At 41.3% G+C, this 114,990-nt stretch overlaps 3 protein-coding genes across 6 annotated transcripts; 1 reads left to right on the top strand and 2 right to left on the bottom strand.

Annotated features, from left to right (window-relative positions):
• Positions 1 to 11,986: 11,986 nt before the first annotated feature.
• On the top strand, positions 11,987 to 60,991 carry LIN7A (lin-7 homolog A, crumbs cell polarity complex component; the record flags this gene model as incomplete). 2 transcript variants are annotated; one of them, XM_082061264.1, is made up of 6 exons in its annotated part: positions 11,987 to 12,266; positions 32,327 to 32,445; positions 48,931 to 49,002; positions 51,385 to 51,594; positions 57,160 to 57,372; positions 58,905 to 60,991. In XM_082061264.1, 5 exons carry the CDS (start codon positions 11,987 to 11,989, stop codon positions 57,370 to 57,372), a joined length of 894 nt encoding a protein of 297 aa, XP_081917390.1. In that variant the 3' UTR covers positions 58,905 to 60,991. The 2 variants fall into 2 exon arrangements, with proteins under 2 accessions (XP_081917390.1, XP_081917389.1); XM_082061263.1 differs by having other exon boundaries at positions 57,160 to 57,368.
• Positions 60,992 to 83,468: 22,477 nt separating this feature from the next.
• Positions 83,469 to 85,077, bottom strand: MYF5 (myogenic factor 5). 3 transcript variants are annotated; one of them, XM_082072381.1, is made up of 3 exons: positions 84,570 to 85,077; positions 83,920 to 83,995; positions 83,469 to 83,785 (listed from the first exon to the last, which is right to left on the bottom strand). In XM_082072381.1, the coding sequence occupies exons 1-3, from the start codon at positions 84,996 to 84,998 to the stop codon at positions 83,592 to 83,594; spliced, it is 699 nt and encodes a 232-aa protein (XP_081928507.1). In that variant the 5' UTR covers positions 84,999 to 85,077; the 3' UTR covers positions 83,469 to 83,591. The 3 variants fall into 3 exon arrangements, with proteins under 3 accessions (XP_081928507.1, XP_081928506.1, XP_081928505.1); XM_082072380.1 differs by having other exon boundaries at positions 84,492 to 85,077; XM_082072379.1 differs by having other exon boundaries at positions 83,920 to 84,019; positions 84,492 to 85,077.
• A 5,855-nt stretch (positions 85,078 to 90,932) lies between these two features.
• MYF6 (myogenic factor 6) lies at positions 90,933 to 92,736 on the bottom strand. Its single transcript, XM_082071426.1, has 3 exons — positions 92,142 to 92,736; positions 91,768 to 91,861; positions 90,933 to 91,595 (listed from the first exon to the last, which is right to left on the bottom strand). Exons 1-3 carry the CDS (start codon positions 92,658 to 92,660, stop codon positions 91,477 to 91,479), a joined length of 732 nt encoding a protein of 243 aa, XP_081927552.1. The 5' UTR covers positions 92,661 to 92,736; the 3' UTR covers positions 90,933 to 91,476.
• Between the last annotated feature and the right edge of the window lie 22,254 nt (positions 92,737 to 114,990).

Below are 114,990 nucleotides of genomic sequence, written 5' to 3' on the forward strand. Positions count from 1 at the left end.
GCCCAGCAACATGGTTCAGCAGAAAGAGAAGGAGATAGCTAATAGCCCTCCTCCTTCCTGGTGGAAATGCCTTTTAAAGGGGAAGGCCAGCCAACACATGGTCCCAGGAAGTGAAAAGGTGTCATCTTGTAGAGCAAAGAGGCATTTTGGGTTCCTCAGCCAGGACCAGCTAGGGAGCCTCTGTGGTCTGTGACACAACAATTTAGCTTGCTTTATTACTCCTGCAGGCTCTCTCAAGTTTTTTTTTTTTCTCCTTTAATTTTAGGACATTCCTAATGAACACCAAAAGCAAAGGGTCCCACCACAGCTTAGCTCTGCCCCCCAGACCATATACTGACTACCATGTTATGCTATATCAAGCCATCTCCTCCAATACAGAGAGACAAAGCAAGACAATTTTGGTGTCTCCAGCCCTTGGCCTTGCAACGGTATCCAGTTTTATAGCACTAGCAGAGCAACAGCCACAGCAGTTGTGACAACCTTGAAGTGCTCCGCCCACCTTTAGCAGAACAAAAGGCTATGTTATGCCTTAAATGTCTGGGTTTTGTTACATTGGGAAGAAAAGATAAATGGCTGTGGAGGCAGGCATCTTGTCTTTCCCAAGATTATGTGATTGATACTTTGGGCAGAAAAGACAGACGGCCATGGAGGCAGAAGATGAAGGCAATTAACAGTGTTGCTGTGAAAGGCCTCGTGGCCTAATTGGGATGATAGAGATGAACCATCTGGTGGACAACCAGCTACCAGAAGGAACCACGAACCAACAGCTACCCCTGACGGGCAAAACAACTCACTTCTGGTCAGTACTGTGAACTTTCCCCTAGTTTGAAGACCCCAGACCCATTTCCAGAAGAGTCTTCCTAATAAGCATGAAGAGCAAACAGAGGGAGGAGACAAACCGCCCTCTCCTATCTCACATGTGAATGAACTGGGTTATAAAACAACCTCGCACATGATTTGAGGTGGTGGTGTGTAAATCCTTAACGTGTCCCCCCCGACTCCAGAGGTCGTCGCAGGACCGATGTACCTGTGGAGTGGTGATATCTTACTCTCTCTCTCTCGCTGATATCTTAGTTTTCCTTGTCTCTCTCTTTTTTCCTTTCTCTTGAACATATAAAAGTCATATCATTGTAAGTTCTTCTGCTAAAGTCTCGTTAAGTTTTGCATTACAGTTACTAATTGTTGTCAATCCACCGTTTTTAGAGGGGCTTTTGCTTCCAATGTATTGATAAGTTTTGTAATATTATAACATACTTTTGCCAAGTCACCAATCGCTGTAATTTGTATTGCACCACATGCTTTTATTCATACTTGAGTTGGACCCCCCGGAGTGATTGTCTGTCATTCACTTCACATAATGGCGCAGAAATACCCAGAGTTAACTCACATCTGGTCTCATCTGTTGAGTCAGGGTGTGTGTCACATTCAGAGTTAACTCATCCCTCATCCCATCTGTTGGGATGGGACAGCAGTGGAGGGGGCCAGAGCAGGTCCAAGTGGCCAGGCATGGTTCCAGGGGCTGTGGGTAGATGATGAGGTCCCACATTTTCTTCTCCTACTAAACAATGGAAGGATCTACCCTGCCAGCAGACAGCACTTTTTCTTCTAACACAGACAGGGGCTGTCAGAGCTCTGTGAGGACTGCTGTCTCTTGCAGTGTTCCCCACAAGGAGGGACCACTCGCTATGGCCATGACTGTGGGGTTCAGGGAGGTAGTCATAGGGTAGGGGTACGCTATGCACTGCTGTGTTTATTTTGTTGCCCAAGTTGGTTATGCTTAAAGTCAGCTCTGCCTCTACATTATCAGCCTTGAAGATGAGCATTGTGTTGTGGGAAAAGCTTCTCCTTCAACAGCTACACTGAGTGAAAATGTAAAGCACACGTAATTGGTGAGGGATAGTGTTACAAGGTCTAGATACAGAGAGGAAAATCCTTCCAGCTCCCCACTTTATGGTTCTAATCCCTCACCAGAAGATTAATCTGAATCAAGATACTGAAATCCCCTGCTCTTCGGAAATTGTTGTCTGTTCACAATAATAGTCCTGTTCTCTTGGAAATTCCCTGGAGTACAGACAGGTTCCACAGTTTTACATAAAGACAGTTCCGAAATCCCTCACAAGCTGGTAAAACAGACACAACTTTTCTTTTGTGTGGATTCTAAGAATCTACAGGTATCTCCAGAGGCAAAAAGAGAAAACAGACTTTAAATCTCTCACTGGCTCATCTGTGAGATAAAGTTTCCCTTCTTGCTGCCAGAGAACTCAAAATAGTCTGTCCAGTCTCACTTCAGGAGGAGAAAAAAAAAAAAGTGAATACACTGCAAAACTGAGACCTTTTGCAGGCAGAGAGCAAAATAAAAAATGACAAGTCTGGCAAATTCCCATCCCACAGCCTGCTGATAGCAGTGACCTTCTCTTGCTATTGCCCTGACTTAGTTTCCGGGCTATCCAGCGTTCTGATACCCAGTTCTCCCCATCTGAAATCCACTGACATTGCTTCAGTCATGCATATCTGAGTCAAACTCTGCCCGTGCAGGTTTCGCACACATCACTGTAGAGTGCAACACAGGGACGTTCAACCCTGTGAAGTCCTCTTGGGTTCTAATACGCAAAGCTTATTAGTTTAGTCTTAGTAAATGACAGACATTGTGCAGGTCTCATGCTCCATTCTGGTTGGTAACTCAGAATGGTAGAGAAGGTCAGAGGACATTCCGCAGATGAACCAGATCTGGAAACAAGAGGTAGAGCTGCTGAACTCAGACTTATTCTGCTCATCCAGACTTCTCAAGTTCTTCCCTCTCTCCTAGCATGTGAGATTATCATCAAGGGATAAAAAGAACAGCTCACATGACATAGGAGGAACTGCAGAAATAGGCTCTAGTAACAGTATTAGGCTGGTTCAGGTGCCTTGTAGCTACATGTCACTGCATATGAGGTCTCATCCCGCTACATTTTCAGTGCTGTGGTAGATAGCAGATTAGGTCAATGGGTGTATCTAGCAGAGAGGATCCTGGACAAGGAAACTAAATGTATTACTGATGCAGATGAGTGAGATGCAAGTGTAAGTGCAGGAAGGGTGCTGGACAAGAGCTAGATATGACAGGCTTGCTCTCAGGGTATGAAATTTTCCAGGTAAAGAAGAGGTGAAAATAAAGATCAGCAGCACTTCTGCTTTTATTTAGCCTAATCCTTTAAAGAATTGTGAGGATTCATTCCTCTATCATATAGTGCTGTTCCTTTGCTAATTTTATTAGCTAATTTTATTAGCTTCATGGCTGGACCAGCAGAAGTGGACTCAGCTACCTATGCATAACAGAATATGTAATCAACCACATAGGGCAGATCCTTAACACAACTGGGGCAATTCAGCACAAGAAGTGCATATGGTAAAGGTACAGGAGGACATTGTACAAAACCAAAACCAAAAAAACCCAACCAACCAAACAAAAGTATTACTTAAGTCAAAGAATAAAGTTGGATTCAGAAAAAATAAGCAGATCAGAATCATGTCATTACATTTCTCTCTGACAGCTGGGTCTGTTCAGCCTCGAGGAGAGAAGGCTGAGAGGGGATCTCATCAATGTTTAGAAATATCTCAAGGGTGGGTGTCAAGAGGATGGGACCAGACTCCTTTCAGTGGTGCCCAACGATAGGATGAGGGGCAACGGGCACAGACTAAAGCACAGGAGGTTCCATCTGAGTATGAGGAGAAACTTCTTTACTTCGAGGGTGACAGAACATTGGAACAGGCTGCCCAGAGAGGTTGTGGAGTCTCCTTCTCTGGAGATATTCAAGACCTGCCTGGACACATTCCTGTGTGAACCTGCTTCAGCAGGTGGGTTGGACTAGGTGATCTCTAGAGGTCACTTCCAACCCCAACCATTCTGTGATTCTGTGATTTCTCTCCCACACCCTGCCACCTCACCGTCTGGCATAGCAAAAGGTCATGTTTAGGGATACTCTTATGGTCTACTTTCCTGTGCTACTGCAGGGAACAGATCACAGGGTAAACGTAAATACGTCCCCGTGCCCACGCTTGACCCCAGTACAATTCCCCAACTCACATAACACCAACTTAGTCAGGAGTGACCGCCTTGTCTTCTGTTCTCAATATAGGCAGTGTCAGGAATCTTGAGTTTCACCGTTGGTCACAGCAAAAGGTCATTACTGGAAAGATGCTAAAGAGGCCTGTGAATCATTGCGAGACTGAATGTGTTCTTGGAGGAGATGCAGTGTGCAGCCTGGGGTGCCCTCACATAAATTATCATCAGGAACAAGCTGTCAGCTGTACAGTGGTCATGATGCTCAGAGCCACTGAATCCAAGGGCTGCTTGTCAGGCACAATTAACTGTGTGTCCATGAGGGGAATTTGCTAGGTTAGGTAAAGAGACGCAAAAAAAGATGGTTTCTTGTGCTACCGCAGGGAGATGGCACCATCAAACAGAGCTTCCCTATGAAGCACTTATGGGTTCATTGCAGGCACTGACTAGATGAGAGAGTTCTGTCACTGCAGTGACTAAGACAGACCTGGAGAAGAACTGGACGCTCGTTGTTTGATGATAGACGTTGATGTGATGGTAGTGCTGCTCCAGTGGGCCTTGTTCATTGTCGGTGGTTGTGGAGAAAGCAGGGGAGAAGACCCCTCTAACCTGGTGTTAATCCCAGCAGTATTTGTTTATTTCTTGGGTTTTGTTTGTTTGTTTGTTTAAGGTAGATATAAACTGTTGACAGTGCTGCAGCCATTAGAGTGTAAAAAATTGAGAATTTGTTCTCTGGCCTGGAAAGGAACATGGGTCAACTTGAAGGCAAATTTGATGGCTTTGAATGTGAACAAAGAGCAAATTTACCAGAACAGTGTCATCTGAGGGCTCTGAGCAGATGGACATCAGCAGGTGTTGGAGAACACTGTTAGCAGAGTGCCAAGAGGAAATGTTCCTCTGAATATTAAAAATAAGTTGTCAAAAAAATTGGCCAAAAACCTTACATCTGTACATTTCAGGCTTCCCTGAAGGCCTTCCATGAGGAAAATGTTGTATATGTTATTCAATTAGATACTGAACAGACTCAGGCATGTGTTCTCACATTAGTTAACTGCACTGAAGCAAGTAACTTCGCCATAAGCACGAAGATAGAGTATGCCCAGATGTTTGTGAGATTAGTCTTGCCCTCTGCAGCTCAGGAACTAAGACTCAAACTGCCTCTAGACAAACAAGTTTACTAAAATAGTGGGACTGCACACAGTCGTATCAGCATCTGTATGTATCTATAACCCACACATGTCCTGAAGCTCGTTTTGCCTCTGGGATACACAAGGAAATAGAACAACTTGCCAAGTGAGCATGACTGCATTGCAGTCACCAGATGTGATTTAATTGTTCTCAATGTCACAGAGATGAGCCCTGAAGTGATATTGATTGGAGATGTGGAAATGACCATTAAACTGCTTCTTAGACCAAGACACCTTGATCATATTTCCCCTTAGCTCTTTTTCCTTTTGTAGACAAAGTATTATTCTCAAAAATAATCATCAGTAACACTGGCATTCTTGTCCCCAGCAGTACCTAAATTCTGTCATCTCCTCTGAGCCTGTCACTAAAAAAGCAGGGGAAAGCTTCAGTGCAATCATTATCTGCCTTTTGAAAGCTAAACTAAAACTAATATTTTTTTTTTCTTTTTTTTCTTTTTTTTTTTTAATAAAAAGCAAGACTGAAACTGCTGGGTTTCATTTGAGTCACAACGCTGTCTCTCCAAGTTACCAGTTTTTTATTCTTCTTTGGTTTGTTGGTGCTTTTTAATCATCAGATTCATAAACCTGGTTATGTGTGTAGCTTCATCAGGTAACCAATTATTTCAGATAATAGTTAAGCTTAACTTAAACCTCAGATAGCTGTAAGCACATCAGCTTTACAAGCAGCTTCCTTTTTTTCACTTCCCAATTAAAATCTGAAAATGCACTCTAGATTCCGAAAGGGCTTTTAAATCATATTTTAATTTTTATGGCTCAAAAAGGTACTTACGGAGTGTACTAAAATTAGAGTTAATTACAATAACTCCTTGCAATCAAGGTCCCACCCATTTTCAGATGCATATCGTAATGTCACTGAAGTCACATGAAAATTAATAAAGGACTAACAGTTTCAGTAAATAAATTGTTGATAGCAGTGTTATCTGTTGCACTGTTCGCACTCAGAAATTAATTACCTGTGGCAATTTTATGGAATTTGTCCTTGCACTTATTTATTTTCTCTACACCTACATACTTGACTATGCACCTCCTTGTAACTATCACTATTAGTTCACCATAACTATTATAAACTATATAAATTGTATGTTCTGCTGTTTGGCATACTTTAAAGGTAAGATAATCTATTTCACGACCACATATTCTGTCTCTGTCATCATTCTGTATAGGAATGTTTTGAAGGAAACAATGAGAAACTCAGTGAAAGACAATCAATAAACGTATTTCCATGGACAAGTCTACATTTTTTTCTTTCTTTCATTCAAAAGGTTCTTGTTAAGAAATCATATTGATCCAGAAATTCTATCCAAAATGTATATTAACAGACTGGACAAAGAAGGTAGGTGCATAATTCATTATGCTGGTCTATGAGGAGGGCAAATCAATGCTTTTGTTCAGTTGTTCAAATAACTAAAAACACTAGCTGCAGTCTGTGTGAATTAATGTATTATGGGAATATTAAGACTACAGTTATGGTGTTTGCAGACAAAGCCTGAACTGGCATTAAACCAGCTAAGTGAAGATGGCTGTGGCCTCACAGAGGGTAATTTATACTCTTCTTAAATGTCCCCAGTACTGACAAACTTAAGGTCAAGACCCAGTCCTTAAAACAGCCAAAATAAGTAAGTCATAGTAACAAAGTGAAATAGATTCAAGTTTCAGATTTCAAGAGTATCCAAAGGTGATCATGAATTCAAGGTCTGATTTGTAACTGCTTTTAAACTGCCTCCCTGCCTAAAAAAAAAGGGTGGACCCTGCCCACCAAGGTACACCCCAGTTCCCCCACTAGAAAACATAAGCCTACCAGTGACAGGCTTGCTTTTCTTAGCTTTTGCAGTAGTTACTTTTAGAGAGAGCACACAGACCTTTGGGTAGACTACTGGTCTACTCACCGGACTGAGCAGGCCCTCCACTTGAATTTCAATCGAGCCAAAGGAGAATCTTTCAGCAAAACTTAAGCCTGTTTTCCATGATGTCAATTGGAGTTTTTTAGAAAAAAATAAAGTATTTTTAAAGGCCAAATTGGTTTCAGTGTTTGGGAAAGCACCAGTTGCAGTATCTACAAAAAGTAATCCATTACACAATATTAGAATGTAAAATGAGTCCCATAGGAAAGTATGGTCCTGTGGTACAGGGTAGTACAGTGGAAAATTACTGACCTATACAGAGCTATGCACCTGCAGTAGGGTCTTCCAGCTCATCTGAAATATCATTTGAGATGGCATGGCTCTTCTGGGACAAAATGAACTATACATATGAGTAATACATGTAATTCTCAGAAAGCACTAAATCACATAAGTCGGTAACTGATGTTACCCAGTTCTTTTCCCAATAAACCAACTGCTGTTAAACCCTTAAATTTCTCAAATAGCAAGTTCTACCATGGAAACTCCACGGAAATAACTGATGGTTTTAAAAAAAAGGATTCTTTCCCCCGTAGATGCAAAATACCACTCAAAAAGCAAATCTGAATTATGACAAAAAAGCTCAGTCTTTTGTGACTTCACAGCCCGTATTACAACACTACTGCAATCTCTGCTTTTAGTTGTGCTGAAGTGCATGGTACAAGTAAAGCACAAAGAAAAGATAAAAGGCCAAACGCACCTTCTGAATCAGTCCTAAGACACAATCTAGGGTCTTGAAAGTTTTCTGTACTTGGAATCTCCTCTGAAATAACCTGGAGTTTCATGCAACGTGCAAACATAACCAAACCATCTTTGATGGGGGAATGATTGATACAGCTGATCATCCTGCAAACTGAGTATGTGGCATTCCCCAGAGTCATCAAGTGGCTACAAGAACAGTGGAATAACACATTGCATTTAACAAAAAGAGCCATAAACAAGATAGAACTGTATCATATAATAAAAACTATCTATTTTGTAGCCTTGGTGTAAAATAAAGTAGTTGCTCAACAAAATTTCCAATGTAAAGGTGGATATGAAAATTCCTACAGCAAACTGAAACTTCCCAGGAAAGGTAGGCAGGAACCCACATGTAAGTACCCAAGGTGAAGTTTAGCCCTAACAAGACATTTAGTCCAATCGCTAATAGGCAGAAAACAGCTAAAAGGCATAAAACAGCACTGTGTAACCCAAACAACAATTTTTTGTGCCACTGTTGTATGGCCTCTTGCCACACACCTCTGTGGCCATCATAAACAGAGTTTCCCCCTCTGTTAGAGGTGGCTCTGGTACTGAATCAAGTAGCTGCATTTACCACAGTATTACAGTCATAGGGGGGCATCTTATTTAATTACCCCATGCAAAGCTTAGGACAAGGGGAGGTTGTGCTCCTCTGGCAGCCAAGGAGTGTGTTCTGAGGTGTGCTGGGATTTTCCACATTGCATCGTGCTGTGCCATGTAGAAATAACTCTCTGGCCCTTTGTAGCACCAATTCTTGAGGGAAGCCAAAAAGTCACGAGTAACAGATCACAATCATTATCTCATCTAACCTCCTGAATACCTTGGCCATTCTATTTTGCTTTACAAGCAAGCTTTTTAGAAAGACCTCTGATTTTTGTTAAGATTTCAAGCAACAGTAAGTAAATGCTCTCTATGTTATCCTTATTGCTAGAATAGTACATCTTACTCGAGGTTGAATTTGTTAAACTTCCAGTCACAGCATCACCTTATGTCATAGGACTATAAATTTAAAGACTATCAGTCTCTCCACCTTTATGCCTCTTCCACATACACAAACCTACACACAGTGATTTGGTTCCTTCTTAACCTTTTCTTTGATAAACTTTGACCGAGGTCCTTAGACCTCACACCAAAGCTGATTTTCCATATTGAAAGCCAGATCTGGATACAGTATTCCAGTCAGTTGTTTTATGGATGCTAAGTTCACAAGAAAGATCATTTCCCTGGTGCTATTTGCCATTCCACTTTTTACGTATTCAAGGATCACAACAGTCCTTTTGGCAACATCACATGAAGCACTTAATGCTGAAACTAATATGTAAGAATATCCCTTGCAAAACCAATCTCCATTCCTGGAAGTAACCATTGTGTTGTCAATCGCTTTCAGCGGCATTAAAACACAGTATTTTAAAGGTAACAATTTAGTACAGCTATTCAGAGAATTATTACCAGTAATTTGGGCAGTTTATTACAGAATCATAGAATAAGTTGAAAAGCACCTGAAGGACGCTCAGTCCAACCTTTTGCTCAAAGCTTGGCTAACTTCACAGTAAGAGCAGGTTGCCCAAGTCCCTTCCCAGTCAGGTTTGAAAATCTTGAAGGATGGAGATTTCACAGCCTTTTCAGACAACTTGCTTCAAGGTTAACCCACTTTCATGGTCATTTTTTTAATAACCTGTGTTATCTAAAAGCATAGCCACTGAAGTGTCTATATCCACATTTTAGGTCTCTGAATGAAACAAAATTTTGTTTAAAAATGTAGCCAGAAAAAGGCTCCAGGCTTCTTATTAGAAATAGCCTTGTTCACTGGTACCTGATCACTGACTATATGTTGAAGATGCCTCAGTGAGCCAGTTTCCAGTCCATACAGTATAAAATCTGTTAATTCAGTTTGGTAAACATCATGTAATATTGAATGAAAATCTCCAGTAGAGCCCCAGGAATCAACAAGACTAGAAGTCAGACCAGTTGCTTCTCTCTAAAGCACCTGGTCCTTCCTTCCAAGGTCCATCTCCCAAGACGGAGAGGTAGCTGGCACTCATTCTCTCTGACTGATGACTTTTGCTATGAGACTTCACTGTTTCTCCTGGGAACTGGTGCTGAAAAGCAAGAGCTACTGCGCAGCTCCCTGCTTCATTCTGAGCCCCTTTCTTAGTTGCTGAATTAAGCTGGGCAACTTCTGAAATTTTACCAGTTCAGCTGCTTAAGGTGAGGAACACCTCAGCTAGGTCTTCAACGTTCTTGAGCATTAACTAGAGAGCTATGCTGATTAGGAAATGTTTAATTTCAGCAAAAGTTGCTTGAGCTGCTTTCTGTAGGCACCCTGCTCAAGCCCAAACATTGATTTTTCTAAAGTTATGTGTTTCTGAAAAGTTATATATTTGGCATTAACAGCACATATTTACTAATAGAAAAGTTGCTGTTATAACTGTATTTTGCTTCAAAATGTCTGTTCACAAGATGGCAGTTTAAAAGAACAAGTCTGAGGGTTATTAAGTCCTACATGGAAAACAACCTGTTTGGCTAATTAACTTGACACCTTGCTTTTAATATTATTTAAACACACTTTTATACCTGTAATAGATTTTTTTTTAAGTGTCATAACAGTTTGAGAGTTGTCACATTACATTGTTATAGCTCCAAACGTGTACTTCTTCTCTGTTCAGGACTATGAATCCAATATATAGTAATGTGACTACTTCAGAGGAGCTGTTACACTTTAAGTCAGTCCAGCTGCTGTGCAAGTACATAAAATCTGCATAATAAAAATCCTTATGTTAATTTTGGTTTTAAAAACTGAGTGCTTGCCAGGAACTGTTTTCTCGACTGGTATTTTAGCCAACTGAAACATTTTCTTGTCAAGATACCCAAATGACTTACTGTTTATTGTTTATTAATTAGAGAAATTTATGCTGAAGTCAGTTTACCAGAAATAGGTAGTCCATACATATTATTTAAACTTCTCTAATTTTAAAATGGCCAAATGTATTTTTAATCTGCCCTGAAAACTTTTAATGGCAAAATTTCAATAGCTTCCCTGATTGTCTGCGCTAGTATTTAAATACTGCTGCAGCTGAAAGCTTTTATTGACATGCAACCTCAAACTGCTGTACTTTCAAGTCCCCTGTGGTTTGTCAGATCCTGCCAGGTAAGAAGAAAGCTACTTTCCCCTTCAGAGTGATGCTCCACCCTGTCCCAGCACTCCTTGAGCAAACACAAGACCACAGGTACCACACAGGGCAACAGTTGAAGTGGACACCATTCCTTGCTCAGCCATTCTTTACATCATTGTCCCTGGTAGGGAAGGCAGCAGAAACTCCCTGAGACTCTGCCGTGCTGCCAAACCTTTCTCGGATGGCAGCTGGCGAGGCTCTTTTTGCTTCACGGGAAGGACAAAAGTAAACAACCAGAAGGCTGCTGACAAACCTCACAGAGCTCTAGTGCCAAACTCTACCTTCACAGTCTCCTGCGAAGGCCTCCAAGCTCACACAGCTGCAGCTGATCTACACGAGGTGGACACATGTCCATGACCAACCTCTTCCCCTGTAACTTGAGGACTCAACCCCACGCTGCAGGGTGAGCTTTACAACAGGACACTGGGTTTCCTGAGGATGCGCAGTTTCTTCAGAAAGAGGTGACGACCGTTTGATCCGTCCAAAAGGGCCACTCCAGGACACGGCCTCTCGGCCGAGGACCTGCCCGCGGGCCAGGTGCCTCCTCTCCCGGCTCGGCATGCTGATTTCCATCCCTTGCCGCCAGCCCTCAGAGCGGCGCCTCACCCAGGCTCACCATCCCCCTTTGCCGCAGAACAGACCCCCAGCCCCGGGACGGGGCGGTACGTCCCGCCCCACCGCCCCCGGCCCAAGCGAGGACGGGCCGCCAGATCCGGCCCCCGCGCGTCCTCCCCGCCCTGCGGCGCTGCGGAGCTCTCCGCCCTCAGCCGCTGCGGCACCCCGGGGCGGCGGGACCGGCGGCGACCCGCCCCCCACCCCCGCGCACGGCCCGGGCCGCCTCGTCTCTTGCGGGTCCCGGATCTCCGCTCTGAGGCGAGCGCGGTGAGACGGAGGCCTCCCGCCAAGCCCGGCTCCAGCACCGCAGCGATGCCGGCAGCCCGCTGCGGGCCCCGCCGGGCCGCCCTGCGCCCGCTGCATCGCGGCGCCCCGTCTGCGATGAGCCGCCCTCTCCTGGGCACCTTCTCCGCCCCGCTCGCCTCCTCCTCCCACGGAGCCACCCTCCTCCTCCGCCCCCACTCCCTGCCAGCCTCCTCCCCGCCCTTCCCCGCACTCCACGCCGGTGCCGAAGCCGCGCGTCACTCGGGCTCCAGCCCCGCCGCAGACATGGCGACACTGACGGCGGTCCAGCCGCTCACGCTGGACAGAGGTAAGCGCGGCTCCCGCCCCGCAGCCGCTCCCCGCCCCGCCGCCCCGGCTGCCCCAGCGCCCCGCGCCCTGCCTGGGGGCCGCCGCGGCAGAACGCAGGGTCTTCCCCCGCAGCCCCAGCTCGGCGAGCGCTGCCGCGGCGGCTCTCCCGGCCCCGCGGTGCGTGGGGCTGGCGCCACCGGCTGTGGCGGACGGCGGTGGGGAGGCGCCTCCCGGCGGGGCTCAGGTGGGAGGGAGGCAGGAGAGGGATGAGAAGGAGGAAATGAAACTTTGTGCGGGCGGCGGGGTTGCGCGGGGGTACAGCCGGCATCTCTCCGGCGGGAGCGCCGCGGTGCCGGGGCGCGGGATGTGGCTCCGCGGCCAGCGCTGCGCTGCGCTCCGCCGGGGACGCTCCTCGGTGCTCCCGCCGCCCCCGCTCTGCGAGGCTCCCCCTTGGGCGCCCGTCGCTGTGGCTCGGAGCCGGGGCTCCCGCGCCGCCGCCCCCGCAGGTGTCTCGGCGGGACTTGCTCCCTAGTGGGGGCAGCGGCTCCGGCGGCGGGTTGGGAGCTCGCACCTCCCGAGGAGACTGTCGTTTGCTGGCAAAATGTGGCGTTTTGTGGGGCTGGCGGCCGGGGGGGATGTGTGCGGGAAGGGGTGCAGCGACTGCAATTTGTGTGCTCGCTGACGTTAATGATGTTACCCTACAAAACAGCACGTCTGCGTATTGCTGGAGACAACTACTCGGTCCGGGTGGAGAGAGTGGTTGGTGTTCTGCTAGCCTGGAGTCTGTGTCAGTAGCCTTACCGAGGCAGTGTAAGAGGGTGCTGAAATCTTGAAGTTATGTTAAAATTCAACTTTTGTCTCCATGCTGTAAAAAATGGACCTTTCCCTCACAGTGCATTTGTGTCCGTAATAAGGCTCCACAGAAATGTTATCGTATTTCTGTGAGTTACAGAGGAGAATAACTTAACAGTTCTGATTTGTTTTGCTCTTTTGGCTTCATCAGTTAAGAGAGGTCCAGCAGCTCCTGATAGAGCATCCTGAATTGCCAGGGTGTCCTTCTTCCTAATTTGCATTCAGAGGCTCCAAGAGGCTCCCAGCACATACAAATTGTGTACTTTTAAAAGCATGATTAAGGCCAGTGCGTTCGTTTTTCAAATGTGTTTGGGTTTGGTTTTTGTTCTTTGTTTGAGGGGTTTTTGTGTTCTTTTGGTTTGTGGGTTTTTGTTTGTTTGTTCGTTTTGTTTCATTTTCCTGAGGATTAAGGTGGGCTTTCGAAGCAAGGTAGGGAGCTTCTTGCTGTAAATCCTATGCAAAAGAAACCTGATGATCGGAGTTTCAAAATGATAAGGCAGGGGTTGGCACTTCTACTGGAAGCCACTTGAGAGCAAAACAGCCCACAGAGTACTTGAAATACAGTTTGCTGGATGGCTTAAATTCTGACATTGGTAGAAAAGGAGAATCTAAAGTTATTCTTACTGAAATAGCAAAATGCTGGCATGCACTTTAAATTAAGCTGCTCAGAAATCCACTGTGTAATCTACAGTTTCACCCTAATACTGTTTTCAGTAAGCAGGACAAATCTATTTCCTGGCAAAGCATTGAACAGATGGCAATCCATTAGTAAACCTGGCTTTTCAAAGGAAAGTATTACTATTTCAGAATTACACTTTCCTTTTCATTACTAAAACTATGCTTTAAAAATCCACAATGCGCAAAAATGCAAATTAGTCCCAATTTAAATATAAGCATCTGTTGTCTGGGTCCAGGATATGCCTAACCATTTGGCAGTGATGCCAACATTACAGTCTCCTTGTTTGTTGGCCAGGGCTTCTGCTACTAGTGCGAGGGAGCTAAAACATCACAGAATGGTAGGATGTGACATGCAAAAGGAAAATACAGACAAGAAGAAATAGTTTTAAATACTGCACCTGGCCTTCAGAAAGCCATTTAGTTAGAGGGATACACTTTATCACCTATAACTTGTTGCAGCTACTTGAACTGAAGAGGGTAGGCTGAAGCAAGCCCAGAAATAACTAGACCAAGCCCCGTGCTTCCACATATTTCCCCTGTAGTCTTTCTTTTACAGCCATGGAAGAGGGAAAGTGCTATGTGGTGAGATTTTCCAGATTTCTGTTGCTTTTATTAAAGCAGACACAGCTATGTTGTCTGTCATTGTGCTTTGCACAGCTCTGCTGTGATCTAGGCACAGCCCTGAAAAGTCTTGTACACTCATATCCACTTTGCCGTGTCCCACGGAGAGCTCAGCACAGCAAGAAAATAGCAAGTGTTTCAGGAGAGGCAGCATTAGTAACATTGCACTGCTGAGGGAATTGCTGCTTGATCTCAGGCCAGGAACTGTTCTGCATTTCGCCCTGCTAAAGATCACCGAAATGGTAAAACATTGTATAGCTACATACACCAGAAATCTGAATTACACTCTGATGTGGTCTCTTTCTGGACAAAACTTATACACTGTATTCTAGTGCAGTGGTGGGAGGTTTCTTAAAGCCTGACATAAATGGGCTTCAAAAGCTGTATGGTAAAATGAATTACCATTTAAAGGTGAAGGGCATGTTGTGTGTGAATGATTGAAAGCCAATTACATTCTGGAAGATTACTTCAGTCCAAAGCACAAGAATTAATTTCCTTAATTCCTGTCATCATGTGCCTTTCTACCTGCACAAATGTGTGCAAGTGCCATTAGGGCTCTTTAATATGTAGAACAAGTTCACAAAATAATGGAAATTTTAATCACTTACAATTTAATCTCAAAGATTTTTGTCTGACCTTTGCATGGTTGCTCTGCTGGGAGGAGGTGAGGGAATCAGCAAATGTTTCAGGGAGGAAATGTAAAGCAGTGGAGCTACATGTGGGTACCACTTCAGGAGCATAAGGAGGATGGCCCCAGTGTTTGGGAGCTTTGTGAAGGGCAAGAGCCTGCCTGTCAGGCATCTTCCAACAGCCAAGTCTTCTCTGTAGAAAGTGCACCCTTCCTGTCTTTATTGAGAATTTCCTACATTTTGAATCAATACCACACCGTCAGTAATCCCCAGTGTCCATCAGAACTAACTGGGGAAATTTTTGGGGCAGATTCAAAGCTTAAACCCTGAAGGTGTAGGGAACTATACCTTGTTCTATGTTGGGAAGGAATGTTACAGTGCTGTCTTTCATAAAATGACAAGCAAAAAAAGTAAGGTTGGGCTTTTTTTTCTTTTTTTCATCTTATGTTGAAGGCTAGGGATTTTTAAGCACGTTCCCAGCTTAATTTACCTCTATTAAAATAAACAAAGCAGTCACTCCAAACCAAAAGGGAAATGTTTCAAAACACCTATACAATTATTTTTTTGCTTCTTCCATAGGTATGTCTTTAGTAAGAACTTGCTTGAAACTGATTTCAATTACAGAGAGCTCTGGTTGCAGTTAGTTGGCATTTTCCAACAGTATTTATTTGGATTGGCATACCACTTGTCACATCTTGTGTGTCATCCTTCTCTACGTGGCGGCGGGCAGGTCTGCCTTTGCCTCTCAATGTCCTTTGTCTTCCACAGAGGCATTGCCTCAGCCTACCCCGTGACCAGCAGTTGCTGCCTTCCCCTTTATTATCCAGAGTCCATATCTCCCTTGCGTGCTGTCTTCTGTTACTTTGCTCTTCTCAAAGCCTTACTGTGGTTGACTCCATCACTCTGTGCATTGCCTGTAACCTTTACCCATTTTTACTGTTCAGCAACCCAGTTTCCTCCTCTAATCCTCAGATCTTGTGCTGTCCCATGACCATCAGCACCTCACCAGCTTGATGTTGTCTCAAATGCTGCATGCACATCCAGTGGCAACGTTCTGTTTTTCTCCAAGCATCTCTCCGAGCCAGCTGAGCCTCCTCACGGTTCTCTGAGGACCTGCCTTGAGTTTCTGTGTGCTGCAGATAAACATCATGGGCAAACAGAAATTAAAGGAAGCTTGTTGTGGGTGAAATTGCTTAAAGAGTGTGTTAGCACACTCTGATGGAAGCATTTTCTGCAAGTACCATTACACTCCCAGAAATATGTTGGGAGGGAATAGATTTCTGTGCTTCCCTTGGCACTCATTTTAGGAGTGGTCATATGGAGGTCTGCAAATTGAAGCAGACATCCTTCTAGCTATGCATAATAGATGTTCCACTCTTATCTGAACTTCTTTATTTTGCTAAGTGTCTGGAAAACTTTTCATAAAGCTTATCTTACTTTGAATTTTACTTGTTCTCTTCCTTTCAAGATGAAAATCTGTTCTGAAGAAAACTGACCATGCATTGGCTCAGATTGTTGTAAAACCTTAGTCCGTGTTCCTCTCTGCACAGGACCATGCAAGTGGAAGCTTTAAAAGGACACTTTTCAAAAGTTCTTCTTGTTTTTGAAGAAATTATACAATTAGCCTGTACATCTCATGATTAAGAACAAGGGAATATATTTTCATGTGAAGGGGGGCTTTCAGCTGTCTTTCTTTAATAATCCATGTCTGTTATGTTTTTCCTTATATAGTTACTATTCATGTCACTGATGGTTTCAGTTCTTCATGTGACTGAGGATAAAAGAAGAAATTTGAATAGACTGAATATACAGTGCTGATATTTTAATCCCTGTGAAGTTTCATAACAAGGTCATAGCTGTTGGCTATTGACAACCAAATTTCTCTTGCTTTCAAATATATTCTTGGAAACTGGAAGGGCTTCTTGCTGTTTGGCTGTAACATGTAACTGAGCGCTGCTGGTTTTTTATGAATTCAAACAAATATTTTTCCAGTAGAGCGGGTGTCTCAACACTTCCTGAATATCCTTTATAAAGTACCATGTTCTATGATGATAAATAAGAGAGTGAATGGGCTTGGAGTCACCATCAGCTGTTAGAGGTGGTAAGCAAACTTTGCCAGATGTGGTACTGGATGGCACCTGACCATTAATATACATTGATACTTCTTGGAGTACTCCTGCTCCATTCTTCCTCTCTTCCTGTCATTTTTCTTCCCATTACATCCTCATAGCCTACATAAATGGGGATTTTTTTTCCCCATCTGTGCCCATATATATGTATATGACAGAAACTGTACTGCACATCAGTTGCGGTAGACTATGCGTATATCAGTATAATGTGTATTATCTTGAAAAAAAAAAAAAATATATATATATATATATAATGTACTCATCAGGAAGAGAAAATCAGATTCATACAGTGTGAAATAGCAGACAGAGAGGCAGCATAAGGCCAGGTGTCTCTCGCTGGGGTGAAGCCCTGCGGAGCAGTGCTAAGCGATGTGCCGCTCCCCGCCTGGCTCCCTGTCTGTTATGGGGTTGTCTTCTCTTGCTCTTCAGCCTAGCGTGCTAAAATTGAAAATGTTTCTGCAAGTGCCACACACTTTAAGTCTAACATTTCTCTGTTTGGTATGCCAACTAAGGATGTATAATTAATCCAATTCATTCTTCCAAGAAAAAAAACCAACAAAACTATTGTTTGTAGGAACAGGAAAAAAGTGACAATTCTGGTCACAGACTGAAACGTTTGGGGTATTTTTTAACACCGTTGCATCAACACTTATTAGTGTTTGTTTCGGTTTTGTTTGTTTGGTTTTGTTTTAAAGTATTTTTATGAAGGGATGGATTAAGGTAAGCGGATCGAGCCACTGATGTATGGGTAGATGAATGGAAATGTTTTGTGAGGAGCCGTGCGGTTGAAGTGTTGGTTCGGTAAGAGTGCGGTTCAGCCATGCCTCCTGGACCTCTGGGGCTGGAGTAGGAGCAAGCGCCAACCTACATGACATCTTTGGTTTTCATGAGCGGTGTAAAAATACATGGTTTGAGAAGTTAAAGGCCCGTGTCCAGCTTAAATGTCTTCAGCGGTAGGGGCCTGACCTGAAGTGGTGCTGTGGCACATGGTCGCTCGGGAGCTCTGAATGCATCTGAAGTGGTCCCACAGTAGTATACCTCTTCCCAGAGACGGCCCTGTTCTCCAGCCCAGAGCAGCTCATGGTGGTCTGGAAATTGAGTTTTGTCAGGGCACATTGGGTGGAGATGAATGAAAGTTCATCATATCATCTTCAGCGTGCAGCAGATGCTGCAACACCCTGGCGCTGCCATTTGTCAGAGAGCTGTGCACAGAGACATGGAAACGTCTTCCATGAAACTCATGGCATCTTTTAACATTGTCACCATTGTGGAGTGTAAAGGGGAAATATCTTAGATTTCCAGTCACGTTTCCTTCAGAAACACATAACTGATAGTATAGCGTATCTCTGCAGAAGCTGGATGGGCCAACAGGAAAGGTTTGCAAGACACCTTTGAAAGAGTAACCAGGCTTGTGGCCGATGGATAGCTGTGCAGAGACCTTGTGTTCCTCCTGTCTGTCAGGCTGAAAATATTCTTTAGACATGGTAGCAGTGAGGTGATCGTTTTGGTCTATCTGAATTTATCCTGTGTAGAGCAAAGTGAGCTTGCCTGTTTGTGTCCTGCTGCTGATCCTTCTGAGGAGACCCACTCCTGCAGCTGGGCGAAGTGGATGGAGGCTTTCACAAGCCCCTGCACAGGTGTGGGATTCACCATTTGCAGCAAGCTGCAAGGGTGTTAATAATCAGAAAGCACAAGGGATGCTGTTTTTTATGTTGTAAATGTATATGATCTATCTACAAATAATGTTGAAAAAGAAGGATTTGTTTTATAAATAACATCCCTATGCTGGATCCTACAAACTTCAGTTCCACACCGATGTCTGAGAGACATTTGTGTAACTACAGGAAAAAAGGATTAACCTCTTAATGTAATTTTAAGTAAATAATTTGCTTAATTCCATCCTGTCACTTGAGCTGGACCCCACCAATGATGTTATCAGACAGAAACTTTTTAAAAAAACGTGACAAAGTACCGAAGTCATCAGCTTTGTGCAGAGGATAATTTGTCCTTCGAGTTCTCTGTTACAGGACACATGCATGCGCATCTCTTCTTAACATAGATGACACTCATGCAAGTGCAAAAAGATACAAATACAAGCTTTTGACTGACCTGTGGTATTCAGATACAAAATAATGTTCTTGTAGGTGATGTAATAAAATTTGAAATATGAATTACGTAAAACTATTGGTTTTAGTTACTTATTAGAAGAGCAAAAATTGAGAAGTTGAGGATTTAAGAGGAAACCAAGTAAATGCAGATATGTAGTGTTTTGAGAAGCACATAACTGTAAATTTGTAGGTCTGCCTTCCATCATATACAGTTAATTTGTTCACACAATCCATTTTTGACATTTAAAAGAATAATACTAATGTGCTGTAAGCTGTAGATGTATGTATAAATACAGGCATTTTCAAAGTTAATCTCAGTCAGCTTAATCTTCTTTTGAGACATTTGCTGGAGACTCAGCCTCTGAACGAGAAACATTCAACTGTTAATTCTCTATTCAGATGAGAAGATTTGATTCAGAAATGCACATTTACATAGTAACAATGTTTTCCTGAGTAGTTAAATCACAGGCTTGGATCTTAGATATGCTAAATACAGAGGGAGATATATGTACATTTTGAGAACTTGTTTCACCAGGGCCCAAAATGGAGTAGTTAAATAAACCCCCAATTTTTCAAATGCATCTCAGCTGAGTTACCAGGGAATGCGTACAGCTCCTCATAATGTGTTTTTACCCTAGTCCTACTTTACTAATAATCCTAAGAAAAAGAGAGAAAAAATCTTGATTAGAAAACTGTGTCTTGAGAAGAGATTGTAGGAGGATTGTTCTTTATTATTTAAAAGATGGAACAATGTTCCGTGAATACACAGACTGTAAAATAATTGATTTTAATTGTTTCTGTATAAACATGGATAATTGCATAAGGAAGAGTGTTGCCCAAAATAGGCTCTTAATTTATTTCTTCTGAACCAAAATTACATTTTTATGGGTTCTTTTCAATAAAAGCCTATGTTTAATCACTAATCCTTCACATCCACTAACTCTTTAATTTTCTTTTTCAACCGTGTTTTCTGAAAAAGAGTAAATCTCCTAGACCTCAAGGTATCAATCCCTTTACAATCAGTTAAGCATTGGGAAAGAATGTACTTGAAATTAAGTGGATGACCGTGGCCATGAACAGCACTCTGAGCCCTCAGAAATTTATTTGCCATCATCTCTTCACTTTTCAATAGATTTGGCAGCCGTGTTTTTGTCTAATGGTATTTACTGAATCAGCGCAGGAACAAAAGGTTAATAAAGCTGTTCTTTGTTACACAGAGCCAGACCAGAGAAACTTGAAGAGGGCATGATGGCTTCGACATCTATGAAGCATTCTTTGGAAAAAGAGATGGTTGTATGTTTGATCCCCTCTGTAGCCTGATAGTTTTGTAACCCGATAGTGATAGCTCTGGAGTTGCTTCTCATTTATACGGCACCTTTTGCGTCCTGACAGTCCAACCATGTCAAAGTATGCCAGGTGTGTCCCTCATATGTTAGGTAGATACCTTGTGAAATCAGGCTGCAACCTGAGATGAGTTCCAGTTCTCCTGTTCTCATTCTCAGCATTCTGCAATGCGTAGGACACCAAGCAACAGCACTGCAAAGGTGACGGTGATCTCTCTGTTTCTTACGTGGGTTTTCTGTTGCAATATTTTGTTTGTAACTTGCAGTAGCAATTCGACATAGTCAGGGCTTTCTTCTAAGATAATATTTGTCTCAAAGTTGAAAGTTAACAGGGATCACTTGTTGACATCTACCAGCAGCATAACTGTACTGCCTAGTTTTGCAGGGATTTATTAACAAAGGATTTTATTTATATTGCTTTCTTCTTCCTGTTGTAGCTTTTCGCATACACTCTTCTTTCCTTTCCTGAGAAATGATTAGTATATAGCCAGCTACCATGGGGATTCAATCTGCAAAAAGCAATATCCTTAAATCCACTAAAACTGAAGAGAGAATATTAACTCTCTTCTTGTTACCTGAGCCTACAGATAAAGTCACGTTAGGTATGTGTATGTAATGACTATGTTGCATCCATCGTACTGCACAAATGCCATCTTTTCATTGTTGTCGCACCGGAGTCTCAAACCACCAGAAGATAAAATTGTGATGCTAGGCTTCAAGTGACAATTTGTTTTTGTCACTATGTACAATTGCCAGTAGCCCACAGCCATCCTTCTCATCTTTCTGGTAATGACAGGAAAAGATTTAAGACTAAGATTAGCTGGGGAGATAAGAACTGAGGAGAGGCAGCAGGAGACTCTAGTAATGATATACAAGCAGAGAAGAAAGTGAGAGTTACTGCTTTGGCTCAAACACGGTGCCTGTTGTGAAGGAGAATTAGCATCCCTAAGTTAACCTTACCTCCCTTTGCGAGACACCTGTTAGGGCCTTTTTTTCCCTCTTCCTGTCTTCTTCCCTGCCAAGAAAAATCTCTCTGATGCAAACTGAAAACACAGGCAGAAAGTATTGGTGTGGGAAAGGCATGAGGTTGCCCATATGGCCAATACTTTTGTTCTGCGGTATATACATAGGATGCATAAATACTTGCTTTTGCTTAAACAGGGGAGAGAGAGAATGGGTTTCATCTAAAAGTGTGGTGTTTTTCCTCCTGTTTGTTCAGGCAAGCTTATTCCTTGTAATTATTTCTGTTTTCTGCTTCTCTAACTTAGTCAAAATTTCGATTCCTTCAGTGATTTTAATGTTTTTCTCTATATGCTTGTGGTTTAAAACACAAAAGCAAGTATTTTATTAAGTAGTGCCCTTGGGGTATGTTAAATTACCAGCCCATTTTTCTTTTAGTCTAGGATCAGGCCCTCTAAAGTGTTCACGTTAGCAATTTCAGCAAATTGTCCAGTGTGCTTTCGTGTAGTGTTTAAAGCAGCTCGTGTTGTGGTTTAACCCCAGTTGGCAACTAAGCACCATGCGGCTGCTTGCTCACTTCCCTCGCCCCCAGAAGTGGGCTGGGAGAGAGAATCAAAAGGAGAAAAAAAACCCTCGTGGGCTGAGATAAAGACAGTTTAATAGGACATCAAAGGAAGAGAAAATAATGATGATGATAATAATAATAATAATAGAATATACAAAACAAGTGATGCACAATGCAGTTGCTCACCACCCATGACAACAATAGCCTGTGCATTCCTGAGCAGCAGGTTTTGTTCCCTGGTCACCTCCAGTTTATATACTGGGCATGACTTCATATGTTGAGGAACTCCTCTTTGGTCAGCTTGAGTCAGGTGTCCTGGCTTTGCTCCTTCCCAGCTTCTAGTGCACCTGGTAGAGCATGGGAAGCTGAAAAGCCCTTGACTACCCAGCAACAACCAAAATATCAGTGTATTATCAACATTCTTCTCATACAAAGCCCCAAACCCAGCACTGTACCAGCTACTAGAAAGAAAATTAACTCTATCCCAGCCAAAATCAGAACAACCCACTCCTGCATGGTGAGTAGTATCTGCTGAGGTGGAACTCATCCTACAAGATCAAGTGATGTTGTGATCAGGAGGCAGAGGAAGCTGGTAGAGAGTTACCAAGGCATCTCTTCACAAGATATCTGTGGTTACAGGAGGTAGTAGACAGCTTTCTTGCTTTCACATTGTTCAGCCTATAGGAACTCAATTCATTAAGGCCAGATGTATCCACCATACTGAATTTCTCAGGAGGTTATAGCTTTGCTTCAAAGGACTTTCTTTTTGTCATTTCATAGTTTCAGGAAGTCAGACAGAAGGCCATTTTACATGTCCTGTGTATGCAAAGAACTACTTTAAACACCTGAGATCTTTCTCTTAAAAAAAAAATACAGAAAGACTGAGAGGTAAAATAAATAGCAGTAAGTCTGAAACTACGAAATATCCTACTTCCTGCAGGAAACGTGGGTTATTTTCTCTTTAAGAAATGAATAGATACCTATATATATTATTATTTAATATATATTTATTTGAATACAAAATAAACTTAAAAAAACTATTTCATTTTTGTATCATATTTGTGGGCAACTCTCCCTAGTCAAAAAAAGGACTAGAATCATGTCTCATGCGTTCTATTCAGCAGTGAGTGGCTAGCTATAAATCATAGTTGTGATCACAAAGAACAGATTAAGTAATATAAATCAAAAAGAAAAAAAAAAGGAATTTTACCTTCCCTTTTCTCTATAGCTAATACAGGGGAAAATCATTACATTCTAAGTATTGTGTTAGAAAATACCATAGTATCCAATGGTCTTCTATTCTTTACATTTTCAGCTTTATTTTTTAATATTTGCTCTTAAAGGATAATTTGATAGCTTGTTTTAATACCGATACTAAGTTCAGTGCCTTCTATATAAAAACAATGAGTCCTGTCAAATGTGAAGGGTTGGTGTATCTCCAGTTTCTTCATTTCTCACGGATGACAACATCTTCTGGTGAAAATTTTCAGACTCATATTTATCCCCCTCCTCATCCTGATTGCTTTAGAAACTGCAATGAAAGTAATAACTTGGAAGAATAAAAGTTATATCAGTGTTTAAAAATTATTAGGGTTTGAGGTTAATTTTAAATACCAATCTGAAAATTCTGAATTGGATTATTGCTCGTCAGGCCTCAAATTAAGCCAGCGAAACTCATTGTATTGAAAGGATCCTGAATTACCCATTAATTTGATCCTTACTGTTTTGCAATTTATTGTTATTCCCTTAAAAAGCAACAATGGGAGTGTGACAGTACCGAGCCACTTTCTCACTTCCTGATGAGCTCTTAATAGTTTTAGGAACTCTATAGATTGATTACATACACACACACACACACACAAAAAAAAAAAAAAAGCAAACAAAATCTGAAAATTGCAGACAAAGATGCTCCTATGACCCTTACGTGAAGGCTTCAAGGGAAAAATTGAGGACTGGCTCTATGTACAGTAATGAATATTATAAGAAGATGGACCAAAGTAAAGCAAATCCAGTTCTCCCAAGTGGCCTTTATGGTAGGTTAAGGCTATGAAAATCCCTAGCTGAGGAGAAGAACAATAATCACTAGTTAGAACTCAGGAGAGTGGGAAGGATGGTGAGATTATTTAAGACTCTGTAGACATTGCGAGGTTCATAGAACACAGAGAGGCATATTTTTTCATTTAAGGGAACCTTTTGAGTGTTGCAGTTGAAGAAGGTAGGCAGGGTATTCAGAAGCAGGATGCTTGAAATGGCAAGTATTTCAGGCAAAATGCCTGAAGCAGCAGAAGTGACTGAAATTGCTGAAGAGAGGCCTGAAGGGCTTTTGCTGTGTTGAGGATGCTGGATGGAGGGGTCTTCGCAGAGTTTGCTCTCTGTATTTGGGTCGCAGGTGGCACTGCTTTCCCTGCAAATAAACTGTATCCTTCTATTAAGTACTGTTGCAAAACATCTCAGACCTTTTTCTGTCATATTCAGGTGTTCCTACCACAGCTGCTGGGAAAACTCATGGTCTATAACATTGCCTCGGCGTGTGCAACACCTGGGTCACGGGCTCTGTGTCTGAGAGATGGGGTAAAGCAGGGAGTTCAGATACCTGCAGTGTGCCTGAGAAGCTAGAGCCAAACAGAATGTGGATGTAGCTCAAACGTATGGAAGCTTATAGACCAAAACACGGTCCGATGAGTAGCCAAGCGAGCCTGCCCCAGGCATTGGGGGGATGTATGTAGAAACCCCTTGGGTATATGCTACTAATGTCATTAGGGCAGTCATCTCACATCAGGCAAAATGAGACAGACAGATATACTCATTTTTCTCATACATTAAGCAGAAAACAATCCATAAAATCATTGCTTAAGGCATTTTTAAAAGCTTTAACTAAATCGTGCAGTGCCCTGCTTGCTAACAACAGCGTTCTTGTCAGATATAACTGTTCTGATGTATGGTGTCTCGTGGACCACATGGAGATGAATTTGCATGAGTCATTCACTATATATCTGAGCAGTAAGAGTGGGTTTCATCATAGTGATGTAGTTGTCTAATGCGTAGGATGCCGGCATTTACATATGAGCTAATCTTCAAGTCTCCCTTTGTAGTCCACAAAGGGAACAGGCACTCCCAGAGTATGATTCATCTCATCTAAAATAGGTCAGATGAATGGTAGCCTCAAAGGGTCTGTTTCTCCTCATTGACTGTAAGTCTCGGGTGAGTCGCTGAGCTGTCAATGTCTACATCAGAAGTGTGGCAGCTAGAAATCTTGACCACAAGGTGAATCATGAGAGCTCTGTATGGCTGTTCTTTGCTATATTTATTTGTTCATTCAAGTAATGTTTAACTACAAGAGTGTAAAGTGATGCTGCATTAAATCTATAACTACTACCCGTATCATCTGAACTAGACTATGAAAGCACTGGTAGTAGTATTCTTGCTATAATTAATTTGAATAGACCTCACAGATACACGCTGTAAAGTGTTGAATAATACTGCTGTTTTCTAACAGCTTAGCTCATTGCTCCCTGCCCATTGTGCCTGATTTACCACGGTGAAGTACACCTTTACAGTTATTGATCAGCGTGAAATTTTGGGCAAGACAAACACATCAATTTAAATGGGGAAAAAAAGGCTGCTCTTTGCCTCAATTTTTGCTAAGTGTCCAGATTAGATTAAATAAATATATTGAAATAATGGAAGAGATTTTGTATTTCAGGAGAGCACTGTACTCTCACCAAAGAGGTGAATTGAAGTGTATCAGACAGCCGGGTATTTGACACCAGAGTAAGAATTGCCATGTTGTACAAAGCAGCAACTGACAGCAGAGCCATAGTCATACAGAAAATTTTCAAAAAATACACACTGAAAATTTGCCAAAGCTAGTGGTTTAGCCATGGAGTCATATAAATAGAGTGATACAATGTGCTAGAGCTATTGGCTATGAATTATGAATGAACTTTGCTAATCACCACGGAATTCAGATTGCACAACCATTGATTACCTGCTGTCATTTGAGAGTGTTTGGAGAAGGTTGCTAGACATAATAAAGCATCCCATATAGGCTTTGGGAATTATGATAAAAACTTGACAGAATAACATTAAGAATTCTGGAATGTATTCGCATGAGCTTAAAGGAATAACTAAACCTGAGGATAAGTATTGCAGGAGTGAAAAACTACTGACAGTTATAAGGACCTGTTATGTCATGCAAATTCTTCACCTTCAGCCTGATTAAAGGTCTTCAAGCACGACGGAACAGAGCTTGAAAATTGCGAGGATTATTATTCTTTAATGCCATGGTGAAGCTAGTGAATATTTTAGAGACTTACTAAGTATCCTTGCTGTCAATTTGTAGTGATGTTCTACCTCTTTGAGATACCAAAGGGTGGTGTTTATGCAGCACATTTACTTTTCCAAGTAACTAGCATGCTAATGCAGTGAAGGTCTCCAGAATTAACAGGAATGAGGCACAGAAAAACCTCAAGAGGATGAGAAGCCTGTTCTCTAATATCTTGTTAATAAAGAAGTGATCACCATATTTTGGCTTTGGGAACAACCCAACATGATTCTAGAGTAGTAATCAGAGTAAAGAAGTACTGTATTTCTGAGTAATTACTGTTTGAACCCAAATTAGTATTACACAGCATTTTAGCTACTATTTAAGTGCCTAATAGTCTTCTTAAGTTAGAGGATAACACATTTATTTTAAGGGCTGCAGACAAACTCACTGATAGACTAGCACAAGAAAGGAGGGTTAGGCACCAGTAGATATACAACAGTTTTCACACTTTGCTGCATAAAGCATGCATGTACATTCTTTATCAAGAGTCACTCTAATATTAAACAGGAAACATTTAGCATGCTAAAATAATTTGCTATGTTTTTCTTAATAATGTTCAACCCATCTGACTAAACTGAAACAAACATAAACCCTGCACAAAATCTACCAGGGTGAAACCCCAGACTGGACAACTTTCACAGAATGCTGGAGCCTGATCTGTCCAATTTCAACAGCAATATGAAAGAGCACCGAGTTCAGATGAGCCAGAATTCTTCCTGTGGATCCATAATTTGCTTTTGAGTTGTAAAACCTGAATTGCAAAGTATTGGAAATAGCATTTACTTTTCAAAACATCCAGCAAATTAAACAAGTCAGTCTGCTTTGTGCATTGCTAAGTATTTGAACAAAATCTGCAAGGGAAAAGAATATATAGCAGAATGTGATAACTAAACCAGATGACCTGTTTATCAGCTGCACTATGCTATATGGCTATGTATACATGATCCAACTTCATTTAGTATAGCATTAGTATGTTCGACTTCTGTCACAGTATGGTCATCTTGCTAGTTCTATGTTATAGTGATTCCTCTCTTTCTTTAGGTTTGTATAGGAACCTCCTGCTTGTGTCTTACTAGCAATGCAACTGAAATGTCATTCAAATGAAAATACAGAAAGAACACTTGAAATGAGATTTTCTTCTGAGAATCATGCTTTTCTTTTGATGAGTGCACTTGATAAAGCGCTTTCCACCCACCCACTGCCTTCTGCCTTTTTTGTTTCACTGATAATGTGACCCACCACACTGCGACAGTATTATTTCCTGAAAGGCTATAGGCAAGCATGATGATGAGAAGACAAAAAGGGAAGTGAATGTCAAACAGAATGGGAGAGAAGGGAATTGTGCGTATGTACGAAGAAATCAGAAAAAATGGTAGAAAAAAATATGGTAAGAGCTGGATATAATAAGGGGGGAAATAAGTGCATATTCCTTTTCAAAGTGTGTCTATTGTAGAATACAGAAGAATGATTCTATCCGCATCATTACTCAAAATTCCCATCAATTTTGGTGGGATATAACTGTGAGAAATGTAGATAAGATTTCAATAACATTAGCATGAGTTTAATGTTAGTATAATGGAGTTCATGTTTTGGAAAATGTTTGAGAGTAGGCAAAACAATCCTTTTCAGAAGTTGTGTTTTAAAAAAGTCTCTGCTTAAAGGAAGGACAAGTAAGAAATTAAAAGCAAGAGCATTTTATTTACATAGGACGTAACTGTTTTTAACATAATTTCATGATTTTTTGCTACATATATATATAAATACACACTGTCTTTTCATCAGTTTACATTTTCCGTGAGAATGTAAGAAGATGGTATTTAAGAACAGTTCCTTGGTGATGATATTTACAAGCAAAGCTACTTATGTTTGTAATCAAAGGAGGACTGGGGACAATAAAAGTATCCCAGCAGAGGAATACGGATCCTTCTCAAACATATGGCAATACACTTACTGACTTCAGCAGGAGTGGATTCCCCGCTATATCCTTTTATTTTAACATAACTTTAAAATCTTCCTCGTTGTCAGTCACATCACTTCTTTGAGCAAGCACTTACTTCAGTTTTAGCTGGAACTCACCTTGAGTGCACCATCAGCAAAAAGTCTACATATCACTTAACATCTCATGGACTGATAAATTTCACTTTTAACCTGTCCTAAAGCAATAGTTCGTTCAAGTCTCCCTTCAGAGTTATTAATGAAGTACAACCTATTTCGTGTTATATTTTATACACTCATGTTTATACATTTTTAGTCTGCTCAAAATCTTCTGTTTTGTACCAACTGTTATAGCTTGCTCTTGACAAAGCATCAACACGTAACAAAGAGCTTTGGCCCTGAACACATGCCTCATTTTAATTCTGCATTTTTATCCCACGAAGCTCTTTATTATTCTGTATTCTCTCTACTGTGAGCAGTATCCCACAAGTCATTGCCAAACGGAGCAAGCAGTGGGCCTAATTGTGACAAGAGACTGCTTATTGTTAACAGATATGACAGGTGAATAATAAATCAAAGGAAGAACTTGCACAACAGCATTCATGCATTTTAGCACATTGGATGAATTTGGAGGTGTGGAAAATCAGAATGCTCTTGGGATATTCTGCTTTTTCTTTACCCATAGCCACTTCTTAATCACAAAGTTAAATAATCTAGTATTGGCAAATAAAAACTTAGTGTCCAGTTTTGCCTGTGAGACTGCAGACTAATCACCCACACTACGATTTTCAACGAGAGTATGAATGTATCTTATGTATTGCAACACTCATCACTTTAGCAGTGTTTAATTATAATCTAAAGTCTGGTTCATGCCCTAGGGAAATGTTTAGACCTGTACTTAATTCTTTTTCATTGATTAATGTACCTAGAGCTATTTATGTTTCCTTCTGGATCAGAACAGATTTCCCAATCAGTACAAATTTTTCATTGAATATAATTTAGTTCAGGACCATAGCAAATGTGGGGTGATTAACAGAATTTTCAGGTGTGGTGGTGAAACTTCTAAGCAACTGCAAAATAGGAACCGATCTGTCATCTGTGGCTCTGACCTTCTGCAAGTATGTCTGGTGAGAGGGAAAGACAGTTCAAAACCTGGACTGGCGCTGGAAAAGGTCCCAGTCTGATGTAGAATATCTGAATAGCTATCATGTGTCACGTGAATTTCAGAGGCCTTATCTGATCTGTTACGGTAGACTGTCGAAGCTTCTTCAGAATAAATCATCTAATTGCTTTATGCTGTCTGACATACCAGTTTGTACCAACTGGTACTAATAACTGGGGAGTGTGAGCTGAGTAATATTTACCTAACTGCAAGTCTTTGGTATCAGATACAGACTTTAAAAGAAAAATTCCAAGGTAAATGATGTGATAGTTTTGTTAGAAAATCATTGTGACATTATTATTACTGAGAACATGTTGCCTCATATTTTATTTAATGCATTGCCATTCTTTTGCACTCCGTTGAAATGGTTCTTGCTAAAGAGTGTACTTACCTCTTCTTAAATTTCAAAACCATCCACTTTCAGGTATTAGCTGCCATCAGTCACATTCGTCTTTTTAGAATCTCATTTTTTCTTGGTTTCCGTGGCCTTGTCTCCCAGATCTCCTCTTAGCTTTCTAAGTATCACTTCAGATCACTAATTGCTTTAGAAGGATCTTTCTTGGTACCCCTCCACATCATCTCTTCTGTTCTGTTTACAAATACAGCTTCAACTGCGGTCTCTGTACATGCAGCTCACAAACCTGTTTCATCAGTCCGGGGCTCCTCTTTCCCATCACGCCAAGGTCTCTCTGTCCCTCAGATGATCCCTTTTGAATGATACAGGCTATATCTCTACCAGAATAATGTGGAGTGGAGAAATGGGCAGATCAGGAAAGCAAGAGATGATAGTGAGGACCTCACATCCACGTTTTGGGCATTGTGCAGAAGTTATGTCAGACTAGCTGTGATCCAGCGACATGGACTGGATGTCCACTAGCAGTTAAAGCACCCTTGGAGCAAAAGCACAGGTGCAGTCTTTGAACACAGGCTTAGCGTTAGTTTCATCTGAAAATTACTGCTCTGAGATGCAGACTACAGCCCAGTAAGTGGAAACATCCTGAATGAAACGCTGCCTGCTTTCTGCCGTGCTTCCTCACATACTTACAGCTGTCCTTTGGCAGATAGCTATAAAAAAGCTTGAGAATTATTTAGGTATTAATTTATTATGGTACAACCTACCATGCTGACCAGTTGCCTGCCTCTTTTTATTAAATTGTAAATTTTTTGCGATGTCATCTTCTCTTTTCCTAATGTCAATGCAGCTGGGTTTTCTTATAAATGCAAATATGTGATTATGGTTTTATTCCTATTGCAGCTCATCTACTGTCATCTCTTTTCTCTTGCCAGAGAACTTCTCAAGTCTTTGTTGTATAAGACATCTGGTCAGTATAGCTCAGCCACAAGCCAAGGATTGTAAGAACTGTTTCAATTAGCATAAGCTCCCAGTCACAAACAGTACAATCTCTGTCATTGGAAAGGAGAATTATATAAGGTTGCTTCTAGCTATTGTAGTCATTTTGGAGTTGTGTAGTTGGAGGAAGGGTGTTTATTTCTTTTTTTTGTGCAGTTAAAGCACAGAATTAAAATGCCTCAGATATTGTTTAACCATTTAGTACTATGCATTCATTTCAGCACTAGGATACAGACCTGTTTTTAGTGGAGTGGTGTAACTGGCCAGTAGTGGCTCTGGCAGCTATACACAAGGTGCTAGAAGATGCAAGAATGACCACACAGTCAAGAGAAGAGCATTGCCACGTTCAACTACACCAACAAATTTACAGGAGAAGCTGCAAGGTAACATTAAATGATACAGGAGGAGAAAACTCTGTATTTAAGCTCTATCATTCTGAAGACACACTGGGATATGTATCACTTAGTTCACTCCTGCATGTACGTCAGTGTGTCCCTTGCTTGACTAGGGTCGTCTCCATGAGACTGGCCACTATTTATTCTGCGCCTGTGTCCCCAGCCATAAAGGACTATTGGGCATCTCATGGGTTGGGTTTTTTCTTTTTTTATATGTATCTTAGTAATAACTGTGCATATTAGGAAAAATATTATGAGAATAAGTATATGAGCACAATAAGTATATGAGCTGGACCAGATTGCTGCTCCCCACTCAAAATGGCTACTCACATAAGCCCTCTGGACTCCTCTTCAGACGCACTATGGTCTTTCCCTTTATAGGTACTTCAGGCAACCAAAAAATATTATTCCGTGTATTTCTGTGGGTCACACAGGTTCTGTGTGGCAGATAAGGTCTTGCAAGACCTAGACAAGAGCCTTACACTTTTACTCTTTTCTAGCACGCTTTCTGTTCTTCCCTAGCAGACTTTTACTTGCCTTCAGCAGACTTTATTTTATCTGTAGTTGATATTTAGATTTAGATTTATGAGAAGAAATGATCAAATATTTTTCTTAGGTGTTGTTATCCTGAGAGTGCTTTCATAAGGACTCAGCTTCATTCTTTCAGACTTTCTGAAACTAGGCACCATCCTGTTCTTGTGCTACTTTCTCTTATGCAGAAAGTAAGAAATATTTTGGGTCTGCTAATACAGTTTAGCTGCTTTGAACTGGTACCTTTGTTCCAAAGAATGTTTGCAGCAAAGAATGTACCTCATTATGTGTGTCACTTGTACATGTGCATGCACAGTTTGTCCATACTTTGGAATTTGGATTTCTGAACAGCAGTGCTGATATAACACAAGATGAATACAGTATGTGTTGGTAAAGCTAATTTTAAATTTAAAATGGCCATTGGCGTACCACTTTTAGTCACTTAGTAGTCACTGTTTATACTGATCCATATTCCATTTCTTTCCCCACTTAGATGTTGCAAGAGCAATTGAGTTACTGGAGAAACTGCAAGAATCTGGAGAGGTACCAGTACACAAGCTACAGTCCCTGAAGAAGGTGCTGCAGAGTGAGTTTTGTACAGCCATCAGAGAGGTATGGAATTGAGATTCTGAGTTATTTATCAGAATAATATCCCTCTCCTGAAAAGTATATTAGCCTTCCAGTGCTGCAGAAGCAGTAGTGCCTTGTATAAAGGATGATGGATGTGAGATGTGTCTGCCTGCTACCATGCAGAGCGCTGAAGTTACTGAAAAGCAGACACAGACCAGTTGCGTCAGCAAGGCATCAAGCCTGAGGCAATTAGCCTTGCTAAGGAGAAAGGGTGATTAATTAGTACTTTAGTATTCTGCTCATGCTGTTTCAAGGTCTGTGCTAACCTGTACAGCGGTGTGTTGGGCTATGGGGACATGCCAAGTTGGGTCAGTGCAAGCTTAAATGCCTCTCCTTTGAGCTCAGGTGTGTGATAGGAATGTGCTGATAAAATCAGATTGCAGTGAGAGACAAACGGTGCAAGCACTGAAGTTAACTGAAGCTGACAGGAACTTGCTGTTGAAGTCAGTGGTCAGGCTCCAGTGGGCCTTGCTCCACGTGTCAGAAACTCGTGTCAGATTGCTGAGAACTGTGATCGTTACCCTGCCAGCCATGATCAGGGCCTTCCTAAGCTCTGCCCAGCAGCAGATAAGTGAGGATTGTTTTCTTTTAGTCAAGCTAGAGACGAAGCACCTCCTTTCCTATAGGCAGTATCTTTAAAGCAGTTAAATTACAAATACCTCTGTTAGAAGTTTCTTAGAGTTAATACAACACTATGTCAAACTTCATACCTACTAAACTGAGTGCTGTTAGCCTGCCAGGCAGAAGCAGCTCTAAATGGCCTAATGAAGGCAACATCTTTTCAGCAGAAAATCTGTATGGACTTCTGTTTCAGTTCATCTATCTACTGCCTGGAACTAATCCTCCCTTGCCGAAATCAATGGGGAGCCTAATGTTCCCTTGATAGTAGCAGGATTGAACTCCCAATAACTAGGCAACAGCAGTGCATTGATTCAGTGGACTGCTGGGTGGCTGGAAGGAAGAAAGAGAGAAGCAAACATTAGTTTAATAAGCAAAATGCAATATACTCTTTGTTTTATGGAATATATTCTTTAATGTGAGAAACAGAGAGAGGCTTCCACTTAATTAAATGGCAGTTTTCAAGGCTTTTTAAAGGGAATAGTGTTCCATGACAATAAATAATGGCACTATGTACTCTGAAAAGCTGATATTCTGACTAGTCCTTTCATTTAACCAGCTAAATGCTTCTTTAATTGACCAAAGAACAGTAGTGGGGGTTTTGGTTTTGTTTCTTTTTTTGGTGTTCTTGTTTGTTTGTTGTTTGCTTTTTGTGTTTGTTTTTTCTTGTTTTTTTTAACAAACAGCAGAGCCTGGTACTCCAGTTGCTAAAGGCAATTTTCAGTCTTTGCAGAATCATCAGTGAAATCTTACCCAATTTATATTCGTATCTGGAAAACAGCCTTAGGTGAAGCAAACGCAAACTTTGTTGAAACAGGTACAGAGCCTAGGAAGTAGGAAAATGGCTTAGACAAATGCCCTTTCAGTTCAGTGAACTGAAAGTACATTTTGGCAAAATCGTCTCAGTGGCACAAAAGGTCTTCATAGTGTGTTGTGTAAAGACAAGCTGCACGTGATAGACTATCTAATAATGTTAGATTCTTACAACCAAATAATAGTCACTTGAAGAAGCCTGGAGCCAGTTGTGACACAATTGAGTGATGATGAATGAGCAGTTAGATCAACTTCATAAACAAAAACATTTATTTCTTTTCAAATATTTAATATATATATAACTTATGTCTAATATATCACTATCAGAGAACAAAATTTCTACACCCTCAAAAATTAATGCCATTCACCACTCTGTATGTAAATCTTTTCTTAGCAAGAGTGGGAGAACTGACATACACGCACTGCTAGTACTTAAGGTTGTTCAACGTGTGGCTCCTCTTTTCAGTTACTTACATTAAGCCCTTCGCAAATATTTAGACTGTAACTCTCCCAGTTGAAGAGCTGTTGGAAAATTGCAGAAAATAATTTCTTCCATTAAAAAAACCCAAACTAATAAGAAAGACATGGAATATTTTGGTCACATTACACTGTTAGACATCTCCAAGCACTGCAGCAAGGTATTGGAGAATATCTGAGCTGGGTCATGCCATTAATCAGGGATGACCTTCTTCCACATCCTTCGTGTAGGCTGGAGTTTATGAAAGACTGATTGCTACTTTATTGAACAGCAAAGTTTTTTTTCTGAGCGTATTTGAGCTTGAGATAGCTAAGGCTATGCAGAAATCTCCCTGCAAATGCTCCCTCCCATTGTTTATTTTCTCTCATCCCAAGTGATAAAATGTGAGAGTGTGGCAACTAGCTTTTAATTCCCTCTGTCAGCACCTCCATAGAGTAGAAAAGTTGTTGTCCTTACAAGAGAAAGCACGATGGTCAGTTAGAAGTAACAAGAAAAGCAGGAGTTTTTTGGAACACAAGATCCTTCCTGGAGAAAGCAGTGAAGCAGAGCTGGGGGGAGCAGTAGGTAGGAGTAATCGAAATGGGATGAGGAGCAGTGACAGGCTTTGTATTAGTATGCAAATTCTGGGAATGGCTGCTTATTATATGTGTGCAGAGATTCAGATCTGCAGTGTGCTGTTCATTGTATAACACGAGATCTGAGCCTAATTTTCTTTCATCAGAAAATCTAGTAAAGGAGGTGAAGGCTGACTCCTGTAGTCCTACAAACTCCATAATGGAGAACCTTTGGATAATAAACATTTTCTTTTCCAGTCTCAGAAATTATGGACACTTAACTACCCAGTGAGATTGATTGTTAAAGTGTGTCCCAGAGAAACTCAGTATTGGGCTGAGTGTAGGTGAAAGGATCAAAGATAAACCATCAAAGATAAACTATTTCTTCTCCTAAGTAGCAAGCAGTAGGACAAGAGGAAATGGCCTCAAGTTGTGCCAGGGGAGGTTTAGATTGGATATTAGGAAAAAATTCTTCACAGAAAGCGTTGTCAGGCATTGGAACAGGCTGCCCAGGGAAGGGGTGGAGTCACCATCCCTGGAGGTGTTGAAAAGCTGTTTAGACGAGGTTCTTAGGGACATGGTTTAGTGTTAGAGTTAGGTAATGATTGGACTCGATGATGCTGAGGGTCTCTTCCAATAGAAATGATTCTGTGATTCTATTCTATGATTCTGTAATCTACACAGTACTGACTGAATGTGACTTGTCCATACTACAAGCAGGAATTCTTTAACTAGAGAAGCAGGTCATTTTTGCAATCAATTAGCCTTTAAAAGTATAAGATACTTTATTAGATAACATACATTCAAATCTAATATATAGGAATCTTTTAAATAGCTGTAGTGAATTGTATTTATGGGAACTTATTTAGTAAATCAACCCACCAGTTCAAATCCCTGCACTAATATCGTGTAGAACTAAAATATTTTTAAAGTGACTGAGTGAATGAAATTTAAATAGAACGATTTTGGCATTTTTCTAGGATGCTATGTCAGGAAATGGTGATTAGTGGTTCTCACTCAGCTAAATGTAAGTACCATCAACTGAAATATTCTGTCTGGCATTAGGCAAGAATACGTATTAACTCTGAAAACAATGGAAATAATTGAAGCATGCAATGGCCTCAATATTTCATTTTCACCTGAAGACCCCTAGACCAGAAAACAAATTAACTGAAATCTGGTCACATTAAAACTGAATTCTGGAAAAAAAAAAAAAAAAGTGTTTTAAAATGGCTTGTTTCAAAAGCTCCCTAGTTACATGAAGATTAGTTAGCCTTGTATAGCCTTGTCACCTGGCAAAAGATGCATGAATCTTGACCATTATACCATTAAGTCCTTTACCCTTCTTTGTGTTTTTCCTGTTTACTTAAACCTGTTGCTATGTTATAGTCTTCTGATTCCTGGGGGGTTACTGGAATAGATGAAGGGCAAGGCTGTGAAAGTGAGTGCAGAATTGAACTACCGAGAAGGTATATTCACATACAACATAAAACCCAAATTGATAAGTGACTTTCATTGTTCTAAGTCAGTAAAAAGGCAGTTATGAGAACTCTAAGATAAGGGGAACTTCTGGTCTGGCAAGAAACCTTGATGAGCTGTAGGTACAGAAGGTATAAAAAACAGTTGGGCAAAACACAGAATAATCAACAAGAAAATGTGGCATACTTTCTTAGATTATGGGAATTTCATTTGCTGTTAACATCTGGTAATGGGTACTGAAACACCAGGAGAGTAACAACATGGCTTGATAAACCCGTGCATCTCCTTGTGAGTGGAAGTTTTCTTTCAGGTTGATTCTCAAGTTTCTGTTTCTTTATGTTAAATATGTAAAATTCAGGTGTATCTCAGTTTCCTCCTAGGCTTCCTTCACTACTCCTCTTTCCATTTCAAGATTACATCTAATGGGTTTCTGTGTCGATATTATTTAAAAGGAAATCTGATGGTAAATACCTCTCATGAAACATTTATCAATACCAAAAGTAAACAGGTCAGAAAGTCTTTCTAAAAATGTGGCATGGCAAACACACACACACACCAATAACCATTATTTCACTCTGTTATCTTATGACTCCTGCCAAAGTATCGGGTCATCTCAGAAGAGCACTTTTGCAAGACTAGGTCACTGACATTCATTTCTTAAAAGGAGGGGCAGTCAACATGAAATACTCTATTGTTGTGTGTTTTGTATGAAATTAGTCTGTGGAACAGCATGTTTTCTGTGAAAACAAAATAAAACAAAACAGCATGTTTTCAGTTTCTACTTTGGTAGCTTAAAACCTTTGAACTTAGTATAAAATTATCTTGTGGACAGAGCATCTTGGACATCTAAAGACCACTAGTGACTTACAGGCAAAAAGCCAGCAGTGGCAGAACACTAACCCATTTCTGATGAGTTCTGGATTCCCCCAAGTTACTTCAGAGATATATTTGATTATATTCTATAATATAAAAAAACCATAATTTCACTATATGCTGGGTAGGATAGATCAACAAGGCTAGTTGGTATATTAGAATTATTTCCTTTAATTAATAATTTTCATTTATGTGCCTTAACCATCTGAACACCTGGAATCCCAGTGCTGCTGACCTCCCATGTGTTATTACCTGGTCATTTGCTCCAGCTACCAACCTGCGCTTTTTGTTATTAACCCTGATATATGTCTTTGCCAATATTAGGCAACCAGAAGGCTACTTGGGTGGTGAAAGCTGAGTTGGGTGATGCTCATTACTTTACCGTGATGCAGTGTGTGACAGCAGGAGGCTGGCTGGAACCCTTAGCTGTTTGCTTCAGATATCCTAGTTCAGTGGTTCACTCCATTTTAAAAGGCTGTACTAAATAAAACAATCTGAGTATTAGCTGGACTCAGTCAAAACTTCTCATTAATTCTTTTATTAAAATAATTCATTTAGGGTTTTAGTGTGGGAGTCATTTGAAATCCTGGTTTTGTTGTGTTTCAAGAATCCTCAACATTTGTTTGTTCAGTTTGCAATATAAGGCTGTTTCTCCACCTCCCAGACCTAGCCTCTGAAAGCAGAGTTCTATTGTTTTCTGCCTGATGAATCCCATTCCCTGTAAAAGCAGAGGTTCACCATGACAAAAGCTCTTGGTTGGCACTGAGGGCAGCCCCAGAGTTCAAATCCTGCCCTATGTTACTCATTTTTTCACTGAGAGCTGAATATTTGTTACAGGAGGAGAAATCCAATTTCAGTCGGTCCCTTATCTCCACAGGGTGAGCCCAGCTTTTGAAGTTTTTAAATTATAAGATACAACTTTGGGGGAAAAAAATATGTGTACGTATTGAGAAGACTTCCTACTATAATTCACAGCATGGAACTGTGCTTAAGGCTCAGCAGGAAGCCTGACATCGAAAGTCCCCGACTGTCACATTTGCCCATGCAAATGGACGTGTTGGTCAGGATTAAGCAAAAGTGCTGTGCTGGACTTACTAATAAGGCAATTAGTAAACAGAAGGGCAATAGGACAACTCATATGAGTAAAGAGAGCGAGGTCAGTTAGCTCAGATTTGTAACTCAGGTCATAAAAGCAGTATGGTTATATTAGCATGATGCCCCATTAGACTGGCTGGGAAGCCAAGTTCTCCTTAGGCTCATCTGGTACCTTGTTGTATCTTGTTCTGTCATTCCAGGTAGCTGATTCAAAATTACTGCACCATTAATTCAGCAGTAGCATTCAAGCAGCAGCAAATATGGAATTGTGCAAATTGACCCAACTTATTCAGATTTTCACATGTATAGCATTTGCAAGAACCTTCTGCTGTACCTTTCCATCCCTTTTCATTACCAGTGTCCCAGCAATGAAATGCCACATAAAATAATGATGAAAATTTCCACTAAATCAGTACCTCAGTCACTGTTTGGAAAGGACATTACTTCATTCAAAGATGATGGTATGGCAAAGTAATAATGTTTTCATGTTTTACAGAGTTTTGCTTTTCCTCTCCTGGCCACAAGTACTGTATCTATTAATGATGAGTTAAGAGAAGGATTTGTAATGTATGTAAATTAGGGCAGAAAAAAGGTCACATTTCAAAAAATGGCCTGTCTGCCTTTTGTCTTGGCACCATTCTATATTAGGCATTTAGAAAGTTCAGCAAAAAGCTTAAGTTATCAGTCAACACAGGATTTTTTTTTTCTAGAATTACCCCACTGTGTTCAAATATGTGCTGTTTTTTAGAGTGAATGTAACCAGAAATTACATAAATTTTGAAAAACAATGAAGTTTCATTTACCACTTCACCATAAAAGATGGAGGCATGACTCTGTTGCTTGCAAGCTCTGGATGGCGTGAATGAGAACTTTTGGAATTATTGCCTTGTCACTCAGCAGATGGCCTTCATTAATGGCAATTATATGAATTTACCAAGCTGGCCAAGCATTATCTGAGAGAAGGCATTATTAAGCCTCTGTGCAATTACTAAGTCCCTACGACTTCCATGACTTCACTGCAGGAGATTTAAAGCAGCTGCTGTTGTCACTTTTTTTTTTGGCTGCCTAGAGCTGAATTCATTGATTTCACAGATGTAGTACCCCACAATCTGGGGCCAGACCATATCGCTGGTCTTTAATCTGTGTGTTCTCCCATTGGTTTTGATTAAAGATCAATTTTCAGAGTAGGCCGATGGCTGTATATCTACTCACATTTGTGCTCTGCTTGTGTGATTGTTTTGCCTTTCACAAAAGATAAATAGGTTAGTGCTGCAAGAGTCCTGCAAAGTATAGAATCGAAGCAGTGGTGTGTTTTCATATCACAGTTTATCTGGCTTGCTGTACCATATTTATTAGAACCCTCCGGTGAGTGGTGCTAAGGTAATGTTCTTAGTTCTGCACAGGGCTGCAGTTGCCTGTGCTGCAGAAGGTAACTCCAGTGGAACACGGATAGTGCATCTCAGCACCTTTTTTGTTTTCCTCACATTATCACTTTAGTTTATAGTTGCAGTATCATATTTTGTTACGTAAAACTCTTAAGAATAAACAGAATAGCCTCTGCTGCAGTTCACCTCAAGCCTACTTCTTCCTCTTGAGAGAAATCAGCAGCCAGGTGAACTGCTGAGGAATATTTATACTGACAAGTTGTTGGAAGCCACTGCACCGCCGTTTCTGCCTTGATGGAGCCTCAGTACACCCCTGCTTCTGCTTAACTGATGTCACTGAAGGGACTCCTGAGAAATGCTGCTCAATCTCTATTTTTTAACGGTGCCCGCAGAAAAGAAATCGTAAAACTGTGTTAAAACTCCGATTTAGCTACATTTTTGTTTGTATTTAAAACAAGAAACATCAGCAGTTCCCTTCCTTTGCCCTGCCTTTTCAGCTTGATACAAACACTTGAGATGAACTTGCATGATGGACTGACGTTATGTCATGTTTCACCCAGGTCCTGATTTTGTCAAGGTTTTACCAAATGTTTTAAAGTTTGGAATGTGGCTGTTGCATATGTTTGCCCCAACAGCATATAAAGACTTATTGATAAAGTGGAGGAAATTAGTTTTTATTAACGCTTGGCGTATTTTTGAACTCAAAAGTAACTGACAGTGAAGTCTAAAAAACAGTTTTAAATTATAAGCTGTAAATTCCAAGTGGTCTTATGAGAATTAACTAATGACACATATTGCTGTTTCTTTTGGTCCCAGTATATTGCAGTAGAAGCAGCAAAAGAGACCTCTAGGACAGTATTTTGCTAAGGTTTGGTGATTGCAAAGCATACAATTCCTGAGACACGTATACCATTGTCTTCAAAGATGCCCAATCACAGTTTGCATTGACTTAGAGCAAAGTATAGAACAGTGTGTAAGGGACATGAAATAAACAAGATGACCCAATTTTGTTGTTGTTGTTGTTCCTTATACAAGTAATTTTTATTTGCAAATAAAAGTCGATTTTTCATTATCCTTAAGAGGGTGCCAAGCAACTTCCTATTGACTTGACAGTGTCAGAGTGATGTTTCCATACAGAACTGACACTGGAGGGAAGAAGAGGGGGTACAGGAGGGTCTTGTGTGTCCTGACAGCAGCACCAGGTCTGTTTCAACTGACTCATCCAATCTGTGCAGAGGATGTGACCGCATGCATTTCCTGGTACATCTGCTGTGTTCTTCTGCTCACGCAGAAGGGAGGAAAGAGATTCTGGCCCCAGTCTGTGACCCCTGTTGGGTTGTTTCTTGGACAGGTGCAGCCTCATATGGCAAGAACTCAGGGATCAAAACTTGGTTCAGCTTTCAGACAGCAACACGGATACTGTCAGAGCAGATCGAGTAATATCTTAGCATTTCACTTGGAGCCTGTGTGAAATGTTCCACCCTGAATTAAAATATTATACCCTTATAGTGATTATACTTCATTTATCTTTAACAATGTTTCAGGCCTGTGATGGTTTTTTTTCCTGCTGCCTAAGGAGGGCTTAATAATGCATCAAGATTCAGATCAGTTTTTTCACTTTGGTAAAACTGACCTAGTTTCCTCCATAACCCCACCCCCCCCGAAGAAGGAAACTTTTAAATAAAATATCCCCTATGAAAATGTAAAAGACAACATTCATAATATTTCTTCCACATGTTCTAAAATTAAAACTAACTGATCTCCTCAGGTTGTTAAATAAGATTGAGTTTCATTTACAGGTTTGAGCTTTTTAATGGGTTAGCATCCCAGCTGCTTGTGGCAACATCCATGCAGTGTTACTTCACAGAAGGAGATTGTTATGACAGTTGTGAAAATGATACAGATGTTTAGTTTTGAAAATACAGACACCAGCAGTTTTCCTGATGCAAACATGTGACTGCTCACAGGCTAATGAAAGCTCATCATGTAAAAATATTCAGAATCTCAGCAACCTTGCATGACCACATTCTGTCAGATATAAATAGCTTATTAATACAGACTAGTCGTCACAAAGCAGCTTTTTCTATGAGTTGTCCAAATTCAGTAGCTGCAGGAAATAACTTATGTAATACGGACTTTCTGGTACTTCCAGTAGGCCCTATAATGTATCATATGCCTTCCTCTCAAGGGCACTTTTTAACCATTTCAACCTCACTGTACTCACAGGTATCCATTGACTTGTCCTTTTGACATTGATGAAAGACTTTTTTTGTTAGTTTGCTCTCAGGGGCAGAATGGACACACAATGTACAGTATATACACTGTGACTATGGGTTTGAGACTGCCTAATTCTGCTTCCGTCAGCATTAATCAAACACATGGCACAGGCCTATAACAAAATGGACCTTTGTGATTTATTTGTTCAATCTTGTTTGAGAAGAATCCAAATTTATTCTAACCTTGAAGTTGTGGTGTGTACACGTGGCATCCATGGTGTTCTTCCACAGCCAGTGGTTTTCTGAGGTTGTCCATGTCCCTTGCGAGGACTGTGATTTAGAATGACAATCTTCTCCAATTCTCTTCAGTCATTCAGAATAGTCCCTTCCCAAGTTTTTTTTAATTAACTACTGAAGGTAAAAGTAGCTGTTAACATAATGAGAAAACAATGTTAATTTTTTTTTTTTAAGTCAACTTGATAGAAAAGCAAATCAGCCTGCTTTCAACTTCCCTGTGGAACTACTGTCTTCTAGACTACGAAGTAAGACCGTGTTTCATACAGTATCTTAGCTAGAAGCTGTAGCTCTGGTGGAAAAATCATGCTTTTATGGTGTAGCCATGCTTTCCTGGGCATGCTTATCACATAAGAATTTAAAAAAACAGAACACAAGCACAAAGCCAGAAATGCCACTTGATATTCAAGAGATACAAAACTAATGGTAAACACACCATCAATAGAGAGTTTCCATTTCCCTTGAGCTATCATGGGGTTGTGGATGAATGGAAGCATTTCATTACATTGGTTTTGAGCTTGAGTTAGGTTTCAGAGGTAAAAAGTCATTATGGAAGAAGAAGGGAGGTCTGGTAAGCTGCATACCTTCATGCTATTACATATACTGCTGTTTGTGTTGGACATGTTTTCCTTCTTTTAACTGCTCATCTGTTCAGGTGCCATCTTAAATGGACAATTAGATTGGTTTTGTAGAAAAGCAAATACTGTTTGAAATCTCAACAAACCTGTTATCATAAAGAGCGTAAATGTCCAAAATAAGGCAAAGACCTTCAGATACTTCAGTGGAGAAGAAGGAAAGATTACCAAAAGAGGTGAAAAAGACCCAATAACATCCAACAGTTATAACTCAAAACTGGACAAATTTAGCTTAGAAGTAATCCATTTTTAATGGAAATGCTGTTAGCCAGTTGACCAATTCCCTAAACAAGCTGGAGTCTTGAAATTCAAGGAACTTTCTAAAGACTCTCTAGTTCGAGCAAAAATTATGTTTGGTGCAGGAATTACTAGATGAGGTTCCATGGTTTATGCACTGTAACTTCTCTCTGTCACAAGAGCAGGTGTCCTCCTGCCCCAAGGACCGGCCCATGTACACCAAGTGAGATAATACCTGGGTTTCAACTCTTAGATCAGGAGGCTGAAGGTCTGAGAATTGGCTGCAGATTTTGGGAAGAGGGGAGGAGAGAGGCCAGCAGCTGTGCTGAATAAAGCACATACACACAGACGTGAGCTCTTCTTACCATGGTAAAAGACTGATTGAGATATTCCGTTCCACTTGACATCTTAGAAGGGAGAAATACTTACTTCATCCTTCTGAACATATGAAGGCAATTAGGAAGACGGGGATTCAGCGTAGTTGATGGAAGAAGCATCATACTGAGGTATAAGTAAATAATTTCTCTTTTGTAGCTTAGCCTCAGTTCTGCAAGGATGCACATGTCTACTGCTCCACTGACATGACTGCATAAGTGCAAGGAAACCAATTATGTCTTGCTTGCACTGGTTATTTGCACACTAACTCTTCCCTCTGTACTGTCTATCAGGCTCCTGTCTTCCCTTCCTTGAAAGTCTTCTTCCAAAAATAGATATACAATCCTCTTCTACACTGAAGCAATAAAAAATATGGCAGACAAAAGACACTAAACCCATATGGTTCCAATGTATGTGCTAAACACCGCTTATCAATCACTTTGCAGGTTGCTGCTTCATTCCACCCTTTAACCTGCTTACCTATGGCACTTACTTAGGTTGTGACTTCTTGAAGGAAGAGGTTTATGTCTTTTTATGTATTATCATACTGCAAACACTGTGAAAACACAGCTGCTTACTACTTCTTACATATGTTATCTCGTGCTGTGAAATCCCCAACATTTTCAAAAATGTTGCCTCCTCACTTAGAAATCTCAGAAAAGTTTATCTGAGCCTGCTACTTCACAAGTTTAAATTGCAATATACTCTGCCTTGGGTTTTGTTTGTGTTTCTTTTTAACATTTGTTGATTGCTGTAAAATGTTTTCTGCCTCACACCTCTTTTGTTTTGATGTTTAGACTGAGTTGCCTTCACATATTGAGCATCATTATCATAGGTACAGTTGCACTTAGAATTATGTAATATTTCATCAGGGGAGGAAGCATTGAATACCTCTCACAGAAGTTAATGGAACAAAATCTATTTAATTAAATTGTAACTTGAAGAATTCAGCAGAAAAGATGCTGCATCATTCAGGTTGTAAACAGAATGCAGCTTCTGGCCACTTTCATAAAATAGGCTGCTAAATGCACTGTAATTCCTGGACCTCCTTCTAAAGCTTCGCATTGCCTTAAATAGGCCAGCACAGTATGTGCTTTTTTGTTATGAGTTCATGTGGAGCAATTTTTGTTAAGAAGTTGGCTCCTAAAGTACCTGTAAGGTACCCATTCCCGTGCTTCAGTAACGCTAAACCAGCTGCTTTGCCTCCCAGCCAAATGTGTGGGGCTGAGAACCATCATCATAACAGTAATAACTGCTGCATCTGACTCACTACAGCTCCTGCTGGGAGTACAAGGAGGATTCACTTCCAAGTTCAAATTTTCTAGTTGTAATTTTCCTCCCTCACTCTTTTTGTGTTTTTTGCATACTGTGGGAGAAGAACTTTAGATGATGGTGTCTGAAGAGACTACCTGCAGAAGCTGGAGAAGTCTGAAATCTATATTCACGCTTTCAGGAGTATTTCTTGATAGGAGTGTTGTGTTCTCTGCCACACAGGAAAGAGAAAACGAAGCCAAGTGCGTCGGGCTCCAAAGCACAAATGTGATCTGTGTGAACAAACCTGTCTGTAGCACACTTCTGCCCCACGAATGTTCACCATACAGACACTAACAATCTTGGTAGAAATTGCTGTGACGGAAAATTATCTGAAACATTATCACTTACCTTACAGGTGCAGCTTTGTGTCTTGTAACATTGACGTTTCACCTACAATTTAATCTCTAATATAAATGAATCGTGGAAACTCTTTACCCTAGGCACTAGACCATCAGATTGTGTATGGACTCTGCCAGCAAATGTTACTAAACACCCATGTAGTCTTTTAGACACTCTAAAAAGAAATAGCTGTGCATATGAAAATAGATAGGCAGCTTTTTTTCAACTCGGTAACATATAGTAACAATATAGATACTGCCTTGGGCAACTGGCTCTAGGTGGCTTGAGCGGAAGGGTTGGACAAGGTGCCCTCCAGAGATCACTTCCAACCTCAACCAGTCTGTGACTCTGTGATATGTTAATTGTCTTTCTTCAGTACATTCATATTATACAACGATGTCTTTTGAAATTATTCATCTTTCATGGTCAACAGAGGTCACTGCTTTAAAAGGCTTCTTTAGTATTAATAGATATCCTAACGGAGCTTTTCAAATACCTGTAATTAAATTCTGCACCTTTTACTTCTGTACTGAATGATATTTTGACCAAATAAAGAAATCTACAGAAGGTCTTATAAGGACATCTTAAGGATGACATTGTTAGATTCAGGAGAATCCCTGTATGCTAAAAATGGAATCAGATGTACAGATAACAGTAGGTACTGAAAGGAAAGATTTTATGAAAACATTTCAATTACTTGTCATGTACAGTGGATTGAACAAAAATCTGTCTTCCACTCTGGCTGGATTTAAATGCCACTTTATTTAATTTGAGAACAAAGAGCATTTTCAGTTTATCTGTTGGGTGCACACAAAAGAGGCAGCAGAATGGATTCGCTGTGCACAAAACATGGGTAAAGTCTTACTGGGAACAACATAGATAAAGAGGTTAGTGTGACTACAGGCAAACAATGATTATTTATGAACTTCGGTGTGCTTTTTGTGCATTGCTAGAATGAGCATTTATTACATCTGACCCTACAAAGAGTTTAAGGGGCTTGGTGGGATGGGTTCAATTAATCTGGTTTTGATGGTTAATAAAAAGCAAGTCATGTAGGTGGGTGTTTTATCCTTAAATTACACTGAAGATGATGTTACAGTCCAATAGTATAATTAGATTTATGAATGCCTCAAGCAGGTATTCAAGACTGGTCACATCTGTTGCTTCTAAAGAGTTAGATTTGACATGCAAGACTTATTTTCCTGAGAATTGTGCTACAGATACTCTCATCACTGATAACTGTTTGCAGAACACCATTTTGAATCCATTATCATTGAGGAGTTACGAATGAACACAAGGATTATATGACATAATTGATTGTGTTTTTCAGAAGTTTTTGAGTTGGTAGATTCTTTTTTAACATACTAGTTTGATCACACACTAGGGAGTTTGTTCTTTCACCAGTATACAAATTAGTTACCAGGATACTAGATGTTAGTAAGCCTACTAGCTGCATACTGGTAGGATGCAGACAATATGGAGCTACATGACATCAAACCTAGCCAATAATCACATGAATGTGTCATTATCAGCTCACCTTTATGATATTCTACCTTAGTAATTAATATTTTAAAGAACTCCTTAGTAACTGTTCTTATATTTGAAATATTGCAACCCATTTTTGAAACTATTTAATGTCATAATAGTTCAATAATCAAATATATGCTTTTAGATGTTATAGGCAGCCACAGCATTTATAGCTGTGCAAGCAAAACCAGTATGTACAATCAGCTTTTATGCTTTAAGAGAAAGGGAGACCCGCAGATACCAAGAAAATACAGTATAATCAGTGGTTCAATGCAGTATAGGTTTTGAAGTAACAAGTATTTAATGATTCATTACTGCAATACACAGTATTCTTCTTATATAATGTAGCACTTGTTCTTGTAATTATATAAGAATATGTCCTACAACATAACACAATAAACTTGGAACTGATCTGTGCAGGATAATGCTGAGCACGTAGACTCAACACATTTTTATGATGGCATAATCCAGTACAAAGACAGAACAAACCAGAGATCCTTTAGAGGCTATAAAAGAGCTTTCTTTTTCCATATTTTAAAAATTAAAGGCAAAATCCTGACCTCTGCTGAAGTCAATGTCAATTGTACCAATGGAAGCAAAATTTCATTTCAAATAGGGAAAGCAGGAAACTTTTTGGTGTGCTCCCCTCATCTCAGTTTTCTTCACTGGCCCAAGCTTTTCTGAATTAAGTCCTAGAATGACTTATATGCTGACCATAGTCAAGAAAAATAATATTTTTGCTGTATTTTGAAAGTGGTTAGCATATTTTAGATCTCTAAAATGGATTTCATACGTTACCTCCTTTCATTTTTCACATTTCCTGTGTGTATGATATCCCTCAGAAAAGGTTTGGAGATCAGTTATCCCAAACATTTTACTTCTCAAGAGTGTTTGATTAGCACTACTACATCTGTCTGCCAAGATCAGAAATGAGCCACACATCTTAATTCCATGTAGGTGTTTGTAACAATATATTCATCAGTGTGTAGGTTTTACAACAACAGGCTCAGTGGGGAGAGATAGATCATTATGGTACTGCATAGCGAGTCATCAGGACAGGGGGATAGGGAAGTTTTACCTATCAATAGGACAGTTAAATACAGGATCTGACACCTTCTCCGTCAAAGTAACATTTATATTACCAGAGAGAGAAGTTTTGGCGCTCCTGCCAAAGTGTCACCAAATCAGTGAAAGGTAAATAGGTTTTGGAAAGTGAGATTGAATCTGCACTCCTCAAGGACCCTAAGAAAGAGATTGCTGTAAAAGCCAACATACTTTACCAGCAAAGGTTCTCTCTGAGGAATGCAACCTCAGACATAAAGCACATGGGAAGATGAAATTCTTGATGACATAGGTTAAGCCAATGCCCATAGCAAATCAGTGGCATATAGGAACATTTTTTTAGGTTTGGTGGTTTTATAAGAAAATTAAATAAAATGTCTTGCTTGTTTGCATTCACCTTTATCTTTCAAAAAATATCTGTATTTATATATAAATATTTTTATAAGTTTGCTTTCAAAGTAACTGGCTAGTATCAAAGCATTTTTTTATATTTTTCATCTAAGAGTGTGACAAATGTAGAGAACAAAGGGCCAAGAGTGTATACGAGAAAAAAACAGCAGGCAGAAAGCTGTAATATTGGCAGTGGTGATTTACCCATTGTCCATGTCTGACCTACCAGACTGCCAGTCATTTTGCAATTCCTACCTATGGTTGTTGGAAACCAGTAGTGTGACCTTTCTTCAAAATTTTATTTTCACCTTCTTTCTTCAGCATCTGCATGCTGAGCATCTTACATATTTTTTTAACATCAGTTTCCTAAATTTTTAGTTCATCGGAAAGTTCAAAGAACAAAGAAGCCCTTGTTGGAGCCTAAGACACCACTCAAATCAGTTCAGATAATCTGCATGCAAATCAGTTGCCTGGAGACATCAGTTTTTAATAACCTAGAACCTAACTGTCCTGTTTTGGGGAAATGATGTGCTAGAGTTGGGAAGGGAGTCATGCTGGAAGATGTACAGTTAAGTTGGCAAAGTGTCGTGTGAAACACAGATTGGTGGTTTCTGTAAACCTAAGCATGCACAAGTTTAGCAGTCACTTCACTGGGTGATTGCATGAATACAGCATTAATGAAAGGTAGTCTTAAGAGGGAAAGGGACTGTCCTGTCTGGGCTAATATAAAGTTCTTGTTTTGCTTCTATAATTAATTTCGTTTTATTTTCATGAACATTTTAGGTGTATCAATACATGCATGAAACCATAACTGTTAATGGCTGCCCCGAATTCCGAGCCAGGGCCACTGCAAAGGTAGGACACGTGCAACTGTTGAAATACGTGTTACCAAAGTGACCCAGTAATTGACTGTGCGCGTGTGTGTTTCAGGTATTCGTGTGTACACTGTAAGAAAATTTAGACATCAGTGGCAGCCCAGAGTCTAGAACCAGTGCTACTTCCCAGGTAACAATCATAATGGAAAATTTCAACCTTTATGCTGCTTCTGTAGCTTAAGAAAAGAGAATGATTTTATGGAAATTGATGCTTTTTTGAAAAGATGCTTTGCAAAAGCAAATATACTGGTTCATTCTATAGAAGTCTGCCTGCAAAAAACAATATTTTAATGGACTATTTTCCCATACAGCACATCCAGAGAGGACACAATGATTTGGGAGACAGAAACTAAACAGTCAAAATTCCACTTTTAACTAATGGGAACTGTAGGTACTGAGCAAGTGGTAAGAATGAACAGTGACAAAAATGGCCTGATCAAGAGACTCTGCAGCCAAATGCAAGCCCATTTTTTCTGATGCATTTCCCATTTTAATAAAATATATTGCCTCTTTGTCCATGTAGACCTGCCTTTCTTATATCCTTAGATGGTGAACAGCTACATTACTGCTACTCCTGAAATTATAATTTTCTAAGGGAAAGTACCCATTCTATGTGCCAGTATGCAATATGAGCTGTATTTTTGTAACATGTACGAAGACAGATGCTTCCAAACACGGAGGTCTACCATGGCTTTCTTTTTCCCATTATCATTTTGTGCTCCACACTATCTTCTAGATGGTATAGCAGATACTATGCAAAGCAGGTAAACCTGCAAAACTTATAAATCTTATTTAGACATACTTCTTTATGGTCCCACTGCTGTGAAGTTAGTGACAAAACTCCCTGAAATCTTAATGGAACTAAGATTTTACCATTATGTATTTGTGTTAAGTGATTTTCATTTAAAGCTGTACCAGAAGATGAAGGTTGGGAGTGTGTTACAAAAGTATTTTAGAGAAGCAAGCTCTATAGCAAACAGCGAATAACCTAATATACACTAAATTGCAGTATATTTTCCTTACAAAATGGAATGTTCTTTTCTGTAGGCTGTTCATCTGGTTTTAACCTTCTTCTAATTGAAAGTTAATGGACAATATAATATTGTAAGGTCTATGCTTCTGTATAGAGAAATGTTTATATGAAATCCTGATTTGTCTACGCTGCAGGTAAACATAGAAACTACTGCTATGTTCTGTAGTAAATGGGGAGAAATCCAATTAGTGTTTGCCATTCTCATTTCTTATTCATATAGAACAGCAGGGTTACAGAGCAATGTTTTGATATCACAATATTTCCTGGTTATTTCTGGGCTGTCTGCATTGCATTCTCCTAGTGCATTCATGTCTGACATAAAATGTATGCATGATGACGAAGTCTGCATGTGCCAAAACATGTAACTGAGAATGATCCATTATGTCACATCATCCACTAGCTTCTATTAAGCATAAGCATTATTAGGATGCTCAAAACATTAGCATAATGCAGAATTGTTTGAGCAGTTTGGACTACAAATACAGGTTGAAAAGGATAAAATGTTTTCTTAATGTTTATTTAATGATTTATGAGAATCTGTAAGTAAGAAAATACTTGCAGTGAAAAATGAATTATAAGATGTAATATTTTTCTGGATGCAAGCTTTACAGTTTGTTATGTGGGTTGTTTTTTTTTTTTTGCCAGAGTAAGATTAACAATCTAGGATTTTTCTAATTGATTTATAAATCTATTATTTTAAGATTTAATTTTTAAATAAAAGTTTGGATCCAATTATATTATAAAACCTCATATTCCAGTTCCAGGAGTTACTTAGTTTGAGAAATTTCATAAAGATTATAAATTCAACTTTTTAAAATAAGAATATCCTTTTAGGATTTTTTCCTGTGCCAAAAAAATAAATAATTCCGCACTTCTGGAAGCAGAGCAGAGAGTTAACAATTCAGTCCGTCCACTTCATTTCAACTAGGAACACAGTAGAGATCACATTATCTTACCCCAGAGCAACACATTTTCTCCCTGTGAAAAGGCAAAGAAGAAATACACTAGTGATTGCAAGTGCTCACCACTGTGCAGTCGGGCTTCCTGGTGCCTCCTTCTGGCTCTGCCGCTAACTTTCTGTCTTACCTTTGACAAGTCACCTAAACTCTCTGTTCCTCTGCTTATTCTTTTATTTCAAAAGCATTGGCATGGAATGTATTAAAAAAAAAAAAAAGAAAAACACACTCAAAACAAAAACCAAAAAACAATATGCTTTCAGATGATCAGAAAAAGTCAGAGTAAGATACCGTAATGTTTTCACAAGAATTAATTCTTCCTGCATGTCAGTGTTCTCCCTGCATAACCAAATCACTCCTCTTTTTCCTCCAGGCAACAGTGGCTGCTTTTGCTGCAAGTGAAGGCCATTCACACCCACGAGTGGTGGAGCTGCCAAAGACTGATGAAGGCCTGGGCTTTAATGTCATGGGAGGAAAGGAACAAAATTCACCTATTTATATTTCTCGCATCATCCCTGGAGGAGTGGCGGAAAGGCATGGAGGACTCAAACGGGGGGACCAGCTGCTTTCGGTTAACGGAGTGGTAGGTGGAAATTTGATAGAGCTTCAATTTCATCTGGATGCTCCTTTTTCACAGCTGCTCTAATGCCATGATATGAAATGCAGCCACATAAAACAAAAAGAAATAGCTCTGTGAGGGACCTTCGGTATGCATTTGTGATGCAGCGAGGCAAAGCATCATCGACAACTTTGTGCCACTACAGTTTCTGTTGTAACGGAGGGTGCTTGAAGAGCTTCATTTTAAATCCACACCACATGCTCTGTTTCCAAGGAAGCTATGTCTGTCTGAATTGATAATTCTGCAAATTCCCTTTGTAGTAAAAGCATAATAACGGGCTTTGTGGTTCTTGCACTTCATCGCCTCTGAGACACTCAGCCCTACCCAAGCACAGTGATGCCTCAGTGCCACTTGTGCAGTCTTGTGACCTTCAGAGTGTTTGAACACATAAAAGAAATTTAGTAAGAACATTTGGTGCTGATTTGCAGTGGAGGATACATTCCAGATTTCTGTCAGTGACATTCATCCAGCTGAGATATCTTTGTCAGAGAAATCAGGTGTACAAACGAAAACATACAGGGATCATGTATTTTAAGAAAAAAGATACACTTTTTGCATTGTCATTTTTCTTGTAAGTCAATACTTCAGGGTATATATATTTTGTGTTAGTTTCACTGTGAATGTCAGTATGGAGCTAAAAGTGAAAAGAGAGGAAAAATAAGGCTCTGACTATATGACATGGGTCAAATTCTGCCTTTCATTTTGCTTTTTCTTCCCTTTTACAAGGGAATGTAAAGTACTGAAAGGATAAGCATACTCATTCATATAACCCTACACTTCTCTTAATGAAAATGTAATCCTTTTTCATGCAAAACCTCCATCTAAACCTCATGTTTAAATACACAAAAGGCACGTAGGAGCAATTCTTGAATCCAGTCATAAGAGTTTCCAACTTAAATTTCCTCTTTGTTACAATCCCATAAAGAATGAAAAACAAATGCAGCTTTCTGCATGCTTTCATGTTGTCATCTGTTTCTCTCAACAATAGCTATTCCCTTTCACTTGAAACAAAATATCAGTGCAACACTTCAGACAGACTTTTTACCACTTTTTCCATCAACCATAATGTTCTCAAAAAAGAAATAATAGATCTGGAAGCTTGCTTGCCCCAGTACACGATGAGAAAGGAAAGATAGGAAACAAAAAAAAAAGAAAGCCCACTGAAAAGATCATATAGTCTCAGGGAAAAAGAAATCAACTGAATATTTAAAAAGTGAATTGCCTGAACTTCACTGTTTGGAAGGAGTTCAAATAATTTTGTTGTTGTTTGGCACTTCTTTCAGCAGGTAAATAAAAAGGCAGATATAAAGAGTTGATATCCACTATTTGATGTGTGATTCTTAAAAAATCCTTTTACTGTCAACAGTGTCAAGGCAAATACTGGAGAAGAAAGTGGTGAACCTTCAGATGTCAAGATGCATTGAATCTGACTCTGTTGTCATCTCTATTTCATGATACTGTTCAAAAATTTTCTTGAATGTGCTCTAGAATATGTTTTTACCTAATGTAGCAAAAAAACCACAATAGGCACACGAGAAAGTTGTTTCAGAGATCTGATAGAAATATTTTTATGTTCGGAGTCTAAACAACAGAATTTGAAATTTGAATTGCAGTTGGAATTGAAATAAGGCCTATGAGCAACTGTTCATAAACTAATCTTGGGCTGAATTAAGCCCATACAATATAATTTGTAAAAAGGCAAAAATGATAGCAGTGGTAATTTGTTTGCAGACAGCTTGAGACAGGAGAAGAAAGGTCTAAATTTAACATTGTTCGCTGGGACTGGTTCACTCTGTGCTTCTCTCAATTTAGCTGGAAAAAAGCAAATAATATACAGTATGTACAATACAACAGACGGCTCAGCAGTGGAACATGAAATGAAAATGAAATATCTGTAACTTGTTTGTGCTCAGAAGTTGGTGGTTATCCAACTTCGTAATTATCAACATAAAATTAGAGCTGTGTGTTCAGAATGCAGATTTGTTATCCCAGCATGACTGGGATGATTGTTCCTTGAGCTGTTTCACTGGACATTAAAAATAGTGTTTTCTCATTATGCTGGGGATTTTTTTACATACTTTTGTCCAACCCCCTCAAAGTGAAGGAAATTGAAAGCAGTAAGCCCTGCAGATGGCTCAGCAAAGGCACTTGCTGGTGGCTCTTTGTATCTGGCAAAGATCCTGCGTTTGTCAGATACCTGTTGTGAGTCAGACACAGAAAGGGATGCAAAATAGGTTTATAACAGCTAATTTCTGAGCCAAGCATTTGCTTACGTGTATCTAATAGTAATACCTGTATCAGTTTCTCAACTTGTGGGGTAACAATCAAGAGACTTGGATTTTTTCTTATATATTTATGGCAAGTCTTTGAGCCTAGATACAGGAATGGTTGGTGTTTTCTCACACCATATCTGCAGTTCATTCAATGGTTTTTGTCTCTACAGTATTTTGCATCCCATTTTTTGATACAGTCTTTCAATACAATAAGGGAAATACAGACATAAGTATATATAAATATATGTCATCAAAAATTACAGATTAAACGAAGATACACATTCTGAAAAAAATTTATTAAATCCCATGTTTGGTGTAGATCCGCCCAATGTCCTCAACCAGTGTGATCTTGTCAGCAAAATCCCTGCAGGCAGGAATGATACCAGCAGGAGTCATTCACCAGCATAACCTCACAGGTTTGCAGAGGTAGAAGAAATCAAACAGCAAAACAACTTCCTGTGCTGGTATAAGCTCTTCTCCCTACTGCAGGGGGCTCTTATATTTAAGTTGTGCAGCTACAGCTGTGCAGGTAAAGCATTTGTAATGCCTTAGAAATACGAGTGCAAGCAGCAATGAAGGCATTAAGAGCAAGTGTAGCAATCACATTGATAGCAATTGAAAACTTTGGTTGTTAAGACCTGGGTTAGGTAGGTTTGGAGACTAGGATTTGTATTTAGCAGCACTATCGTGGCTGTTTTCCCCTCTCTGGTTATGGTTCACAGCTTTAGGCTGAATTCTGTGTCATTACTATTCAAGTCAATGGGAGTTTTCCATTGACCTGGATAGCAACAAAGTCAAACCCTTCATTTCTAATTAGAAAATACTGTCTGTTAACTGGAAGAACAAGGCCAGAGGCAAATGTGAAAGAAAACAGGCAATCATGAATTAAATACAGGTTACTAAGTCATATGAAGTATTAAAGTACACCACTTTGTTATTCCCTGAAAGAACAATCACAATTGCTTACTGGTGCCAGTTAGACCCATCCAGCTCTTTGAAAGCAAATGAGTATTTTAGCTACTTCATGTCGCTTGGAGGCTTACAATTTTTGTTTATAGCCTGTTCTAACTTCATACCATTCCACAGCAAGACTGATCACGACAGTGTCTTTTCCTCTGAGAGCCCATACCGTGTCACACTGGCCATAATTGACAAGCAGAAAATAAAATACAAAACAATGCCAAGTTTTATACAGTTCCTCTCAAGGTGAGAAGTGTGTTTACAAAAGCCAGTATCACCGTGTCACAAAACAATGAGTTATAAAAGATAGCTACTTACGTTATCTGCTGTATGATCACCTCTTCTAATATTGAGCAGTTATGGGGTAGGTGACATGGGGAATAGATTTTAATTTGTACCTGTGACTTGTTCGTTAAAGCAATTTCACAAAACACGCTGTGCCATCTATAGGTTTTTATCTGAAGTCTCTTTGGAGCATGAGGTACATTCACTCTTTCTTATCCAACAACAATTTCCTCTTTTTTTCTCCAAATTAACTTTGGCAGCAGTGCTTGTTCAGCAGATTTATCCCAATCACAATTTCTAGCAAATATGGACATTACACACCTTGATTTTTCTTGAAGATCTTTGAATAGGAGACCTACTAGAGGAATTTCATGAACATACAGTTCAAAAAGGTGAAATCGTTTATTTCTCTTAACAATCAAGCTTATATTTATTTCAAGGTTGCCTCTTTTCCTAGTAATCGTTTCAGCACCTGATAGTATATTCATTATTTCTCTAAGCTGCATTAATATTTTTGAAGCATCTTAACATTTCCATAGAAACATAGTCCAGTCAGTTGACCAAGACAGGTAATAATTATTTGGATTAATATGTTGAAGGTTGTTTAACAGGAGGCAGGAAGGTGATAAGCTTGAATTGTGTTGTTTGTATTATTTATGTAGAAGCGTATTGTGCCTGCTTCTTGAAACATTTAAATCATTATTTCTAGTTCAAAGCGTGCCACAGCAGAAGTAATTCTTATTCACTGTTCTTGCACAATGTTAGTCAGTCAAACAGGAGAGATGAAAATAGAAAGAATTTTCTTCTGACAGTTGCTGTAATCATGCTAAGTTATTCTTTTAGCATGAATTGTACTTCAATTCTTTTGAATGCTGCTGCTTCTCTTTGGACACCTGTTGGTATAGTTTCATTTTAAATAGTGTGGTATACGTGTAAGTTGTTAAAACACAATGTGTAGTAAAACTTTGATTTATTTTATGTGGGAAGAAAATTACTTATTTTTTAAATGGTCTAAAATCCATGTGAAGAGCTCACTAGTGTGGTCTTTTTTTTTTTTTTTCTGCGCAGAGATACTTTTGTTTGTTGGAATATATCCTGCAACACCCATGGGCAATCATACACCATTAGGAAATTTCATCCTTTCTCTGAAGGTGGGGAACAACCCACATGCCTGAAAAGCACTCCAGTCAGACCACTTAATGGTAGAAATTAAATACTCTTCACAGCTGAGTCACCTCCCCCTTTTGGAGATTTACCGTTTCAAACAATGTTAGCATAGAAATCAGAGCTTGAGCCCCTTTGGGAACACTTTGATTTCACAACAGGTATCATCTTACTGCAAACCGTTTTCCAGAAAAGGAGGGTAAATATATATTCCTTCTAGCAAGAATTTGCGATGTTTCAGTTGTTAGTGTTTGATTGCTTGCAACTAACCAGATAAAGGCTAGTTTATTTCCAGTGGAGAAGCCGTATCACATGAAGGATAAACGTGTGAGCAATGCCATTAGCTCTCTAGGACACGGGTTGTCCCGGAAGCTCTTTTGCCTGCAGCTCAGCAACTGCTTAATCGCCACACGTCGTCCCCTTCAGGATCCAAACAGGGCCAGGGCATAAGAAAGGAATTGCTGTTTCAAACTTGCAATTTCTTAATTTCTTACCAACATTTAAGTAGGATTTTATTTTTGTACCTTGCAAACAGTTTGTTTGGGTTTTTACTGCGGGGTTTGGGTGGTTTTTTTAACATCATTTTGTTTGCATAAAGCTTGTTGAATGTTTCCCCTCCTTTTCACATGGATCAGAAATTAGGTTTGTAATGAAACCTAAAACAGATCTGGGTTATTTAAAATATGAAAACTAGTATATTCCCAGCAGCGCATAACTCTTAACACTTTCCCTTAAAGGTCCCTTGAAAAATGTAAGGTATAGAAACTTCCTAAAACCCCGATAGCCTTTCTGTATGAAAAACAGGGCTGAGCATTTTTGTGATTAAATCTCTTCTCCCTGCTCCCAGAGCGTGGAAGGAGAGCACCACGAGAAGGCAGTGGAGCTGCTGAAGGCAGCCAAGGACAGCGTCAAGCTGGTGGTCCGCTACACACCCAAGGTGCTGGAGGAGATGGAGGCTCGCTTCGAAAAACTGAGAACAGCCCGGCGCCGGCAACAGCAGCAACTGCTCATTCAGCAGCAGCAACAGCAGCAAACTACGCAGCAAAACCATATGTCGTAGGTGAGAGGATTCATTGGTCTTCCCTAAAGCCCGCTGGCGGCACCCTGCCTGGGCCAGCAGTGCCGGCCAGGGTCCAGGGGCCCGTCAGGGCAGGGGCTGGTGCCAGGGCCCGTCCCAGCCCCAGACAGGGGCAGCCGGGGGGCACCAGGGCAGCCCCAGCCCCAGGCGTTGGGCACCTCCCTGGGGATGGGGACCAGCTCAGGCCAGGCCAGGATGTGGGCCCAGCAGGGTAGGGCTGTGGGGAGATGGAGATCAGCCCTGCTGCAGCATCGCTGGGATGGGAGCTGATGGCCCCAGGGTGCCAATATGGGGTCCTGGGGTGTGAGCAGGTAGGGAAGCCCTGGAGGGCTGAGATGGGGTCCTGGCCCAGGAGAACCCAAGGAGGGGTCAGGGACAGTCAGGGCTGGTGGTGACCTCAGGGACCCAGCAAGCATACACTGCAAGGAAGATGATCAGAACTCATTCCTTGGTGTATTTCCACATGGTCTGTCGCACTACAAATGCATTTTGAAAAAATAGAGGAAAGGCCCTAACAAATTCAGGAGCCAATTTCCAACTAATAACCTCGAGATCAATAACCACTGTGCAGCTCTGGCTTTACAAGCAAGACTGCATAAGAAGTCTGTAGTTACTGGGAACATTTTTTTTCTAATTAAAAACCAGGGCATTTGTAACAAGGAAGAGTATGCTACCAGATTTAGGCACAGCTTAATGTATTTTCAAATAGTCTGTTACCACTCTGTAACAGAACATTGAGAATTTCTGCTGGTACATGAAGAAAAGCTTTCCTATTCCTGTCCCTGCTGCAGGAAACCCAAACTTCACTCTGCAGTTCCTCTGCTGAGAACCCACAAGTGCTTATTTCTCGTTTCCAGTTTGGTAGGGAGTATTTAATTCACTCTCAGATGACCTTCAATATTACAATAGTTTACAAGAGCCTTGCAAGATTCCCAGTGAAGTCAAAACACATGGCATGTGAGGTACAGAGATACTCTATGCAGTTTTTCTGAAATCAGTGAGAGTTTGTGACATGAATGCAGTTATAGATATGCTCCATTGGCCCGAATGGTCAGAAACTGAAGCTCCCAGAGATGGTTTCATCATTAATAATGTTGATGCTGACTTCTGTTGATACTTAGGGGGAAAAGCCCACCTTGTAGACCCCCTGTGTTGTGACCACTGGAATTCCAGCTTTGTTGATGCAAACAAAGGCTCCAAGTGGGATCTGAATCCCATGTCAGGGCCTCAACTCAGGCAAGAGGTATAAACAGAAGTATTTCATTAAGCTAGTTTTGGGTTTCTGTATAAAATACAGTAGTCACAGGAGACAAACATACAAACGGCACAGTCGTTTTCATTTAACGTTTTCATTTTTTCAGTTACCTAAATCTTTTCATTAGCAAGGGAGGTATTTTTACTGATGTTAATTTTTCCTTTAAACTGAAAGGGAAGAAAGGCAGGCAGAGACAACCAGCAGCTGAATTCCTCATTTCTTCGTGCTTACTCTGAGAAATGCATTTCTTTAATTCTAGGTTATTCTCAAGAAAAAAAAAGCCTCGACCAAGAGTTCAGTAATCAAGCAACCAGAGCTGTTCTTCAGTATTCCAGCAAAAGGAAACAACTACAGGAACACAAAACAGAATTCATCTGGAGAATGTGCAGTACAAGAATAATGTAGTTAAGACAGCCATAGGGAGAGTACCTTCATGATAAGGCTTTTCAGCACACGGCAGTCACATGTACATAGTACTTTTGTGACTCTATTCCTAATAAGAATAGCATGATAGGTAAACCCTATGAAACAGAGAAGTCCAGGGCTTCCAAATAATTCTGTTTGAGCTAATCTTGCACTCCTTACTCTGACAAATTGGCCAGTTGGCTTTCTCCGGGCAGTGAAAGTTTTGTTTTAAGGAGATCAAGATTGGCTGCTTTTGGGGACGGAATCTTTCTCTACAGTTATCTCCAGAAATGAACAACGACATCGGTTCAAAGTTTTGCCACAGACATCAAACTCATACATCACACTTCATAGCCACTTTGTATATTGTAGAACTGTTTTAACCTAACTTCCTGTTTATAATTTTCAATTTTCCCTCTGGAAATAGCAATTTACTATATTTATAAAGTATTCCATTTGTAGAAGCAATTGGCTTTTTACTCTTGGTGTTTCCATATATTTTATTATGCATCAACAGAGTGAGAAAGTTTTAGGTCAATTTTAATTTTATTAGTAGAAAGTTAGGGAATCCTAGAACTGTATTTTTAAACGTAGGTATTGCTTGTATCTATTATAGTTACTATTCAGAAATCTATAACTGGATATATTATATATTTATTCCATAAAATATATATTGTCTGAATGTACCTGTTAGAGAAGTAGGGTCTTTGCTTAGCATGTATTGCAAATGTGGTAAGCTAATGTTAGCAAAAGACCAAGCTTTGTTTGGCAGATATTACTGTGATAGCATAATCTCAGCTTTTCTGCATTATTTAATTTATTTTCCAGGCTAATATTAATCTGTTTTAGAGAGGAGGAAGTGTAAGTTATTTATTTTAAGACTCACACATTATAATTTAAATCAATTTGAAGTTAGAGTTCTGACTTATTTTTAATCAAACCAAACTGGAATGTGCAAACAAAATATATAACTAAGTTCTTGAGTTTACATGTCTGCTTTTCCAAAGAAAATAGTCAAAGCTGGAAGGCTGTGTCATCTACTTTCAAGAAAATAAGTAAATGGAACCCCCAAATTCTAAAAAATAAATCATTTTCAGCATGCCTTCTAGGCTTCGTTAGAAAAGATGGGGAGAGAAAAGGAGCAGAGGGGAGAACCCTACTGTCCTTGCATGGTGGAAACTCCAGCTGATGTCAGTGAAGGTTTGGTAATGTGAGGAATGTAGAAGTGATCTGAACCGGTGTGCTGGTTGTGAACTTGGAAGAAAGTCAAAAATAACTAATATTTTGAAGGACCTATTCTCAAACAGAGAGGCAAAGCAAAACGGGAAATCGGCAGTATCATAGCATGTGTTAGAAACCAAATACAGGCTAGCCAACAGTCTCAACAGTGTTTGATTCATGTAAGTAGCCATTGAAAGGAGATTACTGTATTTTTAAAACTAAACAGTATGAATTCATCCAGAGAAGCCTCATTTTATACAGAGAAGTAAATCTACCAGCGGTCGTTGGTGACAATATCAATTAAGACAGTGGAGTTTGAGAATTACCAGGATTAAAGAAGAAATATATTGTATTGTGCTCTGCACGGTGTCTTTTTATACTTAATAAAATTGTATGTACCTATTTTAAAACTGTATTCTCAGACAGACACTGCTATTAATATTGACAATATATACATTGTTATTATGACTGCATATAAATGTTCTGTATCTCATCAGTACATTTTGAATTACACTGATAGCTGCATTTTCAGAGACCAAGTATTTAGATTTAGTCAGCCCACTGTACTGCATTTTTCCAAACCTCCTCCCCACCTCCTCCCCTGCTCTTCCTCAAAAAATTTAGGTTTGATGGAGTGGAATGTGCTGATTAGTAAATTTCAATGATAGAATGTCATTCATATAGAGACTCATATAAAATTCATTTTCATATATTGTTATTCAATAAATTATTTATACAAGCTAAAATTAACATTCTAGTCTTTGCCAACATTTAACGATAAGATGAAAGAAAAATAAAAGTAAAATGCAACATTCCGTTAATTTCAAGTGCAAGCAGGAAGAAGTAACTTTTTAAGGGTGACTTTTCATGCTCTTTACTGATCAATGAAATGTATAGCCACTTAATCACAGGATAATCTGTATCCCTAAAACAATCATCTGCACTTTGATGTAGACAGTCTTTTCATATGATTGAAATGTCTCTGGTCCTGATGGAGCAAGGCACTTCCACACATGCATGGCTGAGTTAGGACCTGAAGGACAAGCAGGGAGAACAACACTTTTTCCACATACAAGTCTGCAGGTACTTGTGCATCATATTTTAACCGGTCTCCTGGCATTTGCTATTTCACTGCACTGAACTGATATTCCTTCCATCAACTTGGTGAGTTTTATTGCTCACATTTACCTTTGGGGCTCCTTCATGTTTTCCTGCGTTGTCAGCAAACCACGGCAGGAGATCAAATAAGTCTTTTCTGTCTCTTTCTTACAGTAACCCAAAGGGTGCCACATAATTTTTATGAGCTCTTGCATCATGTTCACTTATGCTGAAGATACAGATGTAAGATCTAACAAGAACAGAAGTTCAGGGTTGGTGGCATTTACCTACCAAGGCTGATGGATCTACCACGTTAGGTGTAGGTTTTCTGTTTGCGACATCTGATTTGCACTCTATAGGGGACTGAAGGATTTCATCGCCTCTTATAAAGCAAGAAGCTCACCAGGGTGCATTTTCATCTTTTCCTTTTACAGGGACAAATCATAGATGAAAGGTCAATGAATGCCCACGAGGGGAAGAAATTACATGAAAATCTACATGCAGTTCCCTGGTGAATAATACTGCAGACCTCTTAGTCCTATGCATCATATGTTTATATGTATTTATCGCAGCCACACTTCCAAGCTGACTTAGGAAATGTTGGCAACTTTTGCAGAAGGCACAAAATTATATGCCACATTTGCAGGAGAAGAAACTACTTATTCACCTACTAACTTTAGGGATTTTAGAGTTCTAAATGAAGTTAAGATCTCATAACCAAACAAGGGTCCTCGAATTAAAAAAAGGCTAAACAAGAAGAGTGGTTTTGCCTGTATTTGAAATAACACGGGATTTTAAGCACGATTTCAGATTTTAAAATAGTTATGCTCATAGAAGATGCATTTTATTACAGGATGAGAGACTGTTTCAGAAAGTAGCAATTCTTTCTGAATCTTTCTGAAAAAGGGATAATAAAAGAACGCTGACCAAACAATCTCCTAATGCAGAACTATGTCTAGAAGAGCAAAGGGGAGCCTTCTGTATATAAGCAGAGAATTACCAGCTAGAAGTAGGACTGTCCGTACATAAGCATTAGTGAGACTGTTTCTGTATCTAGCGTTCAATAAAAACAAAACAAGTTTCAAACCCAGAGATTATTCTGGGACAATTTGCAAGAATGTGCTGCCTGCTGTGATACATGTCTGATGAGAAACACAGTCCATTACACTTGAAGGTCAGGATAAATTAGGGATGTGTTCAAACAGCCTTGCAAGCAGACCCAAGCTGCCCCTGCTTCTCCATGAAGTGAATCCGGTCTTGAGCACTGACCCAGCACGATTTTGATATATGTTTGATGAATTCAATGCCCCTACCTTCAGCTGGCTAAAAACAAGCTGCCGAGCTTTTGTTGGTTGTTTCTTTGCTCAACAGAGAGTTGGAGGCATCCCTTGAATGCAATTCATTCCACCTGCCTCTGACATGTATTTTAAAACAGGATAAGGCATTTCATAAGTGGGTTTATAAGCAGAGCCACTAACTGAACAGCCTAAATCACTAGCTTGGAGTAAGTGATGTCTTTTGAGGTTTTTTGCTGCTTCAGTCATATGCAGCTTCCTAATAAATGCATAAATATCCAGCCCTCAGATTGAGAATTCCCTAGTCTAAAACCTCTGTGCACGCAGCTCAGATGACTAATAGATCTTACACATGATGTTGTTTTTAAGGAGGTTCCTGTTGCCACAGATGTCTGTCCTGAAACATTTTAAGAAATTTAAGGACTCAGAGCAGGTATCACTGGCAAAGTGCATTGGTCATGGTATAATACATGGCCAGACTACAACACGCCTCAGTCTGGGAATGATAACAGAAGTCTGTGCTGCCACCTGTACCACTGGGCTAGTGTGCATGCATTTTACAGTGCCTGCAGCCAAAAAGATAAACAACTGCTTTTGATTTTTGGTTACAGAAATGCACAACAATGAAAGCCATCAAGCTTTCAACATAGGAATCTGTGATGCCAAGAGCCATAGCAAAACTTCACCAGTTCTGAAATCTAGCAGCCTGCAGCTATCTAGGATAAAGTAAATAGATTATGAAAGCAGAAGATGTCTATAAGGAGCAGCCAAAATCCAAGAGAAGAAAATCCCATAAGGCTCTAATCTCCAATCTGCTTTAAATTTACTTTCTTATAGTTAGTTTCACTCATAAACTCATCTGACCAAAAGGGAAGCATATGATTCAGCAATTGCACTTTTCTCAAAACCATGAAGAGCTGATTGGGTGGATGGATGTCTCTTCCTTCCTCCTTCCTTCCTCTCTCTGAGGCTTGGATGAAGCTGGGGTCTATCTGCAGAAAGGTGATACCCAAAGATGTCCCAGTGCTACAGAGAGTTTTCCTATTAGCCATATTACAATTCCTCTCCACCAGCAATTCTCAGTGTATTTTCTCAAAGCGGGAATGTTTTATAGACCCACAAATTTGTGTTTATTTCAGTGAAAACTTGATGTTAGGCCTGAAGCTGTAAATCTGCCCAGCCTTTTCATTCTGACATCCCAAACCAGACCAACCACTGCACTTGTAATAATCCAGCTGGGAGCCTGGGATTAGTTTGTAAAGTGGTCCAATTAAAAACTGTATCCCAGGAGTCACTTCTCTAACATTTCTGTTGAAATGAAAGAAATGTAAAAAACAAACACAAAGTGTAACTTCAGAAGTACAGACAGTAACCAGTGCAATGCTAAAGAAAGGGAAAATACTTAAGATTTTTCACATGCGTGGAAACTTCTCCAGGAATATATATTATTATTTTTCTCTAAACAAGTTACTTTTCTATGTTGGGAGGAAAAAGCACTTATCTAGTTGCAGATTTTGGTGAGAATAAGGCAGGATTCCTGGCTAAAATGAGAAACAGCATGGGAAGAATCCTGTGTATGTTCAAGTAGCCATGAACAATTTGGTGGGTATAAGGGCGGGTCCCCCTCAGTTGAGAGTAACTCATACTTCTCGCGCTGATCTCTCTGCTATCCCAAGTCAACTCATATTTGATCCCCCCACTTTTTTGTCCCTCTCAAATTGACTAGAGCACAAGTATCACTATACAGCTATTCAAACTCTCCTACTGCAGTATTCCCCTCCCCTTCCTTCTCGGGGGCTTTCTCTTAGTTCAGCAGTGACAATTCTTGACCACATGCAGTCTCCTCAGTGAGCTGCGGCATTTGGGTTTGCCAGTGCTATCTCCTGGGGTGTTCTATAATACTTCCCTTGCACTACATATCCATTAGCTGCCCTCTCATGGCCACCAGTCAACTTTCACACTTCCTCTGCACAAAATACAACTATCCATGAGGAATACAGGGGAAAAAAATACATTGAGGGGTAGAAAAATGGCAGACAAATCTTGAAAAAGATCATCATCAGGGAACACCAAGAATGACCCTCTTTCCTGAGTCAGCTCCTTTTCAGCAGGTGATGATTTTCACCATCACTTATTTCCCTGCTGACAAAGCACTGCATGCAATGACACTCCTTGTAGAACAACCATACAGTTTCCTCCAGCTGAAACAAGAGGTCCTTGTCTGGAACTGACAGACACATAGAGCTTCTTGAAGGCACTGCCCAGCGAATTCACACACGTGCCATAGGGCAGAGTCACTGTGCACACACTGACTGTGTGAGCTGTACAGTGAGGAAGATTCAGCATGTCTGGCACACAGACCCACATCTGTCTGGGATTTTGGAGATGGAAAGTCAGCAACATCCTACCACAGAGTTAGACCCTTCAGCCATCCAGCCTGGAAATGTTTGTATCATAAAAAGACATCCAGGAATAAACGTTTCATTTGTTTCAAAATTCTATTCCAAAGTAAATTTTCAACAATAAGCAATGAGAAAAGAACTTTCTTAAACTTTTAAGGACCAAATGTCCAGAGGACTATCAATTTCTCTACTAACTTAATGGTTCAGGTGCAGAACTTATGCCAGCACCACCTTTCAAGCCTCAGTTTTATGCATGTCTGTGTTTATCTTGTCTGTAGTGTTGACAGAAAGAAGTTAAACTATTTACCATCAGGTCTTAGTACCTCTAAAGGAAAACACAAACTTGACTGCTTACAGGAAGGAGGCTTAAGCATCGAGTAACTCAAACTAAAATGTAGGTGCTGACTAGGTCTTCTGTAGCAATATTTTTCTACACTGTTTTGTATTGCACCGAATACCTGATTTCAATAACCTGTTCCAAAACATGTTAGATTTGTTTCCTATGTATCCACAGCAAGTTTACAGCCCTGCTGTATCAATACGTCCTAGCTGTCCTTACCTAGACTTGTGTCACATTTTAACCCCAGATAGCAATATAACCACTATGGCCGCTCGCTCACCATCCCCAGATAGAGGAGAGAATAAAAAGGGAATGGAGAAACTTGGATTGAGATAAACACAGTTTAATAAAATAACAAAATACTAATACACTATTACTAAATATATGTATAAAAAAGAATTAGAATATGAAATAAAAGATACTAAATTCAGTTCCTCACCAACTCCGTTTGCACCAAGCAGCCATCCCAGGAAGCAGCACCTGGTCCCCAAGAGCTGATCCCAGAAAGAGAAAAAAGCAGAAAGTCCCAGAGGCCTCTGCAAAAGGGCAGGATGGCAAAAGGCCAAACTGAAGAAACTCCTGAACAGAACTTCCTCGAACTGGTCTCAGTCCCAGCTCTGAAAAAGAAGCTAGCCTGAAGATCCTGAGTCTCCTTAAATATGAAGCATGACGCTAATGGGATGGAATACTCTTCTTGATCAGGCTGGGTGTCAGTCGAGGTCTGCCCCATCTATGCCCTCCTTATTAGCCGCCTCACACTGTAGGCAGAGCACTCAGAATGTCCTTGGCTCTCAGACCAGAGCAATTAAAAACATAAACTCTGTCCCGGGCTGTTATCTTCTTGTTCTCAAGCTAAATCGAGATAACGACTGTGCTAACTATGAAAAAGAAAGGTTTCTAACTCTGTGAAAAAAATTAAATCGTTTTCAGTCAAACCAGCACAACTCGACCATGTTCAGCGAGACAGTGGCACCGTGCAGCTCTCAGCTGAATAAACACGCTGAGGGAGACGCCTAGTGTAAAACGATGTTCATAGCATCTTTAGCTGCCCATTCCAGTATCATTGCTGCATTAAAAAGGAGACACGCACACATGTAGGCAACATCCATTCAGCGTATTTCCACACATTTCACAGTCCACACATTTCACAGTGAATGGACAGTTCAAAAAAGGCTCCATTTAACACGAGTAATAATACCACATGAATTCTCCATGTACTCACAATGGCTAATAGCAACAGGATAGCAGCAATAAAAGCGATATTCTTACTTGGGTAAGAATTCTATGGTTAATGTAAATATTGCTTAATATGATTAGTGGGCTGCACACAGTCAGGATCTGATCACACTACACCTGCTGTTGCTCAAGATCATACACATGCTGGTGAAAAAATTCCACAAAGCACCATTAGGCAAGTGTGTCTCCCGCACTGAAATAAATGAAACATGAAGCACGTGTCTTCATGCCTTGCTGACAGGAGCTTTGTGAACCAGGTGCAGTAACGATTTGATGCAAATCATGAATCCCACCCTGCAGCAGCTGCTCTGCTTTCAGTGGAGGACTTACCCAAGACAGTCATCAATTTGGTTTCCCTTGTAGCTGTGATTTTCTCGATGATGTCAACAGTCTGTACCATTGCCTGGCTCTACCTTCCTCAGAGTGGCACCCAAAAACAGTTGCAGATCATTAGATCCAGGTGCGCCTATGGACTAGAGACATTTTATTTCTCCCCTTCTAGACATTCTATAATTTTTTCTTCTTTCTCCCCAAACTCTAACCAAGGCTTTGATATTTAGCTTAAGCATGCAGGTATTTGAAAATTTTCCTTTTTCTCAGTAGGGAAAACAAACTAGGAGCTACAGTTTGTACACCATAGCTTATCTTCTCAGGCAGCATCCTCTCTGAAAGACCTGGAAGAAGGCAATACCCAAGAAACACCAGCTTGACAAATACAGAAAGCCTCAGAAAAGTGGCACCAGTGTTTGAAAGATAAAAAGGTATCACCAGAGGAAGGCAGCAAGGATGATAAAACACTCCTGTCATTGGCAAGCTCCAGTAGTGAAGTCCAGGCACCAACCACCTTCACCTTTTTTTCCCCAAAACATAAGGTGCAAAACCAGCACCTGAGAGGGAGGCAAGGGCCAGATCAGGTCTTGGGTCCTCAGTATGGGGACCAAATTCTCCAGTTCTGTCAGAAAGTCACTTACTCTGACAAGGGTTACAATCTTGGACAAAGAGGCATAAAGTGAGACCTATGCTCATCCTGGAATTGGCTGGTATCAAAGACTTAAATGCTAGGTAAAGTAAAAAAAATATTTTGATGAAATGTATGTTAATTGCTTGAAAGTTTCAAACAGTAATTTCCCAACATCCGTAAACAAGTCTTCCACTGAGGCTGGTTTCTTCCCTGTGTCCCCCACTAAGTCTCGAATGATTAGCTTAAATCTGAATGGAGCAAGGATGTGAGAAATAAATCATTGGCTCAAGTGCAAGTGATTTTCATGAGACACTGAAGAGTTTCCAACCAGATTCTTTGCTGAACTAATGAACCCTTGGCAGCTATCTGCATAACAATTAGTATACTTCTGGAGCATGATTTAGCAGCAGTCATCTTGCCTTGAGTAAATTATTCAGCTCGGCTACTCAGGAGTAATACTGATCTGGCTTACTATAGAGATGAGTGCAATCTTAAAGCAAATTTGCTCTGCAAGCCAAGACTCAAAGAATGACAATCTTCAAAGTTGCAGAAAAAAACAGGAGACAAAAAAGAACACTTCCAAATGTCAAATCAGATTAAGATTTGACAGGTTTCTCTGATGGCAACAGTAGCTGTTGAAGTGGCTGAAGTGACTTGGGAGTCAGTCAGAACACCTGACATTTTTCAGAGGCCCGTGTCAGTGAAGGTGGGATTCATTGCAGGTAACATCTCCCTAAAACAGAGGTTTCTGGTCTAAGCCAAACATGAGCATCTGCAGCTAATGGAGGGAACAATTCTCTCCAATGGGCCATTTTTGCCAGCCTTTATTCCCACCCCAGCTTTAACAGGTTTCTGCTTCATGCGTTGAAGCAGCGTAAGACCTTCCTCTCACCTTCCTCATTGAAAGTATGGTGGTTTCTTGGTTTGTCTGTAGAAACACCTATTTCCAACTTGCCACTGCAGAAAATACATTGGGTAATTACATCTCTCCCACCTCAGAATATTGTTAAAGGGAAATGTCTCTTTTTCTTCATTCGCTACAGAGTGAACTTAGATGAATAGATCAGATATAAAGCCTAAATTTTAAATGCTACATAATGCAACAATCTAACTGACAAGCACAAAAACATTTACCACCAGGGCAGTAACTGCCGAAGGTTATTGCACAGAAACCAGTCAAACTGATTGACTGTACGGAGTGAATAGTCAATAAATGAAACAAAGAATGATGTCTGCACATTGTCTGTAGCACACAGACGATATTGAATCAACAACTGCTAGGATGTAATTCTAGCAAATCGCATGCTACCTGACTATAAAACCATCTGGTGATGTGTATTTTGTCAGTTTCAAGAGACCAGAATATTAAAAATCAGAGATCATGCTGTCTGAAACCAGGGCTGGGAGACTTGCAATCCAACTCCAGAGAGCAGAAGGTGAGGCGAGCATTGCAGTGAGCTCCTTCCCCCAGAACTGTCCTCCAGCAGCTTGGAGGCTTCTTGAAGCTGCTTGAAGCTTCTTGAACCGAAAATGGGTGTTGTATTTAGTAGCCCTTGAGGCATTTCTCTTACATTAAACAGTCTTTCCCTCTCTGCCTTCCCATGCCACTCCTAGGTTTTTATCATGCCCTTGTCTTTTACCTAGGTCTTTTAATATAGAACTTCCTTGAGTCATCAGTCTTCCAGTGTTGGATAAATCATAAGAATTAAAAATAAAACAGTAGTTCTAGGTCACTCTGCAACCTACATTCCTCTTAGGGAATCTATTTGGGAATCTTGGATCATATTTGTTGCCGTGCCATGAATCTTTTCCTATTCTACATAGGTCTTTGGATGAGAGTACTAGAGGAGCCTGTATAGTCTGAGGGCACACTGAGATTTGTATAATAGCATGGAGATATTTTCTGATTGCTCATTATCTCTTTCTCTGTAACACCTAATACCATTTATTATAACTCTCAGATCTCTTTCCAGAGTTGCAGTTCCTAAGAATTACGTGACGTTAGCAGTGTTTTTCCCCATATGCATAATTTCGCATTTATTAAAATTCACTTTCATGTGCCGTTTTAACAGCCAGTCACTGACTCCCATGAAGTCCTTCTGCAGTTCTTACAGAAAGTCCTGATTTGTTATTTATTATTTGCTACCCTGATTTATTAACATCAATAAACTTTTGCCCCCAGTCACATCTCTTTCCAGATCACTGATGATTATGCTATTCAGTGCAGAGCCCTGCAGGACTTCACTGGTGACTTCACTGCGAAAATTAACCTTTTACTTCAACCTCCTCTTTTCTAGCTTTTCTCCAATTATTTATCCAAGCAAAAGGAATTTCAAGATTCCTATATAATTTTGATTACTTGTTAACTGTTATCTTTTTTAAGCTATTTTTTCAATGATCTTAAACTGCCAAAGAGCTTTTTCCAACTGTAGTAGAGTTTGAGGGTTTATATGCAAAGTTTTTTGGGGGTGTTTGGTTTATTGTTTTTTAAAATTTATTTTCTTTTACTTCTTCCCTCCTCCAGACAAGTTTCACATCCCACCTCAAATTTGAGAGCTGCTGATAGAAGGGCTTCAGATAACCTACTCAATCTTGTTCCTACTTATACCTCTCAAGACTGAGTTTCTTCTGGGCATACATATATGGAAAGCAGTATGGAAAGGAAGGTTTTTATTAAAAAAAGGTAAACCATGTAATAAACAAAATAGCTCCCTGTATTTTACATACATCTTACTATGTGTAATGGGCATTTCCCCCTCCTCCCTTTTTTTTATTTATAAAGCAACACTAGCAAAAAAGCTCAAACAAGCAGAGAGTAGTCTTACTGACAGACTAAAAGAGACATATGGCCAAAAGAATGAAGACATTATTTCATTAAAACTTGAGCAAAACAAATATTTATATTGCCAAAAAGAAAACAAATATATATATAAAATTATTTACTTTAACCGCTTGCCTCGTGCTTTCTAACAATTGCTTTGAGAAGAACTAACAAGAACAACAAAAAATCTCAGCCACCACATTTACCACAGAATACCGTAACATACTGTTAGGAACCTGCTACTGTGCCCAGTGGCTCCTCAGCCCAGTGGGAAAATTATTTCCCCATTGCCATTGTCCCTTGCTGGTTTGGTACCACTCTCAGGGCATGGAGGAGACATGGGGACAACCCTCCAGGAGGAGTTTCCCTGCTGCCAAGGGCTCCTTCTGGAGATGCTTTGCTGACAACATACATGTACTTCCTTACCACACACACACACACACACACACACACATATATATATATATATATACACATATGTGCTGCCCTATGTGGCTACAATGACTGTACAATGTTTAATTCTCCCTTCTATTCCATGTACTTGCTCTGAGGCCAAAACTGCCTGTTTTCCTGTAGAGCTGCAGTCACCCTGTCTTACATCTTTAAGCTAAACAATTCGTGATGCTTCGAAGAAAATTAAAAGCAAGTGAGCAGGATTTGTGTCTGCAGAACGATTTGCTCTTGAAATGGTGATCCAATGCTGTATTTTACAACTAGATCCCCAAATCCTCTAAAAAGACAAATCCCAACTGTGTCTGAAATCCATTCCCTGAGTGTCTGAATCAGAATCTGCCTTTCACCAACAGAAAATACTGCAGAAACCCACTTCATACTGAAAAGGTATCTAGGCAGGATGAATTAATTTTACCAAAACTTGTAGCAGATGGCACATAACATCATAAGCTATTCTGCAGAAAGTTTACCAGTATAAAACTAGATACAATAGCAAATTATCACAGAAACCTGCCATGTACAGATTTTAAGATACTTTTTAAAAAAGTGGCAAAATTACACTTATGCAACCAGCATATGACTAACTGTGCTTTTTTAGCACTTTTAAAGTGCTATTATTTATTAGGTACTGATTATCTCTTAAAGGTACAATCACAGGTCAAAACTTCATTGCAATGTATGGTATTAAAAAAACCCCCAGATGATTGCCCTCTACAGCCCAGGGTACACAACCGTACACTTGAATTTATAAAGCATGCTCCTGGCTTCACCAGGGAATCCATGCCATCATAAACTGGCCATGCACAGAAATATTCTATTGAATTGAGATCTTATAGACAGATTTTTCTAAGATATTCATGTGCTATACACAGAGGAAAGATCCGAGGACTAGATACCAAGGGCATCATGGGAGTTAGGAAAGACCTTCCTTTTAATAATTTAAGATGAAAAATGTGATTTTTCAGGATTATCCCAGGGGTGTTGTGGAGTCTGCTTCTCTGGAGACATTCAAAACCCACCTGGACACATTCCTGTGTAACCTCATCTGGGTGTTCCTGCTCCAGCAGGGGGATTGGACTAGATGCCCTTTCGAGGTCCCTTCCAATCCCTGACATTCTGTGATTCTGTGATGTTGATAACCCTGAGGGTACCAATGCTTACCAGTGACTCAGTTTCAATGAGGACATTTCTGGAAGCCTGTTCTTCCTGACAGCATTCTTTCCCATCTCAGCTAGTTTCACCCTACTTGGTGAATCCCAGCCAGCGAAGCTCCACCATCACTCACTTCCCCAAAAGAGGCAAGTGGCCACTGCAGTCCCATGTTCATAACCCCTTTGTGTGACCTTTTACCCCTTGTGTGACCAGAGGTGTGGTACGATTTACCCTGCACTACTACCACACAGCCCAGCAAATGGATCAAACAACTCCGCCTAGTTGAGCATTTCTGCTGTGGACAACCACTCTATATGTTACAAAGTTGTTTTTTTAACAGTCTGGCATGCAATTAATAAATGCAAAGGGGATGGGAATGGGCAGTTCATGAAAGTTCAGGTGCAAAGTTAGGTTGGGAATGATGATTTCATGAGGGCTGACCACAGCTTTACAAATGCCATGAATTAAATTACAAATATGAATTCTTAAATTGGGAAATTACAACTTAACAGGCTGCAGCAAGCCAAGTGGTCAGGACAGTCTGGGTCATCTCCAAGGATGGGTTTTGACACTCTATGCCCTTTAATTTGCCACTTTTAAAAAGATTCCTGTGTCTTTCTGTAGTTCTGTGAAGAACATCCCTTATTAACTGATTTTGTGTTGGCAGTTTTAAACCACAATCTAAACAGCCAGGTTTGGGGTTTTGCTTGTTTTTTTGTTAGTTTTTAGTTTGTTTCAGTCATTCCTATGATTCCTGGTATTGATTTTGACTGTTAAATTCCTTGTAGATACAGACATTTCCTAGCTAGAGTGGAGCTATATAAAAAACTTAATTCTGCTCATCTTTACATAATTCCTAATACTTGCAAACCAAAGTCCTAGAAAATGTAAGAATGGATAAAAGGACAGTTTAATCTGATTTAGTCCAAAATTTCAAAACAGGACTGTGAAGGGAATAATAATTTGGAAAGATGGTACCATTTGATGTATCAGCATTATTTATAATTGAGAAGACTGGGAAGCAGCAGGAAAAAAGGGCTCAGTTTAAATGTGCGAGCACAGCATCCACATTTCATTAATCTATTTCCCCAGCGACTCAGATGGAAAATTGCTTTGTGCATTTTGCAGCCACTCCACATCACAACAACTTCTGAAACGTATAAGCAGCCACCTGGGTCTTTGTCATGCATTAGTAATAGCATGGCAGTGTGCACTTTTCAAGCAGTTTTTCCTTTGGGAAAGGAGATAAGCAGGTATGAGCAGGATAAGCAGTTATAAGCATCCCACATCCTGCGGGATGGACCTTCCTGCTTTAGCATCCTTAAACATGCAAGATCCCAGGAGTCTGACATGGGTGACTGCCATCACTTTAAGTCACTTCATCACAGGATTTTAAATGATACAGGTTTAAAAAAAGTTAAAAAAACAATCCTTCAGCATTACCCCATGAGTGGCTGCCCCCACACACGTTCATTCTGAGGGTATTCAAGCCAACAATTACTTGACCGAAAGAGAAAAGATGAAAAGAAATGGGAAATGGGAGAAGGGAGGGGAGAGGGGAGAGGGGAGAGGGGAGAGGGGAGAGGGGAGAGGGGAGAGGGGAGAGGGGAGAGGGGAGAGGGGAGAGGGGAGAGGGGAGAGGGGAGAGGGGAGAGGGGAGGACCTTGATGGGGGAAGACACTATATTCCAGTTAAGATTATTAAAGACATGTTCTTCATCAAGTTCTTCTTGCTATTTAGGCAGATCCCTGCTTTGCATAATATATTCCCAGACATTACATTGCAGCCCAGGTGCCCCACTGTCTGTTGTGACGTTCCTGTATTTACAGTGTTCTGTAAAACCAGGCAATGCACTTGGCACTGGGGATCCCTCACTCCCTTCTAGCAGTTCTGGAATCTGATTCTCAAATATATTTAAACACCGAATCCCACTGGTGAATTTGAGCCTTCACCTGCCATTGGATTTTGAAAAGTTCCTAACTCCTATAGATTTCAGTGCTTTAAATAGTACGGTTGACTTTTTAGAAGTCATATATTTAAAATTCTGCACAGCAATAATATAAAAAGCAGGATTTTTTTTAATCCTGCTTTCTTTAGAAAATCTGTCCTTAAATTTCAGAACTTTTGGGGAAAAAAAAATCAGATTTCATCCTGCACTTCCTAACTTTTCTATTCAGACTAGAAAGACTTTTGCCATGATTAGAACTACTACTGGGCCCAAAATAGATTTGCAATTTCCAAATACTCCCCAGTCACAGCTGAGTAGCATAATGATGCTTTATCCCATGTTAGTGACAAAATAAATTGCTTTTCCAGTGCATACACACACAGAGCTTTATAAAGATAATAATCCCACTAGAAAAAGGATTCTTCAGCTTTGAATTCCTGCAGCCAAAAGGGCCTCAGCTGCAGCAGCCTTCTCTGGAGAAGCCAGGCGGAGTGAAACCTCATGCAAGTGTAGGGCATCACTTGAAGATAGGCACTTCTATTAAGACTAAAAATAGACTATAGTACTCTTAGTCTGGGTGCTGCTGGATTATTTCTAATTTTATAAGTATTGGTGTGTTATCCTTTCTGCTGGATCTGTATTATGCTCATAAATTCCAGTTTTCCAGCTACAGCTATTTGAGTCACATTTTGGCTGGGATGTACACCATATGCTTTCAATATGGATTGGCTTTTCTTTTCTGTTCTCTTACCAAATGCTTCACTTCATTTAATTGTAGTAGGAGAATTACAGCATCAATATTAATCCAGAAGCTCTCCTCCCCACTTCTAGCTCTAAATTAGAGCCCAGGTCTGCCAATCTGCCACACCAAACAGCATCAACGCCAGCTCAGGGCCTGGCCGAGCCCTGCCTGAGTCTGCATGTCATCAGAAAATTGTGATTTACCCAGGCAGAAAACTCCACTGCACATAGTCCTTGGAATAGAGCCCACTGGCTTGGGGCTGCGCTGACCCACGGGCTACGATGTTTGGTTGTTGCAGGTCTCCTGGGATATTTGGAAAGGCAGCATGGGCTTATTCCAAGCAGACTGAAACGCTACAGCTTGAAATCCCCATCCCAGGCTTATATTCACTACAGGGCGACAGCGAGAAAGGCCGTGTTGTGTGGAGCAGCTCAGCAACTTCACATGGTGTGTGATGGACGGCGCAGCCAAGCCTTGAGACTATTTGATGTTGGAGCAATGCTTGTTTGCTGCTCTAATTCCTACAGTGCAGGCTGTTCTCAGATAACCCACATTTTCAGCCAGATTATAAACTGCTTTTCTCTTTTTCTAAAGGAAACAAGAAACAGGAATCTAAAAGCATTCATAAACCACAAGTATCTGCCAGGCAGGTTTCTTTTTGGAATTAGAGGAAGAAGAGTTGTAGGTGTTGCTCACAGCAAATGACCTTCAATATAAAAGCTGAAAAGAGCTCTTCAGGTGCATAAATACTGCAGAATCTCATCCTTGCAGAACTACTGTTTGCCCTGAGCCTCTAATTTCTCCAGTGAATCTCCTGAGTTTCACAAAACAATTGCCTGGAGCAATATAATAATAAAGGTACTGTGGAAAGGCTTTGCCAGAGACACTATGGACACCTACATCTGACATATTAGGATTATATACAATAAAAATTAATCAGGGGTTGAAGGTTTAGTCAAGCATATGATGACTAATCTCCAAACAAAGCAGCTTATGTAAACAACCTGGTTATGCTTATATACTGTTTTCCTTCCTTCCCGCAAATCACAAAGGACCTCGTCACCTCTATTTTTAAGCCTTGAACTTGCTAAAACTTGCATATATAAAGTATGTCTGTGCATAGGTATTTCCACTGGTTCAAAAGGATGTCAAAATAAACTTGGTTGCAGCTTACTCCAAGATCTTACACACACTTTTTTTTTTTAATGAGTCTGAAATTTATTTTTAAAACTGAATGGTTTTATCCTATGTTCAGCAAAATATTCTTTCTGAGTATACTCTATTTTTAAGTATACAGAGGGGCAAAGTTTTTAAAAAATAATTACACTCCAGAGCAAGAGGTCTTCAAGAATTCCTGGTACTTACTACCTACCCTGGTATTCAATAAGAGCTGACTGGCATTCAAAACCATCCAAAAAAAATCACTGCAGTTATTATGAGTGTAATTTCAAGCTTCTACTTCTGGTAATCATGGCCAAACAAAACAAAAAACATTCTTGTACTTGGTATTCTATAGTGTGTGAACAGTGTGGGCCTTGGCTCTCAAATACACTGCAAGCTGTGTGAACCGCTGTATCCACTATAATTGCAATAAAAAGCAATTTTCCGCAGCACTATTCATTTAAAGAAAGATTCCTCTTAAAAAGGGTTTTTGGGGGGCAGCGCAGCAAATTTCTCAAGGATTGCTGAGCTGAAAGGATCAACCTGGGAAGGCAGAGCTGGTGGGGAGGGCTCTGGGCAGCCTGCAGAGCTGGGGCAGCACCTCAGACACAGGCATTCTGCAGTTAACCCTCAGTATTAGCTAGGCTAGACCTTACTTAAGTTTGAGTACCAAAGCTGCGCCCCTGCCCTTGTTCTACCCTTAGCAGCAGTAGCCCCCTCCTTTTGAAAAGAAATGAACAGTTTCGGATACCAGAGGATTTGGAGCAGAGGATCTGGATATTTTAATGTTGTTCAGGCCTCAGTCATCATGAATATCACTTTACAGCTTGGCGCATAAACAGTCCATTTCTGAGGCATGAGAAAATGAATATATTGTAACTATAGTCTAGGCCTTCTGGTCCAAATCTGTTCTTGGTGAAACTCCAGGGGTTTCAATGAAGTTGTGGCAAGAATAAACTTAGCTGTCTAGTTGTACTTTATAATACACTACTTCTGATTAAAGGAGAGTTTACATGAAAATAAAGATTTGTTTCCACACATTAAACCAAAATGGTGTTCAACCTCATTCAAGTAACCAAGTGCATTGTTTATAAACAATAAAACTTTTTGTAGATTGAAAAAATGGAGAATAAAAAGCAGTAATAAAAGTGGGACTATTCATATTGTAAATAGGAACATGGGGAAGTATGGTATTGCTCAAATTATGGATTAAAGCAAGACTACACACCAAAATACATAGGTTTTTTTTTTTCTCATAATCGTTATCTCACACAGAAAAGAGAGAGGCGGGGACATGGGTCATGAGAGGCAGACTTGGTCAGGAGACCCCTCAGAGTAGAGCACTTCTACTTGAGAAGACTAATTTCACAAGCACTTTTCTGAAAGGAGCTTCACCGTCCTGCTTATTAGGAAGTTTGGAAATAACAAGTTTCACATTTCAAAGTTCAGTCATTTTTGTATTTCACCCAGCCAATAAACATGTGAGAAATTTGTACCCTGTGAAAAATGTACATTTCAGGCACTGGTAGGATACAGCTGTCTCTGCCCTTGTTTACTTGGTTTCTCCTCTACTTCATGCTCAGCATGGGGGATTTTAGTGTTATTAAACTTTTTCCCGGTTGCCCAGAGTCACTACCCCTTTACTCCATACTGAGTCTGTGTGCTGTGTACACAACCAAGTGACAACTGCCCTCCCAGCTTTCTGTGGTACCTTTATGGCTTCAGCAGGAGCCCTTTTTCCTGTAACAAGGTGCATCTTCCAAAGGGAACTCCCAACTTATGAGACTGTGGCTTTCTCCCAGACTGGGTGTTAAGCCACCCATATTTCCAATAATCAAACAGCTTCTGTTTACCAAGGTGTCCCCTTTCCCACTGCATGAGACACCTGCATGGGATGTGTCTTCCTTGGCCAGTCACACAACAGGAATGAACTCCTACACTGCACCATGACCAGATAAACAATCCCACAGAGTTTGCAAGGAATACATGGATGGATGCTAAAGCACAGGATGAGGCAAAAAAAAAAAATCACCATTAAATCAGGCAGGGATTATGAGCTCAAATCTTACTACTTTGATGCTGCTCAAGTCTTCACTATTGAGGTTCTGCAGGTGCCCAGTAGGGTGGTGCTCCCCCGTTTGCAGAAGATTTGCAGCTAAACTATTCACCTTTGGGAATTTACAGCATTATATACAGCTGAGAACAAGAGGCCTGAAGAACTCTCAGGTGCTTATTTGAGGCACAACCTTAATGAAATATAGGAGTCCTAAGACCAGAGGGACAGCCTGCAACAGACATAGACCCATGGAAGGGAGTTCGGAGGTCTGCTCCTAATAACAGCTCGATACTACCCAACAAAGGGAGACTCACGACAGTGAGAACCAGAGCAAAGGCACATACCTCCCAGATGCCTGACTGACTGTTGCAGCCATCTCTGAGGAGTTTTAATGTTTTTAAAGCTACTTTTTTAAGTCACTGAGGTAATTCAGTTAAATATGAGAAAGAATTATTGCTGTGATCTCTGTTGTCTATAAAGGCATTTACCACAGGTCTACATGTAAGCCTTAAACTTGAAGAAGGAGTTTCAGATATATGCATCTTCAGCATGGCCAGCAGGCACATTTCTTCCTCTGCTTTTTCAAAGCACTCAGGCAGCAAGATTCAAATCGCACTGTTAACTCAATTCAAAGATGTACCAAACAAGCAGTTGTAGAAATAAATACTTTTAAAAATAGAAACACTGTTTGTCTTTCTGTTTCTTCAAAGTATCACAAAGTGGACAGGAAAACAAACTAATCTAGTATTTTTTATGCCAGTAATAAAACAAACAAACAAAAAACCACACACAAAAAAAAACAACAACAAAAAAACCCACTACATCTTGCCTATATGGTTACCTAAAACATGGAAATGAAGGGGACAGAATGAGTTTCCAGCAGATTCAAATACTTCCATTTACAAAAAAACGAACCTCTTTCCTGGAGCAGTGGTGTATTTGCTAATGGGGTTTTTGCACTGAGCTATACACAGGTGTAATTGAAGTTACAGTCATTTTTTGCTCACCATTAATTAAGGAGTTATTGATTTATAAATTTAATAAATTCTGTGGAATCAAACAATTAAATGCAATGGGCTGAATTCAAACTTGATTTAATCCACAGTTTGCCTCCCTATAATGTATTATAGGCACACCAGCTTGAGTTTTATACTATAGCCAGACATTTGCTCGGTTCCTCAGTCCCTGCTAGGTAGCTGAGACCCACTAAAAGTGGTAGGATTTGGCACTTCAAAAAAAAAATCAGAGCTAAAGCTTTTAGGGCTTCTTGTAGGATATAATTTTTATTTAGCATACATGTTACATGGATTTTTAAGACAGAAAATAATATCAGTTCAAAAGCATACATCCACAGAAGATCAGAGAAATAAAGAGAAAACTCACACATTTATTCTTCTGCTGCTACTCCAGGTCTGAAGGTCTCTCAGAGAGTATCAGGTTCAAATGCACTTGATTTAATGCAGACCCTGAACTACCTTTCTGATCTCCCTCTGGGCTTGCTGACCCTCATCTATCATTCCCACTATCACCTTCTTCAAGCACAGCTGAGCAATGCCTTTGGCATCATTGCCACCAGCATCTTCCAGCAGATTGCCAGGCATAACATAAATGTTACTAATGCTCAAAATGAAACCAGACTCCAGGAGTGGATGGTGGCTATCAGCTGGTCTGGGGAGCAGAAAGGAGAAGACCTTTGAGAACCTCAGCTGGACTCTGCAGTGCAGCGGGCTTAGCATGAGGTCCATGAACATCCAGGATCTATAACCTCCTGGAGGAAGGAAAGCGAGGCACCTGCCGAGTGAAGGGAAAATGTAGCGCACCGTGTTTGGGAAGGGGAATAACTCCCTCAGGCCAGCCCTGGTCTGGTGGATGGATGTAGTTCTTGGACCGAATGGAGAGAACAGTATGAGATGGAGTGAGGGCAAAAGCCACTAGTGAAGCCTGAGCTAATACTCAACAGAAAACTCAAATAAAGCACAAGAAAAACATCTAATTCCACTAATACAGTTGGCTGCAGGAATAGGCTGGCCCTGATGCTCCAGGGCAGCATGTGGACAGATACACTGCTTACGCCCTCCACATTTGAGGGTGAACTCCTCCATCTCTCGCACAGGGTCAAATTAGCCAGCAGGATCCCAGCCCAGTCCCCAGCTGGCCAAGCTCATTAGATCTTTAGTTGCCAGAAACACAGTTGTGGCCAGCTGTAAGGCTGATACCCCATGCAGATCCTGCCAAAGGTCAGCAGTCATCAGCTGCCCAGCTGCAGGTCCTCCTGTGGGACCCCAAGGCCCAGCTGAGAGAAGTAAGGAGAAGTGATGAGCGAGTCAAGGGCTCTGCAGAGGAAGAGAAGGGGAGAGAGCAGGTCTGGGATGGGAAGAAGTGAGCTGCCTCCTGTGGTTAAATCTAACTGCTCCAGACAAGCAGGCTGAGCTAGGAAGAAGATGCTGAATTTCCCCCAAAATGCAGCCATGGATTCGGGGTGTTCCTAGGCCTATTTTCACAAACAGTATGAATTAAGACCCCTCCAACCTCCAAGAGCTAATTACTAAAAGTTTATCACTTTTAAGTCATACCACAGAAAAAGAGGTCTTTTCCTACAGGGAAAATGAGTGTTTTTCCACATGAACAACTCAGAAGTACAAACATAAAGCAAGCAGGATTTTTTTACTTGATGTTATATTTAAAAATCTTTGCTAGGTTCTCATGTTAGTTTTGTAACATACAGTGGCCCTTTTCTGAATGAAAGACAAAAGATAGAATAAGGTGTTCACACTCACACACACAAAAAAGCATAGCTGTCTCCCTCAGTCAGAATATAAGCCATCAAAAAAAGCATGATTTTCAGAGGTAAAGTTAAAATATAATGTATTTTTTTAATTGCACAGAATCACAACCTTGTTTGCAGTGAGTGAGAGTTGGAAAACCTGCAGCTTCTGTGTTACGTTATTCTGACACTACAGGGCATCCCTTTGACTGCCTGGCTGCGAGATCATCTGTGCGATGTCCCAGAGCCTGCAGCACTCAGACACGTAGCAGGAGTTGAGAGAGAAAGCTCAAGTTGTCTAGACCATCATCTTCTTACATATTTGTGGGCACAGCCTTCCTTAAATGAACATGTTTCACTTAGAATACAAACCTTTATTTTCAGTTCCTATTATTACTATTATTACTATTATTACTATTATTATTATTATTATTATTATTATTATTATTATTATTATTATTATTAATTATTATTATTATTGAATATGCAAAGTCTGACTACAACAGCATTATTTCCCAAAACAACAGCCTTTTACACCTTGTTCCTCTCTATCCACAGGTTAAAGGTGGTTTCATTGTGTTAACTTCCACTCCTTCCGAGGATTACAGCACATTTTGGCTCATGGGAGCTTTGTTTATAGATGTCCTGTAATTAAGAGTTTGTTTCCTAGATGTGTATAACAAAACCCACAGATTGTAATCTAGTCTAGTAAGCCTGAGAAGACTGTGGACAAACATCCCACAGACTGAATACTTCTCACTGTCTTAAAGGCTACTTCTCAGAAGTATTGACCTTTTTGCAACTCTTAAAATGTTTGCCAGCCAAAGAGAGGTGTACATTACCGACATGTGATTTGCTAGTGTTACTGTGCATACTTCACTAGAGATTGCTTGCCAAGGTCAGCACAGTGCAGAATGAAATGCTGAAAGTTCTCCAGCTTTGCTCATTTTAAACCATTGTTTAAAATTATCTGCACTGTATTAGATCCTGGCCATAGCCAATATCCTTGGGACAGTCTTTTGCTTCAGAGAAGCGAGCACTGCAGCAATGTGTGAGAAATCATGAATAAAACCGACGATGTTCACAGTCCTGCCTAAGGATTTCTCTGAACAGAAGGCTCAGGAAAAAATTGCCCATAACCAAGACTGAGTTTGAGTTAAGGCATTTGCATATTCCTGAAGCATCTGTAATGACAAGAGTGTGCAAATACCTTGTTTATACCTACACACAACCTGAACCCAGGTTTTCAAATGACTTTTTCTACTCCATGATTATTTGGGACTTATCTACACACACAGAAACCCCATTCTGGAAAAAGCTCCTTTAGAGTTACCATGTGGGAAAGAAAACACTTACTTCAAGGTTACATGGCAAGAGCAGAAAGTGATTTTGAGGAAAGCTGTGCAGGAGGGAACAGGCTGGCCTTGCCCTGTGTCAGAGGCACCACTGCCTCTGCAGCCCCTTGTGGGGGTCACTGCCCCTCTGCACTGCAAGGACAGGGCCATCCCTAAGCTGGGTTTCCTTCATCCTCAGTTCAGAGACGCTGCCAAAAAGCAGTCAGGTGATAACTTTTGGTGACATGATGAAGCTGGGCTGGGTTCAAGTGAAAGATTTATCAGAGGTGAAATGCCACTTCCAGGCCTCTTGGCCACCCCAGGGCTAACAACATAAACACAAATGGCAAATACGTCCTTCTCCCATGCTAGTGAGGTGTACATCCCTTCCCACTCAAGAGAGTTTAGCATAGGAGACGTTTCTGGATGCACTGAAGGAGCCCATCTCTCCATCTCATCTCTGTCTTTTTTGGGGAGCCTTGCAAGTTTTGGATTACAACTAGAGAAGTAGAAAGAGCTGGGAATTTTTTGTGATAGAAACAGATTTAGTGCCTAGAAGGAAATATTTTTTAGCTCAGAAACTCATGAGGACTTGACCTGGCTATTTCTAGACCCATGTAAATAAAGCCATGAATTTTCATCCCGGCTGGTGGGACCAAAAGGCATTAGGAGCAAAGAGATCTAGATTGATTTCTAAACATTATGAAATGTACCTTGTGGATTGTGAAAGGCATACTTGTGGTTTGTTCTTACTAACTCTACTAAATTTGTCTCTGCAAGAGCACCAAGTGTGACTGAAAGCAAAATTCCCCAACAGGGTATCAGAGCTAGATCATGCAGTTGTTCTACAGAGGAGTCACCATGCAATTTGAGGGCCAAATCCTGAAGCACATGTGTAGTCTTTTTACTCATGGAAAGCAACAAGGCCTTGGGAGCTGGAGGAGAAGGAGGAAAGGGAAAAAAAAAAAAAATAAAGGAAGACAACTATGAAATAGTTCTACTCTCAAAAAACCAAAGGAAACTCTGCCCTTAGCATGGAAGGAATTGAGGGAGAATTTGACCTTCTGCATTTTTGTTCCTCCATGATCCCTATCTGAATACTCCTCACTCCTGACAGGAGAAACAATCTCCCAGCACCCGGCCCAGCAAGATGTGACATCTCCCGGCCCGGGACCACGGTGGCGAGTCAGGATCCGCAGGGGTGACCACGTCTGGGCTGAGGCTGACCACAGATGCTGGCGGCCACCCCGCCGCCGGGTCTCGCTGCCCTCCCCAATACCAGGGAATGAACTTAAAGAACCAGCAGGCCAGACACCTCTCGTACAGCACGTTTTATTTGCAGCAGGGTTTCCAGGGTGGTGCGTGTGTCCCGAGACCCGGTGCCTGTCTGGCCCGGGGGAAGCCGGGGCCCGGCGGGGCGCTTTGCCCCCAGCCTCGGAGGGAGGCGGTGGGCCGGGCGGCCTCTCCCGCCTGTGAAGCGTTTGCAGGAGGCGGCTGGGCGAGGGAGGCAGCCCCGGAGGTGGTGGAAAGCACGGGATGCCGGCTTCCCCGGGCCCTTCATAGCGCCTGGTAGGTCCGTCGGGGCGGCGGCGTTCCGGGCGTCCCCGGCCCCGAGTCGATGCTGGCGCTGGGCGAGAGGGAGTCGGTGTCGCGGAGGGGCAGCCCCGGCTCCTCCGCCGGGGTCAAGCGGTCCACGATGCTGGAGAGGCAGTCGAGGCTGGACAGGGCGCTGCTCTGCTCGGCGGCATACCCTGCGGCGGGGGGCGCGGAGGTAACGGCAGCGCGTTACAGCAGGGTCCCGGGCCGCCCTCCCCTAGTGCTGCGGGGAGCGGGGCGGCCCCCCTTCCATCCCCCGCGGCCGCGGCTGCCGGCGGGTCGGGCTTACCGTGGGCCATCTCGGAGCAGTAGACGGCGTCGAAGCTGCTGCCTCTCGCCGACCAGACCGGGCTGCCGCAGTCGGCCTGCAAGACAGCGAGGGGCGAGTCCTGGCCCGGCCACCGCCCCCCGGGGCTGCTGGGGCGCTCCCTTCGGAGGGAAAACGCCGTAAACCCGGCGGGGAGGGCGCCGGCGCCCGCTGGGGAGTGGAGCAGCAGTCCCCCCGGCCAGGCTGCCGCTGGACAGTGCCTTCCCCGTCTCCCCACGCCTTATCCTTCTGCTGCATGGCCCTAAAGTGGGGTTGGGGGATAAACGAGCACCCAGGGGCTGGGGCGCTTGCTGGGTGCCCTCTGGCAGCGTTATCGTCCCCCCATGCATCCCCGGAAAGCCCATGTACATGCTCAATGTTAAATCTGAGAAGGGGCTTGTTTTAACCCAAACCGTCCGCCTTTTGCTGACGTCCGGCTGCATTCGGCCCGTTCGAGACCCATGGGACCGGACCCACAACGCTGGATCGAAGGGAACCTGCCCCCGGGCCTTCCTGGGGTCCCCACAGCCCCATCGCTCCTGTCCCTCTCTTACCATCCCGTCGGAGCAGCTGGAAGTGGGGCTGGTCGGTTCAGAGCAACTCTGTCCCGGCAGGTGATAGTAGTTTTCTACCTGTTCCCTCAAGAGTTCCTGGAGACTCTCGATGTATCTGATGGCATTTCTCAGTATCTCTACTTTGGGGAGTCTTTGGTTGGGGTTGGCAGTGGTGCATCTCTTCAGGGTCTCAAACGCCTGGTTCACTTTCTTCAGCCTCCTCCTCTCCCTCATGGTGGCCGCCTTCCGCCGGTCCATTGTGGTGGATTTTCTCTTGCAGGCTTTGCAAGCCCACATGAGGCAGTGGCCGGCCTGGTGGTGGCCGGTGGGAGCTCGGACATGCTCCTCTTCCTCAGGGCAGGCGGGTTCGGGGGGTTCGTGGGCGCCGAAGGCAGGCAGGTCCCTGGGCTCGAAATCCTCGGGGAACTCTCCCTCCGGGGAGGAGAGGCAGGAGCTGTCATAGAAGAGCTCGGAAGGGGAGAATTGGCAGCTGTCCATCACCTCCATCCCTGCAGCGGAGGCGTCGGCGTGCAGCGGCAGCCACCGGCTCTCGGCAGCTCTCTGGGGCAATTTCCTCAGTAATTAGCGCCCTGAGACGAAGTGTCCTTTGGCTGATGCGGGGGGCCCTTATATATACATGTAAAGGGAGGCTGGTCCACAGCGGCCAGTCTTTATTAGCATATCCCACCACATCCCCTGCCGGGGGCTGTCTGGGCAAGCCCCCTCCATTCCCCAGGGGACAATTTGCCCCGCATCGCTTCGCTGGAGAGCGGTGAGCTGGGCACTCCTCTAACGAACGATCTCCCCAGACCTGGTTGCGACATCTCCGAAGTTTAAACCAAGTCTAAGAACTTGCGATTTTGGTATGGGAAAAGAAAGAGCGGTACTGGACCCCTATGAACTGCTGACATTTCCTACAAAGCCGTTCCTCGTCCCTGTGTTCCCATGTCCCATCACACGCTGCAGCGAGAGGGACACTGGCTCTCCTCAGGGGAGAATTAACGTAGAGGTGTGTATCCCCTCCCTCCCCCAGTGTCTACTTGCGTATTTTTATTCCCACAGCCCGCGGTCCAGGTCTAACCTGAAACAACTTACCCCTCTTTTCAGAGCTAAGATTTGTTCATTTAACTTAGGGAGCGCTTTGTCCTGTAATTAAAGTTGTGTCATCAACCGCTAAAATTTACAAACTGGAGGACAAAAACGCGCAGCTACGTGTGGTAAGGAGAGACGAGGGGAGAAACCCAAATTTTAGTTCTGTCGGATCGGGTCACAGGGAAAAGTACTCACAAAAGAAAAGTGTACGTGTTTGCTCCGAGACAAATCCCCTTCCCATTCTTTCTCCTACTCGTGTGACCTAGTGCTGCTAGAGACACAACAGTAGAGCAGTGCCTTGGGCTTGCTAATTTTCTGCTTTCAGGCAAACTTGTACCGTTACAGATGCGTCCCAGCTGCCAGTGCAACAAACCCCTCCTGGAAGTGTAAAATTTCTAACCCCGCAATCCCTAAGTAACTTTACACAAGTCGGGGACAAAAGCTTTGCAGAGCTCCAGCCACAGCAGTAGCTGAGTGGAGCGGTGCAAGGGTCATTAGAGTGGTAATGAAGCCATTTAACAGGCATTTGCTAACGCGCAGGAATCCTTTGGTTTCATCCAGGTGGCTTTTGTAGTTGAGGAAAATGTTATGAGAAGGCAAAGGAAACCTTCCCTACCTGGGAATAAAATTATGTGACCTAGGTTAACTCAATCGGAGAGCAAGTGACCCAGCGGCGGTTCAAACGTTACGGAGCCGGTCCGTGAGCTCAGGAAAAAGGCGTCTTCAATTAGGCTCTTCAGGAAGAGGTAATGCGGAGGGCATGGCGAGCCGGTTGTCTCAAGGAGCCGCTCTTCAAGTGAGCAAGGCGGGTAGGGAACATCTCCTTAGAGAGGTGTCTTGCACAAGTGCACACCGCTGGAAAGTTCCGATCCGGGAGCTGGGACTGGGGCTGGGGAGAAGCCAGCTGCTCCTTGCGCCCCATCCCTCCAACTCCCCAAAAGCCGGATTTCAACTCTTAGGCTAAAAATTTTCCTAAAAAACCCCAAACAAACAAAAAAAACCCCACAAGACCTGCATACACCCTTCTTCCTACGGGGGGATGCATAAATATCTAAAGGCTGGGGAAGGCTGCATCTGTACCGTTTCGATTTATTTGCGGCCATAAAGAGGGGGAGCCTCCTTTGAAATGAATACCGTAGGAAAAGCAGAGAGCTGATAAAGGAGTAAAGTTACAGAAAGGGGGAAACTCAGAATTTCAAGCTTCTACTGCTCCTAGCTGCAGGTTGCTGTTTAGTTGGGCCGCATCCGAAATAGGGCAGTTCCCTGTTGTTTTCCTAAGAAACCGTCAGTCAGAAAGGGTTTTGCTCGGCAGTATCTTGAACTCTTCACTGGGCTGTGGCATGTGCGCACACACACACAATTTGATTACCACGTTTGCTCTGGCTAAAATAGACCTGTTTACAGATTTATGCTTTGTGCACAAATAAACTTGATCTTTAAAGTGCCGGTTGCAGTTCTGATCACCTTTCAGCGGTTTCTCTCCAAGCATGCACCGTGGATCTCCCGGTGCACAATGCCAACTCCTTCTGGCGTGCAGAGCTTTAGCTGGCAGCTTTAACTCCTAATCTAGCGGGGCTGGGGTTGTTAAGAAATATGCCTTTCCCCAAAAGTATTTGAGGACACAGGAAAATCTGTTTCTTTTTTTCCTTGAATATTTTGGGATAAGGGGAAGAAAGGATGGAACAGCCTGTCACTCAGGAAGAAAAAAGTCTGTAATTGGTATCCCCTAAGAGCCCCTGGCTCCTCTGGTAAAGTGATCTCAAAACAAATTTGCAAAAGTGCAGTAGGCGAGTAGAACTGAAGAAAGGGAAGAGAAAACATAAACTACAAGGCTGGCTAATGAGGCTGCTCAGGGCGGGGGTGGACGAGGGAGGGGGCATAGTGCTGTATTTCAGGAGTCGGGAGGCTCAAGCCCGGAAAGCGGGAATAGTCCGAGCACCAGACGCTGTCTGAGCCTGGAGATGGGCAGGGAGAAAATGGTGAACGTGTTAAGACCTCTTTAAATGATTGTTCCTCAGCCCAGCCCTTCCCGCTCCGCAACAATTGCCGTGCCGCGCCTATATCTGGAGCGATTCAGTCCCATGTGGGGACCGTTTCCAGAGCGTGCAATCTTTTTCCAGGCCCCATGACTTTCTATTTAAACAAAGAAAATCCGACCAAAACCATAAGTCACCAGCCCGGGGGGTGAGAGGTATTTGGGACCCACCTGAACGGCCCCGTCGTGCCCGCCCCTGCGGAGCGCCCTCGGGGCGCACCCACACTTCTCCAAAGCGCTCCGTGGTTCCCCGGCCTCGTCGGAGTAAATGCCCGGGCCCCAGTGCCGAACAGCAAGCGGCAGACAGAGCGTTTTTTAGGGGTGTATTTTATTTAATGGTGCCTGCGGGGACGGAGCCGCCCGACACAAGGGAAACCGCAGCCGATTTCGCCGCCTGCCTCTTCCCTCCGACGGTCGGTGGGTGCCGGCGGCCGCCCCGGCAGCAAAACTGTTTCCCAGTTGGGCTGTTGTGGCCCGGGCGCTTCCAGCCGTGTGAGAAACGTTTGGTTCCCCCCAGCGCTGGGAACCGTACGCACCTAAGTAAACACATTAGTACCTGCCAGGGGGATTTGTATAGAAGACAGCTGAAGAAGGCATTGGCCTCTGCTGGCACTCTGGGACTCCCAGGAGAGATCAAAGGGACACGAGGGGGTTTTTAGCAGCCTTGAGACTGGGAAAAGTTGCTAGTTCCTGCTATCGGAGGGACGTCCCAGCGAGCACATGGTTCAATTATTCAACCTCCTCCCTCTCTTGCCCCCCTGCTCCCATTTCCCAGCTCATTCTCCAGTGAAACGTGGAAGCTCTGGAAAAATCGTATGGGTTCCCCAAGGCAGCAGCCATCGAAGCAGGAATTTTGCCCGTGGAAATATCTGTTGGGTCGACGCCTGCCTGCCTTGCCTTCTACCTCAGAAAATAGAGCCCACTGCCGGCTGCCCGCCTCCTTCTCCGAGTAGCAGGCCGTTTCACGGAGGAAAATACAGACGCACAATAAAAAAAAAGAGGCTTTAAACACGCCTCATTTCGGAGGGGAGCCGTGAAGAGGCAGCGGCACTGAAGATACCCCTTCTCCCCCACTCGTGGCTGCCGGCCCCGCAGGCACCTGGGGCGGGTGGCGGGTGTGGGGCTGCCCCGGGGGAGCGAGCAGGTGGCTCCCTGGCGAAGCGGAGGCGAGGGAGGCCGGTGTTCACCACGGGCTTTCTGGCATCAGAGCTCCGGCCCGCGTCCCTCCCGTTAAATAAACGGCAGCGGGAAGGAGGGAGCAGGAGGGGGCACTTGCATTCGTGTAAAAACTTCGACGACATTCTGCGTGGCCCCTCCGGAAAAAGACTTAATTAAATCACAAACCTCATGTCCTTACCCAGTTATTACCCTTTGATTTTGTGATTCCAGGGCCCTGTTTGCTTTGGCTTGGGGCTTAAGTAAAGATTATCGTTATTAATATCAAACACAAACATTTTAATTGCAAACACACTGAGGACCTTCACTGGGAAGCCCGGCAAGTCAGCCGCAGCCGCGGGGGTCACGGAGAGTGTCTTCGGGAGGTATTTTCTTTATTTAATGAAAAAAACCCCTCCTTTAGGCAAACTTAGTCCAAACAATCTCTCAGGTTACCCTTGTGCTGGAGGAGACCTTGCCGTGCGGGTCCTACCGGGCGGACGGGCTAATGCTGGGGCTGAGGACAAACCTGAGAGTGGGGTGTTGGCGTGACACTGCGGTTTCGGGGCTGCTTCAACACCACTCATGCCCCGCTGCGGAAAGTGGGTCCTACGGGGCTTCGTCTGGTCGGTGCTGCATGGGGCGTATCAAGTGCGTGTACCCCTTCTCTCTGACCCGGCGAGGATCGAAACGAATTGGTTAAGGAATGCGGCGAGCTGCGAACCTGATCTGACGTACTCTATTGCTGATCAGTTCCCTTCGCTACAGAAGCAAACTGACATCTTCGCTCTTTGACCAAAAATAGACGTTACATGCGAGAACCCGTGCTCCCCGAAGCGCGGCTTTCTGAAGAGCCCGAGCGTTCCCTGAGGCGAAGGGTTTTCTTGAAAGGAGAAAAGTGGGGGAAAGTGTCGTATCACTACGTGCCCACCACACTGTGCCGCCGCAATTCCTCCTTACAACAGAGATCAGAGCGAGTACTTAACTGGATTAAAAGCCAGGCTGGCCGCGGTGGCACAGAAAGGGAGGAAGGAGGGCACGGCGGTGGCAGAGCCGGCTCTCGGGACAGGTCTCTTTCCAAAGCTTCCCCTTCAGACGGACGCACCCGCGCCCGAGCCGGCCGGGAAGGGGGAGACCTTTCAGAAACGTGGCTGTGACCTTTCAAAAAACAAAAACAAAATATAAATCAAGGGTTAAGGCTGACGGGGAGAGCGCCCGCGGGCAGAGTTGTAGTAGCGTCCCTTTGCTTTTGTCAACTCTCCGGCGAGCCCCGTGTGTGTGCAGGGCAGAGTGTGCAGTTTCCTGGTGGTCGCCCCTTCCCGGGGAATAAACAATCTGTTAAAAACCGTAACGCTCTGACTGTGAGCAGCCCCGCTCCACCATCCTCAGAGAGGCCGTGTTTGTTCACATCACTGAGTGAAAGGCTTCATATGTTGTAAAAGACACCCACGCCCCCCAACCCGTTTTCGGCAGCTTAACTCTTTCCTCCCTGAGGGAACCCATTCTCTCCTCTCTCAGGCTCAAGGAAGTCAAGGGGAGTTATCTTTCCTGGGAAGAAATCTCAGCCCCCAGCCTCCAAGGGCGCGGGCTCCTGTCAGAACCTGTCGCTGCCCCGTTAAGGTAGCAGGCCCATCAATTTAGCCGCAGAAAAGGTCTGGGTTCAAGTCCTCCGGTGCCGAGACGAAAAGGTGAGACGTGCTGGGAGGGGGGCCGGAGGGAGGCTCTTTCCGCTTCACCTTTCTAAGCTCACCCACCATGCCCAGGACAAGGCCGAAGAAGCAGCCCGGCCACGCAAGTGGCACTGCCGCACATTTTGGGGAGCAGTACCGCTCTCCAGGGGCGGACGCTCCTCCCGCAAGCACGACGGGGAAACGGGTCGCGGAGCTGCGGGAGGCCGGACAAACTGCGGGTCCTCCTGACAGGGCACCCACCCGTGCCTACCCGGCCTCCCCGGGAGCGGGGTGCGGCCCTAGATAAGGAGAGGCGCTCCTTAGGGAAGAAAACGAAGGAAAAAAATTGTCCCGAGTGCTGCCTCCCTGTCACCACGGGTCGTGTCTCGGCCACACATGTCTGACTCCTCCTGGCTTGATCTCGCTGAAGTCGGTGGCGAGTTTTAACTCCGGGATCGGGTTATTACTGAATTACGAGGGGGGGAGAAACACTGTAACACAAAGAGCTTTATTTTAGAATCCAAGAAACCCGTCTGTTCTTATATACAATATCACATTCCACCATTTAAATATATATATTTGTTATGTTTACAAAAGAAAAGACAGTACTAAAATTATTTACAGGAACGAAATGAGGCGGGAACCGTTTAAATACGACTAACACAAAACGCAATCAACAGCTTCACTCAGACAGGAATGAACTTTCCGGTGAATCTCAGACAAAGCCGATCACCGGTACACAGGTAAGTATATTAAATAAAATAAAATTAAAAAAAAAAAAAAGAGAGGTGGTCTATGCAACACAATTTAAAGAAAAGAAAACTCGGGGGGGTGGGGGAAGGAGTAAAGAAAAAAGGGGAAGGTCTGTTTGACTCGAGTCAGTGAGAGCCATTTTCTGTGGGGTGGTGTACCTTGACCTTAACAAGGCCGCTGCCTGGGCTTTCCACTGCGTTAATTTGCTTCATTACTTAGTTTAGAGGGAAAGGGGTGGGGGCTCCATCTCCGTTTAATATACTACCAAGAGCAACCGGGTTCATTTCTCCACCACTTCCTCCACGCTGGGCAGTTTGGGCTCGTCGGAAGAAATACTGTCCACTATGGAGGAGAGACAGCGGAGGCTGCTGGAGGCCGACGACTCGACGATGGAGCCTCCTGCTTCAACGAGAGAAAAGGGATTACAAGAGCAGACCCTTCCTCCTCGCAGGGTTCGCGGGTGAGAGACCGTGAGGGCGAGGGAAGGGCGAGCGGCAGCGGCGGGTGAGCACGGCCCGGCGGCGGCCGCTCCGCCGCGCACACGCAGGACGGCGGCCGCGGTGCGAATTACCTTCCTTGGGGCTGCCGACTCCAAGGGCTCGGGAATGGTCAGAAACGCTTTGCCAGTCGGAGCTGCAGGTGCTCAGGAAGTCTGAACCGGGGATCTGCGGCACATACACACACACGGGGGTGAGGAGGGGAGGGGGAGACACATGGGGTGAAGAGGGGGGTTAGTAAGGTGGACTGCGGCTCCTCGGTACGGTCCCCAGCTCCCCGTTGGAGGCCCGGGGAGCTCGGACGTTCCTCCAGGAGCCCCCTCCGCTCCCGCCAGCCTGCCCGGCCGCCGCAGAGGCCGCGCCGAGGAGGAGCGGACGGGACGGGAGGGGACGGCGGTTTCGGCGCTGGGTGCCAGGCCAGCGGGGGAACTGAGGCGGCAGCGCTTACATTTCCCTGCTTGGGGCTGAAGCTGAAGGAGTCCCCCCCGATCTCCTGCATTTTCTCCTGCTGATCCAGCCTGTGCAAGAGATCCTGCAGCCGCTCGATGTAGCTGATGGCGCTCCTCAGGATCTCCACCTTGGGCAGCCTCTGGTTGGGGTTCGCCACAGTCCGCCTTTTCAAAGCCTCGAAGGCTTCGTTTATCTTCTTCAGTCTCCTCCTTTCCCGCAGGGTGGCTGCTTTTCGTCTGTCCGTGGGGGCCGACTTTCTCTTGCAGGTTTTACAAGCCCAGATCAAACACTGGCCGGGGCAGTGAGGGGGTTGTAGTCCCGGGGGTGCCAGCACATGTTCCTCTCCACTGCTGTCACTGCTGGCTTCTGGCGGCATTTGGTCCTGACAGGGGGACAAGGTGCCATCGCTGCCTGGGTACAGTGGGGATCCCTCTGCCATCTCCAGCTGCTGTAGGGCTCCATTCTCCCCGTCCAAGTAAAAGAAATAGGAGCCAGTTTCAAAAAGGTCCATCATCATGCTGTCCCTTGGCCTCTCTGCCTGCTGGAGTTGGGTGGCAGGCTCAAAAACACCCCGAGGAGCAACCCAGATGGAATTTAATTAGTGCAGTGACATAAGTCCCCCCTGCTTTATATAGGAGCTGCTGAAACCCTATCCAACTTTTAGCTGTCGCGCTGCATCACCCTCCAAAACTGATTCCAGCCAGTCTCCTGGGCGCTGTCCTGAGGACATCTCCTATTTAGAAGGAGGAGGGGAGGCCCGAGGAGAGGGAGGTAAATGGAAAAAAAAAAAAAAAAAAAAAAGAAGAAACAAAAAATAAAATTACAACCTGACTTCCCCCCCCCCAATCCCGTAAGCTCAGGGTGCAGCAAAAGGATGTGAGGTGGGGGCTTGGGTGCTGCATTTGGGCACAGCAGGCAGCCCTGTCCCCACTGTGGAGCCCATGGGGGCACGGCTGGAGGACAAAGGCATAGGGCTTCACACGGAGCCCTCCCCCAGCCCATCCCTCACACCCCCAGCGCACGCTCCTTGCCCTGCTGCTAAGTATAGATCTATAAGGAGAGGTTTCAAAGGCAGCCATCACTCTCCAAATAGACGGGTTAATATTTTTGGAAGAAGCCCCTGCTGTTTCCCCCACTCCCCTACCCCTCCTCCTTTGAAGCATGCCATTCCTGTGACCCAAGCCACCCTGGCCAGCCCAAGGTTAGGAGCCAAGCTCACTGTTCCTTCACACATGGTGAAGGTTGCCAAGGCAGAGCCTTGCCGAGGTGCTGAAGCACCCTCGGTTATTTCACCTCAGCTTAGTCTTTGAATCTGACCTTTCCCACGTTGTCTGTGAGGCAACAGGAGTGATTTCAGGTGACTGGGTTACAGTCTGACAGCACTATCTGGACAACTCCGTCCCTGATGGTGTTTAGGGCAAGCAAAACCTGGGCATATGGTGTAACTGCTATTTAATCCCTTAGACCTGGCAAGGTATATAGAGCTTCCTAGCCCCTGAGACAGAAATGGAGCTTGTGAGCACTCTCTTTTAGTGTATACTGTAATGTCACATCACATCTAGGCTTCCCTTATATCAAGAAATAGAAGGTATGGGAAAGCGGCCTGTTTGCCTCTTTCTCTGGACTGCTGTGTGTTCCTTAAATCCCGTGTAATTTCTTTCTGGTTATGAATAAATACCTATATGTGTATATGCGTATATATGTGTCCATAGCTGTAGACACACACACAAAAAGGCATGCATATTTTTGTGGATAACTATATTTCTCCCTGCAGATATATGTGTGTATATGCATATTTATGTGTGTGCTTTATCATAGAAATTCACCATAATATATGAAGAGTGTATGAAGACCCCTGGAATACCACAATATCTTTCAAATGTAGTATCTAACTTCTTTCTGAAGGGAACCATGGCATTTTTGTCCATTTCTTAAAAGCTACAATGAAATTGATAATTGACTTGACCATTTCTCCAAGACCAATTGCAGAACAATTTTTCAGAGCACAAAATTCTTACGAAATAGTTGTGATTTTGTTTTGACCAAATCAGTGTTGTTGGAATGGATCTCTTTTCTGCTTTAATAAGGCAGAACAATATCCAGTTTTGGATGAGACAGATAAATTCAGACTGTTCTCAGTGAAACTAATTTTGTTATTAGTATTTCAGCACTGAGGATTTTTTTCCTCTTCAGATTTAAGGAAAGGTAGTTTTGCAGTTAAGGACCGGAACATAAGACACAGTTTCTCAGTTTTCATGCCCTGCAACTTGCTTTCTGTTTGACCTTTGACCAGTCACTTAATTTCCCTGTGATTTAATTTTCTACCTTTAAAAACTGATATAATGTTGACTTTTACCCATCCCTTGTGTTTCTCATTTAATTTGCTGGCTGTGCAGGGAGGAGCCATCTCTTAGCATTACATGCTTTGGAGTCCCACAGGGATGTTTGTCCCATACCACTAATGATGATAGTAATAAAAAAAAAATTTTTTAAAAAGGAAAGAAAAAATCATAAGTCTGCTGATTATTTAAAACATTTTCACATTTATTACAGCAATTTTTTCTTTTAACCTTTAGTTTCTTCACTGCTACTCTGGCCATATTTGGAACAAGACAGAGACAAGATCAGTCTACTGGTGGGGTACACAAATGAAAACTTAGTTTAAGGGAGAAAAATCATTACCAAACTGTTGTTGCCCTTTCAAGGGTTTTAACTGGATTTAGGGAGCTGGAAGACTGAAATTTTAGGAGCCAGATGCTCCTTCTTCTGTCAACAGATTTTTTTTTTTTTTATTTTTTTTTTTTTTAATGGGAAACAGAATAAGAACTACTTCTTTCTAGCACAGATCTGGTTCCTCACAGTAATGTGGGCACAGCATAGTTAGCCCTTTATCGAGCAAAGCTCCTGTCAACTGTAACTGAATTTTAATTTGAATGGAGTTGCCCAATTCCCCATCATGTAAGCAACTTGAATTTTGCTGCAGCCATGACACCGCATTTCCCGTTCCAGCTCCTTGATGAACATAACACAGCTAGCAAGCAACCCTAGTGTAATTGAACAAAATCTCCTTGATGTTCTCCATTGCAAAAGTGGATCGAGCGGACAATTCAGAAGTCGGTTCTGGTCTTTTTTTTCTTCATGCCTTGCATTCCAGATCATGTTAGATATAAGCACAAAGACATGAGAGAAAGTAAAACATGTGAATGAGAACAACTGAACATGGGTTTGGAAAGGGGATCACTGCTCAGCTCCACTTGTCACTTAGTTGTCTTGATAGCCCCTTACAGAAAAGCGCTCAGTCTGTGAAGCCAGTTCTTTATTCAATAGTTACTGCTTCCACCAGAATACTGTTGTACTCTACTGAAAATGTACTTTCAGTACATTTACACAAGTAAACTGTGAGATGTAATGTATTTCACTGGTCTACAAGATCTGTTATCCTACCACAGAAGTATTTCATTAAGTCAGTGGGTGGTAAGTTCAGTAAGTGGTCAGGATGACCCAAATCCAAGAAAGATACACTGCATTTAAGTCACAGTTGACTCCAGAACTTTGATTCCTCCATATTCACCTTTCCACATAAACTTTTCTATATAATTGTGGTTGAAAAATGAGCTTGTAACTACTAATTTCACTCTTGACATCTTCTGATTTAAGCAGAAATTAAATCCAGAATTATAGAGAAATATTTTGTAATCTAGGACCTGCATAGCATTGCATATAACTCCAAATATCTCTTTTTTCCCCCCTCAGGCTCTTCAAGATCCTTCCAGCCACAGGCATTGTGCATTTTTAATCTTTGACCTCTTTGACACTTTGCGGTGATATCACTAATCAGTGGAGATCAGGCATAGCATAGAATCATAGAATAGTTTGGGTTGGAAGGGACCTTCAAAGCTCATCTAGTCCACCCCCGCTGCAATGAGCAGGGACATCTTCAACTAGATCAGGTTGCTCAGAGCCCTGTTCAGCCTGGCCTGGAATATCTCCAGGGATGGGGCATCTACCACTTCTCTGGGCAACCTGGGCCAGTGTTTCACCACCCCCATTGTAAAAAATGTCTTCCTCATGTCTAGCTGGAATCTATCCACCCGTATTTGTCACTCTGAAAGGGCACGTAGGTGAAAGTGGAATTTTCAGCCTGTCTTTGTTATTGGCCTATTCTACTTGCACAATATGCTTCTTGATTTGAGAGATGATTAGACACCTTGGCTACCAGGCAATGATTCTTAAGTTGCTTCTTACAGATTTTGGGAGTGTAGGTTGTCAGTGTAGGCCCAGCTGTGGGCATGCTGGCGTTTTCAGAATTGGTTTGCACTTTGGATATGGAAATGGAAATTTTTCTTTTCACATTCCTGTTCTCCTTTATGCTCCTTCCTTGTCTTTTACACTCATGTTAAACAGCATATTCCTTAGCAGAAACTTTCCCTTTCAACCTTCTTTTGTTAATATACAATGATGTTCTTCCACCTTTAATTCCGTCTTTCTCAAAAAGTTTATATTCTTTAAAACTTGTGTTTTACAAAGTTTCTGAAACATTTGACTTCATGTCTTCTGCTGAAATTTCTAGCATGTCCATTTTTTTTCACTGGAAGAGTAACACCTCCTTTTTGAATTTTAGCATTTTTCATCCAATTTCTCAACAGAAAAAAATGATACACTGTTCTCATTATAGTCTCAAGGCAATCCCATGAAGTACCCTAGAAAAAGTCTAGGGTCTTACTCCTGTCCTGTTCTCTGTCAATTCCAATTCACACAGAAGACCACTTTACCTGAGTTTGGTAGCATGTTCAGGTCAGGGTAGGTGACACGTCTGGTGATATATGATAGCATTCATGTTTTGTTGTTGCTTGTAACCTGTATGTTACATAGTTAGGATACCAGACTGAGATATTAGAGGGTTAATCGTCTGCCATTCCTCCTGATGTGTCAAGAGGGACACTCAAATGCTCACCCAGGATGTGCGTACTTTCTAATTTTAATTTGTCAGGAATGCCCTTGTGGAGCAAATCTCTAAATAGTCGCCACTTCTTGCACTTTTGACACAGAGCACTCTCAGAGTATGTCATCTGAGTTCTGTTCAGGTGAAGCTAAGCTGGAAGACACTCTGAAAGGTGAAGTGGATGATAGGTCTTCCACACTGCCAATATCTACAGATCTGGTCCTGATGCACCTGTACTATCTGCCAGTGTAGTCATAGTCACAATTCACTCGGAAGAACTAGAAAAAACCTTGACATGTTGCTACACTGTGAGATTTGCTGCTTAAATAGTATATTATGCCAAGGATTGCAAAAGCTAAAAAGGATGAGACACTGCATCTCTTCTTTTCCTTGAGGAGGAAATTTTAAGCAGATAGGAAGGACTGAGATATCTTTACTTTATACAGTTGTTTGAAATATCTGAGAGATGTGGAAACTGTAAGCAGAAAGCTGGTGCACAAAAGATAGGTAATCTGGTAAAGAAAACGTATCTGCCCCTGAATCTATAGTTTATTATAGAAATGTTTGGTGAACAAAGATTAAAGGCTTTCTATGAGTTCTCTTGAAAGTCCAGGCAGTGGAGACTACACAGGGGACCAGTTTTTATTATGCTGACAATGACCTACAGGAAATTTAAGCAAAATAACTTCACTGACATTCATGGAAGTATAATTCCTGCTACTGGAGTAAAGCATATGGAACTTCATGGGTTGTGGTATGTAGAAGCATTTCATTATCTCTTCATGCCTGGAAATGTCTGAATTTCAGAATTTCTGAATTTCACTTTGAATTCTTGATTTTCATTTATATATGTTGTTAGACTATCAGCTGATTTTTTCTCACCTGAACTCTGTTGTTTACTTGACCCTATTCAAATTCTGCTTGTCCAAGAAAATGATATTATTTGCATAACCACATTGTCACATACACTCTCACTTGAGATGCAGGAACTGACTAGAGGAGGTGTGTGTACAGTTCGTGCCAGTGCTTGTGTATAAGTCTGTGCCATTTCAGAGGATTTAAAAGTGTGTGGGAGCAATCATCCCTCAAATGCAAGCTTGGCAAGTGGAGCAGTGAATGGTGTAATCTTAATGTATGCTCTGGATCTGGGAAGTTAGAAACGTACAACTTCGTATAATTTTACAGTTTTTTTAGAAGATTTAAAAATTCTTAGTCAGATCTTGGCTGTACGTCTGTTCCAAATTATTACTGTTTTTCTTTGATTGGATATGGACTTTAGTGTTCATATCAGTTACAGTCCTGTTAGTATCTGAGAGGTGCAACCTTGCTAACTAAACAGACTTCTCTAGTTCAATATGGTAAGGTAGGATTTCATTACAGCTCTCACGTTGGGCAGTTATGAGACACAGTTCTAAATGGCAGATGCTTTAATGCCTGTGTCAGGTTCTACAGTGACAAATAGTCACCACTGCACAAACACATTTATTTTACTACAAGACGTTTTCCTGCAGAGGAGGGAATGCCAATCAGAAACTGGAGGCCTATTGTGCTGTTGCTGGCCAGGACAAGCATTTTCCATGGTTCTATATCCACAAGCAGGAATTCCTTGCAGGAAGAAAAATAGTAATAATGACAGATGTCTTCTACTTGTCATTAGGCAAAAAATCGGGAACATGAAATGTGACATGTGCACATGACACATCATGTGTTATATAATGATATTCTTGCCATCAGATATTTTGTAATTACATTAAAGTTCATTTTTGCAGTCATATACTTATTTGTCTGTTTACGTTATAAACTGTTGGAAGTATAGAGTGCATTTTTACACTACATAGTTTCAGAACATGATGACTGTGACATCTAAACCTAATCTCAGTTGAAAGGGCAATAGTCAAGCCATAGTTGCTGCTACTAATTAAAACAAATATTCATTTTAATTCTGCATGTGAAAGAGACAAGAGGGTGTGTGTAGAGCTAGTTTCTGCATCCAGTACTCAGGCTAATCACATCCCTGCTTTGCATGGACAGAAAGAGAGTTTAGTGCTCAGACTACGGAAAAATGACAGTTTAGTTTTCTGGGGCTCACAGGAATTTTTGCAGAGCCATGGATCATCATGAAAAACTGGACTCGGAAGTGGAAACTGTGAGGATACAGTGAAAGTAGTAAATGTAGATAGTGCCCTCCTCAGCAGTAATATAGGGATTGTTTAAAACTGCACATCAAAAACCTGTGAAATGTTTATGCCTAATGATCACTTCTTATACATAAGTTGCATTCAACTGTTTCATCATTCATTGCCAAATATTCTTCTGGCTTCCTGGTGTCAGGTCTCTGACATGCAGGTGTGCCAGCTTAATGAGCCATTTAATTATAGATACATAGCGCTGGATGATTAAGATAAAGTTAATAAGCTGTAGTCAAATGTAGGCATTACTTGCTTTTATTTCCTGGTGCTCCATTAATTCAGTCCTCAATTATTCCATGCACATGTGGATTTGAAATGCATAAACAGCTGAAACGGGAATCTCTTGGGATGTTACTATTTCCAAAATGTAACTACATTACTAGAAGTAATGCAATCTTTTCATATCTCTATAGAATTCCCTCTTCCTCATGAGACTTTATGTATTTTCTCTATTGTTTATAGTTTCAAAATTTGTTCATTATGTTTTCAGTATTCTTCTGCCTTTGTGGACAATCAATTTAGCTCATAATTTGGAAGAAGTGTTGATTTTTCCACACTTTATACTTTGCACTTTTTACATTATTTGCAGTTCAAGGTTTTGTTTTCCATGTGTTATCGTTACCTCTTGCTTTCCACATCTTACCTTGCTCTTAATTGAACAAATAAAGCTTGTGTCATGTACTTTGGTACCGTTTGCTTGAGAACCTTTGGATGACATGCCATTAATCTTTTGATAGTGTATGGTAAATACAGAATGTTGTTTTTGTCCTGTCACATCTTCTGCTTTAGCAGAGGTAATTGCTATGTCCTAAGTGTTCTCCTTCAAGTTCTTCCTTAGGCACAAAAATTATCCTTGCTGTCTCTGTTTCTGTCTTTGAAAAGCATGTACACACCATCTTAATTTCCATAAATATGTTCCTGACTGATTTGAATGTAATGTTCACAACATGTACTTTGGGTAGTCTGATATGTGACTATTCCCTTTCCAAGCATTGGTCAGATTCCTTTCTCTGTGTAGCTTTTCACAAGTCTTTTGATTGCTGTATATCCATAATCCTTGGGCTTCACTGGGCTCTAATGCACGAAAGCAAAAGAAAAAAAGAAAAAAGAAAATAGGTTTGTATATTTTGAATATTTATTCTTAACAACATTTCCTATTTTCTCCCACTCTAGCAAGAAAGAGTTTTCACAGATCTACCTTTCCTTATCCCTTAAGAATGTGCTGATCTTCAAGTGTTTTAATTATTCTTTGTAACTTCTTACCATTACCACTTGGATGGGACTGGTACACTAGTTGGTGTATTTTCAGGGCCCCTTTGCATCACTTAACAGTCTCCTGCATCTGCTGTCTTCTTCTAATCATTGAAAGACAAATGTACTTCTATCCCTCCCTGGTGATAACCTCGTCAGTTGTCCACCTGGAAAAGTTCTTAAAGTTTTATCTTCCATCAAATATATTGTCAAGGTGACAGAAATTATTTGCCATGCTGCTGTCCACCCAGTCTGCCATCTGTATTTTCTAGGAAAGGCCAATAGCAGATGTTTCAGTGGAAGATACAGGATGACCTGGAAAGATTTCAACAGAGAAGTTCTTCCTCATCCCTTCAGTTACAGTACTCTGAGCCCTCAAATATGACAGCTTATATCACCTTCAAACTTAAAAAAGGAATTCTTTATAATGCATCTGGGTCTAAAGAAAATGTCAGTATAGAATCCCCAGGTATCTTATCTACATGGGCTTTCAAGAGGAAAATAGCTGCTGCTTTTAGAAAACAAGCCATCGAGAGAAGGGCTTCCGGAAATAAATTTGCTCTGTATTAAATAGCAATAATGACCTTGAATCCAACATATATTATATCCTGTTGTTATTGGAACCTGTTGCACAGCTGCAAAACTGTTTTAGGCTGTGAAGGTCATTCTGTTATGCAGCTATGTGTCATTTAAGGTACATGCTTGTCAATAAGGTTGGTTACCTGTGATCTGTCAGTGCAAGAAATAACAGCAGTTCATCTTATACTCCTTCACCTCTCTGTTCTGTTCATTTCACATAATTTTGCTTAATAACTTCTTCATGTTTATATACTAAGACTTCATTTGCTTTGGGATTCCTGAAAGCTCAAAAATATATTCTTTAAAGTACACTGGGATTTAGATTTTTAACATGGTCTCTCAAACATGCTGTGAGTATGTGGCACAAAGAAAATCTGGAGATTTGTTGTGTGAGATTTTTGAACTAAAGAAATGACTCTCACTGCTATTTCTGTACTGTGTTAAAACACCCCTGTGATGTTCCAGAAGTACAAAGAAGTCTTATGGTTATTCTAAAAGAGAACATGATATTTCTGAAGGTATGGAAAGAACCTTGGTCGAGCTGACATTCTTCCTTCCCTGTGCAATTCGTCTGGCACATAGGACACAAGGCTGGAATGAAAAGGGGGCAGTATTCAGAAGCTCTGTATGACAAAATGGATCTCACCCTTCTTATCATAGTCAGATTTCACAAAATTATGCTCAAAAAATGCCTGCATGTCATTTTTCACCAGACCACTCTGCAGAACATTTCAGAGAAACTGTATAAACTGAAAGATTGCCAGATGCTCACTCTGTCTGCAAAAATAATAACAAATAAGTCTTCAGTTGAATTGATGTAAGTGCATGGATTCTTGGAGAAACTGTACGAATTATGTGTTTTTTTGGGAAATTATTTTATCATTAAGCATTGGGGAAAAGTTTTAAAAACAGAAACACAATCTATTCTGATTAGATAAAGAATCACTGGAAGAGCAATCTTAGATCTGTACTCTGAAACTGGTAACTGGAAAACATATAGCTATGTTTAGACTTAGAGAAAATAGTGAGAAAATATTTTTGTTGTGAAGTGTGAAACAGCTGGCTTATAACAGAATCTGTTGACCTGCAGTGTCATTATCTGTGAACAACATTTATGTATTACACAGGCTAATAGAAAGTTTTGGCTGGAAGTGCTAAGCATTACAACTACTTTGAAGTATTATTGATTACTATATAATAACTGAAAAAATAGAACAGACAGAACAAATTGTGCACCAGCAGTTCCTAGATAAACTCCAAGCTCCAAATAAGAAACAACCAAGTTTATTTTGATAGTTCCATACATAGCAGCCTGGTCGTGTTCTGTTCAATGGGAGCTTCTAAAGCTTCTAAAAAGCTTGCTGTTTAAGTGAGATGACTAGTTATAAATGTCATCTTATGACAATACACTTTATTGTAAAAACTTTTTATTGGAACTATCGCCTTCAGCTTGAGACAGCATATAGTGGAACAGCTTTTCAGCAATGTCTGCAGGTGGTTTCTGAGACTGGATGATATGTGGAAAGGTGAGTTCAGAGCACAACATTTGCCTGTTCATGTAACTGCACCTTATCTTTCTTTTCCTTCAGAACTGGTTACTTGCAGCTATTTTAATTAGCAAGCTGCAGATTCTGAAGCCAAGGTAATGAGAGCAGTTGTGCTTGCAGCAGGGAGGCACAAGTCTAATTGTGAATTGCTTTCATCTTGCATTCGCAGAGCTGTTGTCAGTAAACCATGTCTGGCTTTGAGGAATCATGATCTTTTGAATTAAATAAAATAAATGAAAGACAGAACCTGTATTTCAGAACTGAATATCAGTCAGGAAACTACTACAGGAAAAGAAGGAATCAAACTGAACTGGTCATCATAATCAGGAAAATGACCATCACTGACAAAGTCATCAGAAGAAACACTGAAAAATTTAACACAGTAACATTCATGAGACAATACAAAGTCATCCAAATTTCTGCTTTGGCTGTGAAAGACAGTATCAGTATTTTTCTATTATATATCAATTTAAAGATTTCGAGTGGTTCCTACAGAGTCAGTTGAGCCCACTCAACAGTATGATTCAGAATCACCTAGCAAAGATTCTTATCCACAAACATCAAACAAGTATTTAAAAATAGGATAAAGAAGCTGTGTCATATTTAGAAGGTACACAGGGGAGTATATAAAGGCTCTGAAATGTTTACAAGAATGATCATTAGCAGCAACATGGGTAAGACAGAAGTTGTGTCCAATGCTGATTGTCCATGAAGACTCAACCTTTTCTTTTTGCACTTTTCAAGCTGTAAAGTCTGCATGATCTACTAACCTTCAACATCATTAAGATAAAGAAACCAACATTATGAGAAACCATAGGTCAACTTTTTCTACAGTTCCTTCCAGGGAAATTGTCAGTATTACAAGAGAATTAGGAATCAGCATCCAAGGTATCAGTGTCATTAGTGAAGACTGCCAACTAATTAATAACTCATTAATAACTAATTAATTGAAAATGGCTTTGGAGAAGAGATCTCTCTGAAGGTTCTGCATCATCAGTGTTGCTCCATTTGGATCCAAAAGTCATGTCAATCTGGAGAAAGACTTTGTATACATACACATTTTGTCTTGAGCCAGCCTGAGTATTTAAGGGAACAATGAGTTGTTAAGTGATCACACAATTTGCACCATCTTTATGAAGCGTGTCATTCATTATAGAAGCTGAAAGGCAGTGTGCAAGCACACTCAAGCAGCATCAGTGCCTCATGGATGCTTATAATCAGCTGTCTTTCCAGGTAGAGGATGTGCCTTTGCAGAATTTGATTTTACATGGGCAGCAGCAACAGTTTATAAAGAATAAAGAGTCTGCAGATGCTCAGATTATCACCTCTCATTGGGGAGCTTTCTCAAGCATCTTAAGGTTGTTGTTTCCATGGCTCCAGGAATTTTGTAACACTTCACATAAACTATTTTTCAGAATTCCAACTGTTCTGCACTGTGGTTATATCCTGATGCTGCGTTTAATTAGCAGTGAACTTGCTGAGCATTTTGGGGGAAGTTTTAAGTTGCTCATAAAGTCGTGTATCTGATGTTAGAGGAGAAAATACAAGACTGGACAAAAGTAATGTCACTTTCTTGAGATGAATGACATTCCCTGACAGAAAATAAATATGTGCTCAGTGTCCCTGAAATGAAATTCAATATGATCAATAGAGAAACTGCCTGAAGTGATCGAATTTTTTTTTTTTCTTCACCAATGTGAACTATCTAGCAGAAAATAAATTGTAATTGTGTTTTTATTTCTGAAAAAAGTTACTGAGTCCTCTTAGTCTCACACAGCACATTTTAGAACTGCATGTGTGCATGCAGAGACCAACAGTCACACCTGCAACTCGAACTGACACTGTTACAAAGGGAGTTGTAAATAGGACTAACATTAGTCAGACTACTTAATGTAACTCCTCAAGAGCCCCAAAATTTCTCAGTAAACCATGATCTAGAATGATCTTCTCAACTGTACCAGGCCCTTGCAAGGAATTAGCTTTCTCACTATGACAGCCTTTGGGTTGAAATAGCTTGAGATTATTTTAATCACAAAAATCTGATGTAGTAACATGAATGCTTCATAATTTGTTTGCAACTTAATATCATCAGCCAACAGAATTGATTTATGTCTGATGCATCCAAATTATACCAACAGCTTTTTCATTTGAGCTGTCATTGTACACTGCTGATCCCAAAAAGCAGTCATGCCAAATCATGGTGAAGACAACCAGAAATGCACTACAGGTATTCTTGAAAGAGATTGCATGATAAGATTTGTCAAATTCTCATCATCCTTAATAACACTCCTTGTCCAGTTTACTAGCATCAGTTCAGCAAGATGGCATCTTAGTTCAGATCTTTCTCATCTTAACTTTGTCATACTTGAGGCAACGTGGTACTAACAGGAACAGATTGGATTAATCTCAGCCTTCCTTACGTTTGTTTGTGCCACAAGAATTCATATGTGATAGAAACTACTGAGTTCAACCAACTGGCTTCCTTCAACAATTATCAGAGTCATCAGACCCATCTCATATATAGTCTATGTCCCTCATCCACACATCATGTGGTCTTTGACACAGTAAGCTTACAGATGTAGTTAATGGATCAGTGTGAGTCTTCTAACTTTTAAGACAATGGAAAAAAGTCACATATAAGAAATATACAACATGTGAGAAACTTCCTGCTAGGTTATCACATCTAGCAAAATGTTCCAACTATTTAGAAAGTGCACATGAGCCTGGTCAAATCTAGTAATCCATGCCTTTTGTACTTCCCCAGTATCAAGAACTGTCTCATCAGGGATGTCATGGGGCACATCCCTGCCTAGTTCTGTTAGTACCTGTTTATGGACTTATTGCCCATTAATTCATCCCTTTCTGAGCATCTTAATATTATCTCACTTCCCAAAGCATTTTGTAACTACTTGCATCTGATAATGCTTACAGGATCAGGTCCCAAAGGACTGGCCAGAGAAGGGAAACCTAGATAGATAATCCTTCTTGGACTAACCATGAAAAGTGTCTCAGAGCTGCCATTAGACATCAGTACAGAAGTGTTCAGAACACACATTCTAGACTGGACCTTGAACACAGCTTAGCCAGAAGAATTCATGTTGCAGTTCAAGACTTACCAGAATGTCACTCTTCTTGATGAGACTGTATCTGCTTCTTAGTGAAACCACAAGATAAATGGCAATCTTTACAGAACACAACCCTGAGTAACCTGATCAAACTTTGAAGCTGGCTCCAGGCTAGATGTCCTCCACAGGTCCTTTCCAGCCTAAATTATTCTAATATTCTGTTCTAAATTTAAGGAAGAGCAGTCATGAACAAGATAGGGGGGAAAAAAAAAAGTCAGAACTGAGGCTGGGTACTAAGAAAGAACTAAGAAAGGATAACATAGACATGTTAGGACAAAATCAGAAAGCCAAAGGACAAAGCAAGAAATCGCTACCAAAAGACAAAAACTTAAAAGAAACTTTCAGTAAGTATTGCAATAGTAAGAGAACTAAGGGAGCCTGAATGAAGAGAAAGCCACTCACAGATGATGCTGTGCTTAATGCCTCTGTCAATTCAAATTACAATTAAAAGGTGATTTGCATTTAGCTGTATAACAAAATTATTAGCACTGGTAACAAAAAGAGAAGGAGTCAGGATAGGACAGGAAAACCAAGAGGTAAAATAATTAGATTAATTTACATGTTAAAACTAGTTTGGCATCAGTATGTTTAGACAATTGGCTCAAGTGATGTCAGTGGCATTTCCTGATATCTTTGGGTATTTATGGGGGATGAGTGAGATTGCAGAAGAGTATAAATGGGCAAATGTAATGCATATTCTTAAACAGAAGTTTCTGTGAAAATACTGGAAAATGATACGATACTTGTGTGCACCTGGAAGAACACGAAGGGGTGAATAATGCCAGCATGGAGTAGTCTTGTTCCTTTTAAAAAATCTTCAAGAATAAGCTGTGCCAAATCAATTTACTGTCCTGCCAGAACAGGAGTATAATTCTTGTGGTTGTGGGATAAGCAGAAGTCATTTACTTGATTTTAATGAAGTTTTTTATACAGATGCACATGACATCCTCAAATGAATGCTAGGAAAATGAAACTCCTATGTTTATTCAACTGCTTGGAAACTCATCAAAGATGAACTCTCAAATGAGGGACTTCCCAGAATTCTGCTCTGGGAACTCAATGTTTTAGTTAATAACTCAGATGATGGAATAGAGAACATAGTTAATCAAGTTTGCAGATATCACAGAGATGACATGAATTATCAGCTTGTTGGAGGATGTGCTTAGATTTCAAACATTGAGACGAATAAGAAATATAGTCTTTAATAGGTTTTGATTTGATGAGGACAAGGTTAGCACTTAGGCAAGCTGGATCAACTGCAGAAATATAGGCTGATTAACTAAGTAGTTGGTAATTCTAGCAAAGAATGAAACTGATGGTTCTAGTGAATCATAAGATGAACATATGTCATGCTGTTGAGATAAAAACCATACAGGCCACTAGGATACAGAAGGAGAAAGGAGGCACACGAGGTAGTCCTTCCATCTCATTCTAGGCTGGTAAGACTTCAGTTGCATTTCCGTGCCCATTTTTTAGGCACTTAACAGCATCTCAAAACAGATACAGTGGGTACAACTAGAGGAAGCACAGAATGCTAACATGAATGATGGGAGGCTTAGAAACCTTGTCTCAGTAGATGTTTCAAGATAAAGTGCTGGCAGCGATCAAGCATATAGTAAACAATTGTTGCAAAGAGGAAGAGAATAAACCGATGCTAGTGATTCTGTGGATAGAAAAAATATATATGCAATTAGTTCTAACAATGCAGATTTAGGTGAGTTTTCTGATGGAAGGAAAAAACACCAGACTGGCTTAGCTGCAGAGCAGCAGCTATATAAACCTCTGGCAGGAGTGATGTAGGTTTCAAGCAAAATGTGACACACTATGGGACTTCCTAAGGTTCTTTTATTTAACCTTATTTTGCTATAAATCATGTTGTCATTGTTCCCCATTAGAAATAATTCTATTTTGTTTGGGATAACTGAGGAGAATTAAGGATGGACAAAGAAAGGCAGTCTAGATATCAGAGCTCTCACAGGGAGGAACAAAATCCAAACAGGCTTAATTTTTTTAATACTGTACTTGGGAGTATGAACAGCTGCCTTCCACATTTCATGAGAGAGCCTGCCCCCCTCAGGCTACATCCCTTTCTGAATGAATATTTGAATATTCTTGAAAGTGGCACTACTGGGGTAAGACAGCACACGTAGTTCCCTGGCAGCCTTAGCCCAGGGATCAACATATTTGCCCGAGATGTGGTAAACAAGGATAAACAGATCCCTGTTCGGAGTCAAGCAGAGGACGAAAGTAAATCAGTGTCTCCTCTGTGTTATCTGAGTGCTTAAAATACACGCCTAGAGATTTACTCATGGAATCTTTTTAGAAGGGGAGATCAGAATTGACTATTCCAATTGAATTAGACAACAATTAAATCATAATTGGAAGATAATTCCCTCAGAAGAGGGTACGGCAGTCATGGAGCTGTGGGGCCATGTACACTTTGCCACTTTTTATCTGCATTGTCAGTCCTCGTTGTCTCCTAAGTCCCATTTGTAATTTCTGAGAGTGCCTTTCTTAAGTGGCTGTTTTTCTACATGCTTTGAGTTTGAGCACTTACTTGTCAGCTAAAGATTCTGCTGTACAGCACGATGTCCAAGGGACTTGAGCACTGTAACACTTAAAGGTCCTTGAAATTCTCTAGCACAAGCCATTACTCCTTTCTCAATACCTCTTTGTGACCTTCAGACAAAAACAAACAAACAAAAAAGGCAAAAACCCCCCTTCACACACAAAAGAGTTCCATGGAATACGGAGTGGATTGTAATCTGTCTGCTCTGCATACTGAAAACTTCCTGTGCCCAAGAGCCACAAGTGTTTCTAATACCCAGAGAAGCAGGAGAAGAGCAGACATTTGGAAAGGCTCACATGCAGGAGATGGCACTGGTTACCCTGTGATCTCATTGTGAAACAGGACTGGGCTGAGTGTCTGGGCTATTTTGATGTTGTTGGCCTCAACAGCTTCCACTGGCTCACTTCCTCCCAGAGTCAGGGGTTTGGATTACCCAGCGATGCCAGCAGACCCTCACTGCCAGTCATGGGATATTTCTTTGGCATGAAATCTGTATTTGAATTGGTGTGTGAGCTGTGTGCAACACAAGGCGAGTCTCTGCTGAAATCTAAAGCCTACAATTACTTTAGCAGTCCTTCTCTAAGAAGCATACATAGTTCTTCTACAGTATATGCTCTCTCTTGATTTCCTAAATGTGATTGGAAATATTCTATAGGGATCATAAAGAATTTCTTTAAAATAGTAATAGAAAATCTTGCTTCATTTGATTTGTGAGCTCTTCTTATAAATGAAACCACAAGGGCTTTCTCACAGATTTGATTCTTTGGCAAGATTAACTTTTAACCAGAGTTCATCAAAATGTTGAGCTCTGACTTACATTTGGAATTTATTTTTCAGACTAAAGGAAAAGACATTGTGTGATGTTGAATATCAGTGGAATATAGTATTTCTGTATTTAATTAATACACTATTCTTTTCTCCTAACCATTTTAATACATGCTGTGTCAAACACATTGTTTACAATGGATTTTTGTTAAGTACAAGGATCTTTTCATACAAATATTGGCTCTATTAACATGGTTTCTTCAAGCTCATGTCTAAGTTCTAAATTCTTCTGGAACTGAAACCGACTGTCCATTTGGACACTTGTTCATTAGCTTTCTCTCAATGGAAGCATTCTCCTCTTTTCAGCTGTTGTAGCAATTTTATATTTCACAAAGTCTCCTTACAAGACCCTGCTGAACTTTTTTCCTGGTTTTGGAGAACTAGATAATATGTCAGCTTAAAGTATTTCACAGCTCCATTAGAGCAACTTGTCACTTGTTCCAGTGCACATTCAAACAAGGAAAGCTTCAATCTGACCCCTTGCAAGGTTGTTTGTTTGTTTGGGTTTTTTAAAATCAGAATCAATGACTTCTGTAGATTAAGACTTAATGGTCATGACAACATTAATCCAAGTCCTGCTTCCCTTTGCTAACCTGAAGCACGCCAGTCACACTTGACCTGACTGATTTATATGTGCCTTTACTTTCAAGAGCTTCAGTATCTACTTGTGCCTGCATGTGTGATAAAAGATGTGTGGATGTGGTGTATCAGTGACCAAAAGTTAGAAAAAGTTTAGTCATCTTAATTCTTGTCATTTTTTCTGTTATTCCAGACACAGAGCCAAGAGGCTTTTTTGCCCAAAAACTGAATAAAAAGGAAGATGCCTTTTGTGACAAGTACCTTATTGTGCTCCTAGGATGCTCATTTGGAACCTTTCTGTAAAGCTGGGGTTCACTGTCTGCAAATGCTCTCTTAGCTAATGTCCTTCATGTAGAGAGCCACTGCCTACCACTAGTTCTTTATTGTCAAGATGAGAAAACTGAAGGGATGAAAAGCATGAGCACTGTGTGGCAGTGACTCCATCCTTAGTGGTTTTTGACAATCTACTGGCCATCAGGGTTTTTTGGGGATGATGTTGATAGGAGAAAGAATTTGGCAGTATTACTTTGATGGTATTGTTGGTTGTGATAGAGGGTGTGCAAAGACATTTTGGGAGAAACTGCTTTACCTGCAGAGCTCCCAAATATAAATAGACAGGGCACATAAATGTTGGGGAAGAAAGTGGTGGCTTTTTTTTTGTTTGTTTTGTTTTGTTTGTGTTTTTTTTTTTGCGTAAGGGAGAGTTCTTAGGGAGCTGAGAAACACAACAATTAAGTGATTTGTTTCAGACATGCAAAGTTTGTGAAAACTTGGAACTAAGCATGGATTTTCTCCCACGCTAGTGCAGGAAGGACCGTGTTTCTCTGACTGCCAGTTGGCTCTGGTACTGATGTCAGAGATCCATTCTGGTTTCAGAGAGAGCACACCAGTATGCAGGAGAGGAATGTTTGTCTCATTAAGTTTTTTACATAGTAGAGCAGACACTATTAATCTCCATTAACCAGCAACCTGATATGTCCGCAAAACTTGCTGAGCAGTGCCACTAAAGGATAAGAAGAATTGGAAGGGCAAAAAGAATGTGAAAATCAAGAAGTGATAACCGTATCTTCCTTCTTGAACATTCAGTCACATTCCTAGTGTACAGTATATTTAGTAGATATACTCTTACTATTACAATAATGGCTGCCCCACAGGAAGGGGGCATATTTTTGAGGAATTGCAATAATATTGTCAATTTTATAGAACATTTTTAATTAAAGTGTCTTCCTTGTGGCTTTTTTATCAGGACAGCTCTGTAGTTTCCTAAGACAACCTGTAACTATGCCAAAGTCAGTATTTCCAAATGTCTATTTCAAAAGAGAGAGGCAAAAAAAAAAAGAGGTAAAAAGGAGAGAAATATATCAAAACTTTGAATGCAAACCATGAAGAAGATAGTATGTCTTTTTAAATTTAAGGTTCTATTAATGCCAATTAAGCAAGAGGTTCTGCTGCTCAGTGTCCTAAGCAGCAAAGGTAAGTTCTTGTGACATACTCTTCTCCACACAGGGATTCAGACAAGGAATTACAGGATATATTTGCATAGATGTTGCCTTACATACTGAAGACCTCATTGAAGCTAAACAAATCTGTACCTTTGGTACAAATAGTAAATTTTATTTAGAAGCTTTCCTCTGCTGAACACCATATTTGACAGATAGCTGAGTTGTCTAAGCTCCTGTAGCTAAAGTCGAGAGTCATAAAACAAATTCACTTCTGTGTAGGTGTGCCTCTCTTAGACGTCTGTTCTAGATCTGGCATGGACTGTCTCTGTTGTTTGCCTGTGTCTCCCCATTGACAGTGGGAGATAGTTGGCTTAAAGAGAATGAGTAACTATTATGCAACTAAAACTAGGCAAGATCAATTCCACTCTAGCATAGAGGAAGATTTAAAGTGTTGACCTAGGCCGTATGAAGGTATTACACCAAAGAAGAACATAAGACAAATCACAGATAATCACTCATGTTTAGTGTTCCAGGCATAATGTCCAGATTGGAAAGGTGTTCCTGTTTGCCTTATTGCACTATGCATAGGCTGTTAGTTGCAGAACAGTAAGTAAAGGTTTCTGTGACAGCATTAGCTCTGAATTTTCTCATCCTTAGCAGAGAAAAACTCAGATTAAAATCCTACATATAAATGTCAGTCAGCCTTGGGAACATTTTCTGGGCTCCCTGACTGGGAAAGTGCCTTGTCAGATAACATTCCCGTTCTAAAAAGGGAGTAAGATTACATGGTAGGCAGCCAGGCTCCTCAGGTCAGCTCCTTGCCCATGCCTCAAGTGCAGTATCATGTTATTGCAGCTCATTTAAGAATTCGGTGCACAATATGCAAGCGCAGATTCACACTATGTGTATTGCATCTGTAATACTGACAGAAAATTAGTAGAATTCTGTAAGAAAAGTTAAATGGACCTTTTGTGAATCTCAACGGAAGACTAGCAAATGAAGAGGCACACAGTTCCGTAACTGTTATGTGCTGGATTCTGAGAAAGGGATTGCCAATATATTAATCAAATTAAAAGTGGATAGATTTTATTTGTCTGCAGTTATCTCCAGCTGGTGAGTACATGCAGACAGCAGACTGAGGGAGAGAGAGTCACATACGGGTTTAATTACTTTTCTGCTTATGCCTCCATTAGTGGGAGAAAGTCCTCTTCTCTGTCTATACTCTCTGCCCATGTTCTACACTTGTGATATCAAAATATTTGTTTATGCATTTAAGATTAGTGAAAGAATTGACTAAATAGAGTCCTTTGGTTCCTAGCACTAACCTGAATCACAGATGATGTTGTCAGCTGTTATAAGAGGTGTTTTCTGTATTTGTGTTTTTCAGGTGAGCTAGGGACATTTTCCAGTAAAGCTTATTTAAGTGCATTCCTGTATGGATACCAAAAGTCCCCTATATCTTGCAGTGTGCAGCTCTAAGGTAGTGTTGTGTTGTCCCAAATATACTCTGTGTGTTCTGGGTCACACTTGCTGCTCAGCAGGCTTCATGGAATGAAACTGTGAATGGTAGAGCTTTAGTTGCATATTAAGTTTCCAGTATCCAAGCATTCTTTTTATAACATTCAGAACTCCATCTCCATCAAAATATTTCAGGAACATCCTTGTAAAACTTCCTTCAGCTCATTATTGACTGTAAAGAGTACTGGAATGGTTTATTCATGATTCCAGTGGATAGCTGGGTGCAGCTGTCACCCTACAAAAAGATCACCCTGGTAACACCAATCAACAAGCAGAGTAAGATGATCCAAATATAACTGAAACCTTCTAAATGTTGTCTTTCAACTGAAATATAGAGGCACAGCTTCATCCCAAACTTTGCCTCATGAAGTAGGATCCATGAAATGTACCATAGACATTGTTATTCACTGCTGAAAAGCCATCGATTTTCAGTTTTCTTTACGTAGTGGAATCTGAGAAAGGGCCTACATGATAAGGGAGCTGTGAGAATAAATAATTAAAATAAGTAATTAGTTCAGCTTTGTTTGGGAAAAGTTATTGGGAAAAGAGAATCACCATGCAAAATATTAAACATTGGATCCATCTTTCTGTCTTCAGCTGACACTGAACAAACACCAGTGCTAAAATTTGTATCAAAATTTATTATAGCAGTAGGGGGAACTTGTGGATAGGAAGCTAGTTTATGCCTACAATAGTATCCAGTGCCTATGCTGCAAAGACATGCAACTGATACCACAGTTCAGCTCTGAGATCAGCACAGTACTTGTCTCGTACCTTGTGACCACAGCCTCAAAGAGGACAGGGCAGAAAATGTATTCTGGGCAAGAGCTAGTGCAAAAATGCAGCTGATATTCCATTATGTCATCTGCAAATAGGGAAAGGGATAGGCAGAAGGTTTGAAGTAAGATCACTACACACCTTACCTGAGAATGATGAATGCTTGTAGCTCATGCTTGCAGTTTTTGAATTTAGATTATCCATATTACCACTTACAATTCCTTCGAATATATTCACAAATAGACAAGCAGTACAGCGTTAGAAAACAGAACAAAACAAGAAGCACAATGTTGGAAAGACTTGTCCTTTCAAGACCATATGTAAGAGTGGTGACACAACAGTCATGCAAGAGTGGTGAAATAGTGGATCAATTTTCAGTACATTTTCTCTGACTCAGTTCCTTAAAATCAAAACTGACAAAGAAATGTCTAACACTATGTGTCAGTGGTTTCCAGTTACTGTGCTCAGTGCATTTCAGGTTTTGCAGCACTGAGTTGGTATGTAGCTTAATTATAAAACGACCCTGAATTCATTATTGCCATATATATATATCCCCTAAAACAGGGAGATAATTGGATACTTTCATAGTTCTTAAAACAAAAATTAATTTGGATCTACTTTTATTGTTTCTTTATTTCCATGGATAGACAATGATCTTGTCTAATGATTAATATACATGTAATACATACTCTGAAACAGGTACTTTTCAAGTTTTAGCTTGCTGTCAAAATATTTTCAGAAAAAAATATCTTCTGCCCACACACCTCACAGAGCATTGTGTCCTGAGTCTCTTCAAATTTATGTCCACATCCAGGAGGGATGTAATTTCTGTATGCAGCCAGGAAAGCGCAATGTCATGTTACCTTAGTATGAAATACGATTGCTTCATTGCTCTTTGCTGCTTTATCTCAATAACTGCATATGAACATACTTTGTATTGCAGCAGCACACAGATGGTATTATACAGATTAATACACAATCTTAATCTTTTACACGATGTTATGAAATTAAATTACTGGATAGCTCCACGTATACAGTAAAAGCACAAGTTTGAGTGCACAATTATTTTTATCAACTCCTTCAACAGTTTAAAAAAACGTTTTAAATTCAACATGACTGTGATGTTCTACTTTCTATTACTTTTGTAAATAGAACAGATCAGTTTTCGAGGGCACTGACAGTAGCCTCTTCTAATGATATTCAACTGAACTGGCCATAAATTTATTTTAAAAACCTGTTTCTTCTATGTGTGGAGATATATCAGTCCCTACAGAAACTGACGAATAATTTAAAACAGTATGACCTAATTTCAATACAATTGGAATAATCCTATAGAATTTGTGTATTCTTCAGTTTTTATTAATTCAGTTTCTAATTTTGATGATAGATTACACTATATTACTAGCACCAAGAATGTGTAGAAAACTGAGTGGCAAAATTAAAAATGAAAACGGTGTGCTGCTTTATGTATATTATATACATTCTTAAAATAGCAATTGGACAA

Source organism: Streptopelia decaocto (assembly GCF_964273445.1).
Source record: "Streptopelia decaocto genome assembly, chromosome: 1".
Lineage (NCBI taxonomy): Eukaryota > Metazoa > Chordata > Aves > Columbiformes > Columbidae > Streptopelia > Streptopelia decaocto.

Coding starts and splice junctions, on each gene's coding strand:
- MYF5 (XM_082072379.1), bottom strand. CDS start 84,998: ATGGAGGTGATGGACAGCTGCCAATTCTCCCCTTCCGAGCTCTTCTAT. Junction 84,020..84,491: donor CCAGCTGCTCCGACGGGATG/GTAAGAGAGGGA, acceptor TGGCCGGGCCAG/GACTCGCCCCTCGCTGTCTT. Junction 83,786..83,919: donor CTGCTCCGAGATGGCCCACG/GTAAGCCCGACC, acceptor CCCCCGCCGCAG/GGTATGCCGCCGAGCAGAGC.
- MYF6 (XM_082071426.1), bottom strand. CDS start 92,660: ATGATGATGGACCTTTTTGAAACTGGCTCCTATTTCTTTTACTTGGAC. Junction 91,862..92,141: donor TCAGCCCCAAGCAGGGAAAT/GTAAGCGCTGCC, acceptor TATGTGCCGCAG/ATCCCCGGTTCAGACTTCCT. Junction 91,596..91,767: donor AGTCGGCAGCCCCAAGGAAG/GTAATTCGCACC, acceptor TCGTTGAAGCAG/GAGGCTCCATCGTCGAGTCG.